Source organism: Vipera berus (assembly GCF_964194415.1).
Source record: "Vipera berus genome assembly, chromosome: 1".
NCBI classification, from domain to species: Eukaryota; Metazoa; Chordata; class Lepidosauria; order Squamata; family Viperidae; genus Vipera; species Vipera berus.
The window spans coordinates 323,623,038-323,767,216 of NC_138202.1; the positions used below are offsets into that span (position 1 = coordinate 323,623,038).

Here is a 144,179-nt window from a genome sequence, read left to right on the forward strand (position 1 = left end):
GTCCACTAATTGTAATTGAATATCACAATGAAGGTCATCAAAAGCAGGGGAACCAAGACAGTTCTGCTCATGCCTGGATTCCAACTGGGAAGAATCTATTTGCTTCAACTAATGTGCTCCCTATTTGTGGTTCTCTTTCAACAAACTTCCCTAAAAAAGGAAAACTTGGAAACTCTACATTGGCTACAATAGGGGATGTCCTCAGGAAGGGATGCACCTCTGGCTCCTTCAAGGGGGCACACATAATCACTTCCTGTTATTTATATTGTAACTCCATGCTTCTGAAGGGACCAGATAGGACAGGAATGTAATCCACATGACAGATCATCCTATCTATTCCTTGGATTCAACAAGCTGAAATGAACCCTGGTAACAACACAAGACCAATCGGTCTTCTGACCCCACCCACATGATGTCCAGCCAGAACAAATCTAAGTAATTTCAGCTGCAAAATCCCATCCCAAGATTTCACAGAGTCCTGCACAAAGATCCTTTTGCTTCTTGCCTCTCATGAAACTCTTAAAAACGCTGATGGGGCATTCTGCTGATGCAATAATTGTGATGGAGAAGATATAATTACATTATCACATAGCATATTATTATTTCTGATGGCAAACCTTTGTAATTATGATTGAAGATTTTGAGGAAACTATTGAACCATCTTTTTTATTTCTCTGCAGCTTTTGATATCACAATATTCTCTTGATTCCCATTTAATATCTACATCAGCCATTTGTGATCCACTGTTGTTTTTTTTAAAGGAAATCAATAAATTCCACTGCAGACACTGCCAAGTGTGTCTAACACTTCCAGGTCTCACCACGGTTGCCTGCTCCAGTGCTGCTGACTGTTGCTAAGGGCTAAATGGCTTTGGGTTTAACTGTACATGGGATAGCACTGCACTAGACAGTGTATAAATTTGGGGTCCTCTTAAACTTATGGCTCTTGCTGAAAGAGCAATTAACATCTGCAGCTAGGGAGTCTTTGCATAGATTCGTCTTGTGCATCAGTTGTGCCAACTCTTGGACCCACCCTTAGTCATTTTCCAGTTGGATTACTGCAACATGCTCTACATGTGGGCTGCCTTTGAAGATCATTCAAGAGATTTCAACTGGTGCAGAAAAGCAGTAATATCCCAATTTTGGGTGCTCCAAAGTTTGTCAGTACAACACAGTCACACAAATTGCACTGGCTTCCAGTATATTATTAGTTCAACCCAAAGTACTAGTTATTACTTTTACAGTCTTATATGGCATATGCCAATTTACTTGTGGGGTCCCAGATTTCACCAGATCCCTGGGGACAGGCACGCTCCAAAATCCCTCTATCAAATGCCATCTTGAAGAGAGAAGGATGCCTATCTTCTCTTTCAAAGCAACTTCCCTATGAAACAGCCTCTGCCCCCGAGATTCGGATGGTGCCAATCTTCTGGAAGGCTACTAAAACCCGGATTTTTTCCCCATGCATTAGAACTAAGATGTCAGGGGAACCCCAATATACATTGCTAAGCAACGCTTCGGTTTCTTTTCCCTGCATTGAATTATTGTAATTAGTTATATTCATCGTCCAGACTTATACGCTTAAAATGAGTGGGTTTTAACAATTTTAAAAATTTTCTAAGCAACGTTTATTAAGCTTTATTAATTAAAGCTCCTGTAGACACACAAGAACATAATCCGTTTTTTGTTGTTTGAAAAAAAACCCGGCGACTGCCACGAAAATGCTAAACTGAACAGCAGGGAACCGCCTTAAAACTGGTCCAAACAGAGAAACACCTCCCTCGACCGCCATTCTAACGAGCAACTAGCCCGCATTCGCGCATCTCACCCCTCCCCACCTTCCGTCCGTCGTCCCCGTTTTCTTTCCCGCAAAAACGGGGTGGGGCCATTTTCAGTTCCCGCCCCTTCGCGCTAAGTCAGATCAGCTCCTGAACTAAAAGCTGCTTAAGAAGATGGTGGACGGCCGAACTGTGCTAGGCGGGGTCGGGCTGGGTGATGCTTGACGTTCGCTCCGCCCACACCCGGAAGTACGTCTCCCACAATGGTTGGAGCAGACGAAGGGGCGCTTTCCGGGTAGCGGCTTCTCGTACACCGGGTCCGTCATGGCGGCAGCGACCGAGCTGCAAGGGAAGTACCAGAAACTAGCGCAGGAATATTCCAAGGTACTGGCACGTGCCAACCGAGACTCTTTGAGTACGAGACCTGAAAAATGCCGGCCCGCCGCCATTGGTTTCAGCCCCCATTGTGTCCCCTTTTATCGTTTCTAGGTATCAAGAAAGATTTGATGCCATTCTCTTCTGTTTGAAATTATGAGCTGGCATATCTTTGTCTCGTCTGCCTCTTGTTTAAGTGGAGGAAGGAAACGCAGTTCTTTACCGAATTCGTTTGTATGCATTCACTCCCTGATGTTTAAATCAATTGAGGTAGCAACTAGTATGAAAAATTCTAGCCTGAGGATTTCTTATCTGCTTCAGCTTTTCTGTCCTCAGCTCCAGCATCCCACCTTCATTCCTGTTTAGGGAAGGCTGGGATCATATATATATATAACCTGCTGCTCACATGAGCATGAGGGGAATTAGGAAAGAAAGATTTGAAGAGCATTAATACTGTATTGTAAGAAAGAGCCAGCAACTAACTTGTGTTAAAATTACAAATAAATGTAGCATTTTATTGAGGGTACAACATTAATGTAAATGTTAATATGTGATTTTTTTTAAATTAAATTTTTTAATCCAGTCTCTTATATTGTGAGCTTGCTTGGTGTAGTGATTAAGGATAAAAGTTGGTGAGACCATAAATTCTGGTCCTCTCTGGAAAGCTGGCTAGGAGACTCTGTGGCAGTCTCTCAGCCCAACCCAACTCACATGGTGGTTTTTTGGGGGGAAATTGAAGGTAAGAGCTTTATACTTTAACCTTTGTAAAAAACAAAGGTGGGCTATAAATATAATATTAAAAGAATGTACATGCTTATATTGATTAATCATTGCTCCTTGTGTTATATTTCAAGAACTCTGATTGGAATCCTTTTACGGTACTTCAACATTGCTTCTTTACTGAGACACTCTTTGGACCAATGTTACTCAATTCTTTGTAAAGATTATTCTCAGATATTTTGTAGCTATAGGTATACAGTAGCTATGAAACATTTATACTGATAATTAAAGTTTCCAAAGCTTAAATTTGTGTTGGAATATTTTTGCCTGTCTTGGGTATCTGTATTTTTCCAAAAGTGTTTAATATTTTCCTAAAGGATGTCAAAGACCATATTGCTTCATAGTTGAGTTAATCATTTCTCACTCTGTTTTGCAGCTTCGAGCTCAGAATCAAGTATTGAAAAAGGGTGTTATGGATGAACAAGCAAACTCAACAGCTCTAAAGGTATATAGCTTAAAAATACTGAAGTGAATAATAGCTTGATTAAAAAAAACATTTCTCAATAGGGCTGGCCACAGTCTATCATGATTCTGAATTAGCTGGTGTATAATGTGAGAAATATTCTTTCAGCTTAAAAATAAATTGTATCAGAGTTTTAGTTTAATCTTTATGAAATCTGTCACCATTTCTTTGTGTAAGACCTCTTGACTGCTTGTAGCAGAATAGGTTTATAGTGAAAGCTAATCCATGAGAGAGAATTGCTAACTCATTTACATTGGGAAGGGCAAAAATCACATTTCGATTTTTTGAAAGTCTGTCACAGAATTGACAGCAGTCAAAACAGTGCTCAAATCTTCTCTTAAATTTCGACATAGAAGCATCATTTTCATTTGTTGATCTTAAGTTTGTTTTCAGTTGATACATGAAACTTATTGAAAGTTTATTTTTTAAAACTCCCACCAAAGTATCAGTAGTAAGAGTGTCAGTGTAATGTAGTATTAGCCTTAAGCAAGAAATCCAAGATTCAAATCCATATTTGACGAAGAGTTTACAGACCAGTCATGCTCATTTATTTCAATCTGCCTCATAGAATTGTTGTTATGGGGACAACATTAGGCAGACATTCCCTTATAAGTCACATTGGTTTTTTAAAAAAGAAAGGCAGCCTATTTATGCAATGAATATATTTTATATCTATCAAATAAACATTATTTTGATACTTTAGTTCCACACAGTAATGATGAGTACATCACTTAATTCAAAGGTCCCCAACCTTTTGGGCACCAGGGACTGGTTCCGTGAAGAAAGGTTTTTCCACGAACCGGAGAATGCGTGGTTTTATGTGCTGCCTGCATCCCATGGATGGGGCTTTGTGCGGACCAATTGCTGGCATGCCGCGGCCTGGTACCAGTCCGCAGACTGGGAGTTGGGGACCCCGACTTAATTGGCTTTAGTAATCTTAGATAAAACACCATGATTTTCTATGGTGTTTTGAAGATATTGGATATGACAAGGAATTGTTAAAATCAATCCATGGTAGAACTCAGTGTGAGGAAACATTTGATCTTAATACAGGAACAAATGAAAATGAAAGACCAATCACTCAGGAAGCTGCAACAGGAAATGGATAGTTTGACTTTTCGAAATCAGCAGTTGGCCAAGAGGGTAGAGCTTCTTCAAGATGAACTTGCATTAAATGAATCTAAAGGCAAGAAGAATAAGGTAGGTAGCAAGCTGGTTTTCTAGAATATTCTATAAATGTCGTAATACAAATAGTTAAGAATTTCCCCACATTAAAATTCTTAAACTAATTATTTTATTCTAAAAATTCATGGAAATAATGATGTGAAAAGTGCCTTTAGCAAACAAGCATATTTTATTTTGATTAGAAAAGTGGTGACTCCGTATCTCAGTTGAGTCAAGAACAAAAAAATGTCTTTGGTGAAGATCTTCAAAAAAAGATAGAAGAAAATGAGCGGTTACATATTCAGGTATGTAGCTTTGTTTAATACAGACATGTCACGCTCGCGACTTCACGTGACGTCGTGCAACATATCGGGAGAGTTTTACCATTGCCAGCAATGGGGTGGGCGCGGCTTCTGGATGACGCATCTGGCCTATGGGCCGGCAGTTTGACACCCCTGGTTTAATACATCATCCAAACACTTATATTCTTGACACAAATTAATAAGGAAAATGGGGCATAATTGGGTGCAAAGGTTGTATCTCTCCCTAGTCATTCATACCTGGTCTGAGTAATATTATTGTAAGTGGGGCCAAGTTTATAAAGTTTATAACTAGTTTATCTTCTTGTTGATTTTAGCAAGGTACCAGAAATATGTTTTTCCAGGCCCAGGAAATATGTCTTCTAGGGCTATCTTTCTGAAATAAGTGGATTTGGGGAAAAAAAAAGAACCTCAATTGCGTTACATGACAGCAAGATGGGCTGCATATAAATTAAATAAAAACCTTAACCCACAGGCTGGACAAATAGTCTTGCAAGCCTGTTTAGACTTGTGGGTTAATGTTTCTCCATCCTTAAAGTAATTAGAACAAGAACTTGAATATAGTTGTTATGTCATAAGGAGAGCTTAGGCAAAGATAGCAATTTGATTTAATTCCATAACTATGTTATGAAATGAGTAGGCTTGAGTCAGTGCAGGTGGTCCTCACTTAAAAACCATTTGTTCAGTAACCTATTCTAGTTATGATGGCGCTGAATGAATGGTACTTATAACCAGTCCTTGATGTTTCAGTCGTCACAATGTCCCTGCAGTCATGAGATTGTGATTTGGATGCTTGGCAACTGACTTGCAGAATCCCTAAATTGTGATCATGTGACTCTGACCATCATAACTGGCTTGCAGTTATGATGGTCACAGGCACATGATCACAGTTTAGGGCTTCGGTAACTAGCTTACAATTCCGATATCATAGCATCTCATGGGCATGTGATCATTGTTAGCAACCTTCACTTTTGATTCTGACAAGCAAAATCAATGGGAATGCTGATCTGACATTGCACTTAATAATGTTGCAGGATTTATTTAACAACGTCAATCAGAAGTGCCAGAATTGCTGTTGCTAAGGAGCATGGTCACATGATGTTGCACTTTACAACCATGTCACTTAGCAATGGAAATTCTGGGCCCAGCTGTTGTTAACTGAGAACTACCTGTAGGAGTAACAGAGCATCTTGGAAACATATAACTTCTGAGAAATACTAAATAGGCAAATTACCATTTGTTTTAATATGTTTTGGAATTATGCCTAGTAAGCACAATTGTGGTTTCATTTCAGATTTGATTTCTAAAATTCTTTGAATATTTCTTTCCAATAATTTTAAAGTTTTTTTAAAAAAACCATATACCATATATACTAAACTATTCCTTCTGCTTCATGGCATTTCCAACATTTATTATTTATTATACAGTTTATCTATCTTGGCAGCTATTGATGGAGTTTTGTGTCATCTGTGATAACTTTTCTGCCCTTCTGATTTCAGTTCTTTGAGGCAGATGAGCAACATAAGCGCTTAGAAGGTGAGCTGAGAAGCAGACTTGAAGTTTTAGAGATGGAGACTGCACAGCATCAAGCTGTGGTAGATGGCCTTACTAGGAAGTACATGGATACAATAGAAAAGCTGCAAAATGATAAAGCCAAGTTAGACGTAAGTTTAAAGCTGTAAATGCCCTATTGTAGAACTCTGCTCTTTTGGGGCTTATTTGATTTAAGCAGTGGCAGTTTGAGAATTGTAAGTTTTAAATTTAAGATAGGACCAGAATGAATCTTGCACCCTTGCATGCAGCTATTTTGCTTCTTCATTTGTCTAGTTCTATAACATTTTTAGTTGTCTAGTTTCCTAAAAAAAAATTGTTGATAGTTTAGATTTTTTTAGTATACAGTGCTCTTTGATGATGATTTCTGATCTTGGAATAGAATTGATTGTGCAAATGCATTCTGTCAGTTCTGATCTTTCTTTTACCTTTTCTTTTAGATCAAATCTCAAAGCCTAGAGAAGGAAGCCAAGGACTGCAGAGTTCGAACAGAAGAGTGGTATGCTTTTGATATTGAAGATTAAATACTATTGATGTCTACCGAGAGAAAGTTATTTTTAATTAAATTACTGATTATTATCTCCTTGATCATCAAGCACCAGCATCAAACTTAAATGCATACCAAATTATATATTAATGTTAGTTTTAAAACTTTGTATATATACCTTTTACTGTTACTGCCTTTTAGTCCTGTAAGTTTTTTGCAGAGTTACTGCCTTTTAGTCCTTTGTAAGATGTCAGATTTTTGGGGTGGGTGAGTGTATGCATTGACCTCATGAATCACACCAAAAATCTACTGCTAAATCAGAGTATGTAAAAATAATATACACTTAAAATCCTGATTTTTGCATTCAGATGCTCAAGTTACTGTTGAATCTTTTTTTGTCATTGTAATTATGATTGGCATGTAATATTTTTACTTCTAAAAACAAAACAAACAGTTAAATTGGTGAAAAGTCACTTTGATTTAAGGGCTTAATCATTGGTTTTACAGTAATATAAACAAATGATTGAAAAGTACTGTTATAATGTTCTTGAATATTCTAATTGCTAGGGAGATGCAAATATTTGTAATTAATGCAGGAGTATTGTTGCACTGCTAATACAGGTAGTCCTCAACATATAACCAAAATTGAACCCAACATTTCTGTTGCTAAGCGAGACAGTTAAGTGAGTTTTGCCCCATTTTATGACCTTTCTTGCCACAGTTGTTAAGTGAATCATTGCAGTTGTTAACTTGGTAACACCGTTATTAAATGAATCTGGCTTCCCCATTGACTTTGCTTGTCAGATGGTCGCAAAAGGTGATCACATGACCACGGGACACTGCAACCATCATAACTATGAGACAGTTGCTACAATGGTCAAAAGTGTGAGAAATGATCATAAGTCACTTTTTCAGTGCTGTTGTAACTTTGAACAGTCACTAAATGAACTGTTGTAAGTCAAGGATAACATGTATTAATAATAAGGGACGCGGTGGCTCAGTGGGTTAGGATGCTGAGCTTGTCGATCAGATGGTCGGCAGTTTGGTGGGTCGAATCCTGAGTGCCGCGTAACAGAGTAAGTGCCTGTTACTCGTCCCAGCTTCTGCCAACCCAGCAGTTCGAAAGCAAGTAAAAATGCAAGTAGAAAAATAGGGACCACTACGGTGGGAAGGTAACAGCGTTCCGTGCTCCTTTGGCGTCTAGTCAAGCCGGCCACATGACCACGGAGACGTCCTCGGACAAGCGCTGGCTCTTCGGCTTTGAAACGGAGATGAGCACCGGCCCCTAGAGTTGGAAACAACTAGCACGCATGTGTGGGGGAACCTTTACCTTTACTATGTTATGACCCAGGTGGTCAAAGCAAGGCAGTCCTCTAGAAAGTCCTTTATTGCTCTCAGTAAATGTTCCAACAGACGGCCCTCCAATGACCAGCAAGGTTCCATCCCATGCTACCCTGAAGGCAGCCTGTATATTACAAAGAAAGACCACAGAGTAGGAGCATGATTACAGGGCAAGGTCCAGGGTTTCAAGTCCAGTCCACCACGCTAAGCAAGTCCACAAGGCAAAGTGAAGGCACAAGACAAATGGCAGTCCTCAGGGCAAAGACAAAGTACAAGGCAAAAGGCAGTTCTTAAGGCAAAGCTAAGCAAAGGGCAAAAATCAGTCCTCAGGCAAGGGCAAGGTACAAGACAAAAGGCAGAAGGCAGTCCTCAAGGTTAGGCAAAGCAAAAGGCGAAAGGCACAAGGCAAAACTGGGGGAGTATAAGCTAAAACATCAAAATTGTTCCTGGCAAAGAGAACTCCCCATGGCTTCTCCTTAAATCAATCCACTCCAGGTGTTCCTTGTGAGAAGGGGTGGGGTGACCTTCTTCTGAGTAGCCTTACAACCCTTCTCTAAGCTTGCCTATGCTCCCTCTCTGTGCCCTTGGATTGAGTGAGGGAGGTAGCTCTTTCTCATTAGAGGGGATCTGCTGCCTATCAGCCTCACTGCCTGTCAACAGCCAATCCTCCTCTGTGTCTGTGAGGGCAGGCAGCTCTCTGGTCGACCACCTCCCCCAATGCCTGAGGGGCCTGGGACAACATGGTCCACAGCGCCTAGCCTCTCAAAACCTGCCAAGGGAGACGTGTCATCATTGGGTGGTCCCGATTCCAACTCCTCCTCTTCCTTCAAACCGGGCTCCAATGGGGCCATGACATACTAATACTATAGTAATAATTACTATTATCAGGGCTTTTTTTCTCATAGAACGCTCAGAACGGCGTTCCGGAACCTTTATTTTGCAAAAAAAAAACCACAACCCAGCTCCCTTATTGGTTTTCCTAAGCTAGCAATCTTGGCTCTTTTTTATGACTTCAACTCCCAGAAATCCTGAGCCAGCCATGCTGAGGGGAAAGGGAGAGGTTTCCAAGCTGAGCCATGCTGGCTCAGGAATTCTGGGAGTTGAAGTCCTTGAGTCATAAAAGAGCCTGCACTAGAGGAGGACATTAAAATTATTTACAGGATTACTTCTTTAGGAACTAAACTTTTAGAATCTAAAACAGCTAATTCAGAAAAGCCAATAGGAAAGAACCTCACATTTTTCATCTGCTTCTGTCTTTTGGAAGGTAAAATTAGATAACAAAATAATCTACCATATCTTTCAGACCATAAGATGCACTTTCCCCCCCAAAAAGTGTGGGGGGGAAACGAGGGTGCGTCTTATGGTCCGAAGGTGATCCGTATGGCCAGCCCCAACCTCCGCAAGTGGAAAGCAAGGGAGATTGCCAGGAGCGCGAATCGGCACGTGCTGAGAAACGCCGATCTCGCGCTCCTGCAATCTCCCTTGCTTGGTTTCAGCTTCCCTTGCTACAAGAGAAAGCAGGCTGAAACGGAGTGAGGGAGATTGCCAGGAACACGAATTGGCCGATCTCGCGCTGCTGCAATCTCCCTCGCTCCGTTTCAGCCTGCTTTCTCTTGTAGCAAGGGAAGCTGAAACCGAACGAGGGAGATTGCAGGAGCGCGAGATCGGCCAATTCGCGTTCCTGTCAATATCCCTCGCTCCGTTTCAGCTTGCTTTCTGCAAGAGAAAGCCAGGCTGCAGGGCTGCCTCCACAGGTACTGCTCTAACGCGGAGAGGGAAGGACAAAGAGGGAGGAAAGGAAGAAAGGAAGGAAGGAAAAAAGGAAGGGACAATGGGAGAGGGAGGGAGAGAAATAGAGGGAGAGAAAGAGAGGGAGAGAGAGAAGGAGAAAGAAATAGGGAGGGAGAGAAAGAGGGGGAGAGAGAAGGAAAAAGAAATAGGGAGGGAGAGAAGGGGAGAAAGAGAAGGAGAAAGAAAGGGAGAGAAATGGAGAGAGAGAAAGAGGGAGAGGGAAAGAGAGGGAGAGAAAGAAAGGGAGAGAGAGAAAGAGGGAGAGAGACAAGGAGAAAAAAAGAGGGAGGGAAATAGAGGGAGAGAGAGAGGGAGAAAGAGGGAAAGAGAAAAATAGGGAGAGAAAGAGGGAGAGAGAGAGAAGGAGAAAGAAAGGGAGGGAAATGGAGAGAGAGAAAGGGAGAAATAGAGGGAAAGAGAAAAATAGGGAGAGAAAGAGGGAGAGGGAGAGAAAGAGGGAGAGAGAGAGAGAGAGGAGAGAGAAAGAGGGAGGGGGAGAGAGAGAAAGAGAAGGAGAGAGAGAAATTAAATTAGTAACATGATTGTTATGTGAATCTGGTTTCCCCACTAACTTTGCTTGCCAGAAGGTTGCAAAAGGCGATCACATGACCCTGGAACAATGTGACCATCATAAATATGAATCGATTGCCAAGCATCCAAATGTAAATCACATGACCCTGGGGATGCTGCAACGGTCATAAGTGTGAAAAATGGTCATAAGTCACTTTTTTCAGTGCTGTCGTAACTTTGAACAGTCACTAAGTGAATCATTGTAAGTCGAGGACTACCTGTATCATTTTTTTTCCTTTTTTTTGGGGGGGGGGGTCAAGTTTTTGACACCTTGCTGGGCCACTGATGGCACTCGGACATTGCCTTGTCCTAAAAGTGGTACAATGGATGAAAAGGTTGAAAAGCCCTGTTTTAGTATACTGGTACTATTTGGTTCAGAATATTTTTTTTCTTGTTTTCCTGCTTTAAAAACTGGGTGCGTCTTATGGTCAGGTGCGTCTTATGGTCTGAAAAATACGGTATTTCTTATGTTAACATCTCTGCAATGAAATCAAAGGTAACAGGAAAGAAATGAGAAACATTTTTCTCAATGTAATATGTCTAATTTAGCTGATTCTAGAAAAAAAATAGTATCTTTTGTACAGTCTTGAAAACTATTTTGAATCTAAACAATTCTTAAGAATGAAATATTCTTAATTTGGACTTTACTTTTACTGTTTGGACTGTTGTGTGTTTTGAAAAATAGATTATTTAGAATCTTGTTATGTTGCACTTCAGTCTTTAAATAATTAACCTAGTATATACATAACAATATATGATGTTTACCCTGGTGAGCTTAACATCAATAACAACATTTATTAAAAGGCTAAAATAATTTCTGGGGGCATTATCTGTATAGTAAAATTTTGGACAAGCAGTGATCATGTTACATATGTGCATAAGCGTAGTCAGTAGCATATGCCATTTTAAAAATATCAGTCATGCAAAGAAACAAAAATAAGTCCAAAATATCTGTATTACATCCAGAAATGCCAACTTTGCAACCAATATTTCTCATCCATAACTATGGCACCCTAAGGATACCTGCATACATGCAAATGTTTCTCTGGGATCAGTAACGCAACAGGGATTGCTTTTTCCTTCCAGTAACATATACCCCGTATAAGCCGACTCGAGTATAAGCCGAGACCCCCAATTTCACCCCCAAAAACTGGGAAAAGTTGTTGACTCGAGTATAAGCCGATCCGCCGTTCTGCAAGCCTCCGCCACCGGCGGAGGCTGGATCCGCGCTCTGCAAGCCTCCGCCGCCGGCGGAGGCTGGATCCGCGCTCTGCAAGCCTCTGCCGCCAGCAGAGGCTCGATCCGCCATTTTGCAAGCCTGAATACACAGGAATACCCTGTGTGGCCGCGGCTCTCGGGGAAGCCCTGGCTGTCCGCTTCCTCGCTCCACGCTGCCATTTGGGGCCCGCGCGTTCCCCGGGCAAATCGCGGCGCCCAGCAGGCGAGGAAACACGCCCGCTCCAGTCGCCCCCCCTTCCCTCAGGAGACGCGAAGCAAGTGACCGCCCGAAGCTTACCGAGGACTTGCGCGCGGCCGAGGCTTCGGTGCTTCCAGGATCGCGCGCACCTCTCCCAAGCCGCCGCCGTCCGGAGACCTGCCGAAGTTTGGGGAGGTTTGGGGAGGTGCGCGCGCACCTCCCCAAACCTCCCCAAACGTCGGCAGGTCTCCGTTCCTCCGCGCAGACCTGCCGACGTTTGGGGAGGTTTGGGCGCCTCCCCAAACCTCCCCAAAAGTCGGGAGGTCTCCGTTCCTCCTGCCGACGTTTGGGGAGGTTTGGGCGCCTCCCCAAACCTCCCCAGGTCTCCGTTCCTCCGCGCAGACCTGCCGACGTTTGGGGAGGTTTGGGCGCCTCCCCAAACCTCCCCAGGTCTCCGTTCCTCCTGCCGACGTTTGGGGAGGTTTGGGCGCCTCCCCAAACCTCCCCAGGTCTCCGTTCCTCCGCGCAGACCTGCCGACGTTTGGGGAGGTTTGGGCGCCTCCCCAAACCTCCCCAAACGTCGGCAGGTCTCCGTTCCTCCTGCCGACGTTTGGGGAGGTTTGGGCACCTCCCCAAACCTCCCCAGGTCGCCGTTCCTCCGCGCAGACCTGCCGACGTTTGGGGAGGTTTGGGCGCCTCCCCAAACGTCGGCAGGTTTGCGCGGAGGAACGGAGACCTGGGGAGGTTTGGGGAGGCGCCCAAACCTCCCCAAACGTCGGCAGGTCTGCGCGGAGGAACGGAGACCTGCCGAGGTTTGGGGAGGCGCCCAAACCTCCCCAAACGTCGGCAGGTCTGCGCGGAGGAACGGAGACCTGGGGAGGTGCCCAAACCTCCCCAAACGTCGGCAGGAGGAACGGAGACCTGCCGACGTTTGGGGAGGTTTGGGCGCCTCCCCAAACGTCGGCAGGTTTGCGCGGAGGAACGGAGACCTGGGGAGGTTTGGGGAGGCGCGCAAACCTCCCCAAACGTCGGCAGGAGGAACGGAGACCTGCCGACGTTTGGGGAGGTTTGGGGAGGCGCCCAAACCTCCCCAAACGTCGGCAGGTCTGCGCGGAGGAACGGAGACCTGGGGAGGTTTGGGGAGGCGCCCAAACCTCCCCAAACGTCGGCAGGAGGAACGGAGACCTGGGGAGGTTTGGGGAGGCGCCCAAACCTCCCCAAACGTCGGCAGGTCTGCGCGGAGGAACGGAGACCTGGGGAGGTTTGGGGAGGCGCCCAAACCTCCCCAAACGTCGGCAGGTCTGCGCGGAGGAACGGAGACCTGGGGAGGTTTGGGGAGGCGCCCAAACCTCCCCAAACGTCGGCAGGAGGAACGGAGACCTGGGGAGGTTTGGGGAGGCGCCCAAACCTCCCCAAACGTCGGCAGGAGGAACGGAGACCTGCCGACGTTTGGGGAGGTTTGGGGAGGCGCCCAAACCTCCCCAAACGTCGGCAGGTCTGCGCGGAGGAACGGAGACCTGGGGAGGCGCCCAAACCTCCCCAAACGTCGGCAGGAGGAACGGAGACCTGGGGAGGTTTGGGGAGGCGCCCAAACCTCCCCAAACGTCGGCAGGTCTGCGCGGAGGAACGGAGACCTGGGGAGGTTTGGGGAGGTGCCCAAACCTCCCCAAACGTCGGCAGGAGGAACGGAGACCTGCCGACGTTTGGGGAGGTTTGGGGAGGCGCCCAAACCTCCCCAAACGTCGGCAGGAGGAACGGAGACCTGCCGACGTTTGGGGAGGTTTGGGGAGGCGCCCAAACCTCCCCAAACGTCGGCAGGTCTGCGCGGAGGAACGGAGACCTGGGGAGGTTTGGGGAGGCGCCCAAACCTCCCCAAACGTCGGCAGGAGGAACGGAGACCTGCCGACGTTTGGGGAGGTTTGGGGAGGCGCCCAAACCTCCCCAAACGTCGGCAGGTCTCCGTTCCTCCGCGCCCTGCCTGCCTGCTTCTTTCCGCTGCGGAAAGAAGCAGGCAGGCAGGGCGCGGAGGAACGGAGACCTGCCGACGTTTGGGGAGGTTTGGGGAGGTGCGCGCGCACCTCCCCAAACCTCCCCAAACTTCGGCAGGTCTCGGACGGCGGTGGCTTGGGAGAGGTGCGCGCGATCCCGGAAGCACCAAAGCCTCGGCCGCGCACAAGTCCTCGGTAAGTTTTTTTGTTGACTGGAGTATAAGCCGAAGTGGAATTTTTCAGCCCAAAAAGTGGGCTGAAAAATTCGGCTTATACTCAAGTATATACGGTACCTAAAACCAGTTTATTGCATTTGGCAATTGTACAAAAAAAAATCTCATTCATTTAATTTGAAATCAAGTGAAAAATTGATTTAAATTATTTTATTAAAACAAATTAATGGCAATTCCTTTATAAAAAGTTGCCTCAAACAAAATGAGTTTGACATGCCTGCTCTAGATAGTTGAATGCTCCAAAATAAATTCTAGACCAGGCCTGTACATGCAGCCTACCAAGCACACTTGGACAGAGCACAGACTTTTTTTAAAAAAGTAATAAAATCACCACCACTGCCCTTAAAGTCATGTTGCCTAGTGCCTCCATGGCTTACCATGACCACAGGCTCCAACACTGTAGATGCTCCTCTAGTCACCAAATCATTGATTAGCCCACCAGCATTCCTTTGCAGACCACAAAGATTTTTAATTTATCAGTGTGGGCCTTTCCTTTCTACAAGATAAATAATAATAATAATAATAATAATAATAATAATAATAATAATAATAATAATAATAATAATAATAATAATAATAATAATAATAATAATAATAATAATAATAATAATAAGTAGTAGTAGTAGTAGTTGGAAGGGACCTTGGAGGTCATCTAGTCCAACCCCCTGCTCAGGCAGGAAACCCTATACCATTTCAGACAAATGGCTGTCCAGTCTCTTCTTAAAAACTTCCAGTGTTGGAGCATTCACCACTTCTGGAGGCAGGTTTTTCCACTGGTTAGTTATTCTAACTGTCAGGAAATTTCTCCTTAGTTCTAGGTTGCTTCTCTCCTTGACTAGTTTCCATCCGTTGCTTCCTGTCCTGCCTTCAGGCACTTTGGAGGATAGCTTGACTCCCTCTTCTTTGTGGCAGCCTCTGAGATATTGGAACACTACTATCATGTCATCCCTCACCCTTCTGTTCATTAAACTACACATACCCAATTCCAGCAACCGTTCCCTATATGTTTTAGCCTCCAGTCCCCCAATCATCTTTGTTGCTGTTCTCTGTACTCTTTCTAGAGTCTCAACATCTTTTTTATGTCGTGGTGACCAAAACTGGAAGCAGTATTCCAGGTGTGGCCTTACCAAGGCATTGTAAAGTGGTATTAGTACTTCACATGATCTTGATTCTATCCCTCTGTTAATGCAGCCTAGCACTGTGTTGGCTTTTTTGGCAGCTGCAGCATACTGCTGGCTCATATTTAAGTGATTGTCCACTAGGACTCCGAGATCTCTCTCACAGTTACTGCTATTGAGCAAGGTACCACCTATACTATACCTGTGCATTTGATTTTTCCTGCCTAAATGTAGAACCTTACTTTTTTCACCATTGAATTTCATTTTGTTAGATAGCACCCAGTGTTCGAGTCTGTCCAGATCCTCTTGTATCTTAAGCCTATCTTCTGGAGTATTGGCTATTCCTGCCAGCTTGGTGTTGTCTGCAAATTTGATGAGTTCCCCATCTATCCCCTCATCCAAATCGTTGATGAAGATGTTGAAGAGCTGCACAGACCTCTTTTAGATTTTCCTCTTGCCTTTCCGAGTTAACTCCTTGGTCTGTCATTGAGCAAGAATTGACTTTGTAGGGAAGCATATTATCATTTGATGTATATTTAACATATGTTCTACCTTTATTTACCAATTATATAATATTTGTATGCAATCCACATGGCGAGGTTTGGGGAAATTTACAATAGAAAAAATATATTTTTAAAATATAGAGTGGGCTCTGCTGCTCCCACAGCACCAGCCGCTCCGGCTCCGGCTCCAGGAAGGGGAACCCGCCGCCAACACCCTTCACACCTGTGACTGCAGCACACACCCCCACGCCCACGCCTCCTGCGCCTGCCAAGATGAGAGTTCCGGCACCTTTTTTTTTAAAGAAAAAAAACACTATTATATTAATAAAAAAAGTTTTGCTTTCTTGATTAATTGTAATGTTGGCATTGCAGTTTTTTATTTTGTTTATCAGCTTTTTAAGAAAATGAACAAAAAATAAAATGTTGATGTTGTCTTATTTTTGTCTGCTAGCCAGCAACAGCTACAGCATCTTCATAGAGACCTGAGTAGCAGATTGGATGAGTCTTTACAGATTATAAGTGAAAAAGTCCCTTTCAATGATACAAGTAGGTATTGAATTAAATTGATTGCATTTACAGTTGAATAAAGGGGAAAAATCGCAGAAAATTGAAAAGCTGAGATTTTTTTTCTTATTCTGACTTATTATATGTTTAACATGTATTTATATATTTATTTTATTTTCATTTTAAAATGTGGTTACTGTTACAGGTTGTAAAGATACTGTCCATTCTTGGATGACTTATGAACTAACAAAAAGTTTTGAAAAGACTGTCAGGGGAAATATATTTGATCTAATAATGTGAATTGATTATTTTGTAGGATCTACCCAGTATAATGCTCTGAATGTGCCGTTACATAATCGACGCAGGCAAGTGAGTAATACAATTAAGGGTGCCTAAATTAAGAAATGTGCATTTCTTTAGCATTTGTGAATCACTCACATGTGATGCTGGTTCCCCATTAAGTATGTTTAAATGATTTCAGATTCTGGGTAATACCTTGTACAGTAGAAACATTTTTTAAAAAGAAGAGAGTCCTGAAACTCTGCTTGATTCCTTTTAAATGAGATAATAAGGGGACTGGTTTTGTGATGCAGGACAGGACCACTTAATGCCAGAATTTGTTTCCCCAAAATAGATTGATCTATTTTCATGAAAAGATAGAAAGTTCTTGAGCTGAATTCAATTTCTGGTGGTCACATTGATACATCCATTTGCATTACCATTGTCTATTATGTTTTTTCAACTTTCCAATCTATCCTACATCTCTGGGTTTTTCTTATGATACCGTAACAGAATATTAATCAGGTCCATGCTACTTATATTTTTGAGATCAAGGTTAGCTAGATGCTGTTTTTAATTGAATACAGGCCCTGTATCTTGCAAATATGATATTGAGTGTAGTGTTGTAAGACAACAATCTCAAATTAATTGCAAAGCTCTTATGTCAGCTGCGGTTCCACCTCATTTGGGAACAACTCCATTCCTTTGCAGCGAAACCTTATGTAACCCAATCTACTCTAACATGGAAATGGTATCTTTAAAAGGGATGTTAGAGAAGGGTGGAAGAGCAAAGTCACTTATATGATGTGTTTTTTGTTTGTGTGCCTCTTACATTTAATGCCAATATGTGCTACTGAACCTTTGCATATCTGATCTTTTAAATATCATCTTGGCGGTTCTGTTTTTCAATTGGGAGCACTATTACATAAAAGCTCTTATAGAGTTGTATCTTGGATCTCTATACTTTTACAGTTGAAACTTCGGGATCTTGCTGGTCAAGCTCTGGCCTTTATCCAGGATTTAGTGACAGCTCTCCTAAATTTCCACACCTATACTGAGCAGCGAATTCAGATTTTCCCCATTGATTCTGCCACAGATATCATTTCACCATTAAATCAGAAGGTAAGATTATTAGGGGAATTTTATACCATTAGATATAATGAATTATTTATTTATTTATTTATTTATTTGATAATAACATACTACTTCTAAGCTTTCTACAGCTTGACAAGTACAGTAGAACTGTTAAAATAACTTTTGCATTTGTGAAAACTTCAGTATGCAGAATTGGGTGAAATATGCTGTTCTAATCTCTTGTCAGTATATCTTCATTTCTAGTCTGGCGATTCCAGATTATATTGCATCTTCAAATGAAAAAAGTAATACATGGCAGGGAAAACTGCTTAAGATCTCGAAATGTTGTTCCCAGCTACTATATACTATACTTGGCCAAATGGATCAGTAATCTGACGATATAAGATAGCTTCTTGTTTTATATAATGTGTTTCCCCAAAATTAAGACCTGGTGTTATATATACTTTTTTGCCTCCAAAAGAGGCATTAGGTCTTAATTGCAGAGAATGTCTTACCTTAGGACCACCACAGCCAGGCCTCCCATGCCACGACACCTGTCGTGCCACTCCTTGACTTCTGCGGCTGCTTACTGCTGTGTATGTACGTGTGTGTGTGTGTATACACACACACAGACACAGACACACAGACACACACACACATATATATACATACATACATCTCTCTCTCTCTCTCTCTCTCTCTCTTTATACACACACACATATAAAATATTATATATCCAATAATATTTTGGTACAGGATCTTCTGATTTAGGGCTTCTGTTTTTGAATTTTATTTCAGAGTTTTCCCTGCACTTGTAGTTTTAAATATGCATACTCCTTTATTATTTTGTTTTAAATTTACTTTTAAGATGTCCTTGGATGGTTTGTTGGCATTGTGAGTTAAAAATAAATATAACCACAGGAAGTATGTGCCCTAAAATAGTCAATTTGGTGTGTGATAACTGAGAATGCTGTTGTTCATGGAATGCTAAAAGATGCTCACTTAAGAATGTGATTACCCAGAACGTGAACAGAGGTCCAGAAAAGGGCGTTTATTAATATTCAAGATGTTTTGTCACTCTCTTAACAAGGGGACACTGAAACATTTGGAACTTGCTTCATTTAGAAAAGTGTTATTTAAAAGGGAACTTAATAAAAAATTATAAAGAGGGAAAGAGAAATGCCTTCTAGACTCCCTTCGGCTATTAAGATGGCTTCTGCTAGAAACAATGTTAAATTTGATGAAACAGTAATCAAACTATGCAAAGCTTTTTTTTCCTGTATCAGGAAAAAGTGCTGGTGTGTGTAGAGGGAGTTGCCTATTTGTAGTTAGGAATCATTGAAGCTGTGTAATTGATGAAGAATTAAACTCTGTCCTTCAGTAGTTTGACCAAATTAATCAATGAACCATTAAACCATTTGGCAACAATGAGTCTCTGTAATATTTATTTATTTTTTATTTATTTATTTTATTTTAATTCCATTTATATCCCGCCCTTCTCCGAAGACTCAGGGCGGCTTACAAGCTTAGCAGTAGCCTTCATTCTATGTATATGCCTGCTTATTAGGGCTTTCACCCCCCCAAGCGGCATTATTACAAAGTCAGCTTAATTGCCCCCAACAATCTGGGTCCTAAAATTTAAAGGACTGTAATTATTTTCTTTCAACATAAGTCTTTTCTAAAATATCTCCTTTGTATAAATAACTTCAATTTTTAAATTGCTTCTGAGCAAATTAGCTGTTCACATTAATATCTATAAAAGTTTGTTTTCTCCTTTCTCTCTATTCCAAGTGGCAGTATAAAATCAACTGCAAAATCTTTCTCTTATCCCTTGAAGGTAAATATAACTATGATGTTGCGATAATGCCAGTGTTCTGTACCAGCCTGCTACCGGCCCTGCAGAAAAGGCAGGGACAACCCCTTTTACAAGAAGGCAAGAGGCTGGAATTAAGCCTGCCAAATTTATTGATACAAAAACAAACAAGACACGAACCAAGAAAGAGGAGCTTTTCAAGCGGTTGCCTTCAGCAAACCAGCCCTCCCACGCATTCCCCTTTTATACAGTTTAGGGCGTGGCTTCTCTCTGCCTCCTTCCGAGGTGCCCCATTGCCTTCCTCTGTTTACTCCTGATTGACTGCCTCCTGCGTCGGGCGTCCTTGAACAGGGCCAGCTGTGGGTCATCTTCATCCACGCTGTCAGGCTCACACAGCTGGGTCTCCGTCGTGACCAGGTGGGAGGGGCCTGGCTGAGGGCTCTCATCAGCAAGCTCTTCAACACCCCCCTCCTCCTCCTCTGAGTCGTCCGACCCAACTGCCGAACCCACAGGCTGACCCTGAATCACAACAGCCAGCTAAAACCACTGATAGATCTCTTTGCATTCAGTTCTCACAGTACCTTCATGAAAATGCATCCTACATTCGCCCAATGGAGGAAGGAATTCTGCATTTGTTTGAGAGCATCACAGAAGACACCATCACAGTGCTGGTAATAGTTATTCTGTTGCTATAGTTCCCTGTTTAAAGTTCTTGATACTAAATATCTAAAACTTCTTCTTTTTTTCTTGCAAGGAAACAACAACGGAATTGAAAACATTTTCTGACTACTTAACATCTTATGTCTGGTTTCTCAGGAAGATTCTTCCTTATCAGTGGAAAAGGTACTATCAGAGTTTCCCCCCCTCCTCCCAAGCAATTTGGAACTAGGTAGATAAATAGAAGATACATAGAAAACAACCCACTTTTCAGAACTTTTTCCCACCAGTTCAGGAGAAAGGCAAGAGGAAAACAAGCAAACTTGATTGTGCTCCTCCCTTATACAGTAATGTCAACTGTCATAAGGAAGATTAAGCAGGAAATGTGATGCCTGAATACCCATCAAAATCTAACATGTCAGAGCATGCAAATTGGATAATAGCAAATAATAGCAAATTGGATTTTTTTTTAAAAAAACACACTAGCACAAACTTGTTTTCTCCAGATGTAATGGTATCTGTAATGGTTGGGTATCCTGGTAATCATAGTTCCATCTGGAGACTTGTCAGGTGGGTGAAGGCTGCAATAGTGAGCAGTTGGGAGCCCTCAGTGCACCTTAATGCACTCTGGCTTTCTTTCCTATCCTTTTATAATTGATGGTGAAACTATCCTTTCAGTATTATGTACAGTTGCTACTACCACATCTTGAAAACAATATTACAGAGCTAAAACTCTGTACAAATGAAGCATCAAAAATAATTAGGAGGCTGGAACATAAAGAAAGACTATAGAAACTCAAGCTCTTTTAGCTTGAATGAAGATGGAAAGGGAAGATGAGATAGAAACATATAAAATCATTCATGACTTAGATAATGTAGCATTTTTAGTCATTCATTGAACCGCATACAGAAAGATTCAGGACTCAAGTAGGGAATTCATTTTCCTATCACACATAATTATTTATAATTTATAATTATAAATTATAATTAAAAACTAATAAATTAACTGGAGGAGGGAGTATTAGATATATTTGCCATCTTGGGTTATTTATAAAAATAATGAAAATGGCTTAAGATCTAATCTAATCTAATTGAAATTGCTGCTTGGACTTCTGCTAATGACAGTCAATATGGGTGATTTTGAATGAAGGACTGAAAAACTTAGTGGAGGATCAAGCTTTCAATTACTACTAATTTTGATGATTGTTTACTGTCTCCTGAATCAGGAGGAGCAGCATGCTTAGTTCGAAAGTGACAGTGGAAAGGATTTATTACTCTTTCTGGCTTTATGCTGCCCAAATCTGTGCAATTGTCACTGTGCAATGCAGAATGCAGGTCTAGATTGGTTTTATAGCCTGACCCAGCAGGCTCTTCTTATGTTTTTTTTCCTCATACTTTTTTTTTAAAAAGTATCAAAGTACCATCATAATACTCACTCTCAAAAACATAAATTCATATGTTCCTAGTTTGGAAGAAGAGTGTGAATCTTCTCTTTGCACAGCTGCATTAAGAGCCATGAATATGAACCTGCAAAATGATATGAAGAAGCTGACGGCAATCTTTGAGAAGCTGCATACATACATTAGTCTTCTAGCCTTACCCAGTAAGTGTGGGCTTTGGGCAACAGCAGTTCAGGATTCAGTGTGATGTATGAAATGTGACTTCTTCAAGAAGACAGATACTGAATTATTTACATGTCATTCTCTTAATTGACCCAAAGAAGCTGGCCTATTCATCTGTATCTTTCACTGTAATAACTCATGTAATAGATGAAGGAAAATAATTGAAATCAATCCCATGAAATGATTTGAATTATTTAAAGTAGGAGTGATTTAAAACTTTACTAATTTAGGTTCTCACTCAGATTTGTGTTTCTAATTTTGTTTTAACTGCTAATCTGAATGGTAGTGATTTTATTGTGTGCTGACAATTATTCAAAAATTTAAAAAAATGCATTTAATTTAATTATTTTATAATGTAATGCCACATAGTATTTTTCAGTTGGTTTTTCTGTGCCATCTTAATTCTGCTTAAAAGAAGAAATCTGAACTTGGTACAAATGTAATAAATAAGCAGAAAAAAACTATAATTGGATGTTGCAGCCTTCTGGGCTCATTGATTACACTGTTTAACCAAATTAGGTCTGCGGTTTATCTCAAAAGAGGTCTTTGATTTGTTTACCCAATACTATTCTGTGTTTCTCTTCCTATTTCATGCTTTTTTAATGCTGTATTTGTCACCAAGTTTCAATTTATAACTGTTTATACAATCTAGGCACAAAAGCAGATCACTTGCTTCGAACGAACTTCAGCTCTGTGTTCACACGCATTGCTTCATCTCTTAATGGATTTCATGAAGTTACGAAAGGTGAGACCATTTGAACTTGCTGTGTAGTTCACCCTGATTCAAGGAAATGAGAAGGTGAGGGAAGCAATGAGATTATAATACATTGCAATTTTTTATCTGGCAATCCTGTTAAAAAAAACTGATTACTGAACAGTAACATATGTAAGCTATTGGTTTCCATAATGGTGAGGAGGATATATCTTCTTGCAAAAACACTTTTTGAGTAAAAAAAAGTAAAAGGTAGAAATAGCAAGGAGAAATAGATTTTCAAACGATTAGAATGAGAAGTTCAAGGCAAAGGAGAACTAATGTGTAACAGTTTAGACTGAGAATTTAAAGATTTTCAGTTCATCTTCATTTATGTGTGTTGACAGGATTTTTTTGGGAATACAATGAAGACAAATTCCATGTGAACTATCTTGAGATGGAATATAAATCTTAACAGGTAAAGGTGCTGTGACCTATGTGTATAACTGATACATATTAATTCCTTTTGATTTTAGATATTTCCAAGCACTTTAGTCAAAAAGCTACCTTGGAACATGAGCTCCCTATAGCCACTCAGAAGCTCATCACCACCAATGATTGTATCTTATCCTCTCTGGTGGCATTAACTAATGCAACAGGCAAGGTAAAGTTTCTTTTCAACTCAAGTGGTGACTTATCTGGAGAGCCGTTAGTGGTGAAAGCTTCAGGTTAGAAACTGGGAGACCTTGAGTTCTAGTCTCACCTTAGGCACAAAAACAGCTGGGGGCCAGTCACTTCTCTGAAGGAGCAGACAATGGTAATCCACTTCCAAAATCTTGCCAACTTGTTCAGGCAGTCACCAGGAGCTGACACTAAATTGAAGGCATCAAGAAAAGCAGATATATTGTAATGTGACCAGTGTTATCTTTTTAAAAAGTACTATTCATGAGGTAAATCCTTAAAAAAAACCAGGTAGGATATAAGTTCAATATATTTAGACTGGGACTTCTGCACATTTATTTTACTTACATGCCTTCAGCCCCCACTTTTATTATTAAAATGTCAACCCCTAACATATTTTGCAGAAGTTCAAAGGCCCTATGGAGTTTAAATATAAAAAAGGGCGGTAGGTGGCTGCCCAGTGTTTGTGTGTCCATATCCTGTTATCTTAAAGGAGACAGTGGCTGTCTCACCCTACTGGCCTTCTGGGATTTGGGTGTTTTGTGACTGGCCACCATCATCTTTTTTGAACAAACAATCTATCATATGGTTTATTTCTCCTATGTTAAACCATGGTTTAATTTTATATCCAAAGCAGACCAGTGCACTATACCATGTCTCTATTTTTGTATGTCTAGATTGCTTCATTCTTCAGCAATAATTTAGATAGTTTCAGTCTATCACTGAGTTATGGACCTAAAGGAGGAATGGCATTTATCAACCCCCTCTCAGCTGAGTGCATGCTTCAGTATAAGAAGAAAGCAGCTGCCTACATGAAACTTCTGAAGAAGGTTTGTACTTGTTCACGTACAGTAGATATACCAACACCAACTTGGATTCCTTGGGTGAGCTCAAAAAGTCCTTTCATGTGGGACTGAAATATTTTCATCTTATGAAGAGGTTCTTTGTTAGAGATGGAACCATTTTTGTCACTCAGTTGTTTGTTAGCTAGTCTGAAGCTGAATTCAGGGATTGCAGAGGCTGAAAATTGACGGATGAGCGTGAGAGTTGTAATAGGCTTCCTGCTGTTAGCCTGTGAAATATTATGAGGGAATCTGAAAGGAATTCCAAGAAGTGGGAAACTTAGGGATAGATATTATGGCTGTTTGGGGGAAAATTATATCTGGGATTTCCATATGGGCTGAGAGGGGGATTGAGACAAATTGAGGATTTAAATTAAGAAGAACCATGGGGAATTAATGAGGCACTTGGCAGAAGGCTTACATGTTTAATTTTCAGCAGAAGGAGCAGATTCTTAGTGATGGACCTGTTTATGTTAGCAATAAGGTTCATGGGTATCTCTTCTCATACCTGACATTTATGTGCATTATTTAATTGCCATAACCAACAACAATATTTTTGTCTTTTACTCTGACAAGATTTCTCTAAACCTTGTGCCAAACTTCAGGAAGGAGCAGAAAGCAACAAGACACTGTGCTATGTCCTGAATATTTTTATGGCTTACTGCTGTAGGGAAATGTACTTCTTCCTATTTTTGAAGCTTAGTGTAATGTGGCAAAATCTCTTCCCCTCCCTCTTAGATAGTATGCAGAGTTGGTGCTAACCACAAATTTCCGATATACTAATTTCTGCTTAGCTGTGCGGAACCCTTCTTAACATCTATACGAATGGCTGCAAAATAATGAGAAATTCCCAGAAGCTTTCTCTTGTTTGCAGATAGCCAGAATTACAGTTGTGTTCATTTATATTAGCCCCATGAACAGATTTTCCCTGCAAAGAGTAAATTTGTTTACCTTCCTTCCACATAATATATTATACCTGCTGTACTCTACATATCTCAAGTTCTGGAGTACAACCTTTTATAGTTGTACAGTAGAGTGTGCAGAAAGCTGATAAGACAATTTATCTTCCAAGTGATGACCGATGAGCACCTATACAAAAGTATAACTTAATTTTATAATTTGTAAATTCATGTTTGTTATTAGGACATAATGTGCTGGATACTGAAACAGACATCCAATTTTTAATTTAAAACGTGTTTTTTTTTTAAAAAAAACTATGTTCATAGTATTTCTGTCCTATACTACTTCCGCTGCAAAGATTCTCAGCTGGTTAAATAGCACCACTTAAAACAATAAGACTGTCCAGCCTGATGGGTTTACAGTATAAAGATCGTGATAAAAAGGAAAAGGGAAGCAAAAACAATATATCACAGTGGAGATTGGTGAGAAGAAAATTTTTCACACAAACAAAGAATATAAGCATTAGGAAGGATTCAGACCTCTAATCATATACAGTATCTCCTCAGCCTGTTAAGTTTGAATTCTCATTTTTTTTATTTGTGAAGTGCTACAATGGATATAAAAGCTCAGTTGATATAAACACTAATTTAATGAGCATTGTTTTCATATTATCTTTTAGCTGAATGGAGAAAACGGGCAAGAGTAACCCTCTCATTTGTGTTTATCAGTAGCAAAGAGCTGAAAAAAATATTTCTCATCTGTGACTTTTATCACTCTGGCCAGCTGTTATTTATTGCATTTTTCCCACGCAGCCATAATCTCCTCCCCCTATTCCCAATATTTCTTGCAGTCTTTGCTATGTTTATATCTCCTGCAGTTTCAAACAATTTTTTTTCAGCAGAAACTTTCTCAAGAATAAAACCCATGATTTAAATAATTGCACTGAACGTGTGATTTATACAGAGGAGAAGCAAAGGCTTTCCTTTGTCATTTTTGCTAATTCCCACTCTGGAATGCTAAGAATAATGCCACAGACCTCTGCCCTAGAGGACTGAAAAGCATCTGGAAAGTGTTTTTGTTAACAAAGGGAAGGATGATGAAAAATACAAGATATTCCGGCCTAGCCTAGTTTACTAAAATGTATTTTTTTTGGGGTTCCAGCCTTGTCCTGATTCAGTGCCTTACGAAGAGGCTTTGGCCAATCGCAGGGTTCTTCTGAGCTCCACGGAGAGCAGAGAAGGACTCGCACAGCAGGTACTCATGATCCAATATGCAGCCCCTTCAAAGTATAGTACATGTACCATGTTTGGGAGTTGTACTGGGGAGACATCTTCATTTATCACAGATATCTAAATATGGACATCCATAATAAAGGGAGAATGAAACTTGGTTTTTGAACTTTCCTGTAGTATAAGTTCAATCCAAATGCAGAACACTGAACTAGAGCAAACAGGTTCTTTTATAACCTTTTCCTCCCAAAACTAGTTTTCTCTGCAAAAACCCAGTAACACTATTTTATAATACTTGGAGCTATACTTTGCTTATCTGCTGATGTATATTACCCTATCTGTATAAAATGTGTGTGTGTGAGAGAGAGAGAAAAAAAAGAAAGAAAGAAAGAAAGAAAGAAAGAAAGAAAGAAAGAAAGTGAAATTAGGCTGTAGTATAAATGGGTACTAGTAGTTTTTAGGACTATTATATGATATCCAGCCAGCTTCTTAAATTTATTTCAAAGTAAAAAGTGTTTAGTTCACTGGTAGACAGCAGTTAAAAGAATTAATATTATTTATGAGATCCTACTCTAGTTTCAAGTATAATTCAGTTTACAGTAATCAGAAGGATTCATTTAAAAAAGGGAGTTAGTAAACAGATGGAAATATATATCCAGAATGTACTTCCTGTTGGCGCTTTGGGAGAATAACTTTACATTCTCTTTTCCCCAGCTGCAAAACATTATCTAGAGCGAACAGTCCATTAACCAAACTTGTTATAGTTGGGGAAAGATCACACTAAAGTACTCATATCTTAATTAAATCATACTGTTCAGAGTTTTTAAAACAAATAATGTCTTTTTGGTTGTGATTTATAAAATGTTATCTAATCTGCTATTACAAGCATCTGTTTCTTCTGCTGTTGAATCTATGTGGCTTGTGTGCACAGCTGTGCAACTTGTTAGCATCATATGTTTACATTTTAAAATTAAAAAAACATTACAGCTTCATAAAAATCTGCTAGATACTTCTCAATGCAAACCGCTTGGGTGTGTGCAGAACACATGACAGCATATTGAAGTTAGATGTTGGTGTCTTCTATTCCTCCAACCTCCTCTTGCAACCAGTTCCATGTGAATTATTTTTCAAGCAATCCACTTCAGCATTCCCCCCCCCCAGTGTAGCTTAAATAGGCATCATTTTGCTTCAAAATGATAACTTTCCTTATTCCCCAGGTCCAGCAGAGTTTGGAAAAAATTGCGAAATTGGAACAAGAAAAAGAGCATTGGATGCTGGAGGCCCAGCTAGCCAAAATTAAGCTAGAGAAAGAGAATAAAAAAGTATCTGAAAAGGCCAAAACTTCTGTGGGCAACCAGCTGATTGAAGCAACCACAGAAAAATCCTGTGTGTTAAATTCAGTGGAACAAGAGAGCGATGATGGTGCAGAAAAAGCACTGAGAGAGCCAGTTCAAAGTACAAGTTTGGTAAGTGTATTACTTGCCACTGAGGTGGTGAAATATCGTGTTTTTTTCATGGATATTTATCATGAAACAATGGATTGTACTTCTGAAAAGAGTTTGGGTGCACAATCTGAAGAATGTTGAAGACCAGAAGAGGAGGAAGAACATCAAGGGACAATAGCTAACTAATGTAAATAGCTCAGTGGGTAGTATGGCAGTGTGCCAGTATTTTTCTAATAGAAGTACACTTCTCTTATCAGCAGTTCAGATTTCGTTTCTGCTAATCCATCATTATCTTAAACAAATTTTATGCAGCGTGACATTCCTGTGATAAATAATGGGAGATTATTTAATTGTATATTTTAGAAACTTGGTAACTTGATGCATTACATCTATTAGTGCTTCAAAGTTTCTTTTTTTAGCATTTGTTACCGGTGAGGTGATAATACACTTGCAATTCTGATTTAATATTTTTAACATACAGTATTGAGGAAAACAATTCAATGCACCTCAGGTTTTAATGTTTCATAGTCTTATTGAGCCCCATTGATTCTGATGGGAGGGAATTCAGCATACTGTATATTCAATATGTCCTTTAAAATTGATAAAACTAAGCATGTTTATACTTTTAAAATTTAGAACATATTTTGGTTAAGATTCTACTAAAGTAAGAAAGAGTAAATTCTACTGCATATAAATGATTTTAGAAGAATAAATTACTACTTTGAATTAACCTTGTCCTGATTTCTTTTAAAGATTGGAATGCTAACAGTGACCACTGGAAATGAAGAGGTACAATATTAATATTATATAATATATTTAGTATATCAAATAATGCCACTGGGATTATGAAAATAATAATAATAATAATTCAGTGTAGTTGAATGGAAGTTATTTTTGTTCCTCTAGTTTTACTAATACTAATTCTGCAACTATTTCTGGTAGCTTCCATTGTTATCTAACTTTAAAGATACAAGAAAGTAAATTCCATATTTTAACTATGTGCAATGTGAAGAAATTATTTTCTTTCACCAGTCAGCTAATTTGAGGTTCTACTTTCTGTATATTATTTTATAAATCTCAGTGAGTGCTCGTTTCACTCAACCTTTTTTTGCCCAGAAAATCTTTCCTCATAAATGAACTATTACCATCTTTTCATAATTTTGTTTGCACTTTTTCAACTCTACAATTTGTTTGTTTGTTATGGCTTTCACAGGCATTCAATGCAGTGGAAGACATGTTTGATTTGTGATGTTTTTCATACTTGAATAAACGTTTACATTTTCCCCACATACTTGCTTGGAAGGTTCCAGAAGCTGATACCAGGGAAGATTTGATAAAGAACCACTATATGGCAAGAATAATAGAGCTTACATCTCAGCTGCAGCTTGCTGATAGCAAATCTGTACATTTTCATGCGGAGGTAAATGAGCAATAAGTTGCTTACTCTGTATATTCAGACTTTAGTGTTACTATAGATGTTCTGTTTCTTATAGAGGTCTTTTCATTGTCTAATTCCTTGCCATTTATTTCTGGTAAGTAGGAGAATAAGATATGATTGTTTCAGTTATTTGTGCTATAATTTGCTTTTGCTATAAAGAAATATTAGGACAAGGAGGGCAAGTAAAAGATTACCTAGAACAAATGGATTTTCAGAGAAAAGGGAAGTTGCTACATGGGCATTTGGGGAAGGAAATTTCAACTATAAAGAGCAGCAAAAGCAAGTAAAATAAAGTGCTTTAGATGCTCAAAAGAATGGAGCTGTAGTCCCAAAGATTTACAGATGTTTCTTTTCTCACTCAAGAAGCTTCTTCAGCTCTGACTGGATGGTGGACTGAAGAAGCTTCTTCGTTGTGAAGCGAAACGTCTTCAAAGAAAAACAAGAAAGTCCAGTTGCCTCGTGAAAAAGTATCTTTCGGATAACTGTGACCTGAATGACCGAGAATCTCCATAGACAATGTAGCTGTAGAGTTACATGAAGAAATGTATTGGGCTGTAAATAGTTGAGAAGGAAGATCATGAAGCTTTTACAAGGTGAAGTCACTGTGGGATCCTTGATGCTCTCTGAGCTTGGTGGTTTCCTTAAGGATGTTTCATTACAAACTAGCTAACATCAGTGTTAGAAGGGAGTGTTCTTTCTTTGTGGTTCCTTGATTAGCTGTTGTTTACCATTAGGTTGTTTGTCTGTGCTGATAGTTTCTTGATTGGGGTATTGTTTATTTGATTTTGGTCTAATGTTAATCTTGGTGTTAATATGAGTGATGTGGCCAAATGGTGAAGACACTCAGCCTTCTGAAGGCTGAGAATTCAATCTTAGGTAGCAGATGATGTTTCTCTCCTAGGGCACAAAGAAAACAAACTCTGCATAGCCATCAGGATGGGTATTGGGCGAGTAAATGCTCAGCTCCATCCAGTTGCCCTGTTTCTACCCCAAATAGGGACTTTAGGATGGTAAAAAGGGGACTTAATCTCTGTTTATTTGGGTAGTGATTGCTGGTGAGGATGTGTTTTGATCTTTTTATTTTCTTTTGGGCTTTTTGATTGTCTCTTTTGAATGGTATGTAGATGTTGTTTATCTCTATGTGCCTGTTGATAGCTGATGTGTCTGAGTGCCAGGCCTCCAAGAATTCTCTGGCATTTTTGGACTTGGCTTGATTTAGAATGCTCACAGTTTCCCAGTTGAAACTTTGGTTAAGTCTGTCCATGTGTTGTGAAATTAAGTTTTCATCATATCTTCTGACTGCTAGCTGGTTTTCATGGATGCATTCTACTAGTCTTCAGCCTGTTGGCTATTATATAGTGGCTGTTACAGTCCTTAAACTGTGTGTTGTAGATGATTCCTGTTTTGAAGTCAGGAAGCTTGTGCAATTAGGAATAGTTAGGAAACCAGTAACAGGGATAAAGGAAAGTTTTTGCATTGTCAAAGTGATGAGATGCAGTAGATGAGTAATTATCATTGAAGTGCTATATCCAAGTACAACAAGTACAAGGTGGAGAGAAAATAGCAGGTGAGAGATAATCCGGGCCTGGTTAAGACACAGTCCAGAAGATGGAACTGAGGCTCCAAAGTTTTTGTTTTATGGTTTTGTACTTTTAATATTGTGGTGAGCTGTCCAGAGCTGTGTTCTAACATAGGTGGATGTACAAATCTTATAAGTAAATAAATAATAAAATGGACAGTGAGAAAAGGTTGAATGTTATAATGATATAAAGGAAGAAATGATGTGATACATTGTTTTTGAAAATAGGCAAAAGAGCGCTGTGTCTGGATCCTGAACAGAAAGGGCTGGTGAGGGTAAAGAATAATACTGAACGTATAGTTGATAGAAAGTGGCAAGATCAAAGAGGTATTTGAAGTGATTTGATCATGATAATAGTGGTAGTTGATATCTAAAGAGAGAAAACAAAAAAGGGTAAAGGTGGATTCACTTTTGGCTTTAGAGGGAAATTCTTCAGCAGAATGGGAAGCAGAATATCAAAAACACTTGTCATTTTTAGGGGTGAATGAGATGAACTGGCATTATTTACACAGACTGATCGTACAGGAAAAGAGCAAAGAATGAATTTATCGTGAATGAAGTTGCACAACTCCTTCTTCTATTCCAGTTCAGCTGTCTGATGAAATGACTGAGAAACAACCCAAAATTAGGGCAGAAAGCCAAGAGTTCATTGAGAAAAAGCAAATGTGTCAAGAGCTGATAATGAGGAAAAACTGAAGGTGCAAACAGAAAAAAGCTATTTTGAAGAAAATCAGTTGTATGATAGGCTGGAGGTTACGGAAGGAAAAGCATGTACAACATAAGGAGATACTGAGCAAATTGGTGATAAAAAGAATTGCATGGTTTTTGCTAAAAACAAGATTAAAAAACAAGTAGTTCTCGACTTACAATGACACTGAAAAAAGTGACATGATCGTTTAACTTATGACTATTATAGCATTTCCATGGTCATGTTATATAAAAATTTGGGTGCTTGCAACCTGATAAAGTCAATGGGGAAACCAAATTCACTTAACAGTCATGTTACTAACTTAACAACTGCAATGATTTACTTAGCCACTAGGGCAAGAAAGGTCCTAAAATGGGCAAAAATTCACTTAACAAATATCTTGCTTAGTAACAGAAATGTTGGGCTCTAATGTGGTCATAAGTCAAGGACTACCTGCATAGATCAAAACTTTTTGTTATTGGATTATAACAAAAATATGAAGAGACAAAATGGAACCTAAAGCAGTGGGCCTGGCTGGAGACCGAGGAGTATTGGGCTGTGTCCAAAGCTAGGAATTGAGGAAGGAGGTTAAGGAAAAGTGACAGGAGGCAGTAGGATCAGATGGACTATCAACATGAACATTAACATAACTGAAAAATCAGAGGAAGAATAAGAGCCATTATTAGGAGATCAAGTAGTCATCATTTCTGGGGCATATGTATATGCTGTAGCTACAGTTGTTGGAAACGTAACTTACTGGGTTCTTTGGGTTTTTTTATAGTGTCGAGCACTTGTAAAACGGCTTACTTTAGCAGAGAAAGCAAAAGAATCATCATTGGAAAAAATGAAATTAACAAGACTTAACATCAGCAAGTTACAGGCAAGGTTTTTTTCAACTTCAGGTAGTGGTGTAACCCATTTTTAAAAAATTGTTTTGCAGTTTTAATTATGGTTTTTAGCATTGTCCAACTGGTGAAGATTTCATTATGATTATCTGAATTTATTATAGGTGCCCAGCGGCAAAGGACAATCCAGTTCTGTTGGTTGATTTTTTTTTATCTGCTTGGTCACCCTGAATTTCTCATCACTGGGGGTGGGGTGGGGTTGCAAGCCTGTTGTGTTATGTGTTTTTGAGGTTAAAAAGTTTGAGTTCCAGTTGTAAAGTGGTTGGTCTTCAATGCCATTTGCACTTAATACCCAAAATGGCCCCAGTGTAATTCTTTAAAACAGGAATTGATCAATATCAATGCAAAATGCAAAATCACAACATGTGTTAGAATATGAAACTGTTCCTTTTTTGTCTGCATGTGTCCTGTTTTATGGGCTACTTATTGAATGCAGAAATATGTCATTGCTTTGTAATGTTGGGCAGAATCTAAAGCTCTCCTCCTCTGGATTTTTAGGATGAATTGACAACAACGAAGAGAAGCTATGAAGATCAGTTAAGCATGATGAGTGACCATCTTTGCAGTATGAATGAAACCTTAACCAAACAACGGGAAGAGATAGATACATTAAAACTGGCTAACAAAGTAAGTAATCTCAATGCCATGAGTGATATTTGGTTTCTTGTGCAATTTATTGGAGTGTTGTATTGTTCTGTGCATTTCTGGATGTTTAACTTAATGATCTGTGGAAATGCCATAGGCCTTACAAGGAAGATATACAGATGAGTACACTATGGATACTGGTCTGTGAATTATGCAAAATAGAATTGGGAGTTTTGATTTGGCAATAAAGATTGTCTGTGGTTTAATGTTTAATTATGTCCACACTTCTGCCTAGCAGATCGAAGATATATTAAAGTTTCATTCAGAAGGAATATATTCTACCTTAGGTGTTTAGATGTGATCAGGAAAGAAATACAGGTAACAGGATGAACAGCACAAAACAAGCTGCTAAATTAAGATGAGATAAAGAAAAGTTTAAAGATACAGGTTTTGAGAAGATGTATAAGTGAAGAAATTGATTTATACCTTGGAACAGCAAATACAAAGCACTGAAATAAGAGAAATAGAGAAAGGGACTATTTTGAATGAGTGCACAAAGACTTGATTGAGCTTTGAAATTGTGAGTCATAGCACAGTTAGATGGTTTTAGGCTCAACTCATTGACCTCTTCATTTAGAAGGAATTCTGATAACCAAGTCTCTATCTTAAAATTGATGCAGTTTTTCTGGGCTGAAATGAATCAAATTGTCTGCTCAGGGGTGGCCGATATTGTGAGTTAATTTGATGAGACATGAATGAGAAAACATGCATGCAGTTCTGTTATGGGAAAGCTAATTTTAACCCTTCAAGTCTGAATAAAATTTCTGCCTTCTAATTTTAAAATTACTGGTTACTTACTACTTTTATTTAAAGGGCTTCATAACAGACTGCTTCCTGACAATTTACATAAGATATACCAGTTTGAATCTTACATCAAGATTCAGACAAATTCAAACTGAGCATGCATGACATAAACCCAGTAACCAAACATTGAATTGTTAGAAATCAGTATTGTGAAATTCTTGAAGAAAGTAATTAATTTAGCTCCCGAACCATAATTTTATTTCCCACTAATGAAAAGTCTTCCTTTTCTTTCAAGTAGCCTTTTTATAAAAGTGCCTTGCTCACAGAATTCCTTCTAAATGAAGAGGTCAATGAGTTGAGCCTAAAACCATCTAACTGTGCTATGACTCACAATTTTTGAAATGTGTTAAATAATAAGCTTTATTTATATTTATTTTAAAGGGACGCGGTGGCTCAGTGGGTTAGGACACTGAGCTTGTCGATCAGAAGGTCGGCAATTTGGCGGGTCGAATCCCGAGTACCGTGTAACAGAGTGAGTGCCTGTTACTCGTCCCAGCTTCTGCCAACCTAGCAGTTCGAAAGCACGTAAAAATGCAAGTAGAAAAATAGGGACCACTACGGTGGGAAGGTAACAGCGTTCCGTGCACCTTTGGTGTCTTGTCATGTCGGCCACATGACCACGGAGACGTCCTCGGAGAAGCGCTGGCTCTTCGGCTTTGAAACGGAGATGAGCACCGGCCCCTAGAGTCAGAAACGACTAGCACGCATGTGCGGGGGGACCTTTACCTTTTACTATATTTATTTATCATTTTTATTTATAATATGCTTTTGTATTAAACAATTTTTGAAATAAAATTGAAACCATTTATTAAAGTTAGACCTCTTTTTAAAACCACCATTTGACTAGCTGGAAGATGCACTACCATATTTGTAGTATGAATCCAGCCAGCTGGCATATCAGTTGTCTACTCAGCAGTCTTGTTCATGTATAGAATCTGGTATTTCCTTACTACATTCCCAAGTTCCAAAATCTGGCTTGTAGCTAAGCTTTAACACCTGTGGCTTTTGTAAGTGGTGAGTTTTTCCCCTAATGCCAGTTTCCTGGTAAAATTAATTTTAAAAATAATAAATAATTTTAAAACTTTAAAAGAAGCCATGCATAACTGTTGCCATCTAAAAAACTGAGCTGGAAGCACAGAATCCAGTGCAATTATACAGCAGCATTTTTTTTATTATCATGTGTGTTTTTTCTTTGATCTAGGGGAATTCTAAGAAGAACAAAAGCCGATAGTATTGGTTGGCTAGCTGTTTTTACGATTGTGCTGCTGCAGAGGAAACACCGATGCTGGAACTGGATTTCAATTTGGTCAAATCACCTATTTGCCTGGATATGGCTGTAATTCAGTTTAGGCTTTGATGTTGTGCATAAAGTTGAAACCACACTGGCTTTGTTAGCCAGCAAAATCTAAACTGAATTTGGTGTGGTCAGAAACACAGGCTGGAAAATGAATATTGTATGGATAGCATGCATAGGACTTAACCATTTTTTTTCATCATACACTTTGGATAAGTTTTAATCTCTATCTCCAAACTTCTTCAGTTGTATATGTTTTGGAGCACACTAGATGAACAGATGGACATCAGTGCAGTAGCTGTCTTTTCATTAACTCCTACTCATCCATTCTTATCTGTAAGAAATAACCAACAAAAACAGATACATCAAGATTTTTTTTGGCATTGTCCACCTGTACAGTAGTATTGTAGTATGTCTTCTAATGAGTTTAGATTTTCTAAGAGAGGCAGCCTCAAAATGCTTATACTGAAACATTCAATACAATGTGACTAATACAAATTCCTATTGTAATGAACCACTGAAAGTATACAATAATAGTTTTTTTAAAATGAAGGAGATAAAAAGGACCAGAGAAGGAGTTAATATAAAATGGTGACGGACCTTTCTCTTATTTTTGTCTTACTTATTTTTCACACAAAAGTCATTACCAAGAAAGCACTCTCGCCAGCTGGAATAAGATGCAGAGAGGAAAAACACTGAAAAGGTCATCAGATAAAGGCTGGCATATAGGATAAGATATAATAAGATACTGAATTAGTAAGGCTGTGTACAGAAGGACTGCTGTGGAATTTGACGTACCCAAGAATAGGTCTGCATACTAAGAGGTGCAATGCAAATATTTGGGGTTTTGTTTGCAACTCTGCCTATAATTTTTACACTGTAGTTTGTTGTTTTCCCTATCCTGTTCAAGTCCTCTAGAGAATGGTGGCTTGTATCTTGAGATTCACACTACTTCTTTCATTGAGATATTTGTTTTCATATTCCAGCAGAATTCTAAAAGTCTTAACTGGTCCTGTTATAGAGGCTGAATCAGTCCTTGGTTGATTGCTCTATGGAATTTGATATTGCCATCTAAATATACTGATATTTCCATTCACTTTTTTGCAAGGGTTTCCTCAAACCTGAAATTCACAGAAAAGTTCACTATTCTATTAATTATACTAACCTATATGAGATAGCTGTTTTACTATCAGGTTACTCCACTGTATTAACTATGTCAATGTGCTTTATGAATGTAGAATAAATGCACTGCCAGTTAAATATTCCCTTTAGAAGTTTTTTGAAGGGTGATAGTGGTCCACAATTTCACAATAGATGTAGTATTGATCAACACTGTCTCGAGTAAGTTTTTATCTCATGTTTTATGTTTTTTTAAGAATATATCTGTACTACAGTGTCTGGAACAAATATTAAAAATCTTGGCTAATGGAAACACAGGAAGATTTTATGTATTGAAGAAAATAATGCTTTTTTTCAAAAACTAATCTTAAACTGATATTTGTAAAAGAGGAATTACCCTTGAATCACCTCAAACTGTCTAGAAAATTCATAAGATTTATTTAGATTGAAATACAAACTAAGAGAGAATAAATTTTAAAATGACTGGCTGATTTGACCTTGGCTATTTTCATATTATATTGCTGATTCCTGAAATCCTTTTGTTATCTCATTCTCAGCCTTTATGATAGTAAGGCAGCTGTTAAAGGGGGCTGGGTAAAAAGAGAACATCTGGTAGAGGAAGATTAATGAGAAGCTATAGAGGGAAAACTGCATGCAATTTTAGATATATAGAATGCTGGTTTACATTTGCAGGAGTTTTTTATACAATGAACCACATATGCACTGTGGTTTTAAAGGACAAAAGGACACATTGCAGCAATTTCGCCCTTTCTCTATTTTTACCTATCCTTATATATTAAATACCTTTCATCCTACATTAAGCTATATATTATCTGCATCTGCAGTTTGGGAACTGTTTTATTTATTGCTAGCTAATTGATTTCATTTCCTATTCATTTCTGTATAGGAATTGAACATGGGAAGCTTTGGTTTGGAATTGTAATCAAATGTTTTAGTACAGTACAGCTGCAAGCTAATGGAAGAATTCATGAAATGATATGTAAAGGTTGAAACACTTTACTATATACCTCTTGTTGAGGCCTGTCTGTTGCTACTTTGTTGATTTCTTTCTTGATTTTTGCCTTTCTGAACTCATCTAGAATGATATAAAATGTTGTTGTTCTTATTTGCGAAGTCGTGTCCGACCCATCGCGACCCCCATGGACAATGTTCCTCCAGGCCTTCCTGTCCTCTATGATATAAAATAGGTTAGCTAAAACTAGCATAAACAACCCCATAATTAAATTTATATTAAAATAAGTCACAAAGCAGTAATATTGTTATCCCTTCTCATGTAGCATATATTTGCTTAATCCTTTCTTATGCATATTTGTGCAGTGAGACAATCCTCTTATTTACTCATGTCCTAGAAAAAGATTTTTTTTAGCTGGGATACACTTTTATGTCTAGTTTTGTGGCAAGATACAAATAAGAGCCTTATTAGTGTGAATGATCTATCTACTTCAGTTGGTTTCTGGGGGCATTATTGGACAGTCACAGTGATCAGAGTTTACAACCTCCCAACTTGGCTGATTATTTATCATGGTGAGCTATATCTTATTTTAGCCCTAGTTTACTTGTTACAATGGCTGGGTCACAGATCTTATGAGGCCATGAGTCACGTTCATGGACCACAAGCAGCCTATAAAACCTTCTGGAGTAGGAAAGGCAACTTTGTCTTTTTTAAGAGTTGGGATAGGAAATTGAAGGGAGGGAATGCTAAGAGGTGAAAATGTGTGTTATTTGATTTTTAACCCCCCCCCCCTTTATTACAAGTAACTTAAAGTGGCAAACATACATAATACCCTGTCCTGTTTTCTCCACAACAACCACCCTATGAAATGGGTTGGACTGAGTGAAAATGACTGGCCCAAAGTCACCCAGGCGGCTTTCATGCCTAAGGCGGGACTAAAACTCACACTCTCTGGTTACTAGTCCAGCATCTTAATCATCACATCAAATTGGCTTTTCAAGGATAGGTTTTACTCTTCAAAAGTAAAAGCCCTTGAATGCTTTTGAAACAAAATGGTTGTCTGGTGTACTTCTTTGCAACAGATAGCATATCTGAAAGTGGAGGACATTGTCTTCAGTCATTTTTCATTCAGATCACTTCTTGGTTAACCTGTGTCTCACTGAGACCTGTGAATTCTCCAAACAATAGAGCCAATTAGCAAGATCTTCCTGAGATGCCTAATGGGTCTGGTTGATTGCTTGAGGATTTTCCAAGCACTTTGGCAGAAAGTCCTCCATAAGTTTTGTTCAACCTTGGAATTCAGAGATGACAAAGACACCAAGTATTCTCAATGCCTGCTGATTTTATCAAGTTTTTGAATTTACCAAGGAATCCAGGGAGATCAAGTAGCAGAAGTGATGCCTAAAGTTGCAGTGGTATAAGCCAAGGAATTAAAATATGAATTAAATATGAATTAAATTAAAATTAAAATTAAATTTAATTCATAAAATATAAATTAAATCCAGGTATCTCGATTTTGTGTGGCAAAGTGCTGTTACTTGTCTGTGCTTATTTCAATGACAAAATTGTGTTTAAGAGGGCCTTGTTAATGAAGGACAAAGAAAAACCTTCCTGCAGCACAAAGCATATTTGCTGAATATTTTGTCAATAAATGTAATTACTTTCAATCAGGTATAGATTGCTCATGAACATAATTCTATGAAAAGACTTGGAGAAGGCCATGCATGGATATTTGTGATTTGTTTGGTCTTGTGAATTTTCAAGAAGTGGCAAGATCCTTTGCATCAAAAACTCTGCCACCTGAGGATTAGATCCATGCCCCCACCTGGCTCTTTTGAGCAACTATATGTCTGCATTTGGACTCGAGATGACTAATGCTTCTTTGGGAGGAGGGTTGGTATCTACCATCTTGGAGGAGGTGGTGGTACAGCTGCTCCTGAAGAAGTATACTTGGGGGAGAAATTGATGTAAAAAGTGGGGTAATAATTGCAGAAAAGATGTGTAATAGAGCAGATGATCTAAAAGTGTTCCAGTGTGGGTTCTGATTAGATATATCAGGGGTGTTAAACTGGCGGCCCGCAGGGTGGATGCGTCACGCGCAGGCCATGCCTATCCCAGCTCCACAAAGGCAAAAAACGTTGCAATACGTCACGATACGTCACGTGACTCGATTGACTTTGACACCCATGAGATATATAATCAAAATGATATTACTATAGTTGCTATAGTGGATATTCTTTCCTGGGAACTAAATAGAGGGAGTGAGGCCCTCCTCATTCTACTTGCTGTCAGCAGCAGTTGATATGCCTGATTCTGGTATCCTTAAGCATTTTGAGAAGAGGGCTTCTGTTTTATAGTGTGCTCTTTCCTGAGTGGGCAGTTCTAGTTCATTGTATGGGACAAACAGGTGAAGGAACCCCTCAGTCCCTTCTCTGTGGGGTACCACAGGTCTTGCCTATTTTCCCCATATATCTATATCTATATAAAACACTATTAGAACTAATTAACATTCACACAATATCAGTATACTGTATATATCCCATAACTGTTAGCACTGTCCAATAAACATATTACTAAACTGAGTCCTGAAATTACTTAAGCCACTATTAATGGGCTTAAAACTATTGTTTTAAGAAACTCTTACTGAAGCCAGATCTACACTGGTTACATCCAGTGATAGAATGACCTTTTCAGAAGAACATCCCACGAAAGAGGAACGAGGAAGGCTAAAATTATACTTTCAGTTACATACATATAACTGGACAAACTGGGCACAAATTTCAGGGCTTAAGAGTTCTCCAGGTTGACCAGGTTTAAAAAGGAGAAGATAAAGAATAAAGTGCCTGTGGAAACTGGGTTCCCAGTTTTCCTAAAGGGTGAACATTGCAAAAGAGGGACTGAACACAGGGCCCAGATGGAAGGAAGCAGTAGTTCCTTAGCATCTCTCTCAGGCCAATTGTGATCAAGGAGATCTCCACCCAGCTCCATCTTACCTCAAACCTCCTCTTTCTCCATGCACCATAGATGGTCTTGCATTTTTCAGTGAAAATATTCATTTCATGCCAGAACACTTTGGATTGGAACTGCTTCACCCTGGCTGCCTCATTATGTCTGTGTGCCTGTGTGTTAATGAGCTGGAGAGGTCATTAAATGGAAGAAACACCCCCCCCCCTAAACTTGGTCTCCTTGTAAGAAGCTAAATTGTTAAGGCTTATAACCAGCCACCACTCTAAGACTGACAATTAACCTTTGAAGTGTAACAGAAGGTCTCCTTATCAAGGAAAGTGATAGTTTACTGTAAAACCAAAAAAAAGGGAGAAAAAACACACTCCAATATTTATTTGTGTGTGTGTGTGTGTGTGTGTGTTTTGTAAATCAGTCAGCTAGGCAATGCTGGCATTTTGTTTGTACTGCCTCCCAATGCCCAAACTGATTTTACTTTTGTGGTGTTCTCTAGCAAATTTACCAGTATTGGGAACCTGAGGCTTTGTAAGAGTTGTGTGCTTATAGTTCTTTAAAATAAATTCTGGTTCTTTTAAAGGACGCAATAAAGTAGAACTTCACTGGGTTTTCAAAATTGCCAGTGCAGCAGATTGAATTAGTTGTCCAAGTGTTCATCAGTTTCAGTAAATAATTTGGGCTGCACTCTTACGCCTATTCATCTGGAAATAAAGGTCATTTGAATTAAATAGGGTTTTTTGATTATTAAAATGTTGGAAGCCGAAGATAAGGAGCTGGTGTTTGGGTTTAAGAAGAATACATCTTTCCTTGCACAGCCAACAAGCCCATTTGTTGAAAAGCAAGGCTGAACCCTTGAGATGCTACCTTTCTATACGAAGAGACCGCATTGCCCTCTTCTGTTCTGAGCAATCCTGAACACTCGGCTGTACGATTTGGTCCAGGCTGCTTGGTTTGCCAACCCCGCAAACGGATGCTTCCTCGCTCTCTCACTCTCTGCTCGTTATCCGAAGGCAGGCTTTCCACGCGGCTGAAAGTTATAGCGCCTGCGCAGGAAATGGAGACCCAAACACGCCGGGCGGGGTTTTAGCTGGTACCCTCCGCCCAGGCTGGCCTCCCTCCACGTCGATTAAAGATGCCCCGCGGGAGTTAGCGGAACGCGCTCGGCTCGCCTTTGCCGCGGAGCAGCGAGACTCGATTGTCCGTTGCGAAGCGCCGGGAGGCGAAGACAAGCTGGCCGGAGGGGAGGGGAGGGGGCGGGCGCGGGACCCCCTGCGTTGCCGAGAGTTGCTGGGACCGGGCCAGCTGGTGAGGAAGTGAAAGGCGGCGGCGGCAGCGGCAGCTGATTTCTCCCTCCTCTTCCTTTTCCTTCGCTTTTTCGCCGGCAGCAGCTCTCTCATTCTCCGTCTGGCACCCAATTTGCGGAGCCCCGAGGGAGCAACACTCAAGCCGGTAAGAAGGGGGCGCAGGACGCCGCGTTTGGGCGTCTTTCTCTAGGGGAGGGAAGAAGGCATCTGAGTGGGCAAACTCGAGGGTGGGGTTAATGTCTCTACCTCGAGGTAGTGCGGGGGGTGGGGGTGGGAGAAAGGCAGTTTTGTGGAAAGTTAGGGAAACGCCGTTTCTCGTGCGTTGACCTCAAGGTTATATTTCCCCATTCCATCTGTATCGTGCGTTAACATTCCCGGGGACCGGTAACTTTGGGGAGAAGGCTCGGTGCTTCTGGTTAAATGCGCTCCAGGTCCAGAAACCGCGGTGGCCACGTTCGTGCTGAAGGACCGCAGGACCAGCCCAGCAGAGCCCGCTTCAAAGACTTCGCGGAGAGGACTGAAGCCCGCCCGCCTTACTTCGTAGAAACCGCTTTGCTGCTACGAAGTAGCTTTTTCCTCTGGCCTTGGTCGCGTCGGCTTCCTTTGAATGCCTCTTAACTTAAAATCAAGAGTTTTGCCGCATGCTGGCAGGGGAATTCTGGGAGTTGAAGTCCACACATCTTAAAGCTGAAAAGTTTGAAAATACTGACTTAAATGCTTCTTGATTCAGGATGTACATCTGATTCTCTGTTAATCAGAGTGGTCATATTTAGAACGGGAGGGATAAATGCAACTTTAACAAAGTAATTTATTTCTCTGTAAATGACCAGCTTCTTGACTTCTTGTGTTTCCTAATTTCTAGTTCCTGAACATTCTTATTTTCAGTTAAACGTAGAACAGCTGACATTACTACTCGTTTACCAACTCTGCTATTGGCCTAATATTGGTAGAATTTCATCCTAAGAGTTAAATATAATATTATAGCTGAAGCAGTTTATGCAATCTATTCACTTTGTGTGTTTTGAACAACAGTTCCATAAGACTGACATTCTGGTTAGTTGGGGTTTGAAAATTGTAGTCCAGAACATGTGGAGGACATCTTGTTGCCTTCTGGATTTTTGTTTCCATGCTTCAGTCCAGAAAGATAAAATGGCTCTAGTCTAAAAGTAATATTTATCAATGTCACTATAAAATGAAAAATTATACACTGAACCCACTTGTTAAATTCATAGGTAATGCCAAATTCTGAAAAAGTTCAGTGGCACTGCCATAAAATAACTGTCATGAGGGCATGGCTTTCACAAAATGGCTGCCATGGGGATGTAGCTATTCACAAAAGGAACTGGACCAATCTTTAATTTATATAGTTCTGTAAAATAAATTCAGTGTTCCTGGTCTTTCTTTGTATTCTGTTGTTCTTTCAAAACAGAAATGTTTGTATACCAAAATACTGCATGTTTACAATGAGTGCCTTTTGTTTTCTATTTTTTTGTTTAAAAAGATGCTGCTTTGAAGAATTTAAAATGAATTTGATCTGGTGCCTAGGAATTTTTAAAAATAATTATTATGAAAACATATTTCTAATCCAAGAATTTCTTCAAAAAATCAAATTGTTTCCTCTTTGACATTTACTTAGGATCTGTTCACTGAGACACTATTTCTGTTATAGGTAACTGTAGCTACTTACTCCATTTGCAGAATATGCCACTTTGAAAAAGAATCTAATATACTTTGTGACAGACAGCTTTAAAAATATTTCTGTTAGAAACTCCCACATGTCATCCCTGCAGAGAATTACTGAATCAGTGCTACATGGTGGTAATATCCAGTTATATATCTCCACCCTGGGCTGTGCAGGTGATATTGTTGCCTGGAACTTGTGAAGGTCTGGATGGGGAAGGAGGACTCTGGTTCATCCCTGGCAAGATGCGATAGCTTGTTTTTGGCTTTCCATGGCCTGCTGATGTGTCATTTTATACTCTGGATGGGGGAAATGATAGTGGACTGAGGGATTGGAGAGATCTCCTACGCACATGACTACTCATCAAGGAGCAGGTGGTAGCCATGCCTAGAGAAAGTCTTTGCACAGATTCATCTTGTCTGCCAATTGTCCCCTTTTCTGGACCAGGAAGTCTTGCACATGATCACTCATGCCTTGGCCACTTGGCTAACTGTGTAGCATGCTGTCTATGGGGCTGCCCTTGAAGACCACCTGGAAGTTAATAACTGGTACAGAATTGCAGTGTTTCTGGTTATCATCTTTAAAGCTCTACACGGCATGGTGCTAGGTTATTTGAAAAACTCCCTGATGGTTTCTGCTTGTTTCGACAGTTCCAATGGAGTAGTAGTGCTCCAGGTCCCATTCCACAATTTTTCCCATCTAGTGGGACATGAAGCATGCTTTTTCCACGGCAGCCTTTGCTCTATGGAACTCTTCCCCTTATGATTTGGCAGCCACTCACTCTCTTGACCTTCCAGAAAACTATGAAGCCTGATTCTTCCCCAAGTACTCAGACAGGGTGACTTGGAGCCTGAAGATATTAGTGCTAAGTGTATTGATGGAAATTGGCTGTGATGCCAGGTTTCTATTCTTATTATTTTCTGTTTTTATCTTTTGCTTGATGTGTGTGCACGTACATGCATGTGTATGTATAGTTTCTAAGAAAGTTGTCTTACTAGTCTTTTAAATAAAATAAATATTTATTCCTTTAGACATTGATAGTTTCAAAGGTTAATAGGATATTTGAAATACTGATGTATTGGGAAACCCTCTTTCTTAGTTTATCTCTCAACTTTGCATGTTGTATTTTTAATCTAGATCAGGGGTGGGGAACCATCCCAGTTCAGGAATTCTGGGAGTTGAAGGCCATAAGTCATAAAGGGGCCATATTTCCCCACCTCTGGTCTAGATGAAAGGAGGATAATCTGGGTAAGTAAAGAAAATACACGCATCAGGTTGCAAAGAGCTGACTTTCATAAGAAGCAATTATTTTGTGGGGAGCGCAAAGGGGACCCAATAATAGTAGAAAACAACATAAAATCTGTTGGGAAATAAAAATTTCCAAAAATAGATTCATTTCCAGTCCCAGGTATAAGAGGTGAAATATGTTCCCCTCCAAAATTTAATAGTTAGAAATATGATATCACTGCAAATTCCATTTATCAACCATAATAGGATTTCCTTTGAAGAATTCTGGGCTGGTGGAACAAGGTAAGACATTTGTAGTTTTTGTTGCAACATTAAATATACCACGAATACTCTTCTAGTGAAGTAAGGATAGATCCAACTAGAGCAGGGGTGTCAAACTCAATTTCATTGAGGGCCGCATCAGCATTGCAGTTTCCCTCGGGGCCGGGTGGGTATGGCCAGGGTGGGCGTGGCCTACTGGGTTGGTGTGGCTAGAGTGCATATGGCCTACTGGGTGGGCGTGGCCAGCTCTACATCGTTCGCATCAAGGTTGCCTATGGGGGCCTGGACAGGAGTGGGACAGATCTGAGGGTCTCTGGCAAAAGGAGGGTCTCTGGGCCAGGGCCAAGGCAGTGGGGGCCGTTCCCTCACTGTTTCCAGGATGGCTTCGCGGGCCACATGAAACCACTTTGCGGGCCGGATCTGGCCCCCGGGCCTTGTGTTTGACATGTCTGAACTAGAGTAAATCAATTCAATTTTAATTGAAATTTTGCATTGTTCTTGATTACATTACAAATTGAATGATATCTTAGATTTATTTTTCCTTAATGTGATTTTTATAAATTGTGGTATGCAAACTTTTAAACTTAGTTTTGTTCTGTTTCATAGAAATGGTAACACAGTATTGGGCTGGGCTGGTGAAGAAACAATTTTGTGGATACACAAAGCCAATTTCTGACTATCAAGTTACAAATCTTAGGCATAAATTCTCAACTGGCATAAATAATCAAACTTCAGTGTAGTTGATGCCATTGCAAAGTTTTGAAGGAACATTTCTATAGTGCTATGAAAAAGGTTCTGGAAAGTTCATATTCTTCAAATGCATTATGATAGGCTTGATTGCTTAAATATTAGTTAATTGTTTATACAACAATAATGGAGAATGTTTGTTTTGCCTATGAGGAAAGGACAAAGGTTTGGGGTAAAGTTTTTTTTCGTTTTGTTTTTGCAAGTTGCTGAAATTGAAAGTGCCAGCATTTTCTATTGTCAGACATGACTTCTTGTGGTTAAAACAGTCATAAGGGTTGGAAAAAATGACTGTTTTGATTGCTGTTTGACATTCCTACTCAATTGCCAATTTTCTTGTTTTTAAATCAGCCTTATTATTAGGTACTGCTTGGATTTTTGAACTATAGTCCAGATATTTATTTCTGCTTTTCAGTGTTTGTGGCAGCCGTTCCCCAAACGTTTATTTGCTATCTGACAAATACATTATGTTTTTCAACCCACCATGCCTTGAAGTGGTGCTTGGTAAAACATTGGGATGGCCAGCAACTTATATTTTCTTGCCAGTACTTATTATACAAGAATGTGGGCAAAACCACAAAAGAGTCAAGAAAAGCATATTCATATACAGTTGCAAGAAAAAGTATGTGAACCCTTTGGGATTATGTGGGTTTTTTTGCATGAATTGGCCATAAAATGCACTCTAAACGTCATGTAAGTCACAACAATAGAAAAACACAGTCTGCTTAAAATAATACTACACAAACATTAGCTGTTGTCATGTTTTAATTGAACATAAGATGGAAACATTCACAGTGCAGGGTGGAAAAAGTATGTGAAACTTTGGACTTAATAACTGGTTGACCCTCATTTGGCAGCAATAACCTCAACCGAATGTTTCCTGTAGTTGCAAATCAGACCTGCACAACGATCTGGAGTAATTTTGGACCATTCCTCTTCACAAAACTGTTTCAGTGTAGCAATATTCTTGGGATGTCTGGTGTGAATCACTCTCTTAAGGTCATGCCACAGCATTTCAATTGGGCTGAGGTCAGGACTCTGACTGGGCCACTCCAGAAGGCGTATTCTGTTCTGTTGAAGCCATTGTTTTGTTGAATTACTTGTATGCTTTGGGTCATTGTCCTGTTGCATGACCCATCCTCTGTGGAGCTTCAGTTGGCGGACAGATGGTCGTACGTTTTCCTGCAAAATGTCCTGATAAACTCTGGAATTCATTTTCCCATCAATGACAACAATTCCTCCAGGCCCTGAGGCAGCAAAGCAGCCCCAAACCATGATGCTCCCTCCGCCATGTTTTACAGTGGGGATGAGGTTTTGATGTTGGTGTGCTGTGCCTTTTTTTCTCCACACGTAGTGTTGTGTGTTTTTCCCAAACAACTCAATTTTGGTTTCATCTGTCCACAGTATATTTTGCCAGTAGTGCTGTGAAACATCCAGGTGCTCTTTTGAAAACTTCAAATATGCTGCAATATTTATTTTGGACAGCAATGGCTTCCTCCGTGGTGTCCTCCCATGTACTCCATTCTTGTTTAATGTTTTCTTTATTGTAGATGTGTCAACAAAAATGTTAGCATGTGCCAGAGATTTCTGTAGGTCTTTAGCTGACACTCTAGGATTCTTCTTTACCTCATTAAGCATTATGTGCTGTGCTCTTGCAGTCATTTGTACAGGACGACCACGCCTAGGGAGAGTAGCAACAGTGCTAAACTTTCTCCATTTGTAGACAGTCTGTCTTACCATGGACACATGAACATCAAGGCTTTTGGAGATACTTTTGTAACCCTTTCCAGCTTCATGCAAGTCAACAATTCTTGATCGTAGGTCTTCTGAGAGCTCTTTTCTGCGAGGCATGGTTCACATCAGACAGTGCTTCTTGAGACCAGTAAACCCAAAACAGGTGTGTGTTTTTAAAGGGCAGGACAGCTGTCAGCAACACATCCAATATCATCACACTGATTGGAGTCAAGGTTGGCTCACTCCTGGCTCCAATTAGCTCTTGGAGAAGTCATTAGGCTATGGGTTCACATACTTTTTCCACCCTGCACTGTGAATGTTTCCATCTTATGTTCAATGAAAACATGACAACAGCTAATGTTTGTGTAGTATTATTTTAAGCAGACTGTGTTTTTCTATTGTTGTGACTTACATGACGTTTAGAGCGCATTTTATGGCCAATTCATGCAAAAAACCACGTAATCCCAAAGGGTTCACATACTTTTTCTTGCAACTGTAACTTTTGCCAATTTAAACTGTATAGACATGTAATATCTGTAAGAAACAGTTTTGGGCTACCCAGAGATTCATTAACATTTCATTTTATTAACTATAATAATAAATGAAATATAGACTATTGTGAAGGTAGAGGTTTTAGAGAAACAGATGTAGGAAAAATATTTTAAACTGTAATTTTGAAAAAGGGAAGTGTCTGGTTTCTGAATAAGATTAGATGGTAAATGCAGGCACAGTTAGTTTGCCTTTGTCAGAAGCTCAGTGTCATGTGGCCGCAGGATGCTGCAAAAGGCCATAAATACGATTGTGCTGCCAAACACTTGAAGTTCAGACACAGGACCATTAGAACTTTAAATCTGGGTTGTAAGTAGCCCCAAGATAGGTCCATTATAACTTCAAACGGTTGCTAAGTGACTAGTCATAAATGGATGACTATTCATATATTGCTTTTTATGGGTTCCTGTAGCTCTCATAAGTTGTGGATGAGACAAGAACTAGGCAGATATATTTTCATAAATAATCCTCAAGAATGTTTATAGATTATAATTTATTTATTTATTATTCATTTATTATATTTTTATACCGCCCTTCTCCCGAAGGACTCAGGGCGGTGTACAGGGCAATAAATATAAAAACAGAATACAAAAGTTAAAAAACGATTAAATATAATGCCCAAATTTAAAATTTAAAACAATAATTAAAAACATATTAAAACCCCAACCCTAACCCATCAAACCAGGTCAGATTGCTCAAATAAATACGTTTTTAGATCGCGCCGGAAGGAGCAAAGGTCGGGGGCCATCCGGAGCTCAACCGGCAAGCGGTTCCACAGGTCTGGCGCGCCCACAGAGAACGCCCTCCCCCTGGGGGCCACCAATCGGCATTCTTTGATCGGAGGCACCCTGAGGAGGCCCACTCTGTGGGAGCGCACTGGACGGAGGGAAGTTGACGCCGGCCGCAGGTGTTGCCGTAGGTAATCCGGACCCATGCCATGTAGGGCTTTGTAAGTCATTACCAACACCTTGAATCTCACTAATGATGATGATGCTATCTGTTCAATCGTATCTGATTCTCAGTGATTCTGTGGACCAACTCTTTCCACCTTTTCTGATTTTGTACAGCTTTTTTTTAGTAGTTTTCTACTCTAACTGGCCTTGGCTTTGATAGTGTCTAGCCATCATATTTTTTGATAGCCCTTTTTCCTTTTACCACTGACCATTCTGGATAACTGCCTTTTCCAGTGACTTTCAGTGCATGGCCAAAATAAGGCAGGATTTTGTGATTTTGCCTTCCAGCAATATGTCTAGTTTCATATGCTCTAGTACTTGGTTGTTTGTCATCTTTGCTGTCCAAGGAATGCATAGGTATCTTCTTCAACAGCACAACTTGAACAAATCAGTGTTTCTCCTGTCTAGTTTTTTCATACTCCTGCTTTTGCAACCAAAGAGACCTATGGGGAATACAATAGTATGGATTAATCTGCATTTAGTTGTCTGGCTAATGTCCTTGCTTTCCCATACTAAATCCATATTTATCCTCATAATGACAAAGTGAAAACAGAATTTTAGAAATGTCTGTACATTTATTAAAAAGAAAGAACTGAAATATCATATTGGCATAAGTATTCAGACCCTTTGCAACAGGGGTGTCAAACTGTTGGCCTACAGGCTGGTTGCATCATGTGGAGGCTGCGCCCACCCCAGCTCCAGAAATGCGAAAAAAGTTGCAATACGTCGTGACACATCACATGATGTGGCAAGTTTGAAACCCGTGCTTTGCAACAACACTTGAAATTTAGCTCAAATGCCTTCCAGTTCTCTTGATAGTTGCTGACATGCTGACATTAAGAGCCTTGGTGGAGCAGTGGGCTAATGCCTCCTTAAGTAACACCAGCTGCTTGCAATTAGTGCAGGTTCGCATCCCACCAGGCTCAAGGTTGACTCAGCCTTCCATCCTTCCGAGGTAGGTAAAATGAGGACCCAGATTGTTGGGGGCAATTAAGCTGACTTTGTAATAATGCCGCTGGGGTGTGTGTGAAAGCCCTAATAAGCAGGCATATACATAGAATGAAGGCTACTGCTAAGCTTGTAAGCCGCCCTGAGTCTTCGGAGAAGGGCGGGATATAAATGGAATTAAAATAAATAAAATAAAAAATGTTTCGACTGTGGTAAATTGATTGGACATGATTTGGAAAGGCACATATCTCTCTGTAGAAGGCCTCACAGCTGACAATGCATACTGTAGCAGAGCAAAAGCAATGAGGTCAAAGGAACTGCCTGCAGAGCTCAGAGACAGGATTATTGCAAGGCACAGATCTGGGGAAGGCTACAATAAAATTTCTGCTGCACTGAAGTTTCCTAAGACCACAGTGGCCTCCATAATTCTCAAATGGAATTATGGACTAGGACTCTTCCAAGAACTGGTCACCCAGTCAAACTGAGCAATTGGGGGAGAAAGGTCTTAATAAGAGAGGTGACCAAGAACCCAATGGTCACTCTGACTGAGCTCCAGACATCATGTGTGGAGATGGGACAGAGTTCTGGAAGGATAACCATCACTGCAGCCCTCCACAAATCTGGGATTTATGGCAGAGGGGCTAGAGTCTAGACCAGGGGTAGGCAACCTCGGCTCTTTTATGACTCATGGACTTCAACTCCCAGAATTCCTGAGTCAGCATAGCTGACTTGGGAATTCTGGGAGTTGAAGTCCATGAGTCATAAAAGAGCCGAGGTTGCCTACCCCTGGTCTAGACGGAAGCCTCTCAGTGCAAAACACATGAAATTTACAGACATTTTTAAAATTCTTTTTTCACTTTGTCATTATGGGGTATTAAATATAGATTAATGAGGAAAAAAATGATTTTCAACAACTGTAGAATCAGGCTGCAGCATAACAAAATTGACAAAAATGAAGGGTGTCTGAATACTTTCTGAATGCACTGTATGTTTATTTTGTCTAACATGTTTTACATTTCTTATTATAGATAAGATTCTATATCTCTTGGCTGCTATTTGTATTTAATTTCTTTTTGTACTATGTTTTAATTGTTTTTACAATTTTTCACTGTCCAAAGTCACTAGTTTGAGGTGGGTGACTATATAAATCAAATAAAGAAATAAAAATAAATGTCATATACAGTACAGAGGGAGAAATTGGAAAGGTTTGCTGGGTCATGAAATCTTCCTCCTCAAGAAATTACGGTAACTTAGTTTCAAAATTTGCTAACTTTGTTTTTAATATCTCAGACATTACCCGTCTAGTTGCAGTTCCATCACTAAAATTCATATTGTTAAAACTGAGGTTGGGTCCTTGTTTAGATTTAAAGAGCACTGGAGTAATATGGCTACCTTGTCTTATGGTTGTTTTCCTAATTTAAATTGTATATGACATCTCCATGTTATACTTGTGTAAAACACAACACTATACATGTATAATGCTTATATACTGTACAAAGTTTCAAGAAAATTACTTTTAAATTAGGAATTTATTAAATTTATAGGCTGGCCACCTCCCAGCAACTCTGGGTGGCTTACGGATTGAATTAGTTGAGTTGAAAAAGTTAAATCCCATCTTCAGTACCATGGACTTGTTGGATCTCAGGATCTTTGTGATTGCTTTTAACTACTTATTTATTCAATTTCTACAGTCATTATATTTAAAAATGATGGAGAGAATGTTCTCCTATATCACACCTTATTTCAGACATGTCAAACACAAGGCCCGGGGGCCAGATCCGGCCCGCAAAGTGGTTTCATGTGGCCCGCGAAGCCATCCTGGAAACAGTGAGGGAACGGCCCCCACTGCCTTGGCCCTGGCCCAGAGACCCTCCTTCTGCCAGAGACCCTCAGATCTGTCCCACTCCTGCCCAGGCCCCCATAGGCACTCTTGATGCGAACAATGTAGAGCTGGCCACGCCCACCCAGTAGGCCATACACACTCTAGCCACGCCCACCCAGTAGGCCACGCCCACCCTGGCAATACCCACCCGGCCCCCTGACGGCAACCGCAGTGCTGATACGGCCCTCAATGAAATTGAGTTTGACACCCCTGTCCTATATCACACTTTATTTGGTTTCTGTGGTCTTGATTTTTTACCTTCATATATATGCTGTTGTAAATATATTGTTGTATAATGTGTATTGATGGATTTTCTTTTAAAGTAAAATGCTTACTTGAAATCAAGGCACTCTGATGATGGTAATAAGTTATTTGAGGATAGCAATATAAAATGGAAAAATGGGGAATTGAGTCAAAGAAATCCCTGGTATTTTTCAACTTTAGGAAATGTTTTTGTCCTTTTTATTTTTTGTATGAAAAATATGGCATATTTTTCTGTATAAATAGTTGTGGTAAGGAAAAAGTAAAAATAGTTTGTCTGCCATTGCACGGTGCAGTCAGAAGTTGAACTTAAGTAATAGTTGGAATGTAAGTCAGACTAACAGGAAATTCCAAGCTGACTGGCATTTCATTCTTACTTAATACATGCATATAAACGTCCAATCCTTTCTCAGATAATATTTATTTATTTATTTATTTATTTATTTATTAGTTTTTATAAACCGCCCTTCTCCCGAGGGACTCGGGGCGGTGTACAGAGGAAGGAATGTATACAGATTGAACAATAAAAATAATAAGAAACACTAATGAAAACAAACTGGGACCCCAATTAACGCTATCATGCCAGGCCGGACTGCTGGAACAGGAAAGTTTTTAAGTCGCGACGGAAGGTACGGAGGTCAGGGGCCATCCGGATTTCGGTTGGTAAGCTGTTCCAGAGGGCTGGCGCACCCACTGAGAATGCCCTCCCCCTGGGGGCCACCAGCCGACATTCCTTGAGCGGTGGCACCCTGAGGAGGCCCTCTCTGTGGGAGCGCACAGGACGGTGGGGTGCTGACATTGGCAGAAGGTGCTCCCGTAGGTAGTCCGGACCCAAGCCATGTAGGGCTTTGTATGTCATTGTTAGCACCTTGAACTTCACACGGAAGGCAACCGGAAGCCAGTGCAGCGCACGGAGGAGAGGTGTGATATGGGAGTATCGGGAGGCTCCCAAGAGTGTCCGTGCCGCCGCACTTTGCACCAGTTGAAGCTTCCGAGTGGATCTCAAGGGCAGCCCCATGTAGAGAGCGTTACAATAGTCTAGGCGAGAGGTCACAAGGGCATGGGTGACTGTACGTAAGGAATCCAGGTCCAGATAAGGCCGTAGTTGGCGAACTAGTCGAACCCGGGAGAAGGCCCCCTTGGTCACAGCTCCTATGTGGTCTTCCAGGGAGAGCTGCGAGTCTAGGAGGACACCCAGGTTGCGGGCCCTATCAACAGGGGGAAGTAACTTGTCCCCAATGTTAAGCAGTGGGACGTTCTGAATATCCTGACTTGCCGGTACGTACAGCCATTTAGTCTTGTCCGGGTTCAGTTGAAGCCTGTTTCTCCCCATCCATTCCCGGACCGCTTTCAGGCAGCGGGACATCACGTCTAGGGCATCACTGATATTGTTTGGAGTTGAGATAAAAAGCTGGGTGTCATCAGCATACTGATGGTACCCTACTCCAAAACTGCGAATGATCTCACCCAGCGGTTTCATGTAGATGTTGAACAGGAGAGGCGAGAGGACCGACCCCTGAGGGACTCCGCAAGCGAGAGGCCTCGGGGTCGACCTCTGTCCCCCTGTCAGCACCGACTGCGAGCGACCCTGGAGAAAGGAGGAGAACCAACGCAGAACCGTGCCTCCCACTCCCAGTCCCCTGAGGCGTCGCAGCAAGATACCATGGTCGATGGTATCGAAAGCCGCCGAGAGGTCTAATAAGACTAGGACAGAGGAATGGCCCCTGTCCCGGGCTCTCCAGAGATCATTCATCAGAGCGACCAATGCCGTCTCCGTGCTGTAGCCCGGCCTGAAACCCGATTGGTACGGGTCCAGATAAACCGCTTCATCCAGGATCTGAGGAAGTTGGTGCGCCACCACGCTCTCAACAACCTTCGCCAGGAAGCGAAGATTGGAGACTGGACGAAAGTTATTCAATGAGGATGGGTCCAAGGTGGGCTTCTTGAGGAGAGGTCTCACCACCGCCTCCTTCAAGGCGGTGGGGAAGTGATCCTCACTCAGAGAAGCAGAGATGACCGCTAGGAACCAGCCTCGTGTCCCCTCTCGAGCTGCATAGGCCAGCCAGGAAGGGCACGGGTCCAGTAAGCATGTGGAGGAGCTCAACCTTCTCATAATCCTGTCCACTTCCTTAGGAGTTACAGGATCAAATTCTTCCCAGATGACGTCGACAAGACTGTCCATGTCTTGTTCTTCCATCTCAGCCCAGTTGGAGTCCAGGCCAGTTCGAATCCGAGCAATTTTATCCAGCAGATATTGACCAAATTCCTCGGCTCGACCCTGCAAGGGTTCCTCCCTCACCTCTTGGTTTAATAGGGAGCGAGTCACCCTGAACAAGGCAGCCGGGCGGTTATCTGCGGACGCGATGAGGGTGGAAAAGTAGTTTGATTTTGCCACCCTTATCGCAGCGAGATAAGACCTGGTGAGGATTCTTAGTCGCAATCGGTCGGATTCGGATCGACTGGATCTCCAACGGCTCTCTAGGCCCCGTCTCCGACGCTTCATCTCCCGGAGCTCCTCGGTGAACCATGGGGCTCGCTGGGATCTGCGCCGGGTCAGAGGCCGCAAGGGTACAACTCGGTCCAGAGCCTCCGTGGCTGCCTTTTCCCAGGCTTCCACTAAGGCATCCGCCGAGCTGTGAGCAGGGGGTGCATGCGTGTCCCTAAGCGCTGCCTGGAACTTATCAGGGTCCATTAGGCGCCTAGGGCGGTACCATCTGACTGGCACCGTGCACCCACGGTGGGGGGTGGCAAGGGGGAAGTCTAGCCGCAGGAGGTGGTGATCGGTCCATGACAGGGGCGTAACAGTTGTGGCACCCCCACCGATATCATCACGCCACCGTCCAGACAAGAACACCAAGTCTGGGTTGTGGCCTCTCTCATGAGTCGGCCCAGAAATTATATGCAACAGGTCCATGGCCGCCATGGAAGCCATGAACTCCCAAGCCAGTTCGGACGATCCTCCCAGGGATGGTAGATTAAAGTCGCCCAAGACCATGAGTCTTGGGAATTCAACCACCAACCCTGAGAGGACATCGAGTAGCTCGGGTAGGGCCGCCGCTGCACGATTAGGTGGTAGGTACGCCAGCAGCAGGCCCAACTGCGCCCCTGGGCCGTATCTCAGTAGGAGAGACTCACACCCGACCATCTGAGGGACGGTGGTCTCTCGCGGGCTAAGGGATTCCCTGATGATAACTGCCACTCCCCCGCCCCTCCCATGAGCCCGGGGCTGGTGCAGTACCTGGAAACCTGGCGGGCAGAGGTCAACCAGAGGAACACCCCCCTCTGGGCCCAGCCAGGTTTCCGTGATGCAGGCCAGGTCCGCATGCTCACTCTCCACTAGGTCACGAATGAGGTGAGCTTTGTTAGCTACGGACCTTGCATTCAGGTAGACCAGCCTTAGCATGGGAGGGTGCGCACCTTTGCTCCCGGGTCCTCCGGGGGAGAACAGAGGGTCGGAGCGTCTCACCGCTTGTACAGAGCGGAGATGACACTCCCGGTGACGATACGGCCCTCTGTCTGTGCACCTTCTGCCATTCCCCACCATCCTAGGGATGGGACGTTTGTCAGTACGCCACTGGGTGTTATCGGCGACTGGTCCTCGTTGTACGCCGTCGCGAACGGCCGTGGGCCTGGCATGCGTTATGGTGGCTGGAAGGCGTGCCTTTCCCGCGCAACCATAGTCTTCTCCCTCCCCCCTCCCTAACCCCACAAAAAACTTAACTAAGAACCTAATCAGGGGCCTCTTGTTGGGCTTATGCTGGTGGCCCCTGACCCTGCCCGGCCATCTCTCAGAGGCCCAGTGATTGGGACCGTCATCAAGATTGGATGTGATGCAGGCGGGTCGCACCCAGGAGAGTGGGGAACCCCTGAGGGCGTGCAGTACTGTGCTAGAGTATTGAACGAGCATAGTCACAGGTGGTTCTGGGAAGGCTGTCCCCTGGATGGTGAAATTTGCAGGAGGGTCGAGTCGGGTAGGTGCGTTTCTGGATCGTCGCCCTGCCACTGCCACTTGGCCGGGCGAACCCCCAGAAGCAGGCCACTCCTCATCCTCTCACGATGGGTTGTGTCTCTGCTTCCGGAGGTGGTCCAGAACGTACTCTGGGTGAAGCATACCCCATAGAGCTCTCACCTCTATGGGGTTGCAGGTGTAAGGCCCAGCCACTCTGCCACCGTGGCTAGCACCCAGGCCCGTTATGTCCTGTGGGGAGAGAATGGGCAAGGATGGTGGAGAGTGGGCAGAAGGCAGGATGGAGGGATCCACTAATTGGCGTCAGCTCTGGTGGTTCAGCCGACCAAACAGTTCCCTCCCTGATCCTCTGGGCGTTGTTCCCGGCCGCAGCTCCATGGCCCCTATTGGTTGGGGACCGTCCGGAGCGTGGCCTCCCAGAGGTATGGGAGTCTCTGGTGTCATGTCCCTGTTGTTGCCGTCTCCGGTCAAGGTGTCTCGATGAGGTGGCTCGGGGTGTAGGCCGCAGATGCCTCGCCGCCGCCGCTACCGCCGCTGTCTGAGGCCCCTGGGCAAAAACGGTCTAAGGCCCAGAGAGGCTGTCGCCGCCGTCTTCGCCTTCGTTGCCGCCGCTTCCGTCGCACAGGGCATAGTCGTTGGCACCCATTCGGGGCGGCTGGGAACGGCTCAGAGTGCAGGCCGGAGACGCTACGCCGTGTCCATTTTTGCCGGCGTCGAGGGATCCTGGTGAGGGTGGTCGGCCGGGGCCTGGAGAAGCTTTCGCTGCTGCCGTGGCCCACGTCGCCGTCGATGCCGCCGCCACCCTGGAGCCGGTCAGGGGCAGAGCAGAGCCTCCGGCCCCTCCTGGATGGCTGCGAGGGCTGTCGTGGTCCAGGGCTGTCGTGGTCCAGGAGCGGGCCTCTCGCCGCCGACGCCGCCGAAGATGCCGCCGCCTCCGCCACCCAGCTGGTCCAGCTGGTCCACGGCGTCTCCGTCGATAGTCCGGAGATGCCGCCGTCCCCGAGAGCCGGTCAGGGGGCCGGGGCAGAGCAGAGCCTCCGGCCCCTCCAGGATGGCTGCGATGGCTGTCTTGGTCCAGGGGCGGGTCTCTCACCTCCGGCGCCACCGAAGAAGCCTCCGCCTCCGCCACCCAGCTGGGCCAGCTGGTCCGCGGCGTCTCCGCTGATAGCCCGGAGACGCCGCCGTCACCCGGGAGCCGGTCAGGGGGCCGGGGCAGAGCAGAGCCTCCGGCCCCTCCTGGATGGCTGCGATGGCTGTCGTGGTCCAGGGGCGGGTCTCTCACCTCCGGCGCCACCGAAGAAGCCTCCGCCTCCGCCACCCAGCTGGGCCAGCTGGTCCGCGGCGTCTCCGCTGATAGCCCGGAGACGCCGCCGTCACCCGGGAGCCGGTCAGGGGGCCGGGGCAGAGCAGAGCCTCCGGCCCCTCCTGGATGGCTGCGATGGCTGTCGTGGTCCAGGGGCGGGTCTCTCACCTCCGGCGCCACCGAAGAAGCCTCCGCCTCCGCCACCCAGCTGGGCCAGCTGGTCCGCGGCGTCTCCGCTGATAGCCCGGAGACGCCGCCGTCACCCGGGAGCCGGTCAGGGGGCCGGGGCAGAGCAGAGCCTCCGGCCCCTCCTGGATGGCCAGGGGCGGGCCTGGAGACGCCCCGCCGCCACCGCCACCGCCGTTGCCAGGCTCCCTGGATCAACGACCAGCCTGGGGGCTTGAAAGTCATCGCCGCAGCCGCTGCCATTCTTGCCGCCGGGGCCTCCGCCGCACAGCTGATCCGCGGAGGCGCCGCCCTTGCCCAGCAGTTTGACAAGCAGTAGAGGCAGGGCGGAGGTGCTGGCCCCGTTTATAACGGTTGCCAACGGCCCAGGCGGCGGGGCGGGAATGTCCCGGCACCCCTGCAGCTGTTTTGGGAGGCAGCGGGCGGCATAATTGCCCAGCTCATCTGCCCGAAATTCTGGCCCCACCCCAGGGGTCCATTGACATCCCTGGGGGGCTCCTGGGGGGACGCCTTACTGTTGGGGGCTACGGAGCTCTCCCCAGCGCGTCCGCCATCTTTGGAGCCGGCAAAAAAAAAAAAAAATAACAGAAAAGAATTTTATTCCTCTGAATCTTGAGTGTTTGGAACAAAGCAAACTGTTGCTAAAAGAAATATATACTGTAACAGATTTGCCTGTACAATTGGCTAACTTCAGTCCCCAGTAGTATGTTGCTAATTGAAAGATAGGTAATACAGTTTAGATAGGCATTGTACACGTAGTCCTCGACTGACTACAATTGAGCCCAAAATTTATGTTGCTCAGACATTTGTTAAGTGAGTTTTACCTCATTTTACAACTTTTCTTGCCACAGTTGTTTATTTATTTGTTCTTGTTCTTATATACCGCCCTTCTCCCGAGGGACTCGGGGCAGTGTACAGAGTAAGGTAGGTATACAGATTGAACAATAGTGAAAAACAATAGTAAAAACAACTGAGATCCCAAGAGCTATCAGGCCAGGCCGGACTGCTGGAACAGGTAAGTTTTTAAATCGCGCCGGAAGGTGCGGAGGTCGGGGGCCACCCGGATTTCGGTAGGCAAGCAGTTCCAGAGGGCTGGCGCACCCACTGAGAATGCCCTCCCCTTGGGGGCCACCAGCCGACATTCCTTGAGCGGTGGCACCCTGAGGAGGCCCTCTCTGTGGGAGCGCACAGGACGGAGGGGTGTTGACGTTGGCAGAAGGTGCTTCCGTAGGTAGTCCGGACCCATGCCATGTAGGGCTTTGTATGTCATTGTTAGCACCTTGAATTTCACTCGGAAGGCAACCGGAAGCCAGTGCAGCTCACGGAGGAGAGGTGTAATATGGGAGTATCGGGAGGCCCCCAAAAGTGTCCGTGCAGCTGCACTTTGCACCAGTTGAAGCTTCCGAGTGGCTCTCAAGGGCAGCCCCATGTAGAGAGCGTTACAGTAGTCTAGGCGAGAGGTCACAAGTGCATGGGTGACTGTACGTAAGGCATCCAGGTCCAGATAAGGTCGTAGTTGGCGCACCAGTCGAACCCGGGAGAAGGCCCCCTTGGTCACAGCTCCTATGTGATCTTCCAGGGATAGCTGCGAGTCTAGGAGGACACCCAGGTTGCGGGCCCTATCAACAGGGGGTAATAACTCATCCCCGATGTTAAGGGATGGAATGATCTGAGTATCCTGGCTTGCTGGTACGTACAGCCATTCAGTCTTGTCCGGGTTGAGTTGAAGCCTGTTCCTCCCCATCCATTCCCGGACCGCTTTCAGGCAGCGGGACATCACGTCGAGGGCATCACTGATGCTGTTGAGATGAAAAGCTGGGTGTCATCAGCATACTGATGGTACCCTACTCCAAAACCACGAATGATCTCACCCAGCGGTTTCATGTAGATGTTGAACAGGAGAGGCGAGAGGACCGACCCCTGAGGGACTCCGCAAACGAGAGGCCTCGGGGTCGACCTCTGTCCCCCTGCCAGCACCGACTACGAGCGACCCTGGAGAAAAGAGGAGAACCACCGCAGAACCGTGCCTCCCACTCCCAGTCCCCTGAGGCGCCGCAGCAAGATACCATGTTCGATGGTATCGAAAGCCGCTGAAAGGTCTAATAAGACTAGGACAGAGGAATGGCCCCTGTCCCGGGCTCTCCAGAGATCATTCATCAGAGCGACCAATGCCGTCTCCGTGCTGTAGCCCGGCCTGAAGCCCGATTGGCACGGGTCTAGATAAACCGCTTCATCCAGGACCTGAGGAAGTTGATGCGCCACCACGCTCTCAACAACCTTCGTAAGGAAGCGAAGGTTGGAGACTGGACGAAAGTTATTCAATGAGGTTGGGTCCAAGGTGGGCTTCTTGAGGAGAGGTCTCACCACCGCCTCCTTCAAGGCGGTGGGGAAGTGACCCTCACTCAGAGAAGCAGAGATGACCGCCAGAAACCAGCCTCGTGTGCCCTCTCGAGCTGCATAAGCCAGCCAGGAAGGGCACGGGTCCAGTAAGCATGTGGAGGAGCTCAACCTCCTCATAATCCTGTCCACTTCCTTCGGAGTCACAGGATCAAATTCCTCCCAGGTGACGTCGACAAGACTGTCCATGTCCTGTTCCTCCAACTCTGCCCAGTTGGAGTCCAGGCCGGTTCGAATCCGAGCGATTTTATCCAACAGATATTGACCGAATTCCTCGGCTCGACCCTGTAAGGCTTCCTCCCTCACCTCTTGGTTCAGTAGGGAGCGAGTCACTCTGAACAAGGCAGCCGGGCGATTATCTGCGGACGCGATGAGGGTGGAAAAGTAGTTGGATTTCGCCACCCTTATCGCTGCGAGATAAGACCTGGTGAGGATTCTTAGTCGCAATCGGTCAGATTCGGATCGACTGGATCTCCAACGGCTCTCTAGGCCCCGTCTCCGACGCTTCATCTCCCAGAGCTCCGCGGTGAACCATGGGGCTCGCTGGGATCTGCGCCGGGTCAGGGGCCGCAGGGGTACAACTCGGTCCAGAGCCTCCGTGGCTGCCCTTTCCCAGGCTTCCACTAAGGCGTCCACCGAGCTGTGAGCAGGGAGTGCATGTGGGTTCCCAAGCGCTGCCTGGAACCTATCAGGGTCCATTAGGCGCCTAGGGCGGTACCATCTGGTTGGCACTGTGCACCCACGGCGGGGGGTGGCAAAGGGGAAGTCTAGCCGCAGGAGGTGATCGGTCCATGACGGGCGTAACGGTCGTGGCACCCCCACCGATATCATCACGCCACCGTCCAGACAAGAACACCAAGTCGGGGGTGTGGCCTCCCTCATGAGTCGGACCAGAAATTATTTGCGAAAGGTCCATGGCCGCCATGGAAGCCATGAACTCCCGAGCTAGTTCGGACAATCCTCCCAGGGACGGTAGGTTAAAGTCGCCCAAGACCATGAGTTTTGGGAATTCAACCACCAACCCTGAGAGGACATCGAGTAGCTTGGGCAGGGCTGTTAAGTGAATCATTGCAGTTTTAAGTTAGTAACATGGTTGTTAAGTGAACCTGGTTTCCCCACTGATTTTGCTTGTCGGAAGGTCACAAAAGGTGATCATATGACCCCAGGACACTGCAGCCATCATAAGTATGAACCAGTTGCCAAGCATCCATGATCACATGACCGTGAGGATGTTGCAACAGTTGTAAGTATGAAAAATGAAAAATCATTTTTGCAGTGCAGTTGTAACTTCAAACAGTCACTAAATGAATTGTTGTAAGTTGCAGACTACCTGTACTAGATAAAAGTTGTGAAATACTGGTATAATAACATTTTGTGATTACCTTTTGCAAACCTATGACAAAGTCAATAGGGAAGCCAGATTCACTCAGTTGGGCTCAACTGTGGTCATATGTCAAGGACTACTTGTACTTGGACATAAATATCTGCTTTAAGGTTTTGTGCAGTACCAATCATATTTCCAACTTTTTATCACAGTAACATTGGTTCCTTTCATGTTTTTAAAAATATATCTCATGATCTCTTTATACATTAAAGATTAAGAACAAGTAGTTAGTTTGAAATGACTATCAACACTGTTGTCTGTAGAACTACCAACAACTCACAGGAAGATGTCCTAATACTGTACATAGACATAAAAGAAAAGATGTTATGAGGCTGACATAGATTTAAAAGTAATTAGCAGTGCCTGAAGTGGTTCTATAAGTCTCAGCATTAAATTGTGGGGATGCATCTGTTATGCTCTAGAAGAAACCAAATGAAATATGATTGCATATGAACAATAAATATGAAGTGCAGACCATCTGGATCAAGGTTGTTGTGGATTTACAGTTTACAAAACTCATTCTTATATTGTTACATTTTTTCTTAAATTAAGAAAAATTAACTAACATGCTAGGTAAATCTATTTCTTTTATCACTGTGATCTTGAAGTGTGATCAGTCTTCTGTGTATAATAAAATTCAGTATCACAACTATTTGAAAGTACAGGGCTACTTCCAGAGTACTTCTGCTTTTCTAGGGTATTTCCTTTCCTACCTTCCTTGTCTGCTCAGATATGCTCTGCTAAATGTCCAAACTACTAGATTATTTTTGAAATGGAAAGAGAATCCATTCTCCTAGCAGATTCCACTCTTCTGATAGATGGATAGTATTACATACTACTGATAACCGAGCTTCCCTGACAGTAGTTGGGGAAGGTCTATGACAATTTGCCATGGTCAACTCACCATAGCCAACTTGTCATGGCCAACTCACCGCGGAACAACTTGCCACAACCAACCTGCTGTGGGACAACTCACTGAGGGATAAGAGTTACACTAATATCAAAGAAATGGTGGAACAGAATCATTAAAGAAAGGATGCAAAAGGAGGGACAGTATGAAATGTGAATAACAAAAAATAAAATATTTTTTTATTTATTTAAAATAATTGAATTGAATTGTTAAATTGTCCTTGGCAAGATGTCCCACAGTGAGTTGTTCATTGTGAGTTGGCCGTGGCAAGTTGTTCCATTCCGGTTGAGGATGTATTTTCCATATGTTTCTCAGAGGGCCTGTTAGCACTGAGCAGCTTTGTGAAACCCAGAGATTACAAGCTAGAGATGTACATAATATTTTGGTCTCAAAAGAAGCTGTTTTGAGTGTTGAACAAAAAAATAAGGTACATTTTTAGAGTTGTATAGATGGAATAAAATAAAATGCAGTTTTGAGCAAGAAACATTTGTCTGGTTTGAGCAGTAATGTTTCCAAAATCCTGAATGGATTATTGTTTATGACTGAGCTGCTTTTCAGGCATGTTCCGTTTGCAATTGGTTTAGACTACTTAGAGAAATATGGGAATAACATGAAAAGAAAAGAAATAGTTGAGCACATTAAAAATATGCCTTGTATTTATGATGAAATCTTCATCCTGTCAAATATGTTTTTGCTTTGCTAATGGCTGAAATAAAATGAAAATTCAGATTACCAATTTCATAGTAAATAAAACAAAATATTTTATTACCATGAACATAAAGTAGAAACTTATTTACAGCAAGCCAGGAAACAAATAAGCATGTACTGTAATTAAAAATAGCAGGAAACTTATATACTGCTATGTCTTAATAGAATATTCAGCAATTAAAAAGTAAGATTACAGTTATATGTGCATAATTAGAGTGAATTCTTAAAGTAATAGTATGCAGAGGAGCAGTATGAACTATCCTGCACCTTTTTCTATTCTCTTTATATCCTGTTTAAAATATTCAGTAATATTTTCAATACTTGTTTCTCTCTAAAAATCCTGGTTTGAACTTTGACAATTTTAAATTTGAATATTATAGTCTTCAAAAAATGGAAAGGTTGCATTGATTGAAAATAAGTGTTATGGTAATTATTTTTATAAACTATATTTTCAGACGTGTGCAGAAGACTGATGAAATGGAGTTTATCGGAGTTATTCAAATCAGGATTTTTTAAGTCAATAACAAAAACAACTGTTTCATTTGTACTTTATTTCCTAAATTGTACAATTGTACAAATGTACAATTCCAACAGAGCCATGCTAATTTTAAAATAAGTAGAATATTATTGTATTTTCATTGTTTCATTCTTATGACCAAGTACTGTGTCACTGTTATAAGCCTTGCTTCCTTCTTGAAGCAATATTCCAATATAAAGAGGATAATTCTTTTTTATATATTTATAAGGTCCTCTAAGAAATGTGTATGTGGATAAAATTTTATACAACAATTTCATAAAAGATGACTATACTGCATTGTAATAATTCATATCTAATCCATGTCTATAAGCAACTTTTAATAAGTGACAAATAACATAATATCTTCAATCTTTGAAATAATTGGGCCATACATTGTTGAAAGACTTATCTTTTAGCAGTAAGAGCCGGAAGAAACCAATTCTGTTGTCTGTTGTCTCAGTTTTTATGTTTTTTAAAAAAATACCTTAAATAAAATTAATCTATGTTCTTATTTTTCCCCAGAACATAACAACTTTAGGACAATTGAAAAATGTAACTTTTAATGCAGCACTATTCTTTCTCCATCTCCAAAACCATTATGATTTATTGACTCTCTTTCTATAAAAATGTAATTCCTTTTGAATAAGCCATAATCAAAGATGTATTGAAAATACTGATTTAACATTTTTAAATGTTTAAAAATACTGATATTTAAGAGAATTTATACAAAATAGGGATGTCCAGTTCCTTTATCCATCCAGTCTTTAGCAATTGCATATTGAATATATTTATTGATAACAGGTATTTTTAAACACAAAATATGGATTTTTTTGTCTAATGCCATTAAGCATTCATTTCACATGTTTCTGAACCTGAAAATTACACTGATTGAAATAAATATGTCAATAAATATTTTTCTTACTCCCCCCCTTCTTTTTAACAGATGAATTACACATGAAACTTTTGCTCGGTTTTTATCAGATTTCTACAACAAGATGTTTACTGCAAATAGTGCAAACTGGGTTACTTTTGACGACGAATCCCAGTCTCCTCAGAGGGCAAAAGAAAATGACAATATTTGCAGACCAAATGGGCTTAAACTCACACTGCCTCAAATGCAAGATTTTTCAAACCAATTGTCTTCCATCACCTGTACTTCTCTCTCATCTCCTCTAAGTGACTACTACTATAGCCCCGATCCCCCCAGCAATTCTCCACTCTGCACACCCACCAGAGACTATCCTGTCAGTCCTTGCCTTCCCAAATCAGGAGGAACTCATTTTCTAAGTCCTGTTCCAGAATTGTCATCCAACATTAATCATTTCCCACTGATTGAACCATCTTCTCAAAAATTGATTGGAATATCTCAGCCTGTACACAGTTCAGAATTCTCTGCTCCAAAACCAATGCATCAAGAAAACTCAAAGAAATTGGAAAATTCCTTAGACTCACAGACCTTGTTTCAGAATGTTTCAAGTGACTCTGCTTTCTCTAATCCATTTTGGTCAGAAGATTCATGTACTATGTCTTTGTCCAGCTTTCATGGATGTGGAAAAGAGTCAGATTTTGAAAGAGATTGTTCTTCTAAAGGGAAGAAAAGCTGGCCAGATCAGAAAAGCCTAAACCAAGGTTCATTCAATTATATTTGTGAGAGGCTTGAACACTTGAAAACAGAAACTTCAAACACTGAAAGAGCTTTGAGGCCAGTTCCATGTATGTGCACTAGAGATGGCCTTTCTTCATTTATTCCAAGCAGTCTTTTTAGCAGCCAGAGAATAGATGGCTGGCCTTTCATGTTGAGGATTCCTGAAAAGAAAAATATGATGTCATCAAGGCAGTGGGGTCCTATTTACCTTAGAGTTTTATCAGGAGGAATCCTACAAATGTATTATGAAAAAGGTCTTGAAAAACCTTTCAAAGAATTCCAGCTGCAACCATTTTGCAGGCTTTCAGAACCAAAGTTAGAGAACTGCAACATCTCTGGAAAAATCCATACAGTGAAAATTGAATATGTGACATATACAGAGAAAAAGAAGTACCCTAAAACTGAAGTAGTTCATGAAGCAGAGATCGAACAGATGCTGAAATTAGGAACAACTGATTACAGTGACTTCACTGACTTCCTAATGATAGTTGAGGAAGAGTTAATGAAGCTTCCTGCTATTTCAAAACCAAAGAGACATTACGAAGAACAAGAAATGATTGTGGAAATAGTGGATAATTTTTGGGGGACAATTAGTAAAGCAGAAGAGAGGTTAATTGAAACTGCTGTCATAACTCATATTTATTCATTAAACTTTTTGAATGGTAATTCTGAGTGCTTTATGACACTAAATGACTTGGAGCTTCAAAAGAGGGATGAACATTATTTCGAGTCAGACATTAAGAAAAAATGGATCAAAATTAGTGACTATCACTTTCATCAATGTGTGAAGAAACAAGAATTTGAGCAATCAAGAATAATCAAATTTACACCACCAGATGGCTGTAGAGTAGAACTAATGCGTTATAGGACAGAATATAATGGATCAGATCTTCCATTTTCTGTCAAAGCCTTGTTAGTCGTTCAAGGAGCTTATGTCGAACTGCAAGCTTTCATAAACATGTCTTCAGCATATTCATACCCTGCAAAACACTGTGAGAATGTAATGGTTCACTTTCCTGTTCCCTCACAATGGAACAAAACTCTTTGGACTATGAATCTCCAAAGACAGAGATCTCTGAAAGCAAAAATGAACAGAAGAACTTGCCTTGGCTCTTTAAATGAGGTTGAATCTGACTCCATTATTCATGTCTCAGTTGGAACAGCCAAGTATGAAAGTGCCTATAGAGCTATTGTGTGGAAAATTGACAGACTACCAGATAAAAACTCAAGTAAATGATTTTTAGAAAATTATTTTATATAAATGCTGTAAGAGAATTGAATTGAATTATTTCAGTAGCCTATTAATATGACAGAAATAAGATATTAGTGGAAGGATTAATGGTCAAGTAAATAAAATATATGATATAGTGGAAGACCATGCCTATTTCATTCTGGCTAGCATACTTCCATTGCTAACAGTGAGTATGATGATATATAGTAGATATCATTTTAGTATACATAGGGATATGTTTTGAATGTTTATCATTGCTTTTGCTTGTTTAATCTCAAATTCTGAATTATTCTATCCACCTGTGCAAAATATCTTGCCAAATCACAACCAATTATATTTTATAAAACCAATGTTGATTGACAAGATATCATTTAAACCTGTTTTATACATTTCTTCTTAAATGGCCCTAGAGTTATGTTAGAATGTGTCTTTTGGGAAAATCTTTTATTGAGTTCGATCCAAGTATACTTCTCTCCATAGATGGTTACAAGTATATTTTCTAAATACAGTGGCTAAATATGCATTAGCCTTGAAAAACAAAAATATGCATAGAACTGCTTAACAAGTTCCTCTAGAAATTCTATATTCTCTCCTGTTAAAGATAGCTATATAAATCTGAAATCTTATCAGATGATAGCTGCATTTATGTCCTCAAATATATGCAAAAAAGAATGAATACAAAGTTTAATGTAAAATGGCAAGAAGTAATTTTGTATATTTTGAACAGCAAGTGGATAGAAAATATATTGAATATACTGTATTGCCAGAATTAATACTTTGTGATATCAAGTATTTGGTATGCTGGACTCTTCTATGTTTGTTATGATTGCCCAACAAATTTGAATTCTATCTGCTAGTGTTATATTATGTTTTGGTTAAAAAAATGGTACAGATCAAAATTTAAGACGGGGGCAAATATTCCAGAGGTTATTTAGTGGCCCTTTATTATTGTTGTTTCTTGTCAAACTACTTAACTATCCCATAGAATTGCACTATCCAGTCCTTCCAAAAACTTCAATGGCTTGATTGTTCTCTCAGCCAGCTGTCTTTGTAAAGCTTTGCTATAATATTGTCCCCTCTTTCTTTCCAAGATCCAGATCATTTGCACAGTTTGTCTTTCAAACTAGAACTTGGCTCAGATCAAGAAATCCCTTCCGATTGGAGACCTTTTGCTGTAGTGCAGTTTGTTGTGTCTGATGCATGTGCCTCGGGAACTGAACTGAAATCATGGGGTATTGATAGGGATGTACAGCCTCAGAAACATGTGATTCAGAAAGCATGTTATAATTGCCAGGTAATGTCTTTTTGTTCCTGCTTAATCAAATGCCAATCTACACTTACCATAATCATATTTAACTTTATTTAATTGTATGTCTTTTGCTAAGACATGCATCTGATAATGTAATTGCTATTCAGTGGAACCTTATCCAGCACTAGTACAATGCTTATGTTTGGATAACATATAAAATGTAGCTTTAATTGTCAGTGCATCCTGTTCGACCAACTGCCTTATTTCTCTGCTGCACAAACCTTTCTAGTGGTTGTCTCTATCTTAAAACTTCCCAAATCATCTACCAGAGCAACTGGCTTATCACACGACCTGCCCACAACTTTTTATCCTGCCAGCCAGAAAAAATAAATGGAAAACATTTATTTATACTGTTTACTGTTTACTGAGGGTCATGATTGAGACAAGATGATATGTATTAAACGAGCCAGTGGTAACCATTGTAAATCCCTATAGAATGGCAGGAAACAGCTAGCTGGCATGATCAAGCACATAGACTAATATAAACTTTGCTTTATTTGTGCCTTTAATTTTTAAATTACTGAAGGATTATAGCAAGCAAAGAAGTCTGTTCTTCTGAATAAGTCTCAAAACTCTTGTTCTCTGTATATTATGGCACAAAGGATTATGTCAGTGGGCTCATTCAACTAACATGATGCTTCTACAGCTCAGGAAACCCCATTTTTATTTTTCTGTAAGTTTTAGATTTAATAATTTTCTGTGATTGCTTTCACAGCTTATTACAACATTTTTATTCTAAATTTTTAAGCAGGGCTTATTTATAATATAAATGCTTCTGTTGATTGAGGTAAAATAGGTGAAGTGGACCATGCACATTTCTGCTGGGGTCACATTAGAATACACGGATACTACTTTTTATATTTTTAATGAGATGGGATGGTGGTCTTAAGTCAGTATCACAGCAACATGTTTTCTTTTGTTGTATATATTTATCTTCAGTGTTCTGTTAGTATTCCATTTATATTCTATTTCAATAATGGCTATTATTAAATAGGAATGTCACTAATAATATAAGGATTTTTAATCCCATTTCTTTTGCTTTCATACTATAGGTTGAAATTGAGAAGAAATTGATTAGACTTGAGAGAGAAGATCCCAATAAGGGTGGAGATTGTGACATACAGTAGAAGAGAGACGTAATCTGGATTCCTTTTGAAATTGTGAGAAATATTTTAATGTAAGCAGGATAATTTAAATGCAGTAAAGCAATGGATTTCAGTATATAATTTTCAAATTGTCATGTAAAAAGTTTAAGTGCATAATTGTCAGTTTGCTTTCTAAATATTTAATATACTAACTATAACATAAGGATAATACTATAAGTTGGTTCTGTTTCAGAGTTTGTGGGAAACGAATGGAGCTACAACCTGCAACTCCATAAAGCAGATATACTTTTCCTGAGATAATACAGCTATGATATGCACTGCAAGTGCCATATAATTGCTGGGAAAAATATATTTGGGTTAATGAACTGCAGACAGATTCTTTTTGTACTTTTGTATATTCCTAAACACCTTTCTGCCTTTCAACACAAAGAACATACTATATTGAAAATAACTATATTTTATATGACTTCAAATCAGTTGATCAGAAATCTTTTTAGTGATAGCATCCAAATATTTTAACTTTTGATGTTGTCTAGTATTATAAGACATAGATAAAATCTGTCTGTATAATCGTTTACATTCTTCCCTACTTTCACTAAAAAAAATGTAGGCCCAGCTATATTTATTGGTAGATTCATTGGTGAGCTTAAAAGTTTTTCTGTAAGTTGAATCTTATACATTGTAAGTACTTCAGTATGTTCTTTTGCTATATAAAAGTATATGTGTGGAAAATGATTCACTGACTAGACTACAAGAAATAGAGAGCTAATCCATTGCTTCCTTCCAAAATTGTTAATATAGGGGAAACATTGCAATAATTTGAACTGTTCCCTTTGGGGTTTTGGTGAAAATAGGTTTTGCTTTGTAATATTTTACCTTTGGTTAAAATTTATTTGAATCTCCAACAAGAAGAAACGTTAGATTGGAAAAAAAGCCTTCATTTGTTCTTCAGAGAAGTTGAAGGACAAGGTCTCTCATATGAACATGAAAAGCAAGATGTTCTTTTGTTTTGCCAGCTGAGCTAGAGTTTACTTAAGGAGTGTGGAGTGGATTGCACCTGACTCTAAAGGAAAACAGCTATACCCAATACGATCAGTCTTACCCTTTGGGCTATTTTTAACTTATTTTTAAAATTTATTATTTAGATGTATTTGGACATTTTGGGAAGAGGACTCATCACTGTTTTCAATCTTGAGGTATATACTGAATATTTGGGAAGCTAAGAATTTATATTGCTTGCATTCTGATTAATTTTAATTGTTCCACGTGTTATTTTTGTTTCATGTAACTCTTTTTGGAATAAAACTGCAACAGCACATTTCATTTCACATAACATGTTTATTCTTGCTGCAGATACTAAATACAGGTAATATTATTTAAAATTAAATTGAACTCAGTTGATTTGCAAACTATGTCTTATATTGTATTTCCAGTTCAACATGTCATGGAATTTAATATTAAGATACTTAATAAGTAAGATTCAAAATTTAACAAGACTTAAAAGAAGGAGGTGGATTTGAATTTCCTAAACTGAAATTATATTATCAAGTGAGCTGTTTATTGTGGATAACAGAATGGATAAAAACCCTAAACAGCAGAATATCAATTGTAGTAGGGACTGACTTAGTCAATAGATTTCATAGGTATTTATGGTATGAAAAAACAAGAGAAGTATGAGAAGAAGCATATTATAAGGCAAAGTTTGTTAAAAATATGGAATCGTCTAAAAAACAAGGATATATCTGGTAATTTCACCATTAGCATTATTGTCAGATGCCTTTTACTTTGAAGACAACTACAGTAAGAAGGATGCTAATAATGTTGTACTCAGACTTGGAAAACAGACTAAAGCCATAGTAAGAACTGTTCTGTGAAGGTAGGAATTCACCATGGTTGATTGCTGGAAAAATAAAAACTGAACTCAAGAAAGGAGGAACTTTGAGAAAAAGGGCAGAATTTAGAATAGTTAACCAAGATAATCTATTAGGGGAATATATTGTTATTGAAATATGACACGGAGACAAAACAAATAAAAAAGTTGTATGATAAAGTAGATGCAAACTTCAAAGAAGTAATTACAATAGAATAATGGACTTATGGGCAAAAAATACAATTTACTCTAAGCTATATTTTGGAGGAAAATTGATATGCTGTACTTCATCAATGATTACCAAGTTCAAAAGAAATGATACAATCACAAATATTGGAAATGCTACAACAAATCAAGAGCATTTTATCTATGCATTTAGTCATGCTAATTCAAAAGTATTGGAAGGAAATGCACCAAAATATTCAGACAGTGTGTGTGTGCGTGCATATAATTACATAAATACACACTTTTCTTTGGAACAATCCATTTATGCCAGTGTGGTTTTCCTGTTGTGGAAGGAATCATCCTTTAAAAATGTATATATTTTATGAAAAAAATTACATAAAATTAGCATGTATACAATGTAAATATACATAGTGTATTTCTGACACAATAGAAATGGATAGAGCAGAGAAATGTCTTTTAGCTCCAATGCTTGTTCCATTTAGATTTTTTTTGGTAAAAGAGAATTATGTTGTAGTTTTTAAAGTAAGAACATGCTGTTAATCACAAAGCAATACTTTTTATGTAAATGAGTACGCACAGATCTAATTCTGTTTTCCTGCTGTGCAGAAAAGTATTCTTGGGGTGGTTCTTTTCATGTACTTGATAAAAGCAACAACTGCAGTCAATACACAAATTGGAGGAGGAAGTCCTCTTCTGTCCCTCTTCTGCCTAACTGTGGTGGCCATACTAAGAGAGAAGCTCTACTGTCTTGTACTGTATGTAGATATCCAGATGAGGAGAACAGAATGAAAGGAATTTAGTCTATCTTGATCCTTTGATGCCTCAGAAGATCACTCCAGAAGGGTGTGTGAGACTTGTGCATTATAAGCCCCAAGGGGAAGGTCCTTCCAAATGGGTGCTGCCCTCCATTTCTGTGGGAGTAATCTATTGCAGAACCAGTGGACAACACCAAAGGAACATGTATGGATCTTCTTTCCACATCCTGTTTCAGGGAACAGCCATTAGCGAAGACAGAGCCTTATTTGGGCACACAGTCATCACCTTAAATTTTTGCAGTTGAATTACATGAATAAAGCTATGTGGGCTTGATTCATGCTCTTTGCAGCTCCCTATAAGAGGAGAAGTTTCCTCAGTCATGGGATTTTTCCCTGTTACCTTCACTTCCTTGCTGCCTTCACTGTCACTGGCTGTCTATGATAAAAACACAAGGGCTGAAAAAAACAGTCTTGGCTGATGACCATTCAAAATGTTGTAGTCATGCAGGGATATTTTCATTGATATAAATTTCTTTTTCAGATCCCAAGTTAAGAGAGCAGGGCTCAAGGAGAGCCGTTTCCACACAGATTTCTTTGCTGATGGTCTCTTTAGCAGTTTCCCCACTTCCAGGCTGCTCTGAGACTTTGTAGTCACCTTTATCCTCAGAAAAGGGTGAAAGAAAACTTAATGTGAGTGGCTGCCCCCCTCACATCTTTTATACTGGCACATTGTATTAAAACTTCTGGCTGAAATAATAAAATATTGATTCCAAATTTAAAGCTACAGTACATGTGAGGTCATTTAACAAGACAAGTTAGTCAATGATACACTGAGGAAATTTAAGTGGAAACCAGAGACAAGGAAAAGGGCTTCCCAGTTGTCCTGAAAGAGATTTCAAATGCTTCAAGAGCTTCTTCTCGTGTATCTGTTCAGCTGTTAAACCTGTTCCCAGATCTCAAGAGGAGAAGATCATTTTGGGACAAATCAACCAAGACATCAGCCTCAGGCAAAAATTTTCCATAGCTTTTTCTATAAAGAAGGTAGAAATATGAAAGGATTCTAAATTATTTATGTGGGAGGCCAGTTATACTGTAGAAGCCCAGCAGATTTTGGAGTTAAATATTAAATGTATGTGTTCTCAGGGGTGTATAATAGATTATTTTCAAATTCCTCATTATTTTGTATCAACTCTCAGGCTTTGCTGCTCTCAGAAAAATGGTTTGATGCTGAAAATCTTATCAACATTTGAGCTAGGTTTGGTACTTACTCAACGTTCTTTATAGTTAAAAGAGGGATTACTGGAGAACACTTGTACATGTGAAAGGTAAACTGGTGTATGCAACTGCAAGTTCTGTATGGAATAAGTTGTGCATCAACTTCCCTGAAACTGAGAATATCGGCATGTTCCACAACTAATTGCCACAGGAAATTGCTCAGCATTTATTGTCAGGTGGCTCATTTGCAACACTCAGTCCTCCCTCTCAATCTTTCAGCTTCAAGAAACCTAATGAGTTCCTGCTGAGCCTAATGGTGAGAAAGAACGGTCTCTGACAATTCTGACAATTGGGAAAGGGCCATACTTTTGGTCAACCTAAATAAATATTAGAAGATAGCATTGTACCATTTTTTATGTCTGGGGTTCATTTAATTTAATTTTAATTTAATAGTATGTGTTCATACTATTACTTGACAAGGATTGATAATCAGGACTCATATTGTTTCTTGGACCACTGAAATCTTCAGTGGACTTACTATCATATTTTGTTCTGAAATTTCTCCAAATGTCAAAGAGTTTCTTTTCTGGAGACTTCTGCCAATATTCAAGGAAGACAAACCAAAGTGGTATTTTTATGTTCTAGAGCAGGGGTGTCAAACTCAATTTCATTGAGGGCTGCATCAGCATTGCGGTTGCCCTCGGGGCCGGGTGGGTATGGCCAGGGTGGGCGTGGCCTACTGGGTGGGCGTGGCTAGAGTGCGTATGGCCTACTGGGTGGGCGTGGCCAGCTCTACATCGTTCGCATCAAGGTTGCCTATGGGGGCCTGGGCAGGAGTGGGACAGATCTGAGGGTCTCTGGCAGAAGGAGGGTCTCTGGGCCAGGGCCAAGGCAGTGGGAGCCATTCCCTCACTGTTTCCAGGATGGCTTCGTGGGCCGCATGAAACCACTTCGCGGGCCGGATCCGGCCCCCGGGCCTTGTGTTTGACATGTCTGAAATAAGGTGTGATATAGGAGAACATTCTCTCCATTTTTAAATATAATGACTCTAGAAATTGAATAAATAAGCCTTGTGTTTGACATGCCTGCTCTAGAGACAACAGATGGAAGGCGCTTCAGGATCTGGAAAGTAGATTACAATAACAGGATGACTCAGAGTCTCTTATCTTTCTGGGAGTTCAAATACAGTACATATTTTCAAGAACAGCGAGTGGTCAAGCTATCATTAGCCTTTTTCAGAATCAGCAATTCTCAACTTGACAATCACATGACTTGCAGCAACAGCGATGCTTCAAAATAGGACAAAATCTTATTTTTCCATGTAAGAAGCATCCTTCCAGCATAAGCCAACATCACCTTCCTTTGCCAGTTAAACCCATTCAAAGCCTGACAACAAGCTGAGTTGAATAAACCTGTAAGTAGGAAAAAGATGCCTTCATCAAAGAATGTTTGTCAGACATTTTGGCTTGCCTGTTACCAGTTTGGCTTTCACTTCAACAAAAATTGTTGACGCTTTATTTCCCCCCCCCCCACTGAAGACATGGAAACAGCAGGTGCATTAAATTACCTGATGGCATAGAGATGTGTTGTACATAATCCTACTGAATCCTCTGATCACCCAAATCCTATCTACAGCAGTATTGAAAGAAACAAAATGCCTTTGATGGTACCATATGATTTTGCAGACCCTAGTTTTTGATCTGAAACAATTATCAAATCAGTTCACTGCCGTTTCTGTAACCCTGAACATTTTTTTCAAAGAGATCTTTTCAAGATTTAGATCTGAATTGGCTGTAGCTTACCATGTCAAGATTTGAAGAAAAGAAAATTTCAATGTCTTTGGCTTTCCTAAAGCCAGTCCATTAGCTGCATGTATAAAATAGGAAAGATAAATTGTTTTCAGCCTGTAGGTGCTTCAGGGTTCCAGATGCAGCGTTTTCTAGAGTTGTAATTGGACAAGGGTTTTGGATCCCACACATCTCACAGACATATTTTTAATACTGTTTACCAAATCATCATTTTTGTCCTGTTTAGCTTTATTTTATTTTAAACTTCCATGTGGATCTTCAGTGGATATTCTCCAAGCTCTTCCCTTTTGTGGCTATTATTTTAGCCAGAAGAGCATTGGAGCTGACATTAGCAACTTGTTCAGCACATGAGGAGTTATATAGCTTCAATCTGGATCCAGGGATGTTCTTTCTTTTGGATCCAAAATCATTTCCATATGAATCAGGAAGTGACATATTTTCAAATCATCTTTGAGAGTAGAAGAGGAGTGAGATAATCAGAATTTGTGATATACATTGAGGTCCTACCTGATTAATGTTCTGAAAATCAAATTTTCTGCTCATTTTGTTTTTTGTAGTTATGTTAAAAAAATAATACAATATTAAAATCCCATCAAACAATAATCAGTAATGGTAGTGGCAGAAAAAGTGTCAATTTAATTTTTTAATAAGATAAACATTGATATATATAAGCCATACCTAGAAGAGGTCCATAATTTTTAAAAGTGAGGAAAAATAAATTAAAACACAATTTCTCTATTCCATGAGAAAGGGGTGGTTATGAAACTGGTAAGCTCCCACTATAAATTAAGAAAACTGCACATTTTCAGAATAGAAAGAAAATAGTCTTCCATTTCTCCACCCATGAAAAGCAATACCGAATGAGTGCACAATGTGTTTCTCCTTTCCTCTTGTGCTATTTACTGCTCCCCTAGTCTACTTTTTATCACTTTAATTTGAAGTCAGACTGTTAGCCTTGAGAATCTTGGTATTGAAGCTATAGTACCATCTGGTGATGAGCAAATAAACTGCAGCTTTTTCTATTGTTCCCCCCCACCCCTTACAAAGGTACATAGAAATAGAATCAAAGTTAGGATGTTGGGGGCGGGATAAATTATTATACAAAATTATAACTCTGAAAATATTCATATTACATAATACAATACACTTAATTCTTTATTTGGATCCTGTGCCGGATCACTTTTACAATGCAGCACAATAGCATATGCTCCTGGAACCCACCAAACACTTACATTCTGAGATGTTTGTCCTCTGAGTTATGGGAGACTTTCGGAAATCAACAGAATGAATTAAGAATTGTTATGTTCCATTGACTAGTAAACCTGCCCCCCCACATGCAACAAAGGAGATAAACTAGACAAAAAGTTCTAGGTGTATTTGAGGCAGTAACAGCAAGATTTTAAAATCTATTTATGTCCAGAATAAATTTAAGAAAGGACATGGGGCCCAAAATCCAAACCCACTCCATCTTTTCAAGTTGAGCCAAAGTTGGTTCATCATCCCCATCCAGACTCTTACAGCCTCCAAGTACGTGGACACACCACAACAGCATTCCCTGCCTGTCCTGGGGTAGAGACATAGTATATAAATCACTATCATCAGCATATTATGATATCACACCCTGTGCTGTCAGACAACTTCACCCAGTGGTTTCAGGTAGATATTAAAGAGAATGACAATTCCAGCAGTCCTAGTTGTTGTCCTTACACAAGGGCCATGTGGGCTATTAAACAAGGACTTCATGTGATGCAACTTTCGATTGGCTTCGCCACTGACTTTGTGAGAAGCCAGCAGGGAACATCAGAAATCATGATCACGTGACTGGTTGGATAATGTGATAGGTAAAACTTCAAGGACCAATTGTAAGTAAATTCATTCAGCACTTTTCTAACTTTGGATGGTCACTGAACAAATGGATGAAATCCAAGGACTATCCCCATTTTTCTCATGTATGCTACCTAAATAATTTTTGCTACAAACAATACAGATGCTCCTTGCTTGCTGACCGCCTCATTCAATGGTCATTTGAAGTTACGATGATGTAAGAAATAGCTTTGCAACCAATCCTTGCATTGATGACTGTAGCAATATCCCACAATCTTGTGATTGCCACTTTCGGCCCTTTTAATTGGCAAAAAATTATGCCCATTGCAATGTCCTCAATCATCTGATTGCCACTTGCCTGCTTCACAACTGGCTTGCAACAAGCAAAGTTAATGGAGAATGTGGAAGTAAAGTTGCAAATTGCAATCATATGATGTTTCATTTAATGATATGGTGAGTCACTTAACAACCAACTGGGAAGTGACGTAGTAAGTCCATCACAGTCATGTGATTTTTTTGCTTAGTGATTGGTGCTTAGCAATGGAGTTATTGTGGTTGCTAAACAAGGAATACCTAAATGTATTATTAAATAAGGTGGCTATTGGGGAACATACTACATTCATAGCAGAAAGATAGGCTATAAACATTTCAAATAGCGGGTAAATAGACTATCTGTTGTCTTCCATAGGTTTTAATATCCTGTTTTCAAAAATGAAACTGTATCACTTGGAGCTCAGGAGCAAAATAAACCAAGTCCTATATTTACATTTTGAATCACATGAGGAATTATCAGCAATTTTCCTCCTCCTCTGATTCTCTATAGAGACATGATTTCATTTGGCAGAAGTTGGCTTTCCTGCAGTGTGTTTATTAAAAACTAATCTGCCATTATTTGTCGATACCATGATTGCTGAATGCATATTGTGTGCTGATTGACAAACCTGGCACAACAAATGCCTATTGTTGACATCTGCATCTGTATGATTGCATGTTTATATTCAATCCTGCATAAAGACTATAATCTTTCTATTCTAGTTTCTTGCTGCATTACATACTGTGTCATTCTGACAGGATTCAGTATGCAAACTAAAGAATATGAGAAAAAAATTAAATTAATTGATATAAATAAAGTAAAGCTTGGGCAACCTTCCCTCTTGAGAACTGAATGATCAGCAGTCAATGGTGGAGAAATGTGGCCAAGACTTAGACACCTCACGTGTATAATGGCAATCACTGAGTTGATTCCTGCTGATTGAAACAACTAGTGGAACTTAATACCGTTTACTAAAATCTAGATTAAATTGCCATTATCTTTTTTTCCCTTAGGTGCAAAATTGCCATTATTTTTTCCCCCTAGGTATTTCTCCAGTTTTCAATCACAGTACAGGTAGCCCTCGACTTACGACCACAATTAAAAACAAAATTTCTGTTGTTAAGTGAGACATTTGTTAAGTGAGTTTTGCTTCATTTTATGACTTTTCTTGCCTCAGTTGTTAAATGAATTACTGCAGTTGGTAAGTTTGTAATTCGGTTGTTCAGTGATTCTAGCTTTCCCGTTGGCTTTGCTTGTCAGAAGGTCAGAAAAGGTGATCACATGATCCTGGGACACTGCAACCATCATAAATATGAATCAGCTGCCAAGTGTCTGAATTTTGATTATACGGTCATGGAGATGCTGCAAAGGTTGTGACTGTGAAAAATGATAAGTCATTTTTTTCAGTGCCATTGTAACTTTGAATGGTCATTAAATGAACTGTTGTAAGTTGAGGACTACCTGTACTTGCAGGATTTACATAGATCAAACAAATGTAGGTGGTATGTGGACCTATCCATTTTTTTGCAATCCTCAAATTCCCAGATTGTACTGAGAAATTTGGCTGTGTATGATATTTATTCTGCTGTTGTTATGGAAATACTTATTTCTGTCAAATAAGGGGCTGCTCTCCAAATCCACATATAAATACCAAGCTGAAAATGTTGGACGTACTCTTTCAGCTGATGCCACCCCATCACCAGCAGATGCTCCTCTGATCAATGGAACAAACAAAATAGCCTTAGGAATATTCCCAGTGAGAGTCAGATTCAAGTTCACTTCAGTCACAGAAATCTACTGGAAATATACAAGAGAGGTGGTTTATTATCTTTGCTTATAATGCTACCCAACTCAAACAATGTGATCGTAGGTGAGACACACAACAAAAATGGCTAATAAAAAATAGCCATAAACTTTACAAAAACAACCCAATATATAAAATGTAAAATGGTAAACATTAAAAACAACTAAGGGGACTCCACTCAATTGGACCCAAACATTTGGGAGAAAATGCTTGATCTTAATAGGTTTTCTAATGGCAAGCAGAGTTTGGGTCCATCATATATCGGGAGATCATTCCAGAGAACAGGGCCAACCACCAAGCAAGCATAATTTCTAGTTTCCACGAGGCAGCAAAGTTTAAAAGAGGGAATCTGGAGCATGCTCTTCCTCTAAGAGTGTCTGGGACAGTTCTTGTAGGAGGAGGTCCACCATGTAGGGCTGATAATCAGCACTTTGAATCATACCCAGAATTGGGAGCCAGTGCAGCTCAGATAGGATAGTGTCACATGGGGATAAGACGCTGAATCCATAATTACCCAACTGCTTCATTCTGGATCCACTAATGCTTCTAGATGGTCTTCATGCAGCCTCATGTACAAAGTGTTACAATTGTTTGATTGGGAGACAACTAAGGCAGGAGTGACCAGAAGCAAAGCCTCTTGGTTCAGGAAAGCCCCACCTGGCCACAGCTACCACCTTCTCTTATTTTGGAGTAATTACTGTTTCTATGGGGATATTCTTGAATAATATTCAGAAACCTCCACTGAATAGATATACTGTAAGTACGAGAAAATAAAGCTTGATGAACTGGTTAGGACATCAACCTAGAAACCAAGAGGCCATGAGTTCTAGTTCCTCCTTAGTCACAAAGCGAGCTAGATGACCTTGGGCCAGTCACTCCCTCTCAACCCTAGGAAGAATGCAATGGCAAACCACTTCCAAAAGATCTTGCCAAAAAACCTGCATGGATTAGTCTGGACAGTTGCCAAGAGTCAATGCTGGCTTACAGGGACCAACAAAATGAAACAATAGCAATAGCATTTAGACTTATATACCACTATAGTTATAGGGGGTACCTTGCTCAATAGTAGTAACTGTGAGAGGGATCTCGGAGTCCTAGTGGACAATCACTTAAATATGAGCCAGCAGTGTGCTGTAGCTGCCAAAAAAGCCAACACAGTGCTAGGCTGCATTAACAGAGGAATAGAATCAAGATCACGTGAAGTATTAATGCCACTTTACAATGTCTTGATAAGGCCACACTTGAAATACTGCATCCAGTTTTGGTCACCACAATCTAAAAAAGATGTTGAGACTCTAGGTAAGAAAGAGTACAGAGAAGAGCAACAAAGATGATTAGGGGACTGGAGACTAAAACATATAAGGAACGGCTGCTGGAATTGGGTATGTCTAGTTTAATGAAGAGAAGGATGAGGGGGGGAGAACATGATAGCAGTGTTCCAATATCTCAGGGGCTGCCACAAAGAGGAGGGACTCAAGCTATTCTCCAAAGCGCCCAAAGGCAGGACAAGAAGCAATGGATGGAAACTACTCAAGGAGGGAAGCAACCTAGAACTAAGGAGAAATTTCCTGACAGTTAGAACAATTACCCAGTGGAACAACCTGTCTCCAGAAGTGGTGAATGCTCCAACACTGGAAGTTTTTACTAAGAGACTGGACAGCCATTTGTCTGAAATGGTATAGTGTTTCCTGCCTGAGCAGGGGGTTGGACTAGATGACCTCCAAGGTCCCTTCCAACTTATTATTATTATTATTATTATTATTATTATTATTATTATTATTATTATTATTATTATTATTATTATTATTATTATTATTATTATTATTATTATTATTACTTCATAGTGCTTTACAGCCCTCTCTAAGCAGTTTACAGAGACAGCACATTGCCCCCAACAATCTGAGTCCTCATTTTACTGACCTTGGAAGGATGGAAGGCTGAGACAACCTTGAGCCAGTGAGGATTGAACTGCTGGCAGTCAGCAAAATTAGCCTGCAATACTGCATTCTAACCATTGCACTACTATGGCTCATAACAATACAAACCAAAGCATGACGATTATTTCAGTAGCCACAAGTTAATAACACTTAATAGTTACAAGTGTGTTTCCAATCTGCTATTTAAGCCTTGACATCAAAGTACAGTTTGGCAACAGTAAAAATTGTGATGTTGATTTCTGTAGATCAGATGTAGCATGTGTGGGATTTCAAGTCCCAGAATTCCCCAGGGAGGGACTTTAATTCAGAGTTCTTCTGAGAGTTAAAATCCACATATCTTAAAGTTGCCTAGTTTGAAAAACATTGTTGCAGATTGCAAAGGAGTTACTGTATGAGTGATATGCAATCTTTTGTGGGTTTGAAGCAACATTTAAACGTTTTTGGAAGAATAGGACCACATCTGGAGGGACAACAGGTAGAGATCATGTCATATTTTCCCTTGATTTAAGAGCTGAGATATTCTTTTGGGGCTGTGCAAATTACTCTCGTTGAATTGTTTTGAATTTGCAATGTAAGACATGGCTTTCTTTAATAAGCAGCTGCTTCATTTTATTTTATAGCAGTACTTCTTTAAAACAGAAGATGGCATTAGCTATCTATCAGAATTACATTTTTAATGGATCACAGCTCTCAAAAACAGTAATATTTATCTTTTTAAAAATAAAATCTGACATTAAATATAAATCATCTTTAGCTATCAAGCACAGCGTAAACAAGAAATAATTAAAAATGAATAGCCCTGGATATGACCAATGGATAAAGCTTCTCACTCTGAATCCCATTCTTACTTTCAACCTTTTAACTTCAACCTCATACAGTAGTTAAGGAATAATTCAATCTTGCATATAATTAAATGTTAACCAAACTAATAAGAAACAACTTGCTCTCTTGCTTGTACTGTCTCTCAGTGCTGCGTCTACTCAAAATAAACACCCTTAAGTTTAATAAAGTTTATTCCCAAGTAAATAATAACAGACTGCAGACTAAATATTTGAGCTGTTGACCTAAAACCATTTTGAATAGAGGTAGCGCTCTGTTTCACTTTCTGAAGCTTGGCTTACTTGATACAATGTGGAATTTGCATAATACCCTGAATCATAAACTAGGAACAATGGTTGGACCTACATGAAACCTAGGTTGAAAATGGCTATTTTGTGGTTCAGAATGTTGTGCAAATATACACCTATTTGTTGGTCCCTAAAGATTGAACGGTGGTAAGGTAACAGCATTCCATGCGCCTTTGGCGTCTAGTCATGCCGGCCACATGACCACGGAGACGTCCTCGGACAAGCCCTGGCTCTTCGGCTTTGAAACGGAGATGAGCACCGGCCCCTAGAGTCGGAAACGACTAGCACGCATGTGCGGGAGAACCTTTACCTTTACCTTTAAAGATTGAACAAAGTATTAACAATTTGTATGTTTGTTGCAAAAAGACCGCTAGAATTTGGAACTTGAAACTTAAAAAGATTCATCCCTATGGTAGGAGAAATCTTTGCACTATATCCTTACTTCAGAGCTCTGGTCTCAACAATGAGATACCAACTTTCTTTTTACCATTTTTTTTCCAGTGCAAAGTCTACCATTGCATTATTTAACCAGGTACATGAATTGACTCAGTATCTGTATTTGCATAGTAAATTAAGCCATGTATTGGATTGGATTGGATTGGATTTGCATAGGCTACCTCACTCCTTTGAACTACAATTACAAAATCTACTACCAAAAGCAAACCTACCCAGATTAGTATCTTGTACAAATAAGTTAGTTATCTTATAACTTACGTGGCTCCATGTATTGAATGAATCTCTCTCTTTCATATTTCACAGATGCAAGCCTGGCAAACAACTTTCATGCTATGATTAAACAAGGTTGCCCCCAAAGTATTATTTGGAAACTTGAACTCTAGGTTCTTCTAACATGGTAGTTTCCGATCTATTATTTAATCAAGTACCTGGTTAAATACTAGAGTTTGGGCCCTGCTGATTGGAAAGTTGGTTTTGTCAATTAAAAAAGAGGAAGAATCTATAAAATGCCACTGAAGGCATATTTGTTCAATATATTTGCACAATTTTGTTGTTTGTTGTTGACTTAGAGATTATGCTTGAAATGGATGCTTTTCATGCAGCATGAAAAAAAAGGAAGACAGGAATATTCTCCTGAGGACCTGGGCCAGGGGTAGGCAACCCTGGCTCTTTTATGACTCATGGACTTCAACTCCCAGAATTCCTGAGCCAGCTGGACCTAGGCATTACACTTAACAGTGTTCATAATAGAATCTGGCCAATCTTTTAAATCAGGGGTCTTCAAACTTGGCCCTTTTATGACTTGTGGACTTCAACTCCCAGAATTCCTCAGGCAGAGTGCCTGGCTGAGGAATTCTGGGAGTTGAAGTCCACAGGTCATAAAAGGGCCAAGTCTGAAGACCTCTGTTTTAAATAGTATGTTTTCCACCAAATCCTTGCTACCAGGTTTACACTAAATGATATAGGTAAAGGTAAAGGTTCCCCCGCACATGCGTGCTAGTTGTTTCCAACTCTAGGGGCCGGTGCTCATCTCTGTTTCAAAGCTGAAGAGCCAGCACTTGTCCGAGGATGTCTCCGTGGTCATGTGGCTGGCATGACTAGACGCCAAAGGCACACGGAACACTGTTACCTTACCACCGTAGTGGTCCCTATTTTTCTACTTGCATTTTTATGTGCTTTCGAACTGCTAGGTTGGCAGAAGCTGGAACGAGTAACAGGTGCTCACTCTGTTACGCGGCACTTGGGATTTGACCCGCCAAATTGCCAACCTTCTGATCGACAAGCTCAGTGTCCTAACCCACTGAGCCACCACATCCCTAATTTAATTGTTTAATTGTGGCTTAGAATATTATTTGAAACCATCCATTGTGCTTTGTAAATGTTGTGAATTTATGGTGAGTTGTGTGAAACCAGCCACCATAATTAATTTAATAAATCACAATTAAACAAAACCACAACTTAGTCCAATGTATACTCAGCTTTGAATAATAACAGCAATAAAAATAATAAGAATAAAAAAAATCTTTGTTGTCATTTTTTTACTGTGGGCACAATGGCGCACATCAAAACTGAAATTTAGTTGCCCGCTCTCAAAGTGAGACACATACATGACATACCTCCAAAACATACTACATGCAACATATGCATAGACCCACACCCCTACATATACATAACAATAAAATATTAAATACTGTCCAACTTGAATATATAACAGAAGGAGGAAGCCTGAGAGTTCACAAGGTTAATGCTGTATGGAATGAAACTATGGGACTAAAAGGTTTCATTTAGCATTTGAATAAGTATTGATGTGATATTTGTATTGCTTGTAGTCACTCTATAAGAGCTAAAGTGCGACAGACTTAATAGTTCATTGTTGTTAGCATATGGTTGTTTATGATTGTTTTTACTTTTATACCTTGTATTTAGCTCTGGGAAGTCGGGGACGGGGAGGGGGGAAGGGGAGGGGGGTAGGGTTGGGTAGGGTTGGGAAGGGGGTGAGTGGGGAGGGGTTGTTAAAGATAAAATGTATTGAAAAACTTTTCAATAAAAAAAACTATGGTTGAATCTGGATGTTCTGCTACGGAGACCATGAAGCCTCCTCCCAGAAGGTAACAAGGAAAACAGGTTGTGAAGAGGATGAGTAGTGTCCAAGATAATCTTATGGACCCTGTTCAAACAATGCTTCTGTGCTATGTCCTGGATGGGAGGGAGGGAACTGTCAATAATCATTTTGGCCATCCTCACCACTCTCTGCATCACCTTCCTGTCTGAAGCAGTGATGCTTCCAAACCAGACTGTGATGCTGTATGACAGGATGCTCTCAATTGTCCCCATATAGAAAGTGGTCAGAACAGGGGAAGAAACATAAGCTTTTCTCATGCAATAGCACTTAGACTTATATACATACCGCTTTATAATGCTTTACAGCCCTCTCTAAGTGGTTTACAGAGTCAGCACATTGCCCCCAATAATCTGGATCCTCATTTAACCAACCTCAGAAGGATAGGAGGCTGAGTCAACCTTAAGCTGGTCAGGATCGAACTCCTGGCAGTGAGCAAAGTCAACCTGCAATACTGCATTCTAGCCACAGTGCAACCATGGTTATGGCTATTGATGTAAAGTACACACTTTATCAGAATTAACCAGCAATATCAACCAATTTGGTTCTGGACAGTATCATTTAGAAAATGTGGTTGCAATGCAGAACTGCTTCACAGGAAGACTGGCCTTCCACTGTCCCACTGGTTCAGTTTGTTGCACTGTTCTTATTACTGTTACCTCAGGGCAGCTATGTATTTACATGATTTTTTAAAAAAAATAAACGCTTATTTTTAAGATTTGCTTACCTGAAACCAACAACTAAACTGAGGCTTGTGCTTTGCTCACAAAACATACACCATTCTCTTCAGTTGGCAGATGGCAGTATTGCACCTCCCATTATGAGGAAGTAGCAGATGTGGCAGGAAATACCTATGCCAAATAAGGGAACTGTCTTAAAAAAAGAAATGACACTTGATTGCTTCTTGTTAATGAGCCCTGACAATGCAGGAGTTTTGTGCAAGCATATTTCACTTCTTAACAGGAGAACAGGAGTTCTGCTGCAATGGACTCTGATAAAGGCTGATAAATCGAACACCTGTTCCTCACCTAGTCCAACAGGATGATTTTGAGAAGCCCACAAGCAGTCAGGGTCTATATGAAGGATGCTATATTTGAATTTTGAGTGATCTTATGTTGCCCCAAGGCCTCAAAAAGAGAGAGCTCGTGCAGATTTAAGGAAACCTAAAACATTGCATAATTTTACAAAATGTGTGTGGGGACTTATAAAGAATTCCACAAAGAATCCACTGTTAAAACAGCTTAGCAGTTCACAGGGTATTGACTGATTCTTAGGGGAAAAACAGAAAGCTGATGTTCTGTCCTGACTCTTGAGTACAAAATGCTTCCAGAGTGGATAACAAGACATTAAAAACAAGACTGAATAATAACAGATGGGTAAAGCTAAGTTAATCAATACCAAATAAATAAGAGAGAACTAAACACAGTAGCTTAGAAGGTCTAAAAAATTACAGAAGTTAAAAAAGAAAAGAGATTTAGATAACATGGAAGAATAAAGCCAGCAAACAAAAAGACCACAGGTCAATTGCAGGAAACCTATTATTAAAGCAGCTGAAGCTGCTCTTGCAATCTGTTTGATAGATGTATTTCACATGATATTTGTTATTGGCTAGGAATCAAGGTTGCTGAAGCACAACATATCTGGAGGATGATGTGTTAAGTTGCTGCACAAGCTGTTTCAAGGCAACTCTCAGATGAGCGTTGCATCCAAATTCTTGTAATCATCATTTACTTTGACAAAATTAGATTAGTTATTACATTTATATTGTGTCTTTCCTCTGGGCATCTTGTAGTGCTTTCTCCAAGTTTATCACCATGCCAATAGAGTCCTGTGAAGCTAATCTTGGGGTGAGAGATAGTGACTGGCCCAATGTTACCAAATGAGCTTTAATGGCTGAGGACAGATTTGAATCCGGATCTCCTCAATTTTTATCCAATACTTTAACTATTATCCATGTTGAGGCTATAGGATTCATCATACTATATTCATCAAAATGCTATCAGTAAAAATGGAATGCCTAGCTTCCCCTAATTTCCTCCTCCATAAGAACTCTATTATTTCAATTCTTGTAACCTCCACTGGCTGACCTTGGGCTAGTCACTGACTCTCAGCCCTACCCAGTGGCTGAAAACCTTGCTAAGTAAACTGTAAGGTTGGTTTGGTCTATTCAGAGTGATTTTGTTTTTATTTTTTCAAATTATGGTGTTATTTCTGTTGCATTCATACCCACAATCCTTATTAAAACATTTTTGATTAGTTTGTTGAATCAAATATTCATAGTGACTTATAGTTAGAACATGTACAAGCACACACAAGAGAATCCCTGTCTTTAGGGTTTAGACTAAGAAGAAAGGGGGAAAAAAGGCAGAGAACATACATTCTGGTAGAAGTTCTGTACACAGTACATAAGCCTTATAAACTCTAGAGTGCACCAGAAGAGGAGGCCAAAGGATCTGGTCTTTCAGAAGAGCAGGTGGTTTTGATCTGCTTCAATCCCATATCTCCCTCTGGTAGCAGCGAGATGACAACCCAGATTTGACTTTGGATCACTTCACCTGGGCTGTGATGAAACAAGGCTCCTGTTCCTGCTTTGAAAATGTCTGCAGGTCAGTCAAAAACTTGCACCAGGAAACAGTGTGTAACTGGAATTTATTATCATGAGAAGTGTTAAAGTATTCTAGCATACTTTAAAACAGGAACTGATATATTCACAGAAAAAATGTATGATCCATTAAAGTACCTCAGTGATGCTCTTCAGGACATCACCCATGCCATTTACTTACAAAAAATATAACTGAAGTGTTGCATCTCGCACAGCAGCCACAGTGCACTGAAAGCTACTTTTAATGCATGGCATATCCAGGCAGGACATGGAACAATTCCTAGCAATCTTTCCTTGTTGTCATTAGCCATAGTACAAATGTCTGGGCAAACTCCCCCCCCATTTTTTAATAGCATTGCAATCTAAGAGAGAATCTTTGATTACTGTGGCTTTAGTGTTTTCCCCCTCATTTCAACACAGCTTTTGCTGTGGATAAAGTTTGGTACACTTCATTGACCATTCTATGCAGCATGTGACTCCCTATGGCAGAGGTCTTCAAACTTGGCCCTGGGAGTTGAAGTCCACAAGTCATAAAAGGGCCATGTTTGAAGACCCCTGCCCTATGGGGTGACTGGGTCAGTGCCTATTGGCCACTTTAAGCCTGCAGGCACACCTCTTTCCCTCTGGGCCCCTAAGCTTTCAGGTATGGGCTGACTCCCTATATTGCCAGAGCTCCAAGCCAATTGATTTGGAAGTTTGGTTTTGAAAGAGGAACCAACCCAGGTACCAGGCAGCCTCCCCCATTATCAGTCAGGTGAAAGAGGGAGATCCACCTCTCTGCATTTCCCCAAATCTCTAATCCCAGGGATTGGGAGGGGAGCAGACGAAGGGGGAAGAGCCTTCCTTAACTACTAGGTATCCTAAGTGCAGGAAGAATGAGTTGTGGTATGGCTAAATCACAGCAGAATTTTAGCCCTTTGAATGTCCCCTCCTTGGGTACTGCAATTGGAGAGTGATATTCCCTCCAGCTGATGTTGAGAACGGTGAAAGGCAGTAAGCTCACCTTCCCTTTTTTCCTTTATGTGTCTGGCATATTGGAAATGAACCCTAGCCCTAAGTCAGGGATAAGGCTGCTCAGATCAGAAATGGGGACAACAATATTAGTGCCGTTTTAGTTCCTGCTATCTCAGGAGGAAATTGTTAACACTCCAGAAGAGTTACAAAATTTTCAAAATTTACAGAAATTTTCTCCCCAAATTTCTGCTAATTTATGGCTTTCAGGAAGGGGCAACAGGTGAGGTTTCCAACCTTTGTAGTAAGGAATGCTGGGAATTGTAGTTCAGCAAAATTGCACTTGTGGGGGGTTGACAACTCCAAAACAATTAGGTTTGGACTAGCGTGCTAAGGTTGCCAAAATCCCGATGCACTGGATGGCAGTAAAGAGGGATAGATAATGTCAGCTTTTCTCTGACCACATTTAATTCAGATTCACAACCTCCCAGGAAAACCACAACCATGTGGCTTGCTCTTGTCTGGCTGTGTTGACATGACACATTGAACCATGAATGCTCTCTATTAGCTGGGTTCCCACAACAAACTAATCTATATAGTGGTTGGCCAGGTGAAGCTTTCCCAATGGAGACAAAGGTGCACCTGTGTAGTTCTTTGGCCATTCGTTTTAAAAACAGTACTGCTCTCCAAATTGATCTAATGCCTAGAAGCAACATGTCATACTCTGTCGAGAGCTATGGCTCTTTAATATCTAGGGCAGGATTCTGAAAAAAAATATCCCGGGCAACAACCCATCTTGGAGAGTCGTCGCTCGGGTCAATGCACTCGGAGTATGTTCAAAGATAACGCAGCCACTCATTTTAATTCGCATAAAGGAAGGAGATAATTTGATACTGCCGACCTGTTCTAGAGCTTTTCCCTCATCGTCGTCCCCTCCCTCCCCCCCCCCGTAATGTACTTAGTGTTTGTTGTTATTTCATTGGATTCTCACATCAGGGATCCTCCCTTCGGGCTCTTGCCGAATCCCGCTCTATTTTTCCCGCAAAGTTCTTCGCTATTCGCGAAACAGCCGGACTTCGGCCAGTCGTGGCTGTTCGGCAGTTGCCTGGGCAACCGCCGGGGGGCGCGCGAGGACGAACGTTGGGAGTCCCGGCGGCGGCTTAAGCGGTCCATGGAGCCGCCGGTGGAGGCCGGAGGCGCCGCGAGAGAAAGAGAAAGGGAGAGGAGGGAGCGAGAAGCAATGGCTTACGGCAACCCTGTGGTGAGGGTGAAAGAAGTGTGTGTGTGTGTGCGGGGGGGGGGAATTGGGCGAATGAAAAAAAAAAGATTGAAAGCCAGCCCAGGTTAAGCCCACCCTCTCGCCTAGGGTAGGAGGGAGATACTCAGTGCAGAGGAAGGCTGTGTGACTTCTCCTGGCTGTTGAATACTTTGTAAACCCATTTTCTGGATGTACATAATACATGGACTGATTGCACTGGGTTTGTAGGCTAATCTGTCCCAACTAAGATTAATACTAAACTTAGCATACTAGCAAATATATCTGCTGACCTTTACCTGGCTTCAGTAGGTGAGTGGGGTAAAAAACCCACCTTGCTGAAGAGGAAGGACCAGTCTATGAACAGGTTAAGTAAAGCAGGATGATGAGACAGCCCAGCTGGTTTTAGATGGCTGTGAAAGGGGATAGATAGGCTATAAGCAACAGTTTTCAGACTTGGGCAGTTGGCCTTTAGATTCCTATTCACATGGTAAGATAAGGTGACTGTAAGTAGTAGTGGCTGCCTGTGAAGTTCCCTTGAGTAGGATAAAAAGCTGGATTACTGTAGATTTGATTCACAAGGGCTCCTACTCCACGTAATGATGCTGCAGGTGGCCTGCATCTCCTAACACTCAGAAGAAAATCAGTCCCACCTATCACTTGGAAGTAGTTCGGGAATAAATGTAGGTTGAGTTTGAAACAATATCCCTGGAAAATTATAACAGGGTAATCCTCTTTGAATAGGTCTGAAGGGTAGCCATCTACTTCATTTGCTAGGTAGGACTGCCAAGAATTCTTTAGTTGACAAGAAATGTGTCTGAAAGTCAAACAAGAGGAATAGTATTTAAATTACATTAAATACTTTGAGCATTATAGAATTCCACACCACATTATTTCACTAATTATAACAAAGTATGTTGAATCATAATGATTTACCTTTGAACACCTCACAATTTAGTGCTGAATTCAAATTTGAAATTTTCAGCTGGTGCTTCTGACCTTCAGAGTATCACTGTTCCAAAATAAAATGAAACATCTATCTGAAATGTTTTGTTTTTTGATTCAGTAAATCTAGAGTTCAGACGTATACCTGCTGTTCACAAAAATGCTCATTGTTTCTTTAAAAGGTCATCTGCTTCAAATTACTTGTTTGAGGCTGTGTGTATATAATTTAGTGCCTGCCTTGTATTTCTGTTCACCCAAATAATAAATGATAAAAAAACCAGAAGAAATCTAGTTGGGAAGCTTTGGTTAACAGAAGGACTGCTTTATGGGTGAGTACTTAAAAGAATTAAACTAAGCCCATGCTTAAATTAATTTGGTATCTTTCACAATGACTCTGATCTAATTTGAATACAGTTTGGATCTGAATGCAAAACAGAATCAGTCCAGATTTGCACTGCATTTTCTTCCTGCTGTTTGCTCTCTCAGTGAGGGCTGCTGAACAACAGGGAGCTTCAAGAATTACTGGTAAGAGTTCCTGGCTAGCACCTCACGTGCTGGTTTTGATAAAGTGATCAGCATCTTTAAAAGAAAGGTGATTGTTGCTCATCCTAATTTTGGATAATGCAGTTACTTAAACTTAAAAAAAACATTTTAAAAAAGGAAAAATAAAGGATTTTCTTTTTACTTAAAATTTTAATGAGGGCATGGCCTTTGTTGACATGATGAACAACATATTGTACAATAAGGTCAGGTAGAATATTTAAAACTTCAGTCTGTGCATGATTCAGCTTGCTTCCTCTTTTTCTGAAGTGAGTTGCTCTAGCAATCCAGCATTTGCACTGGCATCTTTTGAGGACGATTACATGACTGTTAACTGTTCTTTCTTCTCTTGTTATGTACCATCACAACTGGGGACACAGGTAGGAAGTCTGGGACCTGGATTTTAATAGTCTTTGACGGAACTTTTCTTTAGGACTAGGCATCATTGTGTTGCATGTATGTAGTCATAATTTTGGGGATAATTATGCAGGCTACAGGAAAGGGGTAACAAATACTAAGCCAAAAAAGAATTAAAGGCCTGAGATTAAAAAAAGAAGCATACTAAAACAATTTATATATAGCACCATTCACTTTCAGTAAGTTTTTATCCTTGCAAATCCTCTTTGCTTCTTTTCTCTAGACTTATTTACATCCCCTTAATTTTATTTTTTGTTTTTGAAAGTCAGTCTTCAATCTCTGTGTACATTCTATATATAAACCAAATCACCCAATGTGCATCTTTTGTGCTGGTTATTGAATTTTTGTATTCAATCTCCAGTCAGCACCCATTCTTGACTCATTTATTCTTAACAAAAGACAAAATTATGAGATTCTCTGTTTCTGTACCCAATAATACACCTTTAGATGTATTATCTGAATGGAATATAGAACTCCAAAGCAGCTCATCTCTCTCTGCAATTTATGTGTTGTGCAGCCTAAATTCTACAAATCGGTCATTGATGATGTGGTTGAAGGAGTCCGAGATGTTTTTGTGGAAGAAGGTGTAGATGAACAAATTCTGAAGGAGCTCAAGCGGGTTTGTTGATAACTCCATTTCTCCAACCTATCTTATATTTTTATCATTTCTGCTTGGTAATAAATAGATCAAATGCCTGTTTTTGGTAGATGTGCCCAATTTTTCAATTACCACTGGTTTTGTCCGTATTGAACAATTGAAAATGTTGCTGTCTGTTATGGGATTTTGAGATGAGTCATATTTTTTCTAATAATGGATTGATTAAAACATTTCTCCAACAATATACATTTGGGATTATAAGCTTTGCAACCATCAAATAGATTCTGGGCTGAATTAATACTTTTTTTTGCTATTTCTCATTTGCTATGTAAGTTCTTCTTTTAGCTGAAGTTACTTGGAGAAAGTAGTTGCATTGGTTGGTGCCCATATTTCTTTGAAAAGTATAGGATTGTTGCCAACAAAGTTTAATTTCCTGCAGATACCAGAGAGAAACCAAAGGAGAATAAACATTTTGTAGTTGTTCCTCACAATTATTGGCAAATATATCAGTCGAGGTTGTGAGGGTTTGGATGGGGAGAAACCATCTCTGACTCAATCTGATCAAGACAGAATGACTGTGGGTGTTTGACTTGCCCAGATCTTGGGTATTCCATTTCTGATCTTGGATGGGATAGCACTTCTCTTTCAGGCTTGGGATGCAGTCTGAAGGTCTTCCTGGGCTCGCAGCTCCTGCTTAAAGAACAGGTGTCAGCTGTGGCCAGGAAGGCCTTTACACAACTTCATCTGGTGCACCAATTGCACCTTTCCTAAATTGGGTGCCCTTCATCATTCATACCCTAGTGGTGTGACTACTCCAGTATGCTGCTCTTGAAGGCCATTCAGAAGCTTCCACTGATCCAGAATGTGGTGTCATGAATAGTAATAGTCATGCCTTGGTATGCTCACATAGAGGTAATCTTCACTTAGTGACTGCCCTGTTTAACAAACTTTCAAAGTTACTACAGTGTAAAAAAAAACCTTTGTGACCAATTCTCTTCAGGAAAGGCCTCTGCAGCCAAGAACGGAGCTCCGGTTTGATGCACGTGTCATTCCCCCGGCCTCTGTTTCGTCGGCAGAGACCTTTTCATGAAGGCCTCTGCCGGTGAAATGGAGGTCGGGGGGCAACACACGCATCAACCTGGACCTCTATTTTCAGCTGCAGAGGCCTTTCCTGAAGGCCTCTGCTGGCAAAATGGGGGCTGGGGAGTGACATGTACATCAACTTGGAGCTCTGTTCTTTCCTGAAGGCCTCTGCCTATGAAATGGAGGCCGGGTCGATGCGAACAAGTGGCAGCAAGCAGCTGCAGAAGAGGTGGGCTGCCAGTGGCCATGTGGACTCCAGCTGGATGGGACTGTTGGTCTGCCACTGTGAGGCAAGATAGCGGGGGGGAAAGGACATCCCCGAAAATAAGACCTAATGCATCTTTTGGAGGAAAAAAAAATACAAGACCAGATGTTATTTTTGAGGAAACCCGGTATAGCCATTTTGCATGAAATAGAAAAAAATAAACTTATGATTTATGGATTTGTTGATTAGAAAAAAAGATATTAAAAAAGAGGGTTTTTTGTAACCATAGACTAAGAGGTAATTTTGTACAGTATTTATACTTGTAATTGCTGTAAAAAAATCAGAAGCTACTTTCTATTTTTTTTTATCCTCTTTTCATACCTTTTGTTTTTTCATTGTTTTCTATATATTGGTTATTGTTAATGTTTATCTCATTTTTAACATTCTCTATTCAAATTACCGTATATACTTGAATATAAGCCGACTCGAGTATAAGCCGAGACCCCCAATTTCACCCCCAAAAACTGGAAAAAGTTATTGACTCGAGTATAAGCCGATCCGCCGTTCTGCAAGCCTCCGCCGCCGGCGGAGGCTGGATCCGCGCTCTGCAAGCCTCTGCCGCCAGCAGAGGCTCGATCCGCCATTTTGCAAGCCTGAATACACAGGAATACCCTGTGTGGCCGCGGCTCTCGGGGAAGCCCTGGCTGTCCGCTTCCTCGCTCCACGCTGCCATTCGGGGCCCGCGCGTTCCCCAGGCAAATCGCGGCGCCCAGCAGGCGAGGAAACACGCCCGCTCCAGTCGCCCCCCCTTCCCTCAGGAGACGCGAAGCAAGTGACCGCCCGGAGCTTACCGAGGACTTGCGCGCGGCCGAGGCTTCGGTGCTTCCAGGATCGCGCGCACCTCTCCCAAGCCGCCGCCGTCCGGAGACCTGCCGAAGTTTGGGGAGGTTTGGGGAGGTGCGCGCGCACCTCCCCAAACCTCCCCAAATGTCGGCAGGTCTCCGGACCTCCGCGCCCTGCCTGCCTGCTTCTTTCCACTGCGGAAAGAAGCAGGCAGGCAGGGCGCGGAGGTCCGGAGACCTGCCGACGTTTGGGGAGGTTTGGGGAGGCGCGCACCTCCCCAAACCTCCCCAAACTTCGGCAGGTCTCCGGACGGCAGTGGCTTGGGAGAGGTGCGCGCGATCCCGGAAGCACCAAAGCCTCGGCCGCGCACAAGTCCTCGGTAAGTTTTTTTGTTGACTGGAGTATAAGCCGAAGTGGAATTTTTCAGCCCAAAAAGTGGGCTGAAAAATTTGGCTTATACTCAAGTATATACGGTATATGAAAAAAGAAGAAAATTCACCACACTTAATGTGGATGAGCTTTTTTCATTTTTGTCTCTCTGTTTTAAATTTTTCTCTTGCAGCGCTGGGAAATGAAAGTGATGCAGTCTAAAGCAACTGAAGGTTTCTTCCACCATAGTCATGTTTTGCCCCAGTTTACCCTGCATCTTCCATCCAGCTTCCAAGCCCTGCAGACTACAGGTTGATGACTGATTTCTTTCAGCAAAGATTGTCTTAAGAATCATTGCTCAGTATAAAAGCATGGACTTCAATTCAGCTTCTGCACCTTCTGCTGTGGGATGAGCCGGAAGCGATAGAGAATAATTTGTCTTTTTCAGAGATACCTAACACAAAGTTCAACACCATTCGGTGTCTTTTAAGGGGAAATTATGGAATCAAACTCACCTTATTTCCAACAACATGATGGAGATTTTTTTTTTTGGCCAGAGCTTCCTTTACCTTTAAGAAAATGTTTGAGCTTGGAGGGCTGCAGGGAATGTCCCCTTCCTGATTGGGGTAGGGGCTGAACGTTTGGCCTTTCTATGTTTAGAGTCTTAAGGGTTATTTTATTTAAAAAGTGCATTGAGATAAGTAGAACATATTATTTAGAAAGTTATTTCTTTTAAAGAAAAATTAAAAATGAAAAGCAAATTTGCCACTGAATTTTAGTGCAATGATTTTGGCAAAGGTGGTGCTGGAGGCCACATTTGGCCTGCAGAATATGACCAGATGATCTATTGTTTATTGCACAGAAATGTTCTTGTAGATGTAAAAATATAGCCAGAACCTAATGGCAAAATAATTCAGTGAAAGTGTTTCCTTTTTCAACTCTAGTGTGACTCAGAATGGCTGTATTTGCACATCAGATTAACCCTGAATTTTGAAGACTTCCTTGCTTGCTACTTGTTTACTCCTCCTGACTCCTCCTGCCTGTGGAGTAGACTAAACAAATCATAAACACTACCATGATATGGGAAACCAAGGAACTGGCTTGTTCTCCTCCTAAGTTTTATAACAAAGCATAGTTACAATGAGTGGCCTCATTCTAATGTTGGTCAAGTGTCACAAATAAATGAATCTTTTCTGGGATTATTCTCATTTAACAATTAATACAAATTCTAATGTTAGTCTTTCTTGTTTATAATGTATGTACCAAGGGTATGTAAAATGTGAATTTCATACATTTCAGAGCAGCTTTTTTATATGGGCAACCTCAACCTGTGTGGTTCAGGTTTCAGAATTATCAGTAGTGGGCATTCATTTAAGATGAGCAGCAATTTAAATTTCGTTAATAGATAAATGTTGCTGGGGAATGATAAGGCTACAAATTCACATCAGAAGTACCCAAAGTAGAAAAGGCAATTCAAAAGAAATTCAATTGTTGAATGATGTTTAATCTTTTATTTAAATAATATTTCTTTAGGTGTTACTGCAGGCAGAGGAATGCGTCAGTTCACCAACTCTACAACACCAGCAGTAGCAGCTGAACTAGTATGTAACTTTGATATTTCCATATAATTTTAACATTTCAAAAACAAAGGTGAAAATGTAAATTCAGCCATGAATGGAGAGACAAGTATCTGTGCTCTGGGCTGGAAAAATACCTTCTGCCAAAAGTGGACCGAGTCCCAGGTAAGACGTATGGGGTGCCCCAGGGTACTGGAAGCTGCTCTTGGAGACCTGATGCAGGCCACACAAGAGTTGTGGGGGTACTGCAGACACATGTCTTCACTCCATTTTCAGCCCCAAAGTGGAGAGCCTTGTCCTCAGCACCCCCGAAATTCTATGTGGTCTCTGTAGGGCCTTCCAGGACCTCCCCCTCTACCTTGAGACATCCTGGTCTCCTTACCTGGGAGGTTGTCCACTTAAGCATCTATAAGATCACTCAACAACCACTGGGAGTGCTGGGATTGCAGTTGTTGAGCAAAATGGTCACATGACATCTTGCTTAACCACTGCTTTGCTCAACAACAATGTTTGGTCTCAGTTGTAGCCATAAATTGAGACTACCTGCATAGCTTTAATATATTCCATATTCTTGAATGATTGACATAGTCAAAGGCCTAGTTAAAATCAATCAAACAAAGTTAAAGCTCATTTTGGTATTTTCTTGCTCTGTTATTAATTGGTAATTATATGATTTTGTTTTCCTCTGCCATTCATTTCACATTCATTTGGTATTTCTTTTTATGTATGACTTTGTTTTTCATCATAAAAAATTAAGTGAAATGTTGCTTGCATAAGGATAATTGGTAATTATGCAGTATCTTGCATTTCTGATGGGTAAAGTTATACACTGATCACCAACATGTAGATCAAAATTTCTTGCTCTACTGTATATTTGTTGGCATAAAACTTTGCATTTTAACAGTTTGTATTTTAACACACTCCTGTAGAGGGTTAGCAGAATTATTTTTCTGTGAAAAATGAAACTGTATGAAAATATGGGTGGATTACAAATGAGACTCCCCATAAAACATCTTGAGTGTGGTGAAGCATTTGAACAACACACACACACACACACACACACACAGAGAGAGAGAGAGAGAGAGAGAGAGAGGAGAGAGAGAGAGAGAAGAACTAGGTCACTGTCGAGAGAGAGCGACCATCACCGCCTCATGTGCATGACTGCCGATCATGACTGAATACCATTGTGTTATGTGAGAGACCCCCTTGGGCTGGCAGCCATCTGAAGAGGAGGTTAGGAGGGCCGGGACCTAAGCGGTCCCTTCAGGGGTGGTGCTACACTATATACCTATTTTCATTAATCTAAATACTATATGGGTTTATATAAGTGCACACACATGCAAACAGGACTGTATTGCAAAAAACATTCAAGGCAACTTCCAATAATTAAATATTTAAGTCTTCTATCTCCTTCACTGGAAGTCTTTGGGTAAAGGTTATAAAGCTACTTCTTAGATCTGCTTCTAGCTTTGGGTTTTTTAGACTATAATTGGATGGTGCCTCCAATTCCATAATTCAGTAAAACAGTCTACCTAGATTAATTCAAGAAGAGACTGGACAGCCATTTGTCCAGAATAGAATAGGATCCACTGCATGAGCAGGGGGCTGGACCAGAAGGCCAACCCTTTTATTCTATGTTCTATGTTTCTAATATTCTTTGTTGGGGGAATAGAATCAATTCAATTTCCCTAAATTTCACTTTATAATCCTCAGTTTCCAGTCAGCTCCTCTAAAAGATTGAAACATGTCCAAGTAACTGTGCTCAAGGCAAAAAAATCCTCCTTAATGGAGATAGAATTCAAAATCTGACTTTTCTTAAATGACAGGGTACTTTTGGAGATCTGTAAAGAAAAAGAAAAAAAAATGTGTTTTTTCACAGAGACATAGCCAGAATGTAGACATGCAGAATTAAATATTGTTTGGCATTTCATATTAGAGGAACCTCCTCTTGCATGTTGAAACTCCTGGGCGGTTCTAGTTCTTACAGTGACAAGAAAAAGAACTTCAAAATAAGTAGGAAGTCTATACAAAACCAAAGAAGAACTGAACATGATTTCCTGCCACATGAGATAAAGTTTTGATGCCCTATTTTGTATTACTTTGGAAAATAAAGGTAAAGGTTCCCCCGCACATGCGTGCTAGTCGTTTCCGACACTAGGGGCCGGTGCTCATCTCCGTTTCAAAGCCGAAGAGCCAGCGCTTGTCCAAGGACGTCTCCATGGTCATGTGGCCGGCATGACTAGACGCCAAAGGCGCACAGAACGCTGTTACCTTCCCACTGGAGTGGTCCCTATTTTTCTACTTGCATTTTTACATGCTTTCGAACTGCTAGGTTGGCAGAAGCTGGGACAAGTAACAGGCGCTCACTCTGTTACGCAGCACTCGGGATTTGACCCGCCAAACTGCCGACCATCTGATCGACAAGCTCAGTGTCCTAACCCACTGAGCCACCGCGTCCCTCTTGGAAAATAAAGTTGCATAATTTATGTTAATAAAACAGATCATGAGCTGCTCTGACCTAGGATACTACAACTTTGGACCTAGTAATTGAGTGATTTTTCCTGATAAGCTTTCTTTTATTTAGGACTCTTCCCAGTCTAGTGGGGCCATCCTTTCTCTGGCTTCTGGCCTTACCTATCCTATCCAAATGCCTCCTGGTGTGACTCTTCAGACAGCATCTGGTAAGAGTTAATGGTGTAGCCTTCATCAGTGTTTCTCTGCCTCAGGATTTTTAAGACGGATGGAATTGCTTGCTGGGGCAATTCTGAGACTTCTGTGAAGTCCACCCATCTTAAAGTTCCTGAGGTTGAGAAACACTGGGCTGAGCATAATTTATATAATAATAATAATAATAATAATAATAATAATAATAATAATAATAATAATAATAATAATAATAATAATAATAATAATAATAATAATAATAATAATAATAATAATAATATAAACTTACCAAGAAAGAAAGGAAAAACTGCTGCGTGGAGAACTATTTGTATAGGGGAGAAATAATAATAATGATTTAATAGACTAATGCTGGTGCTGATACTTTAATTAAAGAAGCTTGCATGCTGGAAAGAAACACTGTCTTAGCCAGTGTGAGTTTCCTTCAGCTTTAAGTTCAAAAGCACAACATGAGGCAATAGATAAAGGGGGGAGTGCATCCTGGCTTAGCAGAAAGGTAGCATGGGTACTTTAAAGAGCATTTAAGGCAATGGAAAATCATATAGGAGAGCTTTCCCTAACGTCCCTTCTGGATATTGTAAAATACTTCTCCAGTGCTAAGTTGGAGTGCTAGCTGTCCAGCCACCCACCCTTGAGACAGCAAGGCTGGCATGAAATTTTCTCTCCCTATTCTACTGCCTCTTTCCCCTTCTTTGACTTCCCTCCAAGATAATGGGCAACAAAGCCTAAAATATTTTATTGTGGCAGTGTAAGAATAAGGGAGATACTAATACTTTAATTAATATCAAGAGAACTGAACATGAATTAAACCCTTTTCACATATTGCCTGAGGATGGGATGAAGGCAGTGTCATATTTGTGCTGTAACGTGCAAGTGGAGAAAGGTTCTTAAGAGTTCATGGTCATGCAGATTCTGAATTGCAGCTCATCTGTAGGGCGCCAACTGAGGAAGACTAATGTAAGAAACGAGGAAGGGACTATTTGTTGACGAGGGAATGTATAATCTTTCACTTAACCAAAAATAGAGGGAGCATTCTTCTCTTTCTCCTTCCTCTTCAGCCAAACTAGGAAGTACTGTTTGTGGGCATGTAATTTGTGTAATATAATGTAATTTGTGTCAGCCTGAATCAGTCCACTGCAGGATGAAAGCTGCTTCATTGATTTAGGGCTGACTGAACAAGTGACTGGGCCAAAATTATCCAGTTGGCTACTATGTTGGCATGCACTCTTTCTCTCTGAATAAGAAATGCAATGATAACAGCCTTCAAATGCAAAGAGACTGGTCTGTGTACATTAGTGTTGCAATGGGAAAATAATCAGTGGGACGGGGAGTGCAGAAGGGGCAATATGCATTTTTAGGAGTCTGATCTTTGTTCCATATTTGCCTTTAAAACATAAAAAATTCGGAGGAGTGAGGGCAAACTATTAGTTTGGAGGAGCACTTTTCTCCATCTCCCTGGAACCATCCCTGCTTGTATATCCTCTTCTGCTTCTTTACAGAGTTGAATTAACTGTTGATCGATAGTGGTTGGAGGGAGGTAAGAGTTTGAGTGGCATATTTGTTCAGTCGTTCTCACTTGCAGGATGGGTGGCCATATGCAGCAAATGGAATAAAACGAATACATACTAGACATTCTGGTTGGCTGCCAGAGAATTTCATTAGGCCAGGTGATTTCATTAGGGCTGTGAAGCATTTCAGGTTCCATTCTGGAAAGGTGCTGGACTGCACCCTTTCTGAAGGAGCCCTGGCACATTGTCTTGGAAAAAGACCTGCTATTTTAAAAAGTTGCAAGCAACTGGTATGTTTGCTACCCTGCATGCTTTGAGCAGCCTTTATGGACTAAATGTGAAAATGCTGCATAGTCCTAATATCCACAATATCTGCTTTTTTCTTCTTGTAGGGCACTTGTATAAAGTAAACATGCCTGTGGTTGTCACTCAAACTACTGGTGCCATCCAGACTCCACTTCAACAAATATTCCAGCAAGCTGGGAAGCAATCCTTAGTGCCTCAGCCGGCCCCAGTCAATATTACACAGGCGAACACGTCTTCTCTTCAAGAAACCAGCAAGGGTAGCTTGCTGACCTCAAAGCCTGCTCTGCCCCAGCATCTAAAGATGGGGGATAAAGACTTGCTTGGGGCTACTGCTGCCACACTAAAAGCCACCAGAAGTCAGGGGGAAGTTGCAATAGGGACCCTGGTAAGCCTGAAACCCTCAAGTTCTTTACAAACTCCCCAGATAGCTGTTACAACTCTTCCTGTTGCAAAGTCATCTGGAGTAGACAACCCCAGGTCCAGAGAAGCAAGAGGAGTCATTTCTTCTGGTGGGGGACAATTGTCTGTGAATCTTGAGCAGCCTCCGGACTCTGATGATATAATTGAGCTGATAATTATGGGCAATGACTTGGATGACACTGCCCTTCTTTCTGATGAAACCAGCCTCTCTCTTGTTGAAGAGGTAAATCTGCTGCTTTTTAAATTTTTTTAAATATTTTTAATATTGCTGCTTGAAGAAAGCTTATAGATATAATTTTAAAAATGTATTTATACACAGTTTGAATAGAAATGTAGAATAAGCTTCATCACAGAGTTGCTTTGCAGAGTGAGATGGACGGCACATATATTTACTAAATGAATAAAAATAAAGTCATGCATCCCATTTAAAAGCAATAGCAAAACACCTATTGATTTTACTAAAGTTGAACAGTCTTGATAGTTTTAATGTGTTGTGGGGCAGGAAGTATTGTACAATTTTAAAAAGATGAATCTCTTAACTGTGTGCTTTCCCATATCCTTTCAAATATTCCCTTCCTTTTAGTTAGATACCAGTGTGCAAATGGAATCAGACCTGCTGACCCAGAAAAATATTTCAAATGATCTTGAAGAAATCATTCAACTAGACGGGACAAGTGATCTTTCACCCAAAGCAGAAATAGAAAGTCCAAGAGATGGAGAAGATGAGGAGCTTGTTGGTATAATCGATGCTGAAGATTTAAAAGTCCTGGATGAGGAAGAAGAGGAGGAAGGTGAAAATAGCACTTCAGACAATCAGTCTCTCAACAGTGCTAGTGATGCTGATGAATCCTCAGTTGATATTGTTGAGGAGGTAAAGCTTCTGAATGTTTACAATGATTTGCTTTCACTTTTGCAGCATAGTCTTATCTTGCATAAAGAAAACGGAATTAGAGTGGACCTTTACAGCTGTCCAGCTCCTCCACTGAAGAATTACTAAATCCTTACCTCAGCTATAAAGGCCTCTAATGAAGGTGTTCTTTTCCATTAATGAATAGGGCATCATTCTGAATAATAATCATTCTTATAATCTGAACCTGTTAGTTAAACAAGAATGGGCAACCTGGAGCCCACCAGATATTTTTGACTAAAATTTCCATGGTCCTTTGCCATTGACCATATTGGTTGGGTCTAATGGTTGTTGAACTTTCTCGGCAGCAATAGAGCACTAGTTTACCCTATTATTTGAGTGAAGCCATTTGAACATGGCTATCAGATCATATCTGTAGATTAAATGCATATACTTTCTTCAAGCTTCCCTCCAGGGACTTGAGGAAAACACAGATCTCCCCATTCAAATCTGTGCTCACAATTGGATACACTTGTAGTGCAGGTACTGTACAGGTAGTCCTTGACTTACAACAGTTACAACAGCACCGAAACAAGTGATTTATGACCATTTTTCATACTTACAACCATTGGGGTATCCCCATAGTGAAGTGATTAAAATGGAGATGCTTGGCAACTGACTCATATTTATGACGGTTGCAGTGTCCTGGGGTCATGTTTTCACCTTTTGAGACCTTCTGACAAGCATAGTCAATGGAGAAGCCAGATTCACTGAACAACCGTGTTACTAACTTAACAACTGCTGTGATTCGCATAACAACTATGGCAAGAAAGATTGTAAAATGGGGCAAAACTAAGTGAGACATTAATTTTGGGCAACATAAATTTTGGGCTCAATTCTGGTTGTAAGTTGAGGACTACCTGTATTACAATGATGGGAAATGTACATGTGTTGTTTATACATCATTTAACTTGAGGTGATTTGCAGTATTCATTTCTGGGCAAGACACTAACTCATGATGCTTCTAAGCAGGCTTCAATTGAATAAGTGAGTCTATTGCATGCTCTTATTTTAGTTAGATTTGCAACTTCCTGGAAATAACTTGTTTCTTGTTGCTTCTGGTAATTGTGTGTGCACAACTGTGTCCCTGCAAATCCCAAAGCTGCTCCCTATCCTGAATAATTTTGCATTTTCTTTTTTAAAATATTGAGTATTGGTGCTGAAAAATATTTAATTAAAAATGTGCAAAAACCTGTTTAATAAAAATAAAGTGTGCAGAATTTACCTCCCAGAAGGCAAAAAGGGGAGTGGAGAAGTAATTGAGACAGGACACACATCTTTTGGGGGATAAAAGTGAGGAAAAGTAAATTGAATTATTAGCAGAAAAAGTAATCTGAAGTCATTTATTGCTAAACCCTCCAGAATGTTCTTTTTTATAGAAAGAAAGCAGACAGCAGCAGCTCTTTTGGGGAAGCATATTTGTCTGGGAGCTCTATTTAATATCTGTAAAGTTGAAACAATAGATACCTTAATAGCATTCAGTAATGTGCCATCAGGAAGGTGGAAGTTGCAACATAGCTGCTATAGGTATAGTACTGACACACTTTCCTGAATTTTTACTTGAAAAGGCACAACTGAGCACCCGAGGAAGCAGTGTGCTCTGTTTGGCCCAAGGTAATTTTGTAGAGGCTGGCAACCATCTGTGATGCTCTCTGAGTTGTACCTTGCTTTGCAGACCCTGCATCAGGTACAGAAGTGGACAAAAGAACTCTATGAATTTGTTTGGTCCTTGTTGTAGAGGCAGGAACCCTATATAATAGCTCTGCAATATATTGTAACGAGGGATAGGTACAGCCTATTTTAATAAAATAGCTAAATGCTAGTCAAAACTTTTTAGGTTAAACTTCTGGGGTGTTTGTTTCTTTGCAGGATCCTTTAAATTCTGGTGATGATGTTAGTGAACAAGAAACACCTGATGTTTTTGACACTGATAATATAATTGTATGTCAATATGACAAGGTATGTCTAAGTATTTCCTTAACATCAAGTATGTCATGAATACTTCTCCCATGAGACTGGAAATTTGAGAAGATACAGATATTTTAACATAGTTCCATAGTGCCAGATTGGGGCAGGCCCCTAATACATTTATATTTTTAGGCATGTATTAATAGAAGAACTGACACAGAAATAACCAAATAGCATGCTTGTTTTGATTCCCCTTTAATATGAACCCCCTCTTATATTTATATAATTGAATAGCATACTAATTAGTCCCCATGCCCATGAGCTAGTGAAAGATTACAGCAAAAAAATGAGACAACAAGCCTATGGTGAATGATGCCCTCTTCAATCGTATGTTGTCTTTTTATGGAGTTGTGCAGCTAAACTCTCATATGCTTGCTGAGGTTTCAGAAATCCATGCAAAGAGAATTAAAGATGAGCAGAACCATGTGGTTAAACGTTGATGTTCTTTAAAAGAATTGGACCTTTTGATTCATTAAGAAAGCTAATCATTTTGAGTGTGAATTTTTCCCATAATGTTACATAACTGGTGACCATGGCATGTGGCTTTAGACACATTGCATTTTTAATAATACAGGGGTGGGGAGATAGTGAAAGAATTAGATACATGGAAAACAGATCTTGGCATAACGGAGGTGAACAGGTGTTTGAACAGGTGTTGGTGCTTCATTTCTCTCTCTTCAGAGTTGGCAAGGCTTATTTCCAAAAGCTTGCTCAGGACAATTTCGATTAAATGAGAGTGGGAAAGAGTAAATCATAAAGGCCCAAGTGATGTTCAAACAAATCTATACATACCACTGAGCTAAACAGATCTAACACTTTTCTCAGTTGTCTGGGAGATCATGAGAACAGTAGCTTGATGACTGTGAGAATGACATAAAGCATCTTTAATGTGATTTCTCAGCACTTTTTCAAGGTCCTGTCATGAAAATCATGCAAGTGCTGTCCCATATATTAGGAGAGAGACCAGCAAATTCAGGGGAACTGTAAGACTTGCCACCCAATGAAATTTTTTTAGCATCATCAGGGATCTTGCTATCATTTGGGAGAGGGACACAAGTGGAGAACGTATTAATAGGAATCATGACTGGAATTCTAACAGGAGGTTTCTTTCTTGCAGTGTTTTTCCTGCTTCTAAATTATTGTAAGGTTTTCATTGTTGACTTGCCCCCCATGGTTTTGGTTCTAATATTAGATTGGAACGTCAAGTAACTTTCTTTTTCCTTGCTTATAAAAGAAAGCATCTTTTCTTTTAGTGAACTTTCTAATCACAAGGATGCAATGTTTTTGAAGCCATGACTGAGGGATCCGACCTTTTATGTTGCATTAGGTTCAGCGAAGTAAGAACAGATGGAAATTCTACTTGAAAGATGGTGTGATGTGCTTTGGGGGAAAGGACTACATTTTCTCCAAAGCCATTGGAGATGCAGAGTGGTGAAACTTACAGAAATATCTGCAGCATTTTTAAAATCAATTTTGTGAAATTCTGTAAGGAAATATTGAAATATTTTTTGTGTTCTGGAAATAATTCACATGAGCAAAGTATGTGACTATAAAAATACAGTGTTGACAATTACTGTGTGTTGATCAATCTCGAGTTAATTTGTATGAATCAGTAAATATATCTGCTTGCTCCTTTCCTAGGTTGGTGCCCTCCAGATAGTCTCTCTCTCTCTCTCTCTCTCTCTCTCTCTCTCTCTCTCTCTCTCTCTCTCTCTCTCTCTCTCTCTCTCTCTCTCTCTCTCTCTCACACACACACACACACACACCTTTTATTCCTTCCTACAAATGCACATAAGTCACTCAGGTTGGTTACAGCAATTGAAATCAATATAAAAAACTGAAAACATTTTGAAGAAAAAAATGGAAAACATATCCAGTAAATCCATAGTGGACAAAGACAAGACATAGCAACTTCTGAAGTTGACATGATCTCTAGAGAGATGGCACATAAAAACACAAGAATACCCCTCTTGCCAAGGCCAGTCTGAGGCAAGTATTTTGTTTCTTGCAGTGGCTCACCAGAGACTTTTGGAGTGCTGTAAAAGGAGATGGACCTGCAATAGTGTGCTGTTAACTATTTAACTCTTAGCTCTTGCAGTTCCATTGCTGCCAAGCTGACGATAGTGCGCTAGGTGTCTGGGCTCAGCATTGAATTCAACCGGCTTGCAAAATTCCCGAAAATGTTACAGTCAGCTCTCACAAGCTGGTATGAGCCAGCTTCACTACACCACTGTAGACGTGTCTCTTTTGTACCAATTAGTTTTGGAACTCTTGAGTCCAACAAGGCTGATCCTGGTCTCCATAGTCATCTTTCATTATTTATCCTTCCGATTTTCTTTTTAAAAAATGTGATTTACAGTTGAGGGTGGGACAGAGGATTGGTCACATTTATAGGTAAAACATTTTTGTTTTAAAATACATTATCCCCCCCCCTGAAATGTAATATATACTGCATATGGCTATCTAAATGTGCATTTTTCGTGCTTCCCTCATAAGCAGCACGAACAGTCTACTTTCAGAAGGCATGGACCCTGAACTAAAATGATTGTCTGCTTAATTGCTGGGAGATAGTTCTATGACCATCAATAATACCCAGCTTCATTTAGAGTAAAGTCATAACTCCCCCTCTGAAAACTTTTAAGTTGGTAGCTGCCACCAGTTTTTGTGTAAACAAATTTCTTAGTTAAGAAGTATAGGAAAGAAAAGACCAATTGTCCTAGTAAGCTTTCAGTGTAGATGGTGATTGTGGATGCATCACAGAATAAATACAATTCCCTCTAGAAAAATACTGTTTTTTTATTTGGGGCATCAAATGATTTAGATAGATCTGTGTGGGCAAATTAGTAGCATTTTTTAGTGTAGCTATAAATCTGGATTATTTGGTGCAAAGGTGATGTCAATGCTGCTAACATTGAATGTTCTTGCTTGACAAGAGATGAAGAAGCAGCTATTTCATATGTTAAACTTGTGTATTGCTTTAAGAGATAGGGATAAGGCAGGGAGGAAGGAGGAGGAAGATTGTGCCTCAAAGCCATATGACATTAAAGAAGATAAGAACTTGGCAGGTTGTCTAACGGAAGGGAACTGATTCTTTAAATTAATTGGAGAATGTGATTAATGACAAAATTAGAAAGGTGGAGAATTGTGTTTAATATATTGTGCAAGGGGGGGCAGAGATTTCAGATTCCAGCTTCCTTCAAGCAAGCATTTGCTGGTGTATTAAGCTAAATAAAGGACTTTTAAGGTAAACAATGCCTCAGAGTCACTTGAAAAGCCCATACGTCGGAAACTTGACAGGTTAAATCACTTACTTCATATTCCAAAATATTGAGCATCACTACTTCCCATATTTGAACAGTTAGACGCATAGATCAGATGGGATATCTCAGCAAATAGTAGCTCCAAGCTGACCTTGTCTTGGTTTGGAAGTTAAGCAAGATTAGGCCTGGTTACAACAAAGATGGAAGACCAATAGGGAGCAGTTGAGCTCTAAGTGAATCTTTCTCAACCTTAGCAACTTTAAAATGTATGGAGTTCAGCACCATCCAAGAAAAGCTCTCTCCGTCTTTCCCTTCCTCTTGACCTATTAAGTCTTCCTCTGTATATTAGTTTTGCAATTCACTCATTTATTCACTCTTTCCATGTAAACAAACCATATCAATATATTCCTTTCATTTCTTGCACTCACTTTTGTATACATGTTTCTTCAGCAATTTTAACAGGTATGGACTTCAAATTCCAGAATTCTCCAGCCAGTGGCCAAGGTTGAGAAACACTGTTCTAGAAAATGCAGTAAAATTTGCTAGCAGGGAAACCTGAGAGTAGGAAGCAGGGGTGTCTGCAGGGTATGGTAAAAAAAAAACACGGAGATTGTGGCCAATATGATGAGATCAAGGCTTTGTCTCAAGGGGAGAGAACATTTGCCATGAAGTTGCACCATTCAGAGCAAGAATGCTAAGGTTCCCATGGTCCAATTCAGGTGCTTAGCAGTGAATAAAAGAGGATGGTAATACCAAGAATAGGTCTCTTATCACAGAGGGCTAGAAACCAAATGATTTCTGTTCAGATACAGAATTCATAATTCTACATTCAGTTTCAATGCTTGACACGCCTAGGTAGGACTGTAAATGCCCTGTCTAAAAACATGTAAGGTTTCTGGTAATCTAAGATCACATATTAGCATACTTGTGAGTCAGTTGGAAAAATGTGGTTAAGAAAACACCATAGCTTGATGCAATGGTTAAAGTGAAGGAGGGTGGCCTATTCTGAACTGAGATGCACCAGTGATCTGACTTAAGTAGAAAAAGCTTTTCTTAGAGTTCTGAAAGTAGAACTTGTGACCTTTTGCTGTATAACTTTTATATTCTCAAATTGCAGCCAAAACAATGTTTTATGCTGGACAGTTGCAAAGCGTTCAAATGTATAATCTTTCTGCTGTTGCAGCAGGTTGTCACAAACTAAAGTCAGATCTTATTGGCAGTTTTTAACTGTGGCATTAAAACTTTTTAAGTTCCTAGCTAAGAAATCAATGGGAGCATAATTAACTCTGATTTACGTTTTAAAGGCATTTGTATTCTTGCATTAAGGACATGTTCCATTATGTTATCTACAGAAGTGTCAATTCATTCTCCAGCAGATCCATGCAAAGTGTCTTGCTAATTTCCCCCTTTCTATAGTTATAAACTGAGAGTGTATTGGTGCAATGCATCATTGTGGATTTGAAAGAAATTGCTTGCTAATTTCTTCCACAAGCATGTTTGCAGGCTTGCGGAGTGACTGAACTGAAAAAATTCCTAATCAAAACTGAAAGTGTAATAACGCTGTAATGAGATTATACATGTATTTCACAAAGAAAGCTTGAGGCTTGGCAACAAAAAGGATGTGTTAGAAACAATTCACATTTGGTTTTTAAATGACAAACCGAGATCTATATTTTTTATTGGAATTTCTGTAAGAAATAGATATCTTGTTACGTATTCCTCCAGTTGACAAATTCTGGAACGAGAGCTCTATCATGTATTATTTTCCTTAGATGAGAAATAAACAGAAATAAATGTATCCCTTTTTTGTTTGTTTGTGGATATACAATGGAACCTGCAACAAACTATTACCAAGCAGAGAGCTCCCAGTATAGGGGTTTAGTTACAGCAAAAGGCCACAAGTTTTGCTTTTATTTTCCCTTCCTTCACTTCCAACTTTTGCATATCTCTTTCCAAGAAGATCAGCTATAATTCCATGGTCAGTACTATGTCAAGTCCTCATTGAGTTGTTGTTTTAGGTGTTTTTCATTTATTCATCCTTGTGTTTGTATCTGTATATATGAGAATGACAGAGCCAGTATGTAGTGGTTAAGGTCAGGGGTGGGATTCAGCCATTTTGCACCAGTTCAGCAGAACCGGTAGCTAATTTTTTGTTGCCCAGGCCCAGAATGGACTTCCGGTATAGTGGCATCCACACAGAGAACTGGTTGTTGACATATTTGAATCCCACTACTGGTTAAGGTGCTTATCAGAGCCAGTTTCTAGTCTTCTTTTAGGCATGAAAGCTGGCTGGGTCAATCACTTTATCTTAGTCCCAAGAGTCCCAATACACAATGAGCCAATCCACAATGAGCTAACATTATATATTATGGAAGGTATAAATAATGAATATACTTTCAGTGAAGGGTCCTCATCATTTTACAGTGTCTTCAAATGTTGGGGTTTCAATCTTATACATGGCTGCTGCTTTTGCAATTCATTGGAAAGCCCCAATTTAAGTAGCAGTTTGAAGAATAGATCTAAAAGGGTATGAGAAAACTATCAGACTGTACTGACAGCTAGGCTATGATCATATGATCATACTGGCCCTCTCAATTCCTGGCAAATAGATGGGGAGGAAATGGAGGTAGTGACAGATTTTATTTTTCTGGGCTCCAAGATCACTGCAGATGGGGACTGTAGCCAAGGAATTAAAAGACGCTTGTTCCTCGGGAGGAAAGCCATGTCAAATCTAGACAGCACACTAAAAAGCAGATACATCACCCTGTCAACAAAAGTGCGTATAGTCAAGGCTATGGTCTTCCCAGTTGCAATGTATGGCAGTGAAAGCTGGACCATAAGAAAGGCTGAGCGCCAAAGAATTGAGGCCTTTGAACTCTGGTGCTGGAGAAGACTCCTGCGAGTCCCTTGGACTGCAAGGCGATCAAACCGGTCAGTCCTAGAGGAGATCAATCCTGACTGCTCTTTAGAAGGCCAGATCCTGAAGCTAAAACTCAAATACTTTGGCCACCTAATGAGAAGGAAGGACTCACTGGAGAAGAGCCTAATGCTGGGAAAGATTGAGGGCAAGAGAAGAAGGGGACGACAGAGAATGAGGTGGCTGGATGGAGTCACTGAAGCAGTAGGCGTGAGCCTAGATGGACTCCAGGAACGTTGTCCATAGGGTCGCGATGGGTCGGACACGACTTCGCAGCTAACAACAATGATCATACTGTGCCATGGTATATTGAAAAAGCCCAAAAGAACTCAAGGTCTGTTCTGCAAATAAACAAAACATTCATAGGTTTTATCAATTCCTAGTTTGTGCTCTTTTTACCTGCTCTTGCTTGCAACTTAATGGGTTTGAGCAGAAATACAAACTAGAAGCTTGTTATGACCAGGGTATCTAGGCAGATGCAGGCTTCAATAAAGTCATTTATTGCTCTGCTATCCCATGACAAATGGCCCTATAATGGCTGGTAAGGCTCTATCCCAAACTTTCCGCAAGGCAACCACCCACAGTCAGTGCAACACAGTTCCACAAACTAAAGCCAATAGTCACCAGAGATGATTCACAAGGCAGGGAGGAAGTCCATAGTCCAAAAACAAGGTTCAGTTTCACAAGGCAAGGTCCATAAGTTATAAACAAGGTTCAAGATCCACAAGGTAAGGTTCAGAGTCCACAGGGAAGGAAGACAATTCAAAGCAGTTTTTCCAAGGCTGCGGAAGTGTGTGGCTTCCTCACCAGCAGCCTCACAGACCTCCTTTGAGCTTCTCTCTGCTCCACTCTCCATACCCTTAGATGAGTGGGGGAGGCAGCTGTTCCTCATCAGAGGGAATCTGCTGCTCTCATCACCACTGCCTGTCTGCAGCTGATCCTCCCCTGTGTTTGTGAGGGCAGGCAGCTCCCTGCTTGGACCATTTCCCCTAGGTCAGAGGGGTCTAGCATAGCATTGCACTTGGCCCCTGGATCCTCCAGACATTCTAGGGGAGACATGCCATACCTGTCAGAAGGTCCTGGTTCCAACTCCTCCTGTTCCTCTGAATAGGAATCTGATGGGACCATGACAAAGTTTAGCTTGGGCACATGTAGGCTTATATCAGGAATAAGCATGAAACAATAAGCAACCCATAGACCCTCCATATCACACTATACTACATAAAGTGGAACATTTATCTTCAGTTTCGCACTACCAGGTGGAACAAAATAAATACAAAGCTGGGCTTCCAAACCTCACTTATCCCAGGATGCCAGAAGGCTATCATGGTTGATGCTGCTGAATAGAGCTGAGGATGCCCAACAGGATACCCAAAGCCATCTCATTCCCAATTATACGTAAGTCCATATGTCCAGCAAGCAAATATGATCAAGAGATGATGAATTGAACAGCGAGTTTTATTTTAGTAGTTTTAATCATATTGTTTTTAAAATAAAAAATAAGAACTTAATTTTGATTAGCTTACCTGTGATCTGGTTACCTTTTAGCCCCATCATTCTCTTCACAAGATAAGTTGCAATATCAACAATTCATTGGAAGCCCTTGGAAAATGTTCAGAGTGGGAACATAATCCATAGACTGAGTTTAGCTTTAAGAATAATAGATTCACTTACAGGATCTCAGTATTGTGCTAACAGCTAATGAAGTTGCTAAGGCAGAGCTGCCCATATCTTTTCCCAGCCATTCTGATACAATAACCTTCTGATACTGACAGCAACTGGCAAGGTCAAAGCAGTTGGCAATTGGAGCTACTCACTTGCTTTCCTCCATACACATCACCTCCCTTGATAGAGATGGAGATATTCTCCAATGTGAGACTTTCCCCCATATTTTATTGCTGCAGGATAAAGAGAAGAGGAGAAGAGCAATCTTTGTTGTTGTTGTTAGCTGCGAAGTCGTGTCCGACCCATCGCGACCCTATGGACAACATTCCTCCAGGCCTTCCTGTCTTCTACCATCTTCTGGAGTCCATTTAAGCTCACGCCTACTGCTTCAGTGACTCCATCCAGCCACCTCATTCTCTGTCGTCCCCTTCTTCTATTGCCCTCGATCTTTCCCAGCATTAGGCTCTTCTCCAGTGAGTCCTTCCTTCTCATTAGGTGGCCAAAGTATTTGAGTTTTAGCTTCAGGATCTGGCCTTCTAAAGAGCAGTCAGGGTTGATCTCCTCTAGGACTGACCGGTTTGATCGGCTGGCAGTCCAAGGGACTCGCAGGAGTCTTCTCCAGCACCATAGTTCAAAGGCCTCAATTCTTTGGCGCTCAGCCTTTCTTATGGTCCAACTTTCACTGCCATACATTGCAACTGGGAAGACCATAGCCTTGACTATACACACTTTTGTTGACAGGGTGATGTCTCTGCTTTTTAGTGTGCTGTCTAGATTTGCCATGGCTTTCCTCCCCAGGAGCAAGCGTCTTTTAATTTCTTGGCTACAGTCCCCATCTGCAGTGATCTTGGAGCCCAGGAAAACAAAATCTGTCACTACCTCCATTTCTTCCCCATCTATTTGCCAAGAATTGAGAGGGCCAGATGCCATGATCTTGGTTTTCTTAATGTTAAGTTTCAACCCAAGTTTTGCACTCTCCTTCTTCACCCGCAACAAGAGGCTCTTTAGTTCTTCTTCACTTTCTGCCATTAGAGTGGTATCATCTGCGTATCTTAGGTTGTTGATATTTCTTCCGGCAATCTTAATTCCAACTTTTGATTCATCTAGCCCTGCCTTTCTCATGATGTGCTCTGCATATAAGTTAAATAGGCAGGGCGACAGTATACAGCCTTGCCGGACTCCTTTCCCAATTTTGAACCAATCAGTGGTTCCGTGTCCAGTTCTCACTGTTGCTTCTTGACCCGCATATAGGTTTCTCAAGAGACAAATAAGATGGTCTGGTACACCCATCTCTTTAAGAACTTGCCACAGTTTGTTATGATCCACACAATCAAAGGCTTTAGCATAGTCAATGAAGCAGAAGTAGATGTTTTTCTGGAACTCCCTAGCTTTCTCCATGATCCAGCGTATGTTGGCAATTTGATCTCTAGTTCCTCTGCCTCTTCGAAATCCTGCCTGTACTTCTGGTAGTTCTCGATCCACATACTGCTGAAGTCTAGCTTGTAGGATTTTAAGCATGACTTTACTAGCATGAGAAATGAGTGCAATGGTGCGATAGTTTGAACATTCTTTGGCACTGCCTTTCTTTGGAATTGGAATGTAAACTGATCTTTTCCAATCCTGTGGCCACTGTTGAGTTTTCCAAATTTGCTGGCAAATTGAGTGTAGCACTTTTACTGCACTGTCTTTTAAGATTTTGAATAGCTCAGCTGGAATACTGTCACCTCCACTAGCTTTGTTGTTGCTCAGCTTTTCTAAGGCCCACTTCACCTCACATTCTAGGATGTCTGGCTCGAGGTCAGTGACCACCTCATTGTGATTATCTGGGACGTTAAGCTCATTCTTGTATAGTTCTTCTGTGTAATTTTGCCACCTCTTCTTAATCTCTTCTGCCTCTGTTAGGTCCCTGCCATTTTGGTCCTTTATCATGCCCATTTTTGCATTAAACGTTCCCTTCATCTCTCCAATTTTCTTGAAAAGATCTCTGGTCCTCCCTATTCTATTGTTTTCTTCTATTTCTTTGCACTGTTCATTTAAGAAGGCATTCTTATCTCTTCTAGCTATTCTCTGGAATTCTGCATTCAATTGGGCATATCTATGTTTTTCTCCCTTGCCTTTTGCTTCCCTCCTTTCCTCAGCTATTTGCAAAGCTTCCTCAGACAGCCATTTTGCTTTCTTGCATTTCTTTTTCTTTGGGATGGTTTTGGTTGCTACCTGTTGTACAATGTCGCGAACCTCTGTCCATAGTTCTTCAGGCACTCTGTCTATCAGATCTAATTCCTTAAATCTATTTGTCACCTCTACTGTATATTCAACAGGGATATGATTTAATTCATACCTGAGTGGCCTAGTGCTTTTCCCTACTTTCTTCAGTTTAAGCCTAAACTTTGCGAGGAGAAGCTCATGGTCTGAGCCACAGTCAGCTCCTGGTCTTGTTTTTACCGACTGTATAGAGCTTCTCCATCTTTGGCTGCAGAGCATATAGTCAATCTGATTTCTGTGTTGACCGTCTGGTGATGTCCATGTGTAGAGCCGTCTCTTGGGTTGTTGGAAAAGAGTGTTTGCTATGACCATTGTATTCTCTTGACAAAATTCTATCAGCCTGTGCCCTGCTTCATTTTGTACTCCAAGGCCAAACTTGCCTGTTATTCCAGTTATCTTTTGGCTTCCTACTTTAGCATTCCAATCCCCCATGATGATAAGGACATCATTTTTTGGTGTTACTTCTATAAGGTGCTGTAGGGCTTCATAGAACCGGTCAATTTCATCCTCTTCAGCACTGGTGGTTGGGGCATAGACTTGGACTACTGTGATATTGAATGGTTTGCCTTGGATTCGAACTGAGATCATTCTGTCATTTTGAGGATTGTATCCCAGTATTGATTTTCCTACTCTTTTATTGACTATGAAGGCTACTCCATTTCTTCTGAGGGATTCTTGCCCGCAGTAGTATACCTTATGGTCATCTGAATTAAATTCACCCATTCCTGTCCATTTTAGTTCGCTGATACCTAAGATGTCGATGTTCAGTCTTGTCATCTCTTGTTTGACCACGTCCAGCTTTCCTTGATTCATGGATCTTACATTCCAGGTTCCTATGGAGAAAAAATCTTTACAGCATCGGACTTTCCTTTCACCACCAGACATATCCACAGCTGAGCGTCCTTTCGGCTTTGGCCCAGTCGCTTCATTCTTTCTGGCGCTACTAGTACTAGCCCTCTGCTCTTTCCCAGTAGCATATTGGACGCCTTCCGACCTGAGGGGCTCATCTTCCAGCGTCATATCGTTTTGCCTTTTGGTACTGTCCATAGGGTTTTCATGGCAAAGATACTGGAGTGGGTTGCCATTTCCTTCTCCAGTGGATCACGTTTTGTCAGAACTCTCAGCTATGACCTGTCCGTCTTGGGTGGCCCTGCACGGCATAGCTCATAGCTTCATTGAATTACGCAAGCCCCTTCGCCACGACAAGGCAGTAATCCATGAAGGGGAGCAATCTTTAGCATAGCTTTATTTTACAGATACAGAGATACAGAGATAGATAGATAGATAGATAAGCTTTATTGTCATTTTTTACTGTGAGCACACTGGCCCACAATTAAAAATGAAATTCTGTTGCCTGCTTTCAAAGAGAGTATATATCTACCCAAACACATACATAACACCAGTGTGGGATTCAATTATGTCTACAACCAGTTCTCTGTGTGGATTCCGCTTCCGGAAGTCCATTCTGGGGCCTGGGCAACAAAAAATTAGCTACCGGTTCTGCTGAACTGGTGCAAACTGGCTGAATCCCACCACTGCATAATATACATATACACATGCTGTATACATACATACATATATATACATATACATATACATATACATATACATATACATATACATATACATATACATATACATATACATATACATATATATATATATATATATATATATATATAAATATATATATATATATATATATATGTTCCCCCGCACATGCGTGCTAGTCGTTTCCAACTCTAGGGGCCGGTGCTCATCTCCGTTTCAAAGCCGAAGAGCCAGCGCTTGTCCGAGGACGTCTCTGTGGTCATGTGGCCGGCATGACTAGACGCCAAAGGCGCACGGAGTGCTGTTACCTTCCCACCGTGGTGGTCCCTATTTTTCTACTTGCATTTTTACGTGCTTTCGAACTGCTAGGTTGGCAGAAGCTGGGACGAGTAACAGGCGCTCACTCTGTTACGTGGCACTTGGGATTCGACCCGCCAAACTGCCGACCTTCTGATCAACAAGCTCAGCATCCTAACCCACTGCGCCACCGCGTCCCTGGTATGTATATATATACATACACACAAATATTAATCATTGTCCAGTTTGAATACATAGTGAAAAGAGGAAACTTGAGAGTTCACAAAGTTGATGCTATATGGAACAAAACTGACTGAATTTGGATGTTCTGCTTCAGATACCATGAAGCCTCCTCCCAGAAGGATAGTAGCATCCCAGACAATCAAGTGGACCCTGCTGAAACATCGCTTATATGCTAGGTCCTGGATAGAAGGAAGTGAACTACCAATAATCTTTTCTGCCATTCTCACCACTCTCTACACCAGCTTCCTGTCTGAAGCAGTAATGTTTCCAGAACAGATAATTATGCAATATGACAGGATGCTCTTGATTGTCCCTCCGTAGAAAGTGATAAGACAGGGGAAGGAAGATGTACTTTTCTCATGTGATGCAGAAAATGCAGGTGCTGCTGTGCCCACTTCACTAGTGTCTCACTGTTGAATGACCAAGCTACTCTACTTGTTAGCTGCACACCCAGAAACTTGATGCTGCTAACCACCTCCACAGGTGAATCATTAATACACAGAGGTGTGTGGCTGTGCCTGCTGTTTCTGAATTCGACAATGATCTCTTTAGTTTTTCCTACATTTAAAATGAGGCTGTTTTTCTAACACCAGTTCACCAAACTCTCTACTTTCTTGAGGTAAGCACCCTCATTGTCATCTTGGATAAGACCCACTACTGTTGTATCATCTGCATACTTCACAATATGGTTGATAGCAAATCCAGCACAACAGTCATAGGTCAACAGGATGAGCAACAGCAGACTTAGGACACAGCCCTGAGGAGAACCTGTGCTCAAGAAAATAGTGTTAGAAATATTACTCCCAACTCGCCTATTAATAAAAAATTAAGGATCCAGTTGCCCAAAGCAGTATTAAAGCCTAGTTTGTCTACTAGATGCTGAGGAATCCTCGCAGGGGCGCTGTTTGATGTCTTGTTAGGTTATCAACATAAAGAGGTTAATTATCAATTATAAAGTTTAAGTTTAAGTTTAAGTTTATTTGATTTCTATACCGCCCTTCTCCCGAGGGACTCAGGGCGGTTCACAGGGCATATATAAATAGCAGTACAAAAATTAAAAAGAAATTAAACCAATGCCCAATTAAAATACAACAACAATAAAATAGTAAAAAACCCATTAAAAAACCCATATTCCCCCATCAGGCCAGACCAGCTAGTTCAAATAAGTGGGTCTTCAGCCCGCGGCGGAAGGAGCGAAGGTCCGATGCCATCCGGAGCTCAACCGGCAGTTGGTTCCATAATGCCGGAGCACCCACAGAGAAGGCCCTCCCCCTGGGGGCCACCAGTCGACATTCCCTGACCGGAGGCACCCTGAGGAGGCCCTCTCTGTGGGCACGCACAGGGCGGAGGGGAGTTGACGCCGGCAGCAGGTGGTCCTCGAGGTATCCCGGACCCATGCCATGTAAGGACTTAAAGATCATAACCAAAACCTTGAACCTCACCCGGAAGACAACTGGTAACCAATGCAGCTCGCGGAGCAAAGGTGTAACATGGGAGTACCGGGAAACTCCCAAGACAACTCTCACGGCCGCATTCTGTACCAGTTAGAGCCTCCGAGTGGTCTTCAAGGGAAGCCCCATGTAGAGAGCATTGCAGTAGTCCAGGCGAGAGGTCACGAGCGCATGAGTGACCGTACACAGGGCATCCTGGTCCAGATAGGGCCGCAACTGGCACACCAGGTGAACCTGGGCGAAAGCCCCCCTAGTCACGGCCACTATATGATCTTCCAAAGTAAGTCGTGAATCTAGGAGGACTCCCAAGTTGCAAGCCCTATCCACTTAATGTTTTGCAGAGAAGAATTTATAAGGTTTTGGGAATGTTTGAAAATTCTCTTTGTATGTCATGTAGCTTTATACGGGATGAAGAATTATTAAATTTGTTCATAGTTGTAATGATGAAAAGTGAAAGTGATATTTTTAAAAAAATACTTTTTTTCTTATTTTTTCTTTTCTCCTTTTCTTTTATTCTCTATTTAGTTTCCTTTTCCTTTTGGGGTTTAGTTTGTCTTGTCTTTTATTATTTTTTTAAAAAAAAAATCAATAAAAAATATTAAAAAAGGAATATTCTTGCTTTATGTGTAGAAATACATATATACCCAATATAGATATAGGGTTTCCTGATGGCATCCTGACAGCATCTACATTTTCTGTTTTTTCACTGTTGCCAAATGCTGTCCATGTTCTCAGGATAATAGACCTTTTAAATTGCTTGTGCAGCATCTAAATTAAAAACCTGAGCCAAAAGAGAGAAAAGGGAATTGTGATCAATGTAGGTAAATATAAAACACATTCTTCTTCATGTGTCTGAAGTATAATCATTTGGAGATTTCTTTCAATAATATAATATAATGAAAGACAGACAAGGAAATAAAAATTGCAGGATTTTCCCTAGGGATAATACCTCACCCCAAGTTCTAAAAAACAAAAGTGTTTATTGTTTCCAGACTGTAAAATAGCAGGCAGTATTTTCTTTTAATAAATAGAAAAATACTTACTTGAAGTTTGTTCAGGATTTTTCAACTGGCCTAAAAAAGTAACCAGATTTGGGGGATGCTCAATCCTCCATGCGCTGTTGGTTTTCAAATCTCATCAGCCTCAGCCAAGAATGCCGTGGTCAATGAAGTTGGGACTTGTCTTCCTGCATTTTCCAAGGGGTGGAGGTGGTGGTGGCAGAGATTCCTCACTCTTGCTGCATGAGAATTTGATATGCAATTGAAGCAGAGTTTTTAATTTTCTTTTTTTAGGGAACTGATTGATCTAGATCAGAATGATTTTTCTCCAGAATTCAGATGGCAACTTGGAGATCCTGTGGACTGAAGTTGAGATTTTTTCGATTGAAAGCAAGTACTTAATTGGCAAACTACTTTTCTCCCATCAAACTCTTAAGCTGTGTTCACATCTTGAGTGAAGACATGAATTAATTTATCATGTTTACTGAATTTAGCCACAATTGGTTAAGTTCCCAAAACATGCAAGGCCAAAACCAAATGATTTTATGCGTTAACATAATGTGTGAACCTTCAGGTCCAGCTGGGTTTAAACAAATAAATTCTGAGTCAGAAGACAAGCAAATATTTCTCCTTTAAAAAGTGAGTAGTGATGGAGTTCTGGCAGTGTGAAGTGTAAATTGCAGTGAAATACATAAAACAGAAAACCTCTAGCAGTGGCTGTAGGTTTTTTTTGGTGTGTGTGTGTGTGTGTGTGTGTGTGTGTGTGTGTGTGTGTGTGTGTTACCTTTTAGGTACTGTAGTTCTTTCAATAACCACCAATATTCCAGAAATAATACTTGATCAATTGACTGATAGATTGGTTACTAATGCAGTTGAGTTACCATAGTGGGAAGAACTGGGATTTTCTGTTTGGGATGGAAAGCAAGGGATGGATTAAAGAAAGGGTAAAAGTGGGCTTACACATATTCATAACAAATATATTTTATAAACTGGCTATGGGCAAATCACTCCTATTGCTTGGTGGTTTGCACCATTATGGTGGCCCTGGGGATTTCAAAATACCGGTAGGTTGCTCTGGGAATAGTCCGCAGTTTTGCCAGTTGCCATCTTGGTCATGCATGAAGCACAACTGAGCTTCAGTTGGTAGGATTTTCTATAGAGTGGAAGATCTCACTTTGCTGAATTTTCTTTCTGCCAATAGTTTTATAGTGTTATAAGCCATTTTAGAAGGTCTTTTAATTACAATTTTCATCATTGATGCTGGCTCTTTAGTTTCTTAGACATATTTTAATGACTGATAATTTTAAGAGTCATAGCTTTCATATAATTTTGCTTTGCAAGCTGCCTTGGAAAACTGCTACAGAAGCAAAGAAAGAAATGCTTAGAATAATAAGGGATCAATTCTGTTGGAGCTTTGGGATAAGGTGCTGGGTGTTTTTGTGACTGTAGAAACCTCAATTATGAGCTACTTGATAATGAACATAGATGCATTCATTGGCTTGTTTCAGACTTAACCTCTCCATGAAGCAATATCTTCTGCAATTTCAGGTAGCAGTTGAAACAATTCTAACTTGACATTCAACTTTGCATTTGGTGACACAGCTTAAATTTGATGTTTCTATCTTTGCTGGTTGGTGGGTTCCTCTTCTTATACTTACTTTGATTCTATGAGATCTTTTCTCTTCGGGCTATTTGGATTTAAAAGTATAAGATTTTCTTTTACCTTTGCAGATGGCAACTCATAGATCTAGTGGTTAATGTCTTTTTGTTCTTGTAATGCAGACTAAGAGCCTAAGCATCGCTAGTTACATCTGGGGCTAATTTTGACATATCATTCCTTCTAGTTTACTTCCTGTCTTGATTATCAGTTAATCCAAATAAAATCTGTTTGGATTTTACCAAATATGTCTGCTGTAGGTAATTTTAACTATCCAGATGAAGGCATTTTTATTATGTATTTTTTCCCATGACGTATTCATAGATGTTGAGATTCTAGAAAGTGTACAGAGAAGATCAACAAAGATAATAAGGGGACTGAAGGCTCAAACATATAAGGAACGGTTGCTGGAACTGGATATGTCTAGTTTAATGAAGAGAAGGACAAGGGGGGACATGATGCCACAAAGAAGAGGGAGTCAAGCTATTCTCCAAAGTGCCTGAAGGCAGGACAAGAAGCAACGAATGGAAACTAATCAAGGAGAGAAGCAACCTAAAACTAAGGAGAAACTTCCTGACAGAACAATTAATCAGTGGAACAACCTGCCTCCAGAAGCGGTGAATGCTCCAACACTGGAATTTTTTAAGAAGAGACTGGACAGCTATTTGCCTGAAATGGCATAGGGTTTCCTGCCTGAGCAGGGAGTTGGACTAGATGACCTCCAAGGTCCCTTCCATCACCACCACCACCACCATCATCATTACAATGTACTTATGTTTCTGTGTTTCTATTTCTTCTGGAATGGTGGCAGATAACAAGTGGAAAGCGAAACTTTCCAGTGTCTTTTTGAAGTCATGTTGTGTTTGAGCACTGGTGACTAATGGATCTAAATGTGTTTCAAAGGGAACTGGGGGATATCCTGGGGTCTTTGCTGAACAGTCCTGCCAAAGCTGAAGGGCACAGAAACTTTAGACAGGACTGCACCTGTGCAGCATCTCTTGACCCATCATTTCCAAAACTCGCTGTATTTTGTGGAGGAATTGTGGGATCTGAAAATGACTAAGAGACACTTAGAACACTACTGGAGGAAAACAAAGGGTGTATCTGACTGGACAAGACTTAGAGCTGCTCTTACCGCCTCCTTTGGCAATAAGTGGAAAGTAAGAGCAGCAAAACACCATTATTTCTCTACCCTTATTTCACCTGTAGAGTGTGGCCTGGTGGCCCTGTTCAGGATCACCTGGTCCCTCCTGGGAGAGGAGGGCTTGGACGATCATCTTTAGAGCTGTTCAGAGGAATTTAAGAGTACCTCACAAAGTAGTTTGGATTCATTTCCAATCAGAACTCACGCCTGGGGAAAGGTCTGACCTGGTTATCTTGAAACAATTTGTCCTTATTGGACCTGATGAAGTGGACAGAGTCCTCAGTGCTGTCAGTGCAGCCACCTGTCAATTAGATCTTTGTCCCTCCTGGGTGATGAAAGCCTGTAGGACGGTGACTGCCAGGTGGATTAAGGGACAGGTAAATTCTTCATTGCAGGAAAGGACATTTCAAAGAAGCCCTGGTTTACCCCTCTTCAAAAAATTATTTCTTGATCCCACCTGCCTGGACAACTTTTGTCCAATCTCCCACCTTCCCTTCTTATCTAAATAAATTTTCTGAAACTGCAGCTAATGGAAATAATTATTTTCCATAGTTTGCCATTTACAAAGTCCTGCTGGTTTACTGGAGGACAGAGGTGGAGAGACTGGATTTTCTTCCACTTCTTGAAAATTGGGAGGAAAATTACTACATTAGGCATTCCCTGCAAACCAGGAAGATTGCTAATATGTCTCCTAAGATTTCTAGGAGTTTTCAGGATGGATCTCTTGTGGTGGACACTATCTACAGAAGGATAGTTGCCAGCAGTGTGCAGCCGCCGCCAAAAAAACTAATACAATCCTGGGTTGTATAAACAGAGGCATAGAATCAAGATCACATGAAGTATTAGTACTGCTTTATAAAACCTTATAAGACCACACCTGGAATACTGCAACCAATTGAGTTTGCTAGTCTAAAGAAAAGAAGAAACAGGGGCAACATGATAGCAGTATTCCATCACTGGAGGTTTTTAAAAAGGGACTAGAGAGTCACTTGTCTGAAATGGTATAGGTTCTCCTGCTCAAAGCAGGGGGCTGGACTAGAAGACATCCAAGGTCCCTTCCAGCTCTATTCTATTCTAAATTCTGATCTGTCTCTCAATCACTTTTCGGCAGGAGGGGATAGAACGACTCTATAAATAGCTATTTTGTTCCACAACTTGCTAGCCAATCAGGGCTAATGATGCTGCGAAGCAGGAAGAGCTCATTGCTATAGATATATTAACCCTGGAATTTCTCCCATCTCCTCCAATAGTTGGACCCAAATCTGGGAGGAGTTTGATTCTGTGACTGTTATGTATGCAGGCACCTGCATAGCAACAGCCACCAGGGGGCGTTGGCCTGGACAGTTTCGGCGGGAAACCTAGGGCCAACCCCATTGGCTGTTAGCTTACCTGGCCACGTATATAAGGAGGCCAGGTAGCCCTCATTCCCCAGTTCACTTCCCCTTCCAATAAAGAGCTGAACTCACACACCGGCTGGCGTCTCTCTTGCGTCGGACCCACTACACAATAGTGGCGACGAAGGTGGGATTGCTGCCGACCAAGAGCTGAAGTCACTGGGGAAACGCTCCGCGAGCTGAAGGGAAAGGCATTTTTCCTTCTTCCCCCCATGACCGCCAGCCGAACCGGCAACGCCAAGCGCCACATCCACGACCAACTGCCGCCATGGCTAGAGCCGGACAACCCCGCAAATTCGAGACCCGCCGCCCCGAAACCTGGACCCGTTACCTGGCTCACGTTGAACTGTACATGAGGTTCAATCAGATATCCGAGGACGGTGCAAAGGCGGCCGCCCTGCTCTGCCTTGGGGGACCAGCGCTGCTGGAAGTCGCCGTGAACCTGTTCCCCCAGGAGGCCATCAACACCGTCGCGTACCGAGACCTCGTGGCCAGGCTCAACGCACATTTCAGGCCCCGGCGCTCCAAGGTGGCTGCACGGTCACAATTCGAGAAAAGGGACCAGCGCCCCGACGAGACTGGCGCCGACTTCCTCGCCGCCCTGCGGGAAGCTGCCGTCGCTTGCAGGTTCACAAATTTGGAGGAGCGACTACGGGACCGGCTGATTTGCGGCCTACGCGACAGGCGGTTGCAGGAGCGCCTGTTCGAAAGAGAGGAGGTCTCTCTCCAGGAAGCCGAGGACGCCATCCTAGCCCACGAAGTGGCCTGCGAGGCCGTCCAAGCCTGCCAGGGAACCCGGCCCGTCAACCAGGCAACCAGCGTCCACCGGCAAGGGGCCACAGAGGAGGACGACCTGAGCATCGACCTCCTCCAGCGGAAGTCGACCCCCGACCAGCGAGCCAGATGCCCAGACAGGCCCAGGCCTCCCAGCAACACCGCCGTTCCCCAGAGGTGCGCAGGGTGTGGTGGGAACCACATGCGCAGCCTCTGCAAGTTCCGGTCCGCCACGTGCCGGGCCTGCAAGAAAACAGGCCACATAGCCGCTGTCTGCCGTAGCTGCCGCCCCCGGGAGGAGATCCACGAGCTGCAGCCAGAGGAACTGCCGTTCGAAGGTACTGGGGCCCCCACCAAAACAAAAATTGGCTATGTCGAGAGCCGGCTGGCCATTAACCACACAGGTAGCCGCCGGCTGCTCAAACCCAAAATTAGATTAGCAATCCGTTTGCAAGGCGTCCCTTGCAGCATGGAGCTTGACTCCGGATCAGCGGTCTCGATTATTTCGGATGAGACCCTTAACCACATAATTAGCCGGAGCAAGCAACGGATTAAATTACGGCCTACTAAATTAACCCTGACCGATTTTCAGAATTCGCCGGTCAAGGTGAAGGGGGAGGCCACCATTTCAGTGGGGTTTAAGGGTCGTGAAGGGCACCTGGACGTTGTAGTGGTAGAGGGCTGCAGAGCCAGCCTGGTTGGGCTGGACTGGTTTGAGGCCCTGGGAATCTCAGTATCCGGGATCCATCGGATCCAAGGGGACTCCGTTGAGGCCGTTTGCCGGGAGTTCGCCGACGTCTTCGACGGATCATTAGGCAAGTACACCGGGGGCCCCATATCGTTCAAGCTTAACTCGAACGTCTCCCCCGTTAGGGTCTGGCCGCGGCGAGTCCCGTTTGCGCTCAAACACAAAATCGAGTGCGAACTAGACAAGTTGGTGGCCCAGGGAATCTTAGAGCCCGTAGATGGAGGGGAGTGGGAAACCCCCATCATGACCCCCCTCAAATCCAACAGGGAAATAAGGATCTGCGCCGACTATAAGTGCTCGGTGAACCGCGCCCTAAACCCGCATGGTTACCCAGTTCCCGCGGTCAGCCACGTTCTCGCTTCCCTCCAAGGCGGCGCCATCTTTGCAAGGCTCGATCTTGCACAGGCGTACCAGCAACTCACGGTCACTAGGGAAACAGCTGACATCCAAACCATAGTAACCCATAGGGGGGCGTTCCGGGTGAACAGGCTGCAGTTTGGAGTCAGCGTTGCTCCCGGCATTTTCCAGGAAGTTATGGAAAAGACACTCAAGGGCATTCCAGGAGTCTGCCCCTATTTTGATGACATCATGATCGCAGGAGCATCAGCAGAGGAACTGGCAGGGAGGCTTAGGGAAGTGCTGGCAAGGCTGCGCACAGCTGGCCTCAAACTCAAAAAGGAAAAATGCAGCATAGGCGTTCCTTCCACAGAATTTTTGGGGTTCAGAGTAGACGCCAGGGGAATCCACCCCACAGAATCCAAGGTGAGGGCCATCAAACTAGCACCCACACCCAAGAACAAAGCAGAGCTTCAGGCATTCCTGGGTCTGCTGAATTTCTACCATACATTCCTCCCACACAAGGCAGCCATCGCTGAACCGCTCCACAGGCTGCTAGACAAACAGGCAACATGGGCCTGGACGGCCACCCATGATCAGAGCTTCAAGGCCCTGAAGGCATTGCTGTCGGACAAGTCCACAGTAACCCATTTCATCGAGTCCAAGCCCATTTGTATCGCCTGCGATGCATCCCCTTATGGTGTGGGCGCTGTCCTAAGCCACCTTGAGCCCAACGGGGCACAAGTCCCCATAGCATACTATTCTAGGACACTGTCTAGAGCAGAAAGAAACTACGCCCAAATAGACAAAGAAGCCCTGGCAATCGTGGCAGGAATCAAGAAATTCCACGATTACTTATATGGCAGGGAGTTCACTGTCTTCACGGACCACAAACCACTCCTGGGCCTGTTCACCACAGACAGGCAACCCCCCCAGATTCTGTCCCCCAGGATGCTCCGGTGGTCCATCTTCCTTGCAGCATACAATTGCAAGCTGGTGCACAAGCCAGGGAAGGAGATGGGCCACGCAGACGGTCTAAGTAGGCTCCCCTTAAACACACACGACCCAGACCCAGCACCAGCCACACAGATCCTAGCCCTGCAGGAACTACCCGAGTGTCCAGTTCTTGCCAAGGACATTGCCAGCCACACAGCCACAGACAACATCACGGGCAGGGTGCACTCATGGGTTTGCACAGGGTGGCAGGACAAATCCCCGGGACCAGAGTTTCAGGCCTATTTCATTAGACGCGATGAAATCTCCACACACAAGGGGTGCCTCCTTTGGGGTAGCAGGGTCATCATTCCACCCGCACTACGCGCCAGGGTATTGGACTCCTTACACGAAGGGTACCTGGGGGTGGTCAGGATGAAGGCACTGGCTAGGAGCTACCTCTGGTGGCCCGGGTTGGACAAGGAGGTTGAGGATCGGGTCAAGGCCTGTTATACGTGCCAGAGATCCAGGCCAGAAGTGCCACATGCACCAGTACACCGGTGGGAGGCCACACACACGCCATGGTCCCGCATTCACATTGACTATGCGGGGCCATTCCAGGGTCAACTATTTTTAGTAGTGGTGGACAGTCACTCCAAGTGGTTAGAGGTAGTCCCTGTCCCCAACATGACCTCGGGGAGGACAATCCAGGTGCTCAGAGCTCTCTTTGCCACACACGGCCTCCCCGACGTAATTGTGTCTGATAATGGGCCCCAGTTTACTGCTGCTGATTTAAAGGCGTTCTTGAAGGCGAACTGGATTAGGCACGCCACCTCCGCGCCTTTCCATCCATCTACCAACGGGCAGGCCGAACGGATGGTAAGGACGACCAAAGACGCACTCCGGCGCATCATCAGCGGGGACTGGCACCACAGACTGGCCAAATTTTTACTAGCTCAACACACAACACCATGCGTGGCTACTGGCAAGAGCCCAGCAGAACTGCAATGGGGACAGCGCCTCATCACCAAGCTGGACCGCCTACACCCAGACCGGGTAGCAGCCGAAACCGGAAGGGCAACATCACCATCATCACCATCATCACCATCACCACCAGCATCACTACCATCACCATTGCCATCATCACCCACACACAGGGTCCTCAACCTGGGGGACCTGGTCTGGGCAAGGAACTATGGGGCTGGACATCCTTGGGTTCCGGGGACAGTGGTCGGGAAAACAGGACCCCTTTCATACATTGTAGGGGTGGAGGGGGACAGACGCATAAGGCGACACATCGATCAGCTCAGAGGAAGAAGAGCTGTCATACACGTCCCTGAACTCAACGCACACGATCAACAGGAGGACCACACTCCAGGAGGGGTCAACCCAGCTGAGGACGTCACAGGGAAGGGACCAGAGGAGGAGGACTTCCTGATGCCGGCTCCTTGCAGCCCTGCACAAAGGCCTCAGGAACCCACGGTCCAAGCCCAGGGGCCAAGCACACCCAGACGATCCACCCGTCCACACAGGACACCAGCCTACCTGTCGGACTATGTGTGCAAGTGACCCTCACACAAGGACACCACTGTTTTTATATATATATACTCATAGTTGTAGTAGTTGCATGTTGTTGTTGTTATGTGGGTCTTCTCTAAGGGGGGAGGGGTGTTATGTATGCAGGCACCTGCATAGCAACAGCCACCAGGGGGCGTTGGCCTGGACAGTTTCGGCGGGAAACCTAGGGCCAACCCCATTGGCTGTTAGCTTACCTGGCCAGGTATATAAGGAGGCCAGGTAGCCCTCATTCCCCAGTTCACTTCCCCTTCCAATAAAGAGCTGAACTCACACACCGGCTGGCGTCTCTCTTGCGTCGGACCCACTACACAATAGTGACCCCTGAGGAAGTGGACAGGATTATGGGGAGGTTGAGCTCCACCACATGTTTATTGGACCCGTGCCCTTCCTGGCTGGTCTATGCAGCTCGGGAGGGGACACGAGGCTGGTTCCAGGCAGTTATATCTGCTTCTTTGAGTGAGGGTAATTTCCCCGCCATCTTGAAGGAGGCGGTGGTGAGACCTCTCCTCAAGAAGCCTGCCTTGGACCCAGCTGTGTTAAATAACTTTCGTCCGGTCTCCAACCTTCGCTTTCTTGCGAAGGTTTTTGAGAGTGTGGTGGCGCATCAGCTCCCTCTCGTCCTGGATGAAGCGGATTATCTAGACCCGTGCCAATCGGGTTTCAGGCCCGGGTACAGCATGGAGACGGCATTGGTCGCTCTGGTGAATGATCTCTGGAGGGCCCGGGACAGGGGATATTCCTCTGTCCTAGTCCTATTAGACCTCTCGGCGGCTTTCGATACCATCGACCATGGTATCCTGCTGCGGCGTCTCAGGGGACTGGGAGTGGGAGGCACAGTTCTTCAGTGGTTCTCCTCCTATCTCCTGGGACGTTCACAGTCGGTGTTGGCAGGGGGGCAGAGGTCGACCCCAAGGTCTCTCATTTGTGGAGTTCCTCAGGGGTCGGTCCTCTCGCCTCTCCTGTTCAATATCTACATGAAACCGCTGGGTGAGATCATTTGTGGTTTTGGAGTTGGGTATCATCAGTACGCTGATGATACCCAGCTTTTCATTTCGACCCCAAACCACCCCAGTGATGCCCTCGACGTGATGTCCCGTTGACTGGAGGCGGTTCGGGTCTGGATGGGGAGGAACAGACTTCAGCTCAACCCTGACAAGACTGAGTGGCTGTGCATTCCGGCATCCCGGGATATCCAGAATATTCCACCTCTTTCCATGGGGGGTGAGCTTTTACCCCCCGTAGATAGGGCTCACAACTTGGGAGTCCTCCTAGATTCGCCGCTTACTCTGGAAGATCATATAGTAGCTGTGACTAGGGGGGCTTTCGCCCAGGTTCGCCTGGTGCACCAGTTGCGGCCCTATCTGGACCGGGATGCCCTGTGTACGGTCACTCATGCGCTCGTGACCTCTCATCTGGACTACTGCAATGCTCTCTACATGGGGCTTCCCTTGAAGACCACTTGGAGGCTCCAGCTGGTACAGAATGCAGCCACGAGAGTTGTCCTGGGAGTCTCCCGGTACTCCCATGTTACACCTTTGCTCCGTGAGCTGCATTAGTTACCAGTTGTCTTCCGGGTGAGATTCAAGGTTCTGGTAATGGTCTTTAAGGCCCTACATGGCATGGGTCCGGAGTACCTCGGGGATCACCTGCTGCCGGCGTCAACTTCCCTCCGCCCTGTGCGTTCCCACAGAGAGGGCCTCCTCAGGGTGCCTCCGGTCAGAGAATGTCGGCTGGCGGCCCCCAGGGGGAGGGCCTTCTCTGTGGGCGCTCCGGCTTTATGGAATCAGTTGCCGGTCAAGCTCCGGATGGCACCTGACCTTCGCTCCTTCCGACGTGGTCTGAAGACCCATCTATTTGAACAAGCCGGCCTGGCCTGATGGGGGATGTGTTGGGGTTTTAATGGGGTTTTTTATATTATTATTGATTGTTTTAGCTGGGCTACTATTTAATTCTTTTTAATTTTTGTATTCTGTATTTTTATATATGCCCTGTTCACCACCCTGAGTCCTTCAGGAGAAGGGCAGTATACAAATATAATAAAATAAATAAATAAATAAATAAATGCTGTCTTTTTTCTTTATCAATCCGAAAATACATCTCCCACTAAGCAGTTTTGAAAATACCAGGAAATCAAGAGAAATAGCAATGTATTAGTTATAGCAAAATTACATATTGTTGGTTATTTGTAGCTAAATATAAATATATGACAATCTAATCACTGGCATCCTGAGGCTCTTAATATAATGTGCTCCCAATTTTTTCAGAAAGGTGTTTGCTGATAAGACAATTTTCTGGATTCTTGTCTCTCCCCCTCCCAAAGTGTCCATTTAAATTATATCGTAGGACAAAAAAACCCCCCTTTCTTCTTCGATGATTATGAATTTAAATTTGTAATTGCTCAAAAAAAAGTGAGCCATTTGTTCTGGGTGTTTCTAACCAATGTCCTAAGCCCAATATTTTTTCTTGTAGCTTCATGTGCACAAATTCATTGCTTTCATTTGCTAACAGTATAAAACATGGAGCCCTCTGTGTCCCTGTGGTGAAATTTCAAATTGTAAGAATATTGGATGATTAACATTTTTGTAGGCACTCAAACATGCTGTAGGTCAGACTTCCATCAGAAGATTGTCTTCAGTGGTAAAAGGTTGAGCTTTTCAGTCTCTCCTTGGACTACAGCATAGAATACTCTGCTATATATAGAATCATTTGGGCCAATGCTAGTTTTCTTGTTTTCTTTGGGATATGATATTGTACTTATGGTGCAGGATAGCTAAGGACAGTTATAAGCATGCAGAACCTCTTTGTGCATACCTCTGTATAAAATTCTTCTCTTCTAAATAATTAAAGCAAAGAATTGGAAGGGGTCACTAGGCCTTAAATGAAATAATGGCATCTGACAAATATTTTCAGCAAAAAGAGGATGTCAAGCATCTAGACCAGGGGTAGGCAACCTCGGCTCTTTTATGACTCATGGACTTCAACTCCCAGAATTCCTGAGTCAGCATAGCTGAATTCTGGGAGTTGAAGTCCATGAGTCATACTGTAAAAGAGCCGAGGTTGCCTACCCCTGATCTAGACAATTGGTTTCATTATCAATCTGCCCTTACCATTGAGACAGCTTCAATATATTTATATTGTAATTTCCAAAAAAGCTTTAAACTTACAGCTGTGTTTTCCAAACTCCAGCCTGTATAATTTGTGGACTATCAAGGTGAATGTAGATCAACAGCCTCCTAGAGCAGAGGTCCCCAAATCCCGGGCCACAGATTTGTGCATGTGTGGGATTAGGTTGCACATATGAAACCATCCTCTCCCTCCTCCCCCCTCCCCCCTGCAGCTCTGCCCAGCCATAGAGCAAAAAGTTTGGGGAGCACTGTTGTTGAGTACTTCAGGCAGAGATTCCTAAACCCACCTGTGAGCTATGTTTAATTTGATGGGTCACAAATTGCCCAGGGCAGTCTTAATGAAAGGACCATATTAAAGTTTTACAATATTTCTGAATTTCACCCATTACATTCTCTTCTCCCCTCCACCCCCCCTTTTTTTTAAAAAAATCACCCACTCTATTTTAATATGTTCAGAAATTAACTTTTTTCTGACCTTGCAATGGTTGCGAACTGCTTTCTCTATGTTCTGCTTGGTATATTTCTCTCCTCCCCTCTTTCTCCCATTTCTGCTGTGCTAATCTGATGGATGTCCTATATAATTCCATTTAGCATGTTCTTTCGGGCTTGATTCTATTTTTCCTTTGAAATCCTAGGCATTTTAGTCAGTATGAAAGTGCTGTTATCTGTAGGACAAAGACATGCCCTATCAAGTGTCCTTTGTTATAAGTAGAAAGTTTCTCCCAAATGGGATGTCTTGGTAGGTGCCGAGGTGTCATACCTTGTTCCATTTGGAAGCTCTTGTTAAAAAAATCCCCCTGCCCAACTTTAGCCAATAATTTTGAACAGAGACAGTAGTGTAATTAACATATGTAAGTTGTTGGAGGTGAATGAAGAGATGTAGAATAGAATAGAATAGAATAGAATAGAATAGAATAGAATAGAATAGAATAGAATAGAATAGAATAGAATAGGAGCTGGAAGGGACCTTAGAGGTCTTCTAATCCAGCCCCCTGCTTGAACCGGAGAACCTATACCATTTCAGACAAGTGACTATCTAGTCTCTTCTTAAAAACCTCCAGTGCCCCCGATTTCTGAAGGCAAGCTGTTTCACTGGTCAATTGTCCTCACTGTTAGGAAGTTTCTCCTTAATTCCAGGTTGCTTTTCACTTTGGTCAATTTCTAACCATTGTTTCTTGTCCTGCCCTCTGGTGCTTTGGAGAATAGTTAGACGCCCTCTTCTTGTGGCAGCCCCTCAAATACTGAAATACTGCTATCATGTCGCCCGTTTCTTCTTTTCTTTAGATTAGCCAAACCCAATTCCTGCAGTCATTCTTCATACTGTATATTTTAGTCTCCAGGCCTTTGATCATTTTAGTTGCTCTTCTCTGAAATTTTCCCAAGGTCTCAACATCTTTTTTGTAGTATGGTGATCAAAATTGGTTGCAGTATTCCAGGTATGGTCTTACTAGGGTTTTATAACGTGGTACTAATACTTTGTGTGATCTTGATTCTATGCCTCTGTTTATACAATCCAGGATTCTATTAGCTTTTTTGGATGTTTCTGCACATTACTGGCTCATAGTCAAGTGATTCTCCACTAGGACTCCAAGGTCCCTCTCACAGTTGCTGTTTTTGAGCCAGGTCTTGACTAATCTGTACTTGTACCTTTGATTTTTCCTGCCAAAATGTAAAACTTTGCTTTTCTCCACATTAAAAATCATTTTCTTGGATAGGGCCCATTGTTCAAGTTTGTCAAGATCTTTTTGGATCCTGAGCTTGTCTTCTGGGGTATTGGCTACTCCTGCCAGTTTAGTGTCATCTGCAAATTTGATGAGTTCCCCTTCTATTCCCTCATCTAAGTCATTAATGAAGATATTGAAGAGTTCTGGGCCTAAGACAGAACCTTGTGGTACGCCATTGCTTACCATGTGGATGTAGTACGGTTTGTCAGTCAGCTACAGATCCATCTGATAGTGTTGTTGTCTATCCCACCTTTTCCTAGTTTACTAAGCAGTAGGTTGTGGTCTACTTTAACAAATGCCTTACTGAAATCTAAGAATACTATGTCCACAGGGTTTCACTGGTCTAATTTAGTCACTTTATCAAAGAATGAAATACGATTGCTTTGGCATGATCTGTTTTTGACAAACCCATGCTGGCTACTGGTTATAACTTTGTTGTTCGCATATCTGTTTTTTGATTATCTTTTCAAGGATCTTCCTAGGCCACTCAGCTAGTTTTTATTATGTCACTAATACTAAGTGTGGTAAGCCAACATATGCAGCCGCGCGGGTTGTGATGGGGATTTCCTGATACTCCCATGTAACACCTCTACTCCGCGAGCTGCATTGGCTTCCAGTTGCCCTCCGGGTGAGATTCAAGGTGCTGGTGATGACCTATAAGGCCCTAAATGGCTTGGGTCCGGGATATCTGAGGGAACACCTGCTGCCGGCATCAAGCTCCCTTCGTCCTGTGCGCTCCCACAGGGAGGGTCTTCTCAGGGTTCCGCCGGTAAAAGATTGCCGGTGGACAATACCCAGGGGGAGGGCCTTCTCTGTGGGTTCGCCGGCCCTTTGGAACCAGCTGCCTGTAGAGCTTAGGACTGCCCCTGACCTTCGCTCATTCCGCCGGGACCTGAAGACCTGGCTCTTCGAGCTTTCTGACTTGGACTGAGAGTATTAACCGGGGTTTTAATTGTATTTTAATTGTAATTGGGTTTTTTAGTTCAAGGTTAGTGTAATCATTTTAATTGTTTTTAATTTTTGTAATTTGTTGTATTGTTTTTTAAAAAACCTTGTGAACCGCCCTGAGTCCTACGGGAGAAGGGCGGTATATAAGTCTAATAAAATAAATAAATAAATAAATAAATAAACATATCTTCCTATTCATTCTCTTAAACAAGGTCTTGGATTTTTATCCCCAAATCCTATCATGACCACACTACCAAACCAAGACTATGTTTTGAAATAAGAAATTCCAAAGAACTAAAAATGGGTTTGCTTACTACTGTATGAACCCATACACTTACTAAAGGCTATTTATACCTTGGTGGGATATTGTTCTTATGCAGTGCTATCACTTACTTCAAAATCAAATCAATAGAATCTTTAAATCCATTTTTCTTTTTATGAAAAATAAACCTTTACTGATTTTCTTCTACTGTGCTGTTAGCAGTTTACTTCAAGATGTGAGCAAAGACTTTCTAAACTTCTTCCTATATGTGAAAAATATCAAGGTTCTGGCATTATTTATGCCTTGCTTCTTCAATACTGTGCAAAGGGAATGAATTAACTGGTCTTACCCTGTTAATAACCAGCATCAAGGATATTACAATGAGCATCAAGGCATTAAAATGATAAAACTGCTTCTCAAAAAGAAGAATTTATTGAGTTCTGTTTCTATTTGGAAACTGCTTCTGGATATTTTGTTCAAAAGTGAAAAAAAAAATGAAACTTTTATTTTAGGTTTTGATAATTAGGATGATTTATTATTATGGAAATGGCCTGGAATGTTTTCCAATGTAAAGCAAAAAGTTGAGGTTGTAATTTTTTTTTGTATCTTACTGCACTGAAAAAAGTCAGAAGTCACTACTTTTTTCTGTTTCTTTACTCTTTTCTTTTTTCTCTCCCAATTTTCTATATTATTTTGTATTTTTATAAAATTTATAATATAAAAAAGTTAAACATCCTGTGATCTGGAGTTTGGTGAGAGAGTCTGTAGCCACAAAGCAAATAAGATTTAACTTCATTTCAATTACATTCCTCGGTACACTTTATTCAGATTTAATTATTAAACTTATTGATTAAATTTATATACTGCCCATCTCGCATCCAGAATGACTCTAGATACCAATTCCATGGCAATTAATATAAGTCACTTCCAAATATTCTGGTTTAATCCTTTGGCAGTGAAAGATGTAATTACTTCAGCCATTTAAGAAGTGGAAGGAGCTTCTTGAAACACAATTTCTGATATTTTATAATTTTTTTTATAATTTAATTTTTATACCGCCCTTCTCCCGAAGGACTCAGGGCGGTGTACAGGGCAATACAATAAAATACAATATATAAAAATTAATAAATATTAAATACTACAGCTCAATTCAATAAATTAATGCAATAGCGTTAAAATACCCCTAAACCCATCAGACCAGGCCGGCTTGTTCAAATAAATATGTTTTTAGGTCACGTCGGAAGGAGCGAAGGTCGGGAGCCATCCGGAGCTCCACCGGTAAACGGTTCCAAAGGTCTGGCGCGCCCACAGAGAACGCCCTCCCCCTGGGGGCCGCCAGTCGACACTCTTTGACCGACGGCACCCTAAGGAGGCCCTCTCTGTGGGAGTGCACTGGACGAAGGGAAGTTGATGCCGGCAGCAGGTGCTCCCGTAAGTTGCTAGGATATGTGGAATTAGTTGCTATTCTTGCTTGTCATCTACATTTATTTATTTTATTTTATTCACAATTCAAAAAAAATGAGAGGTGTGGAAGAATACCCTTCCAAGATTATTATTTGGACACATTCTATGTATTATATTTTTGAGAAAGGATGATAAACAAGAATACACTGGCCAGATTAAGGAATATATGTAATGGGGAGCTCATTAGCTAAATCACTTCTCTGATGTAACAGCCATATCTAGAACAGATCCAGCATCTTCCATCTCTTACCTTCCGCAGAGATCTTACCAGCAAATTATATATGTATATGTATGTGTATGTATATGTATATATGTGTGTGTGTTTGATTATTATTACTAACTACACTCCAGCCTAAAAATAAAATTCAGGCTGGCATTTAGTAAATACTATTTTACTAAAATATAGTATTAAATATTCCAAGGCCAATATAGTATATAATGCAAAACTATCATTCTGAGTGAATAGGACATAAGTAAAGTGCTTGGGCCTCAGATGGGGTTCTCAATGGTGAAAAAGACTAGGTGTGAAGCCCACCAAAGCTGTGGCAATTAAAGGCAGAAAGGAGAACAGAAAAAAGGAGGGGAAGGTCACATAGCTATTTCTTCCCAATAGCAGCAAGACCTATTAGGGTCTTCCCACTGATTCCTACTTTGTCGATAAAGTTCTACCATCTAGGCAGTGATAGCTGACTTGGGAGTAAGAGAAGAAGAGGAGAAGATGGTAGTCACAGCAGCCCTGGTATCTTTCCCTGCACTTGTTCAGTTTTTCTCCATCACTTTTTTAAAGCAACTCCTATTAGGCTTGACACTTGAGTTGTAAAACTCAAGATGACCATTAGATATAACAGCAAACATATATTTTTTAAAAATACTGCTACCATTTTCTAGTAACTAGATTTTTGCACCTCAGAGATCGCAGATTTACTCCACAAGATCAGGAGGTTTGAGGGTAAGGGGCAAAGAATGGCTGGTAAGGGAGAATACAGTGAAGGCTGCTGTCTTTCTGGAGCTTTATGAAGGTGAGGAACACACAGAAGGATCTACTATTAGCGATTATATAATTAGGAAAGATCTTAATAGGCATGGATGTGGTTATCCTTTTGGATTTCAAATATTTAAAATAAGGCATGCATTTATTGTAACTGACACAAAAGAAGATTCTGTTATTATAACTTTACAATAAAGATACTATTAGTATTCTTCCTTTTGGTTTCCTGGTCTAGACTACCTTGTGTCAATGCTGCTAACATCTAATGTTATTGCTTGACAAGAGATGAAGAAGTAGCCGTTTCATATGTGTATTGCTTTAAGACTAGTGTATTGCTTTAGTTTAAGGTTAGGAGGGGGAATGAGTAGGAATGCACTTTCAAGGCTATTTCTCTCACTAAGAAGATAAGGTTTTGGCGGGTCTTTTAACGGAAGGGAAACTGATTCTTTAAATTAATTGGAGAATATGATTAATGACAAAATTAGAAAGGTGGAGAATTGTGTTTTAATATATTGTGCAAGGGGCGGAGATTTCAGATTCCAGCTTTTTTTGAGCAAGCATTTGCCGTGTATTAGGCTAATAAAGGACTTTTAAGGTAAACAATGCCTCAGAGTCACTTGAAAAGTCATTTGTTGGAAACCTGACACCTTGATAGTTGATAATGATTGACTTACTTTTGACAAACAAAAGATGGCTTACACTTAACACATTTTAAAATGACCCTAACCTGGATGTTTTCATTTCACTCCATTCTACCTCCATATTCCTAATACCATACTGTGCAATAGCTACTGGCAAAGTGCATTGTATCTTTAATTAAAAGCTTCCTTCTTGAGGCATTCAATTAAACTATCTTTTAGTTTCTCTTCCACACTATATGACAATAGTAATAAATTGCCCCTTAATCAGGCAGCTGCTATTTCCCACCAGTATCAGGAAGACTTTAATTGGGTTTCTCATTGTTGCTTTTTTTTCCCAAAGTAAAAAATAGTGCTGTTCTTCAAGAAAAAAAATCTAATTAGAGCCAGTAATTAATGCTTCTTCTTGTAAGAAACAAGAATTCTCTAATTAAGGGGCAGTTTATCAGAATGCCATTCTGTGTTGAATGGGCAGGCTAAGCACATTGATTTGTGCTTTAGATTGTAAGCTGCCCTGAGTCTTCGGAGAAGGGCGGGATATAAATGGGATAAAAAAAAACTACAAGAGAGAGTTAATTTGCAGACAACATTTGCTGACCAGGACATCCTTTTGAGTGAATATACCCCAAATGACTGGAATTATCAGCAAATATAGCATTCTGTTTAGTGTACATTCTGATGTGAGTGGATTGTACAAAAGTGGTATCTTAACAATTCTAAAGTATCTAAAAGTAGACTCAACCTTGGGAAGTAGAGTAAAATAGAACATTAGGGCTTTTCATTAGCAATGAAGAAGTGGGAATAACACACTAATGGAACAGGAAATCTTAATAACAGTGTTCCAAATATCTAAGGGGTGGCACAAAGAAGAGGGCGTTAACCGATTCTGCAAAGCACCTGAAGGCAGGACATGAAGCAGTGGATGGAAACTCATCAAGGAGAGAATCAACCTAGAACTAAGGAGAATTTTCCTGACAGTTAGAATAATTAATCAGTGGAATGACTTGCCTCCAGAAGTTGTGGGTGCTCCAACACTGGAGATTTTTAAAGAAGAAACATTGTCTGAAATGATATAGGGTTTCTTGCTTGAGCAGGGGGTTGGACTAGAAGACCTCCAAAGTCCCTTTCAACCCTATCATCCTGTTATTCTGTCTAAATGTTCTTTTTTCAGCTTTAATTGTATGAAGCAACTCATTGGAAGCATAATTATTATGTGACCTCCCAATTCTATGGGTGTGATCATGATTGGGGGTATTTCTTTCTTTGAGACAAGGCTTTTAGTTGAGGTGAATTGGCTTTATTCCAGCATTTCATGAAGTGTAGCAGATTGTCTCTGCCACACAAAGTTGAACATCACTACTGGTATATGAAGCACAGCATCAAGATAAAGCTTCACACAATTTTATTAAGTACATCATTAACTGAATAAGCTTTATTAAGGATAAAGGTCCATAGTTTCTGCAAAGAGAATCCTGCCTCACAATACTTTTAGAATTCTTTTAATAAACCTACCCACAAAACCTACATCCTACTAGAAAGTATATATTTCAAAATCCTGTCATTGACATTTCCACCCACTTTTTCTTCAATAAGCTAGAATTGTGATATCCCCCTCTCAATGGTCATTAGAACCAATTATTTTGCACTTATAGTTAAGAATAGTATATCCCATATTCCAAGGGATCCCAAAGGAGCTGGCTTATAAATAGGATTCACTGTGGTAAGTCTTTTTGTAGATAAAAGCCGTAAATTGTTCTAAATGTATTTTTTGTATAGGACTGTTGAATGGACAAAGTTTTAACCTTGGGAGTAATAGCATTTTGGCCTGCTACTGTTGCAGTCTTTTTTTTTTAACTCCTATTGCCATTCTGAGCTTTTCCTCAGTCACAAGATCCTGGCAAAAGTGGTAAGAAAGGGATAGAACAGGCCTGGAGGAGTGTGAAAAAAATAATGGTCAGCATATGTGTAGGAGAGGCAAAAAGAAAGACTTATATAAAGGATGAGGAATGCAGCGTCCTCCATGGCTTCATCTGTGTTGACATTTATTTTGGTGAAAGTGTCTTGGTAGCGAGTGAACACAATCACTTGCTTTGCCCTGCTTTAAACAGCATACCTGTTGAATAAAGGGCAATGCTTTGGCAGGTCAGACTAGGTCCAGTTGATTCCATTAAAATAGATCTGATTTGAGGGAAGGGGAGAGGAAGAACACTGAGATAAGGAAGGGTAATATCCAAGCAAATTTCATTCTTGCCTCCCTTTTTTGGGGGAAATTAACTAGTAGTTGTCAGTGTTGCTCCTTCCAAATTATAGTGAAGTGAAAAGAAGTTGCTTCATTGTATGACCTTAATTGGGATGACTGTTACAGTTATTGTAATTTAGTTCATGGGATCAGTGAGTTAGTTATCAGAAGTTGTCTTGGTTGGAGAATCATAATGGAAATCAGTGAGTTTATACTGAGTGAAAAAATACTTTGTGAACAAAACTAAACTCATGATTATGCCATTATGGTAAGTCTGCCTTCTTAAGACATTCCCAGTACATATCCAATATGCTTGTTAACAAATATTCTTTGGTTTTGTAGTAATGCAATTGTATAGAATAATCATATCTTTAATGTATTTTCCTTGATTAGCATCTCTATGTATACCTCAATCCATAAATAGTATGTGTATATATGTGTATAAATATACAGACTTACACTATTAATTTATGATACCATAGCCTGACTAATAAATGCTAGCAAATGGTTTCCTGAAGAAGATTTAAGTTGGGAGGACAGCTCCCATAAAGAGGAACAAGAATTCATTACATTTTGTGGATGGAACAGATAAAAAAATCCATATCTTTGAACAGTTGTGCAAGTAAACCCTGAAACCTTCCCCGTGCAATGCACTTCTGTTCTGAGGCTTTATTCAAATGGTCTGTATGAGTTATAAATCAATTGTTTCCTGTATTACAAGAGGACAAAAGAGAACAAAAAGGAGTTTTTATGGTCCACTGTCCTAGTCCCTTTTAATCTGGCTTTAGAATTTTGCCATGTATATGCAGTTATAATTATTTAAAGATGAGATTTGGATATAAAAGAGCCTTGGTGGAGCAGTGGGCTAATGCCTCCTTAAGTAACACCAGCTGCCTGCAATTAGTGCAGGTTCGCATCCCACCAGGCTCAAGGTTGACTCAGCCTTCCATCCTTCCGAGGTAGGTAAAATGAGGACCCAGATTGTTGGGGGCAATTAAGCTGACTTTGTAATAATGCCGCTTGTGGGGTGTGTGAAAGCCCTAATAAGCAGGCATATACATAGAATGAAGGCTACTGCTAAGTTTGTAAAGCCGCCCTGAGTCTTCGGAGAAGGGCGGGATATAAATGGAATTAAAATAAATAAAATAAATAAATATGATCATTATTTTATATGTGACTTTGTTCAAAAGTTATCTTTATGTACATCAACTTTCCCCGATTTGACTTGTCCAAATCTATTGGGACTACCTGTGCACTGAGAATCCCACAACATTTATAAGGCAATACATTGGGATTGTCTGACATGTATAATTTATTTGAGGGATTACTTCACCCCAAATACGTCTGCCCATCCCATCTGATCCAGTCTGAGAGGCATGCTGCAAGTCCTGTCTGTCAGAGAACCACACTGGATAGGCTGAGTAGATGGCCCTTTTCTGCCATGGTGCCCACCTTAGGGAATATTCTCTCTCCTGAAGTGAGGTCATCTCCACTCCTCCTTATTTTCTGGAAATCCCTTAAGACCTGGCTTTGTCACCAGCCCTGAGTGTCTTGGGGGACTGGTGAAATCTTGAGGTGGTTTTCTTGCAGATCTGATGTCTTGTGTGCTTTTAACACTTTTAAAAAATGTTTTAATATGACTGTTGTTGACATGTTTATTGTTTTAATTTTTCTTGCTGTAAACTACCCAGAGTGGCTTCCTGTGAGATGGGCAACCATATTAAACAAATAAATAAACAGACAAATAAACAAGTATTCTACTTTCATTTTGCTTCTATGGCATCTGTCATTGTTGGGGCATTTAGGCTCAGCTAAATTCCTATAACAGAATAGAAAGAGGGAGCCAAAATTAATTAAATGAAACTGAAATAACAGAGAGATTTCAACTCAGGAAAGATTTCTCTCTTTTTCTCCCTTCATTTTTTCCCTCACTCTCTGTCCTGCCCACAGCAGCTAGTAGCTTCACCAGTCATTTGGGTAACGTAATACTACAGTGGAATTTGGTGGCTTTCATTATTCTTCCATCCTAAAGTGCTAAGACATCCACTCCAACTGTATTTCTAAGTCATTTCCTTTTTACCTAACTTCAGTATATTTGGAGCACTGAAAGAATATCTGAGATCACTGTCCCCCAATTTAATGCATTAGAATATAATTGTGAATTGGGCATAGCTGTTGCAATCCCCCTCTACAAGTATCAAGAGTTGTTCTATTGTATAGCTGCAGACAACCTTTAGATTGCCGGAGAGCAGTTCAGAAGGGGTGGTTGATGTCACATCACTATTTACATATCTCATCTATAGTATCTATGAAACCTGAAATTACTTTCACTTGAGCAGATGGCTCTTTAAATGATCCTGAACTTGGTTCTTTGAATCTGTAGGAAATGATTAGTTAAAATCTTGTACTGTATTAGATTAGACCTAAAGATTAATCTTTGATTGTTTTTGAATTTTATTTTCATTTTTCTATACAGTGTGAGATTGGCTTGGTCTTCAACAAACAGTTTATGACATGGATCTAGAAAAAAAAGATTTGGGGGTGGCAGTGTACAGTTAGTCCTTGACTTATGACCTCAACTGAGCCCCAAATTTCTGTTATTAAGTGAGACATTTGTTAAGTGAGTTTTATGACATTTCTGGCCTCAGTTGTTAAGAGAATCACTACAGATGATAAGTTAGTAATCTGGTTGTTAAATGAATCTGGCTTTCCCATTGATTTTGCTTGTCTGAAGGTTACAAAAAGTGATCACATGATCTTGGGACACAGCAACCATCCTAAATGTGAACCAGTTGCCAAGCTTCTGAATTTTAATCACGTGATTGTGGGGATGCTGCAAGGGTCGTAACTCTGAAAAATGGTCATAAGTCACTTTTTCCATGTTGTGACTTTGAACAGTCACTAAATGAACTGCTGTAAGTCGAGGACTACCTGTATTCAGTATTGCAATACCTTATGCAAATTAATGGTGTATTGTATTTAAGATATTGAGGATAATTTGGGTTGCCATATTTCTAAAATATTATTATAAAACTGAAAAAGGGAAGGAAAGTAACAAAGATTTTCAAAGTGCTAGATTTATATACATAGCCTTTTCATCTTGTCATTTGTAAGTGTCTTATCACTTACATGCATCATGAAGTGTTATGAAAATATAACAAGCTTATGGCTAATGTAAGAAATTTTCTTAATACAGAAGAAAGGTATAGAGTTATGAAAATTTAAATAATGTCTATTTTTTGAGGCTTCATAAGCCTTTTCTAGTTTCAGGAGCTATAAACCTGAACATTATTAAGATACTGAATTAGGCACCCAAGGGTAATTTGTTTTTTTGCTAATTTCAATATAAAATCATGGAACGGTTAGAAATCTGAGATCAATTTCGTAGGCCAGTTGTGTGCCTAATGTCCAAAAAGGTAAATTGCATTCTAATGTGATTATCCTGCTAGTATACATGAAGGGCAAACCTGAAATTAAAGCTTGTGGCTTTAGCTCATTGTACTTAAGACCTGGCTATGCAGGAAAAGGCACCAAGCACATCAGTTCAGCTGGATGGGCTTGGAGCCTCAGTCAGACCTGACGTCCATGAGTTGATGAAGTTTCCTGTGCTTTTTCTTGGGATATTTCCAGACCGAAGAAGGCCTCAAATATCTTACCAGGCATCTCTGCAGAATATGGTTAAGAGTCAAGATCACCACTGCAACAGTGTGACTGGATGCCTGCTTATTTTTTATGTTCATCATACCTAAAAAAAATAGCTTGAGCTTTAATGATACCATTACAGCCTTCATCCTCACTTTTTTTTTACCATTCCACAGGGACATTCCTGATCCTGCCTATTTCATAGAGTTGAGTTGGGGAGAGTGGCCCAAATGGAACATTAGGTCTACACACACACACCAAACACACGTATACTTACCTAATTATATAATTATTTAAAAATATGCTAACCTTAGATGTTGTAGCAAAATCTAGAGAAATGCTCATATATAGCCTTCCTGCATGCAATCACAGTTTATAGAATTAATTTCCCTTATTCATATGACTTTTAATTTAAAAGCAATTTAAAAGAAAAGTCATAGCTGAAATGAAGGTGTCATGTTGTCCACTAGTTTTCCTTTTGTGTATTTCTTTAAAATAAATCACAATTGGAACATCTATGCTTTCTATCCAGAATATTGTCTCCAAGTCAATTTACCTTGTATGATACTCATTGTGTATTTAAACACAGGTGCTTATTGTGGCTAGCATTGGTTTGGAAAAAGAAGCAAGACAGGAGACTGATTTAAAAATTTTTCCTAGTTCAGATTTTATGCAGCTCTGAAGTGTTATTTACATAATTTAGCATTTGGGGTTCCCAATGTTTGTCAGGAAGGTACTGTTCAATAGAAAGTCAGAAGAAAGCTCAGTGGCACCTGAGTGGGTAGATTGCATTGTGTTCTTGTGGTGCAAGCTCTGTACCATTTGTAGTGTGCAGTGATGTCCCATATGTATATATAAGGGGTGTAACTTATGTCACAATACTCATTTAGTCATTTGGATGAACCTGCTGAATTCTGTGAATGCCTGTGATGGGCTCTATTCTGAATTGAGAATCTATTGATATTAAGACCCACAGTTTTTTTTCACATTTTCAAATTAAAATACATTATTATTGTTGTTGTAATCCATTCAGTTGAATTAGAAATATTTTTTAACCTTTATTATCATTTTTTACTGTGGGCACCTTGGACACATTAAAAATGAAATTCTATTGCCTGCTCTCAAAAGTGTACAATACATAACATACATATAAACATGCTATATAGACAACATATGTATATATCCCCTTAGTATAAATACATATAGTAAAGGTAAAGGTTCCCCCGCACATGCGTGCTAGTCGTTTCCAACTCTAGGGGCCAGTGCTCATCTCCGTTTCAAAGCCGAAGAGCCAGCGCTTGTCCGAGGACATCTCCGTGGTCATGTGGCCGGCATGACTAGACACCAAAGGCGCACGGAACGCTGTTACCTTCCCACCGTAGTGGTCCCTATTTTTCTACTTGCATTTTTACGTGCTTTCGAACTGCTAGGTTGGCAGAAGCTAAAACAAAAACAATAGAGATAGTCCTCAATTTATAACAGTACATTTAGTGACCATTCAAAGTTACAACAGCACTAGAAAAAGTGATTTTTCACACTTATGACCATTGCAGTATCCCCATGGTCTCATGAACAAAATTCAGATTCTTGGCAACAGATTCATATTTATGACAGTTGCAGTGTCCTAGGATCATGCGATCATCTTCTGCAACCTTCTGACAAGTAAAGTCAACAGGAAGCCAGATTCACTAATAACCATGTTACTAACTTAACAACTGCAGTGATTTAGTTAACAACTGTGGCAAGAAGGGTCATAAAATGGGGCAAAACTCACTTAACAACTATATCATTTAACAACAGAAATTTTGGGCTCAATTATGGTCATAAATTGAGGATTACCTGTAAGGAATCATGTGCAATTCAGTCTTGAACTTCTAGAGAGCTGCTGCTGGTTACAAAAGGACAAATACTAAATTAGAGAAATGAATGCTCTGATGGCATTAGAGTAACATATTTTTAGTTTATATTCTTGATATATCACATTGTAATGTTGTTAGCTTATTTTTTAAAGTATCTATTGAAGTATATCTCATAACGTTTTTCTGATAGTAATGTTAATCAACAATGGTGAGAAAGTAAATTAATGACTTAGTCTCATTAATTAAATAGAAACAAGTAGTTTGCTGAAAGCAGTTAATGAACCATGAGTAATATAATTATTTTCTGAAAGATGAAACAGAGTAAACTAATTACTTACTTGAGACTAAATAATCACACTCTTCTCTTCAGTGTCAGGCTAGATATCCCAAGATAAAACAAACATTGATGATAAAGGGACTGAAGGCTAAAACATATAAAGAATGGTTGCTGGAATTGGATATGTCTAGTCTAATGAAGAGAAGGACTGGGGATGACATGATAGCAGTGTTCCAATATCTCGGGCTGCCACAAAGAAGAGGGAGCCAAGCTAGTCTCCAAAGACCTAAAAGCAGGACAAGAAGCAATAGATGGAAACTAATCAAGAGAGAAGCAACCTAGAACTAAGAAGAAATTTCCTGACAGAACAATTAATCAGTGGAACAACCTGCCTCCAGAAGTGGTGAATGTTCCAACACTGGGAGTTTTTTTTAGAAGAGAACTATTTGTCTGAAATTGTATACAGTTTCCTGCCTGAGCAGAGGGTTGGACTAGAAGACTTCCAAGGTCCCTTCCAACTCTGTTATTCTGTTGGTGTTATGTATTGAATATATATAAAGTTGTGTTAATCCCTGCTAAAGTGAAACTAACTTATCTAACTTAACTAACTTATGCCTGCAATTAGTGCAGGTTCGCATCCCACCAGGCTCAAGGTTGACTCAGCCTTCCATCCTTCCGAGGTAGGTAAAATGAGGACCCAGATTGTTGGGGGCAATTAAGCTGACTTTGTAATAATGCCGCTTGTGGGGTGTATGAAAGCCCTAATAAGCAGGCATATACATAGAATGAAGGCTACTGCTATAAATGTAATAAAAATAAAAATAAAATAAAATCTCCAACTGCTTGTGAAGCTAAAATGAAACTAACCTTTAGATGACCCTGACTGTTAACTCCAACTCTTTTGGAGGGAAACTTTGGACATTCATATTTGGGCGGGTTTTTCAAGTATTGTGATTGGTTAAGGCC

The 144,179-nt window shown here is 41.1% G+C and overlaps 3 protein-coding genes across 13 annotated transcripts; all 3 read left to right on the forward strand.

The window, feature by feature from the left end:
* Positions 1 to 2,053: 2,053 nt before the first annotated feature.
* Positions 2,054 to 36,575, forward strand: PPP1R21 (protein phosphatase 1 regulatory subunit 21). Of its 10 annotated transcripts, XR_014026972.1 has the most exons (23): positions 2,265 to 2,386; positions 3,309 to 3,377; positions 4,449 to 4,595; positions 4,763 to 4,864; positions 6,379 to 6,543; positions 6,871 to 6,929; positions 16,330 to 16,424; positions 16,699 to 16,751; positions 17,634 to 17,783; positions 20,118 to 20,219; positions 20,303 to 20,391; positions 21,672 to 21,808; positions 22,480 to 22,572; positions 23,055 to 23,182; positions 23,877 to 24,029; positions 26,103 to 26,195; positions 27,388 to 27,636; positions 28,369 to 28,404; positions 28,919 to 29,035; positions 29,417 to 29,646; positions 31,219 to 31,330; positions 32,102 to 32,200; positions 32,724 to 32,753. XR_014026972.1 is itself a non-coding variant. In XM_081331621.1 (22 exons), exons 1-22 carry the CDS (start codon positions 2,102 to 2,104, stop codon positions 34,903 to 34,905), a joined length of 2,355 nt encoding a protein of 784 aa, XP_081187747.1. In that variant the 5' UTR covers positions 2,054 to 2,101; the 3' UTR covers positions 34,906 to 36,575. The 10 variants fall into 10 exon arrangements, 7 of the variants coding, with proteins under 7 accessions (XP_081187747.1, XP_081187750.1, XP_081187746.1 ...); XM_081331621.1 differs by lacking the exons at positions 2,265 to 2,386; positions 29,417 to 29,646; positions 31,219 to 31,330 and adding exons at positions 2,054 to 2,161; positions 34,876 to 36,575 and having other exon boundaries at positions 32,724 to 32,852; XR_014026973.1 differs by lacking the exon at positions 29,417 to 29,646.
* A 4,734-nt stretch (positions 36,576 to 41,309) lies between these two features.
* LOC308675886 (stonin-1-like) lies at positions 41,310 to 71,834 on the forward strand. 2 transcript variants are annotated; one of them, XM_081341501.1, is made up of 6 exons: positions 41,310 to 41,470; positions 63,902 to 65,832; positions 66,926 to 67,128; positions 68,196 to 68,320; positions 69,395 to 69,445; positions 71,602 to 71,834. In XM_081341501.1, the coding sequence occupies exons 2-4, from the start codon at positions 63,954 to 63,956 to the stop codon at positions 68,268 to 68,270; spliced, it is 2,157 nt and encodes a 718-aa protein (XP_081197627.1). In that variant the 5' UTR covers positions 41,310 to 41,470; positions 63,902 to 63,953; the 3' UTR covers positions 68,271 to 68,320; positions 69,395 to 69,445; positions 71,602 to 71,834. The 2 variants fall into 2 exon arrangements, with proteins under 2 accessions (XP_081197627.1, XP_081197628.1); XM_081341502.1 differs by having other exon boundaries at positions 68,196 to 68,303.
* A 16,607-nt stretch (positions 71,835 to 88,441) lies between these two features.
* GTF2A1L (general transcription factor IIA subunit 1 like) lies at positions 88,442 to 104,274 on the forward strand (the record flags this gene model as incomplete). Its single annotated transcript, XM_081341521.1, has 9 exons — positions 88,442 to 88,477; positions 90,891 to 90,992; positions 93,665 to 93,782; positions 95,005 to 95,072; positions 97,633 to 97,729; positions 99,631 to 100,187; positions 100,548 to 100,835; positions 102,741 to 102,830; positions 104,167 to 104,274. The coding sequence occupies exons 1-9, from the start codon at positions 88,457 to 88,459 to the stop codon at positions 104,272 to 104,274; spliced, it is 1,449 nt and encodes a 482-aa protein (XP_081197647.1). The 5' UTR covers positions 88,442 to 88,456.
* Between the last annotated feature and the right edge of the window lie 39,905 nt (positions 104,275 to 144,179).

Bases quoted from the DNA above. Each gene is read 5' to 3' on its own strand.
- PPP1R21 (XM_081331620.1), top strand. From the start codon at position 2,309: ATGAGCTGGCATATCTTTGTCTCGTCTGCCTCTTGTTTAAGTGGAGGA. The intron at 2,387-3,308 runs GTATGCATTCAC...TCTGTTTTGCAG, and splicing joins GTTCTTTACCGAATTCGTTT to CTTCGAGCTCAGAATCAAGT. The intron at 27,637-28,368 runs GTAAGTGTATTA...TTTCTTTTAAAG, and splicing joins CAGTTCAAAGTACAAGTTTG to ATTGGAATGCTAACAGTGAC.
- LOC308675886 (XM_081341501.1), top strand. From the start codon at position 63,954: ATGTTTACTGCAAATAGTGCAAACTGGGTTACTTTTGACGACGAATCC. The intron at 65,833-66,925 runs GTAAATGATTTT...TTTCTTTCCAAG, and splicing joins ACTACCAGATAAAAACTCAA to ATCCAGATCATTTGCACAGT. The intron at 67,129-68,195 runs GTAATGTCTTTT...TTCATACTATAG, and splicing joins AAGCATGTTATAATTGCCAG to GTTGAAATTGAGAAGAAATT.